This window comes from Lutra lutra, chromosome 1 (assembly GCF_902655055.1).
Source record: "Lutra lutra chromosome 1, mLutLut1.2, whole genome shotgun sequence".
In the NCBI taxonomy this organism is placed as follows: Eukaryota; Metazoa; Chordata; class Mammalia; order Carnivora; family Mustelidae; genus Lutra; species Lutra lutra.
In genome coordinates this window covers 218,078,222-218,216,801 of record NC_062278.1, presented here as the reverse complement: position 1 = coordinate 218,216,801, position 138,580 = coordinate 218,078,222, and the positions used below count along the sequence as shown (strand labels likewise).

The 138,580-nt window shown below is 51.8% G+C and overlaps 6 protein-coding genes and 1 pseudogene across 11 annotated transcripts; 3 read left to right on the top strand and 4 right to left on the bottom strand.

Moving 5' to 3' along the window:
• Window positions 1-4,406: 4,406 nt before the first annotated feature.
• ANGPTL4 (angiopoietin like 4) lies at window positions 4,407-10,130 on the bottom strand. The gene is made up of 7 exons (XM_047704896.1): window positions 9,582-10,130; window positions 9,294-9,404; window positions 9,046-9,163; window positions 6,776-6,889; window positions 6,369-6,464; window positions 5,998-6,279; window positions 4,407-5,080 (listed from the first exon to the last, which is right to left on the bottom strand). Exons 1-7 carry the CDS (start codon window positions 9,915-9,917, stop codon window positions 4,899-4,901), a joined length of 1,239 nt encoding a protein of 412 aa, XP_047560852.1. The 5' UTR covers window positions 9,918-10,130; the 3' UTR covers window positions 4,407-4,898.
• Window positions 10,131-31,941: 21,811 nt separating this feature from the next.
• Window positions 31,942-43,340, top strand: KANK3 (KN motif and ankyrin repeat domains 3). Of its 4 annotated transcripts, none has more exons than XM_047704855.1 (11): window positions 31,942-32,018; window positions 35,009-35,070; window positions 35,906-37,210; window positions 37,290-37,389; window positions 37,592-37,798; window positions 37,901-37,985; window positions 38,465-38,681; window positions 42,005-42,147; window positions 42,265-42,465; window positions 42,549-42,647; window positions 43,028-43,340. In XM_047704855.1, the coding sequence occupies exons 2-11, from the start codon at window positions 35,037-35,039 to the stop codon at window positions 43,103-43,105; spliced, it is 2,469 nt and encodes an 822-aa protein (XP_047560811.1). In that variant the 5' UTR covers window positions 31,942-32,018; window positions 35,009-35,036; the 3' UTR covers window positions 43,106-43,340. The 4 variants fall into 4 exon arrangements, with proteins under 4 accessions (XP_047560811.1, XP_047560798.1, XP_047560805.1 ...); XM_047704842.1 differs by having other exon boundaries at window positions 31,949-32,018; window positions 34,586-35,070; XM_047704849.1 differs by lacking the exon at window positions 31,942-32,018 and adding an exon at window positions 32,046-34,717.
• A 106-nt stretch (window positions 43,341-43,446) lies between these two features.
• RPS28 (ribosomal protein S28) lies at window positions 43,447-44,542 on the bottom strand. Its single transcript, XM_047704869.1, has 4 exons — window positions 44,384-44,542; window positions 44,240-44,287; window positions 43,717-43,850; window positions 43,447-43,523 (listed from the first exon to the last, which is right to left on the bottom strand). Exons 1-3 carry the CDS (start codon window positions 44,420-44,422, stop codon window positions 43,728-43,730), a joined length of 210 nt encoding a protein of 69 aa, XP_047560825.1. The 5' UTR covers window positions 44,423-44,542; the 3' UTR covers window positions 43,447-43,523; window positions 43,717-43,727.
• Window positions 44,517-51,960, top strand: NDUFA7 (NADH:ubiquinone oxidoreductase subunit A7). The gene is made up of 4 exons (XM_047704884.1): window positions 44,517-44,639; window positions 45,069-45,118; window positions 48,087-48,236; window positions 51,771-51,960. Exons 1-4 carry the CDS (start codon window positions 44,589-44,591, stop codon window positions 51,859-51,861), a joined length of 342 nt encoding a protein of 113 aa, XP_047560840.1. The 5' UTR covers window positions 44,517-44,588; the 3' UTR covers window positions 51,862-51,960.
• A 3,285-nt stretch (window positions 51,961-55,245) lies between these two features.
• CD320 (CD320 molecule) lies at window positions 55,246-59,504 on the top strand. Its single transcript, XM_047704819.1, has 5 exons — window positions 55,246-55,444; window positions 57,995-58,108; window positions 58,439-58,672; window positions 58,943-59,101; window positions 59,217-59,504. The coding sequence occupies exons 1-5, from the start codon at window positions 55,318-55,320 to the stop codon at window positions 59,357-59,359; spliced, it is 777 nt and encodes a 258-aa protein (XP_047560775.1). The 5' UTR covers window positions 55,246-55,317; the 3' UTR covers window positions 59,360-59,504.
• A 6,245-nt stretch (window positions 59,505-65,749) lies between these two features.
• Window positions 65,750-66,156, bottom strand: LOC125092820 (NADH dehydrogenase [ubiquinone] 1 beta subcomplex subunit 4-like; annotated as a pseudogene).
• Window positions 66,157-80,705: 14,549 nt separating this feature from the next.
• On the bottom strand, window positions 80,706-113,852 carry CERS4 (ceramide synthase 4). 3 transcript variants are annotated; one of them, XM_047704791.1, is made up of 11 exons: window positions 113,771-113,852; window positions 88,740-88,913; window positions 85,682-85,799; window positions 84,859-84,977; window positions 84,704-84,761; window positions 84,386-84,436; window positions 83,942-84,034; window positions 83,369-83,497; window positions 82,974-83,080; window positions 81,276-81,432; window positions 80,706-81,174 (listed from the first exon to the last, which is right to left on the bottom strand). In XM_047704791.1, exons 2-11 carry the CDS (start codon window positions 88,910-88,912, stop codon window positions 80,998-81,000), a joined length of 1,182 nt encoding a protein of 393 aa, XP_047560747.1. In that variant the 5' UTR covers window position 88,913; window positions 113,771-113,852; the 3' UTR covers window positions 80,706-80,997. The 3 variants fall into 3 exon arrangements, with proteins under 3 accessions (XP_047560747.1, XP_047560765.1, XP_047560757.1); XM_047704809.1 differs by having other exon boundaries at window positions 85,682-85,821; window positions 113,771-113,851; XM_047704801.1 differs by lacking the exon at window positions 113,771-113,852 and adding an exon at window positions 112,817-113,110 and having other exon boundaries at window positions 85,682-85,821.
• Window positions 113,853-138,580: the final 24,728 nt, after the last annotated feature.

Sequence of the window (138,580 nt, the reverse complement as noted above, 5' to 3'; positions counted from 1 at the left end):
GGGTTATGCTCCTCTCCCCGCAACCCTCCAGGATAGCTCATAGTAATATTAGTAATGTTGACTAATGTTTATATGGTGTGCTAGCAGCCAGACACTGTTTGCAGAGCTTTTCATTTACTGCTACATGAAATCCTCACAGCACCAGGAGAACAGAAAGGGGTAGGGATCGGAGGGTGGGGTACCAGAGGCTCCCACCCCCATTTTCCAGATGAAGGAACTGAGGCCTCAGAGCTTTAACAGACTATCTCTAGTCAACTAGAAGAACGATGAGGTTGAAGAGTTCCAAATCTGGAGTTGGATGGGTCTGGATTCCCAACCTGGCTCTTGTCTGGTTCCCAATCCTAGTGGTTATTTTTTCTTGTTGTTCCTGGGATGGAAGAGGTGGTGATGACAGGGGAACGGAGAGGGTTGGGGAGATAAGCTCTCTTGGCAGAGGTTGAGAATTAAGAGGGCAGAGGTGAGGGAACCCCCTACCACCCCAACCTACCTAGAAGGCACATCCCACCACCTTCAGGCACAGTGGGCTCAAGGGAGACTCTGCAAGCCTGCCTGGGACAGGACACCCCCAAACAAGGAGCCTGGAGAAGGTCCGGCTTCCAAATGAGTTCATCACCCACACTCAGCCAGGGTCCCAGAGAAGCTACTGTGTCCCCAGCACAACCAGGAAGGAGTCACAGGACCAGAAAAGCACAGACTATTCCTTTAGCAAAGGAGGCCCCCACTTCTTTCCCAAGAACATTTAAAAAACATATTGCAAAGATATGTTTTCCTATTAAAACAGCAGCTAGGGCTCAGGGCTCAGACAGATGTTGTTTTTCCCAAACATGTGTCCTGGAGACAAGGCATCACATTATGCCAGACCACATGATATGAGTGGCACTTTTAGGCAGTGCATTAAAGACGGTTGAACCACTTGCTTAGAAAGTTGTATCTTTTTCCCCATTTCTCAAGTATTATCTATTAAGGAGAGAGGCTTGCTCTCTTTTGCTCTACCTCTCGAACAGTTTTCTACCGCTCATCTCCCTTTTTTTAAAAAAATTTTTTCTAAAGATTTTATTTATTTATTTGACAGACAGAGATCACAAGCAGGCAGAGAGAGAGGAGGAAGCAGGCTCCCTGCTGAGCAGAGAGCCTGATGCAGGGCTTGATCCCAGGACCCTGGGACCATGATCTGAGCCGAAGGCAGAGGCTTTAAGCCACTGAGCTACCCAGGCGCCCCTTTTTTAAAATTTTTAAAAAGATTTAATTTATTTATATGATGGGGGTGGGGGCAGAGAACACGAGCCGGGGGAGAGGCAGAGGGAGAAGCAGATGCCCCACTGAGCAGGGAGCCCAGTGCAGGGCCCAATCCAGGAACCCTGTGATCATGACCTGAGCCAAAGACAGACACTCAACCAACTGAGCAACCCAGGTGCCCCTCATTAAAAAAAAAAAAAGATTTATTTGTTTGTTTATTTATTTGAGAGAGAGAGAGAGAGCAGAGAGGGGAAGGGGCAGAGGGAGAGAGAGTCTTAAACAGACTCCTCCACACTGAGTGCGGAGCCCAACGTGGGGCCTGATCTCACAACCCCAAGATCACCACCTGAGCCAAAACCAAAAGTTGGACGCTTGACTGACTCTGTACCCCCCCTCCCCGATGCCCCCCATCTCCCTCTCTATACAGAGCTCCAACACAGGCTGAGAGCCTGCAGAAGGCAACAGGATCAGGCTAGAATTTTTCTTGCCCACGTTTTATTGTGAATTTTTAACATTTTGAGAAATGAAAAGAATCGTGTAGAAAATATCTAGATTCCACTATTAACATTTTATTTTATCACATATCCATCTCTCTGTCCACCCACCCAACACTCTGATGAATTTCAAAGAAAGTTGAAACTTTGGAGGACTCTAATGTATGGCATGGTGACTATAGTTAGTACTTGAAAGTTGCTAAGAGAGCAGGGGTTAAATGCTCTCACCATAGAAAAGAACAACTAGGGTGTGATGGAGGTAACCGCTCACACTATGGGGGTAGCCATTTTACAATACATATGTGTATCAAATCAATGCATTGTACACCTTAGACTTACACAATATCTTATGTCAGTTGTATCTCAATATAGCTGGAAAAAAATAAAAATGAAAGAAACTTGAAGACATTCGTCTGCTTACACTTGAGCACACATATCATTAACTAGAATTCAGTATTTGTTTATGGCTCTTTTTCTTTTTTTTTTTCCTTCTAAGGTGAAACTTACATACAATGAAATACAACCTTAATTGTGCATTCACAGAGACAGAGGCATATAGCTTTATGGAGGAGTAACCCACCTCTATCAGGGTTCAGAACATCACCATCACTGGAGACGCCTGCCTCATGCCCTTTCTCAGTCAATCCCACCCATCTTCCCAGGGTCTCAGCCACTATTCCTAGGTTTTCCCCACCCAAAGTGGTGGCCTCATTTTGGACCATCAGCTATAGGCCAGCCTATCTGTAATATGGAGGGGCTTTGAAGGTAAGCATGGTGAGGGTATGAATATTTTTGTTCACTAAAGTATCCCAAGCCTTCCCAGGGTCTCAGCTAGGGATGTAGTAGAATCTCAATAAATATTAGTTGAATTTATATATATATATTTTTATGTCCAACTTACAGGATAATTTCAGCAGATGTGGTTAAAATGGGAAGAATTTACCCAAAACACTGAATGAATGTACACACTAGAACTGTGATGTCCAATACGGTGATCATTATCCCCTGTGGTTGTCAAGCCCATGAAATATGGTTAGTCCCGGGCCTCCTGGGTGGCTCAGTGGGCTAAAGGTCTTCAGCTCAGGCATTAACCCCTGGGTCCTGGGATCGAGTCCCACACTGGGCTCCCTTCTCAGTGGGGAGGCTGCTTCTCCCTTTGCCTGCTGCTCCCCCTTATACGTGCTTTCTCTCTCTCTTTCTCTGACACATAAATAAATAAAATCTTAAAGAAAAAAGTTAATAAAAAACATGGACTATCCCATTTGAGATGTACTTTAAGCATAAAACAAACACTAGGTTCCAAAGAGTTGGTATTAAAAAAAGTGTACTTTAATACAATATTAATATTATATAATAACCTGTATTAATTAATATATTAATGACTTGTACATAACTCCCATGTTAAAAGGCAATATTTTGGTTATACTGGGTTTGATAAAAATACATTTTATTTTTTAATTTTTTTGGGGAGAATGCATGTGAGGGGACAGGGAGGCCAGAGGAAGAGGAAGAGAGAGAATCCCAAGCTGAACATGGAGATGACATGGGGCTCAGTCCCACGACCCTGAGATTATGACCTGAGCTGAGATCAAGAGCCAGGTGCTGAACCAACTGAGCTACCCCAATAAAAACACGCTAATAAAATTCATTTCATATGTTTCTTTTTACCTTTCTTTTTTTTTTTTTTTTTGGAGAGCGATGGGAGGAGGGGTAGAGGGAGAGAGAAAGAATCTTAGGCAGGCTCCATGCCCAGCTGGGCCCACTGCGGGACTCCATCTCATAACTCTGAGATCAGAGCTTGAGCTGAAATCAAGAGTTTGATGCTTAATGGACTGAGCCACCCAGGCACCCCTCTTTTTGCTTTTTTTTTTAAAAGATTATTTATTTATTTATTTATTTATTTGTCAGAGAGAGAAAGAGAGCAAGCACAGGCAGACAGAGTGGCAGAGGGAGAAGCAGGCTCCCTTTGGAGCAAGGAGCCCAATGTGGGACTCGATCTCAAGATGCTGGGATCATGACCCGAGCTGAAGGTAGAGACTTAACCCACCAAGCCATCCAGGAGCCCCATTTTTTTTTTTTTTTTAAGATTTTATTCACTTATTTGACAGAGAGAGAGCACAAGCACAGGGAGGGGCAGTGGGAGAGGGAGAAGCAAGCTCCCCACTGGGCAGAGAGCCTGATGTGAGTTCCATCCCAGGACCCTGAGATTGTGACCTGAGCCAAAGGCAGATGCTTTAGTGACTGAGCCACCCAGGCGCCCCGACTTTATTTTAACTTTGTTTTTGGTTGTGTGTGTTTTTGTTTGTTTAACATGACCATTAGAAAAAAAATAAAATTCAACATGTAGCTCACATTATATTTCTATCAGATGGCCAGATGCTAAGAAGTTCACTGTGATTCATGTGTGTAAGTATGATCACGAAGGGGCTCTCATTTCCCCCATTATCTGCTTCCAGAAGGATCGAAAGAGGGTTTCAGTTCTTTTGAAAATAAAAATTGAGACACATGTTGCGAAATCATGAACAAAGGAAATTAAAATCAGTTGTCAGGTGGTAGGACTAACCAGTGCTGTCCTCAAAATATCTGGGAGTGTTCACTCTCTATCCTGGGAACATATTTCTGTAGACTTTGAAACTGCCCACTTCTTAAAAAAACAAACTGAAGAACAAAGAAGAATGAAATGTTCTGAGGTTGCTTTTATTACAAGGATTCTGCAAGCTCTGCCCAGACACCCCGGGTGCTGGGTCATCCCACAGCACCCACACTCCGGAGCACGGTGAGGGCCCTGGGCGCCCATGGGAGCACTGGTCCCCCAGCCAGTCAATGTGACTGAATCCACCTTCGAGGGCTGGCCTGGCTGCCCCCAAGTGGTCCCTCCAGATCCCCAACTCCTTATGCGGGCAAGGAGTAGGTCTCAACACCCCTCAGTCTCATGCTTCCAGGAATCTGTGCCCTGTAGCCCTACAGCTCTGTCCTCAGAGGATATCTATCACCTGCAGCTCCCCCACTCGGAAAAGGGGGCATCTCCACTTGTGAGCTGCTTCTCTGTCCACAAGGCTCCAGATGGCCCCATCTTGAGCCCCTGGCGAGGCAGGGAGTGGCCACATGCCGGGCCAGAGTCAGAGTCACTATCCTCTATGAGCCTGAGACCAGGCCCCAGAGAGGAGGCTAGGAGGCCGCTTCAGTCTCTGTGGGCTGGATCAGCATTGTGGTGGCCTGTAGTGGGTAGTAACGGCCCCGCCAGGTCTTCCAGAAGATGCCCTTCTTACGCCGCTGCCGCTGGTGTGGGATGGAATGGAAGTACTGGCCATTGAGGTTGGAATGGCCACAGGTGCCAAACCACCAGCCACCTGTTGGGGTCCGAGAAAACAGAACCTGGTCAGGCTGGGTCCTCGTGCCTCCGCTGGGGCTAGGATGGAGAGGAGGCTAGGGGGCGAACTTTACAAACTTTAGAGGGGAAGACATTTCTAGTGATTGTCACACTGTGTCCGGAGGGACGCCTGGTTGTGACAAAGGGCCCCCCCACTTCCCAGTAACTACAGCTTTCATGGCTATGACTGTGGCACATTCCTTCTCTGTACCTGGCACATGGCAAATGTTTATTTTATTTTTAAAGGATTTTATTTATTTGACAGAGAGAGAGAGAGTGAGCACACGCAGGGGGAGCAGCAGGCAGAGGAAGAGAGAGAAGCGAGTGCCCTGCTGAGCAGGGGGAGCCCAGTGCGGGGCTCGATCCCAGGACCCTAGGGTCATGACCTGAGCTGGAGGCAGATACTTAACCGACTGAGCCACCCAGGAGCCCCAATGGCATATGTTTATTAAAGACTTTCTATGATCATTGTCCGGCTCATCAATTTATGTATTAGACTGACCCACATGAAATTACTAGTTTTCCATCATTTTTGGACCCACCAAAAAGTGGCCTCACAGATTTTACTTTACAGGGCCTAGGCTCTGCCTCTGATTTCATTAGAACAAAACAGGGTTTATCTTCATGGTTTTGTCACATGCCAGCCACTATCCCACAAATGTCATCTCGAAATAAGCCTATGGAGTGGGCACTGGCTACACCCATTTTAAAGACGGCAAACTGAAGGTGGGAGAGGCTAAGTCAGCTGCCCAAAGGCACACAGCACGTAAGGAGAAAAGGAGGCAGAGAATCGGCGGAATTTGGCCTTGAAGGCAGGACATGGACCCAGAAAGGGGGGCGGGGGAGGTCTTGCCCTTGAGGTACAAGGCAGGACAGGGAGGGGCAGAGCTTGCTCACCAGAGAGGCTCTTGGCACAGTTCTTGTCCCCACGGAGGTCGTGGTCCTGATCCCAAGTGGAGAAGGGCAGAGAGAGGCCACTGGGCGCCACAGTGGTGGCCCCCAATTTACTGGCCACGGGAGCTGTAAGCTGCAGGCTATAGGCGGTGTCCTCACCGCCCAGGTGGACGGGGAACTGCAGCGACTCGGCGTTGCCCTCCCAGTCATGCAGCTGCACGGCCAGGCGGCTGCCGCGGTCCCCCAGGATGCGGTGCACCTTCTCCAAGCCCAGCCAGAACTCACCTACCAGGGAGAGGCCGATCAGCGAGACAGACCCGTTTCCACGCCCCCTCCTGCCACAAAGTACCTCTGGCCCCACTGAAAATACCCACCTTGGGGGTCTCCAAAGCCAGCCTTGTAGGCTTCCCAGGGCTGGTTAAAGTCCACAGAGCCATCCTGGCGTCTCTGAATTACAGTCCAGCCTCCATCTGCCCAGAAAGGTGCGATGTCGTCAGGAGGACCCTGCTGGCGGGGGATTCTGACTCCCCACCTGACTCTCAAACCCCAAACTGCCTTCAAATCTGGAAAGGGCAATGTTGCTTTCATACAGCCCAGAAGGACCGGATGAAGATGGTCAAAGGTGGGCTGGCCACTGGGCAAGGGGCTCAGCCTAGAGCATTGATTGTCCCAAGGACCCAGTGGGGAGGGAGGGGGCGGCAGAAATCTAGAGAGCTCTGGGGGCCCACGGAACCGGCTCAACAAGGGGTAGTGGTGACCCCAGGGGGCCTGTGAATCCTACCCGAGGTCATCTTGCAGTTAACCAGGAAGGGCGGGGACTCCTGAGGCTGGATCTGGAACAGTCCACTCTGCCTCTCTCCCTCGTCAAACAGCTCTTGGCAGTCCTTGGGCAGCCCTGAAGGGCAGGCAGAGAGAGGAGCAGGGAGAGTGAGGCAGGAGGGTTCCCAGGAAACAGGCATGTGAGGGACTGGCAGTGGGTGACAGGAACATGAGGGGGCAGTCCCAGGTTCACAAAGGCTCCCTCCTGGATGGTCCCTGAGTCATCCTCCCTCCTCCCACACCACCCTCCGACCTCCCGCCACACAGCCTTCCCGGCCCCACGCGACATCCTGCAACAGGGACTTTGCACATGCCAGTCATGCTGCCCAGGGCCCTCTTCCCTCAGGCCTTTCCTGCCTCATTCTAAAGATCCCAGCTTCTAGAAGGGATGCCTTTCCTGATTCCAGACCAGGCCAGCCTCCCAAAAGGAGCACTGATGATTTCCCACTCCCAACACCACTAGGGTCATCTGGTGGTCTCTCCGCCACTGAATAAGGATAACATGGGGCCAGGGACAGAATGGCTCTTTGCCCAGTCTGGCACCAGTGCCCAGGCTGATCCTAGCCCACAGCAGGTGTTTAATAGAGACTGGAGGAATGAGTGAGTGAGAAGCTGGGCCAGAGTGGGGAAGGGAAAGGGGGAAGGGGAGCCAAGCAGAAGTAGCCCTGCTTTGTCAGGTGAGGGCCTGCATGGGGTTTGCAGGGGTGGGTTTCCAGGAGGGGAAGGATTGATGAACGGAAGAGGAAAAGAAGGAGGGGAAGAGGGAGAGGGGGCCCGGAGGTCCAAAAGCTGGGGAAGTCCCACCCCCAGCCCAGCCAGGAAAGTAGGGGAAAGGTCGCCAGAGGGAGGGGGAAGTCCACACTGGAGGAGGAGGGGCGGATGGGGGCATGGGGGCGGGGCCAGCGTGACTGGAGACATTTTCCGGCCCCTGGAGCAGCTCCCCTTTCCCCTACTTTCTTCTCTTCCAAGCTGGACGGCACCCGGCCAAACCACCAATGTGGCTTCCATTAACACCAGCTGTTTGTCTCTCCAGCTCTGAACCTTCCCCTACTTGGCAGGGCTGAGCCCCGAGTCTGGGAGTCCCCAAACCCATGCACCCCACAGCTCACATCCCCCAGCCCAGACCTATGGCTGCTGGCTAGCTCCAAGCCCCTCCCAGGGGGGGATGGTTGGGAGGGTACACTGGACCCTTACTGGCCTGGGATGGAGGAAGAGTCAGCAGAGGGAGCTGGTGGGTGGGTAGGGGAGGAGGAGCTCTCTAGATGAGAGGGCTGACAGCCAGCCCCGAGCCCCAGGGTGTGAAGGGGGGAAGCCGAGCTCTCACTCAGTCGGCTGCACATAGCTCTCCATGCCAGGTTGCGGTGATGGGACAGGGGGACTACAGGGAAGCCAGTGGCCAACGGGAGCCCTGAATTTAGGGTGGGGACAGAGAAACCAGGAGCTGGGATCCTGTGCCAGACACACAGAGACATGCTGCGGGAGGAGATTTGGGGCGATCTGGGATATGCAATAGAGGACCCAGAACTTGTGACAGTCGCAAAGGCTCATTCTTAGCAGGAATGGGGGAGAAGGAAGGGGGTGATCAGAGACTTTGGGACCAAGAGAGAGGTGAGGGACCGGATGTGTGGGTCAGGAATCCTGGATTTGTAAGAGATTCAAGAGTGGGTGGTGTGTCTGGGCAGGGACATGGAAGTTCCCTGCCTTTGCCCCCCTCCTAGATCTGCACTCCAAGAGACCAAAGGGCACCCAAGCTCAGAACCCCCATCCCAGGCAGCCATCTCTCTTCATCCAGCCATAACTCCAGGATCCCTGACTAGCACCCTCTTGTCCACTGTGCCCTCAGAGGAGGTCCCAGCCTTCAGGAAGGTGTCCTTTCACTGCAACACCCCCTTCCCCACGCCCCTGCAGCTCTGTTTCCTCCTGGACCCTCTTCCCCAATCCCAGCTCCAGCTAGTGGCCAGTGAGGCTTTGGAGAGAGCCACTGGCAGAAAGAAGGATGGGGTGGCCTGGCTGGTCAGGGGCAGGGATGAGGTGGGATGTACCCCCATCAGCCCTTCACCTGAGAGACAAGTGAGCCCCCAGGAACCCAGAGCTGGGGCCTCTCTTCTTCCCAGTAAGGAGGACCAGACCAGGAGGGGGACAGGAATGGTGTGTGTGTGTGTGTGTGTGTGTGTGTGTGTGTGTGTGTGTTTGAGGTGGGGGGCAGGGGACAGCAAAAGACCGGACACTCACTGCGCAGGTGGCTGATATTGTGAGCAGGGCCCCCGAGCTGCACCGTCTTGGGGAGCCTCTTCTTCCTGGCAGGCTTGGTCACCCCATGGTCCAGGTGCGTGGGGGCCAGGAGACCCACCTGCAAGGGACAGGAGGAGAATATCGGGTCTGGCTGGCTCCTGGGGCTCTAAGCTGCTTAACCCGCTTCCAAGTCCACACCCACAGGTCGAGCTTCGACCTCCTGCCCCACCCCGGGCAAGCATCAGCACCTGGCTTTGCAGATTCTGTATTTTCAGGTGCTGCTTCTCCAGGTGCCTCTGCTGCTGGGCTACCTTGTGGACGAGTTGCTCAATCCTGCTGTTCTGAGTCTTGAGCTGAGTCTGGGAGAGCGGGAAAACAGTGGTGAGGACCCGGTCTTCGGCGGCAAGCCTCCCCATTCATCCACCGGTCCCTCCTTCCAACTCACCCTCCCATGGAAGCCCGAATGCATCCCCCGCCCAGTCCCCACTGGTCCCCACCGTTTAAGACTCGCGGAGGAGAAGTAGGAGCACCAGTACCTGCAGGCTGCGGAGAGTGTCGGGGACAGCTTCGCCACTGGGGCCCGGACCCTCGGGCGCGCGCGGGGTCGCGGCGGACCCCCCGGAGTCCTTGCAAGCTGCTCCGCAGGCGCTCAGACGCCGCTCCAGCGCGCCCAGCTGCCCCCGGGTGCGCTCCACGTGCTCGCGCAGCCCGTGGCCGAGCTGTAGGAGCCCGTGCGCCAGCACGTTCACCTCGTCCCAGGACGCGAAGCGCGGCGGCTCGGGAGGGGGCGCGGGGCGGCCCTGCGCGCTCAGCAGCCCGGCGGTGGCCGCACACAGCACGAGGGCTGCCGAAGCCGTCGGAGCGCGGCGCATCCTTCCGGGGGTGTCCTGGACTCGGGGACGCCGGGGCTCGGGAGTCGAGGGCTGGAGACGCGGCAGCCCTGGCGGAGACACACTCACGTGAGAAGCCACTACGAACCTCGGATCACAGCCTCCAGCCCTTTGGGCTTGGTTTGTCCCCGCGACTCCCCCTTTTATAAGGCCGGTGCAGAGGGAAGGGGGAGCCTTGGAGGCGGGGCGCAGGGAGTGCCGAGGGCGGGGCGTGCGGCGGGGGTGGGGTTCTGTGCTCCCGGGGCCGGCTAGTTCTGCGAGTGGAGGGGCGCCCGGGGGGTGCAAAGCTCTAGCTCCTCCCCGCCAGGCCTTGGAGTGTCTTCTCCGCCGACCACGCAAGACGTGACTCTCCGCGACCCCCCTTCCAAGCGCTGGATCTCAAGCCCTCCACGCCGCACCCGCTGCGCTCAGCGGGGACCCTCGGGGCTGGGGGTCCTCCGGACCCTGCTCCCCAAGTCAGAAGCTGGGGAGAGGGCGGAAAGAGACGAATAAGAAAGGGCCCTGGTGCGCTGGGTCCAGCAAGGCCGGGCATGGAGCCCGGGACACCCCAAACACCCCCGCCTCCAGAGACTTCCCGGAGAGGAGAGCAGCCGAAGGCCCCGGGCTGGACCGCTAGGGAGCCGTCTCTGGGCTCCCACACTCCTTCCCGCTCACGGATTCGTCACTGCAGATGTGTTTGTGGGATCGTCTAACGTCTCTCATCGCACTTCCCGCAACTGAGCGCCCTAGGGCTGGCCCCGGGTCTCTCTTGTACACCCTCCAGCTCGGGGCTCACTCCCCAGTCTACCCTCTACCCCAGGGTCTGTAGTGTCGTCAGTCTTGGCCTGTATCAAAGCAGACACCTCGGAACAGCAAGAGCTGATAGAGGAAAGAAGGGATCCTCCTGCTCATTCATTCATTCATTCATTCATTCAACAAACAGTCCTGTTATCGGGCAGTAATTCCCAGGCTACTGGAGAAAGCCCAACACTCAGCCTGGGGTAAGGGCAAGGCTGGGACAAAGGAAGCACTCAGTGAGGCTGTGGGGTGGACCATGTCCATTCCGAAAGTCCAAGCATTCATTCAACAAACATTTTTTTTAAAGATTTATTTATTTTGAGAGAGAGCGTGCCCGCTCATGCTTATTACTGAGCCAGGGTTGGGGGAAGGGCAGAGGGCGAGAATCTTTCCAGCCGACTCCCTGATGAGCCAGGAGCTGGATGGAGGGCCTGATCCCACAACCCCTCAGATCATGACCTGAGCCAAAACCAAAGCGTCAGTCGCTTCACTGAGCCACCCAGGCGCCCCTCATTCAACAAACTTTGACTGAAGTCCTTTCCCTCCTTCCCCACCAGCTCCACTCTACCCTGTCAGGAAATTGAGGCTGGCAAAGAAAAGCCTGTGTGCCAGGAAGAACCCTGGGCAGGTTGGCTTGGAGCTCCAGCAAGAACAGAGTTGACTCAGCAGGGCTCGAAGCCAGCTCAGCCTCTGGAATCTGAAACTGCATGCCCCGGGGCTGACGTGCAGGTCAACACTCATACACTTGGCCCAGCCCCCAGGCCAGATGCCAGGCTGGCTGATCCGATTGGCAGCCGTGAAAGGCAGATGGGGAGGGCAGGAAGGAGAGTCTCTCTGCTGCAAGGAGTAGATCCAGACAGCCACCATCTGCCCTGGCAGCCAGCCTGCCCATCCCCCAGGCCCTGGCCTCTCTCCCTGGGTGGGTGATACAGGTGTCGGGGGATGCTGTCTTCCCTCCTGGCTTCTCCCTCTGAGAGAAAGGATCAGTTACTTTCTCAACCTAATGATGGCCTTTTGGGCTTTGTCCTCTGGGCCTCATTTCAGAGGGCAAAACCACGCCAAAAGTTCTTAGAGGCACCTGCTGTGAAGGTGATACGAGGAAGAATTTGTCCAGGGGCCCCAGGAGCTGGCTTTGGACAGCATCCTAAAAAATCCGCCCCCCCAGGGGCACCTGGGTGGCTCAGTGGGTTAAGCCTCTGCCTTCGGCTCAGGTCATGATCTCAGGGTCCTGGAATCAAGCCCCGAATCGGGCTCTCTGCTCAGCAGGGAGCCTGCTTCCCCCTCTCTCTCTGCCTGCCTCTCTGCCTACTTGTGATCTTTCTCTGTGTCAAATAAATAAAATCTTTAAAAATAAAACGGAGATTAAAACAGGACGGTGCCAGCCTCGTAGGGCATACTAAGTGAATGAATGTATGTAAAATACTTCAAATAGTGCCCGGGCACAGAGCGGGACGAATAGTCATTGGCTATGGTATTAGCTATCTATTGAGTTAGCTGCATATTGGATCCAGCTTGGGGGTGTGCCTCATGACGCTGCTAACACGTACCAGCTGAGGCTGCATCATTTGGAAGCTGGACTGGGGCTGCAGGATCCGCTTCCAAAATAACCCCCTTACAAGGGTGGCTCAGTGAGTTAAGTGCCCACTTTCTATTTTGGCTCAGGTCCTGAGATTGAGCCCCACGGCAGGCTCTGCACTCAGCGGGGAGTCGGCTTCGGTTTCCTCTCCCTCTGGCCCTCCCCCCTTTCTCTAACAATCAATCTTCAGAATAGCTCCCTTGCCTGGAGACAGGCTGATGTTGATCTTTGTGGGGGAGGGGACCAGTTCATCATGACACCGTGGGGATTTCTCCAAAGGGCTGGTTGAGTGTCCTCACAGCATGAAGGCCAGCTTCTCCCTGAGTAACTGATCTAATCAAGAAGACAGAAGCCACATGGTTTTTCATGATCTGACCTAGGAAGTTGCACACACCATCATCTCAATAACATCCTCTTGCTTATACCACAGGGATGTAAGGGCACGGGTGACAGGAGGCAAGAAACACGGAGCTGTTAGGAACAAAGCGGCATATCATGGCTCCCAAGAACACAGCTGTGAGTCGGCTAGCCCGGTGTCAATTCCTAGCTCTGTCCAGATCATCCTGAGAATTTCAACAAGGACTTAATCTTTTATTTTGTCTTCGTCTATAAAATAGAATAATAATAGCTCTTAACTCCTTTGGAGTTGCTATGAGGATTCAGTGAATACATAATCACTTTAGGATAATAGGAGCATTATGTTAAGAACACAGTAGGTGTTTGCTGCTATTTTGATTATAAGCGGTCTCTCTGCTGACAGACTGTCCCACCCCCCAGAAGACTGAAGACTAGAGATTAGTAAAGAGGGACAGAGGGACCCTTTGTAACCTAGGTTCTAGAGACACAGGTGGAAAGATACACTTCATGAGACCATGTACTGTGCCAGAATGAAATCTCCAAAACAAAAACAAAAACAAAAAACAAAAACAAACAAACAAACAAAAAAACAGTCCAGGGGCGCCTGAGTGGCTCAGTGGGTTCAAACCTCTGCCTTCAGCTCAGGTCATGATCCCAAGGTCCTGGGATTGAGCTCCGCATCGGGCTCTCTGCTCAGCAGGGAGCCTGCTTCCCCCTCTCTCTCTCTGAGGGCCTCTCTGCCTACTTGTGATCTCTGTCAAATAAATAAATAAAATCTTAAAAAAAAAAAAGAATCTGTCTTAAAAAAAAAAAAAAACAACAGTCCATTTCACTGCTTCCCTGGTTTAGTGAGAGATCCAAGGCCATGTGTCACCTTCCTGATGCTATTTGGTTTGACCAGAGTAGCTGACATGGGGGATAGGAGTGTCTTACCCACCATTATGGCCCCAGTACAGAAGCTATCACACAGCAGGTACTCAAGAAACACCTGAGAAGGGTGTGGGGGGGGCAGACTGTTTCATTGTTGGGTCAGAGGGATGTTCTGGGGGGGCAGTTTTTGTTTGTTTTTAAAGATTTCATTTATTTACTTGACAGATCACAAGTAGGCAGAGAGGCAGGTCCTCCTCTATAGGACTGACTGAACAGGTCACCCAGTTGCCCTAAATAAAATAAAATCTTTTAAAAAACGAACAAAATGGTCAATTTTACATTATGTGTATTTCACCACAGTAAAAAAAAAAAAACAAACTAAACTAAAACAAATCTTGATAAGGGGCGCCTGGGTGTCTCAGTTGGTTAAGCGTCTGCCTTCAGCTCAGGTCATGAACCCGTGGTCCTGGCATCGAGCCCCACATCCAGGCTCCCTGCTCAGCGGGGAGCCTGTGTCTCCCTCTCTATCTCCAGCTTCCCAGGCTTGTGTTCCGTGTGTGTGTGTGTGTGTGTGTGTGTGTGTGCGAAATAAATAAATAAATCTTAAAAAAAAAATCTGAACCTGGCCGTTTATATGATGCTGAGGATATATTTAATAAATATATTTAATAACAAGGATAGGATATATTTTATTATTTGACAACAGATAATTAGGGCATTAGTTTCCTATTATGGCTGTGTAACAAACATTTTCAGAACGTAGGGGCTCACAACCACATTCAGGGGACTTGGAGAGGGTGTTCGTTCCATTGGGGGTCACCCAAGAGTCACCTGAGCCCCACTGGGAACGGATGATCCAAGGTGAACACTTGGTGTCTGGTAGCTAGCTGGGACTATGGGACAGGACCCCTCGTTCTCCTCTATAGGACTGACTGAACTTCTTATATGGTCAAGACAGTGTTGCAAGAGACTAAGACCCAAGATCCAAGATGTTTTAAGCCTTGGCTTGGATCTCCTTTACTGATGCCCCAGCAGCCAGCGCCAAACAAGGGCATGGGTACCACTATGAGTGAAGCACTGGGGGCCATTAGCAAACACCCACTCTCCCGCAGTTAACTTGATGTCGAACTTCACATATTTTTTTTAAAAGGTTTTTATTTATTTATTTGACAGACAGAGATAACAAGTAGGCAGAGAGGCAGGCAGAGAGAGAGGGGGAAGCAGGCTCCCTGCTGAGCAGAGAGCTGGATACGGGGCTCAATTCCAGGACCCTGAGATCATGACCTGAGCTGAAGGCAGAGGCTTAACCCACTGAGCCACCCAGGCGCCCCAAACTTCACATATTTAGATACATGGTATATGGACCTCCACTGGTACTCTTGCCCTGGCCCTGCAGATGTTGGGGGGGACTTCTCCATGGCACTAGGGACTCCATGCAAATCAAGATCCTGGCATTGCCATCACAGAGATCCCAAGTTTGGGGGCCAGAACCAGCAATGACTCGCTTCATACGTTCTGCAGATGTTAATTACCTATCATGTGCCAAGGCCCTGTGCCATCCAGTGGAGATATGACCCAGGGCAGGTCGACACAGTCCTGTGCTCAAGACTTCACAAATCTGTAGGGGACTAGGGCCCTGGGATGAATTACCTACACACACCCGAGTTGCAGTCAAGTTGATACCACGTGGCATTTTGCAGACATCTGACTAAATATACGTTAACTTTAGTATTGCAGATCTTTTTTTTTCTTCCCAGATTTGCAAGAAGGTATGTTTTGTTTTCAAATCCCACATGTTTTTGTAGGGGCTTGAAAAGAGCTTACCTTTTAGACTCTTTCTGGAAAAGCTTGCCTGAGAAGACAGACCCCATGACCCTGCAATTTCTTTTTTTAAAATTTTTAATTCTGAACTAACTTCAGCTTATAGAAATGTTGCAAGAAGAGGTCATAGACTTCCTGTATACTCTTCATAGAGATTTGCCAATTGTTAACTTACTACACTAGATTTATCAGTCCAACGATCCATAAATCCCACGTAGGAATAGATACAGGGATGGAATACACACACACACACACACACTATATATATATATATATATATATATTTATATTTATATTTATATTTATATAAACACACAAATATTTTGAGAAATGAATATGTCAAACATTTACGGAGAGAGACACATGTATAATACACACACATGTAGAGAGCTATATAACATACAAAGAGATATATAACATACATACATACATAAATATATATAATACACATAAGCAGGGACATATTAATACATACATAGCACAAACTCCACATGTATATGGAGAGAGCCACATTTATGTACAGAGACACACACATACATACACATGATATATACATGGAAATATATTACTCATGCCCATAAATACAAAATACACATGTAGATACAGATATGGATATAATAAGCAGGCACAGAGGGAAAAAGAAAGGTGACATATACTCTTTCACACACATGCACACACACGTTGATTTTTTTCTGAACAGTGTGAAGATGTGTTGCACACATGATGTGTGGCTCTGCCTTGGGCTTGGATCTTGTGCTGACAACAAGGCCACTCTCCCGGGCCCCGCAGCACAGTTCGCAACGTAAGGAAATGTGACCTTGACACATCGCCATTATCTAATCTATGGTCCATATTCCACCGTGTCCTTTCCAGCTGGTTTTCTCTTGGGATCTCATCCAGGATCATACGCTGCCTTTGGTTTCTGTGTCTCTTCATCTCCCGCCCCCCTTCATCTGGACCAATTCCTTGTTCCTTTTTGGTCCTTCAGGGCATGGACATTCCTGAAGTCTCCACACCGGTTATTTATAGAGGGTCCCTTGCTTTGCATTTGTCTGATGTTTCCTCTTGATTAGACATTTTTTGGGCAGTTATATTTTGTCCTCCTCTGTGCATATCAGGAGCACGTGATGTCCATCTGTCCCTTGCCAGCACTGTTTGTTGTGATTTTTTAAAAAGATTTTATTTATTTATTTGACAGATCACAAGTAGGCAGAGAGGCTGGCAGAGACAGAGAGAGGAGGAAACAGCCTCCCCGCTGAGCAGAGAGCCCAATGCGGGGCTCGATCCCAGGACCCTGAGACCATGACCTGAGCTGAAGGCAGAGGCTTACCCCACTGAGCCACCCAGGCGCTCCTGTTGTGATTTTTTTAAATTTATTTTTTTATTGGGGCATTACTGACGTATAACATTATGTTAGTTTCAGGTATACAACATAATGATCCAATATTTGTATAGGTTGCGAAATGATCACCACTATACGTCTAATTACCACCCGTCGCTCTTCATAGTTACAAAATGTTCTTGTTGTTGTTATGAGAACTTTTAAGATCTATTGTCTTAGCAGCTTTCAAATGCCCACTACAGTATTATTATTATTTTTAAAGATTTTATTTATTTGACAGGCAGAGATCACGAGTAGGCAGAGAGGAAGGAAGGCAGAGAGATAGGAAGGGAAGCAGGCTCCCTGCTGAGCAGAGAGCCCGATGCAGGGCTCGATCCCAGGACCCTGGGATCATGACCTGAGCCGAAGGCAGAGGCTTTAACCCACTGAGCCACCCAGGTGCCCCTACAGTATTATTAACTATAGTCACCAAGCTGTATATTACACCCCAGAACTTATTTATTTTAGAACTAGAAATTTGATCGAATAGTGATTATTTTAACTTTAAATTAATACTGGATGGTCAGTCATGCAGGAAGCATGTGAACCTAGGACAGCCCAGAAAAGGGACCAATCCCACCAGGCAAGCCTTCTTGGGGCAGAGGCCCAAAAGCTGACAGATACTAAGACCAACCAGATGAAGAGGGTAAGGAACGGATGGCCCAGGTTGGAGGGAGAGTGTGGAAAACGCACTATAGCCTGGGACACGTGCCCAGTCCCTCCCAGACAAACCCAGAGGGACACTGGGGTTGTTTATGTGGACACCCCAAGGGAAGTTGCTGGCCTCTGTCCAGGGAATGGCCCTCACCATCTTCAGCTACTGCTCATGCCCTTTCCTGCCAGCCTCTGGTCACAGCCAGGTCACCAGGAATAGTCAGCCACAGGACAGGAGGCTCACAGGCTCAGAGAAAAAAAAAGATGAATCGGATTGTGGGTTGGTCCCCAGAAAGGAATGGGGCAGGCTCCCCATGGGCACCCTGCCTCAGAGTCCTCCCAGCCTGGGAGCTGTGTGCATGTGAACCCGGAAGTCAACAGCTCTCAAATCACTAAGGAAGGAGTAATAACCATAAACAGCCCCTTTACTGAGCGCTCGTCTCTATGCCACTGGGCCTGTGCAGGGTCCGTGTTACATCATCCTCAGATCAGCCCTGAAAGGACAGTGTTCCTTTCCCTTTCTGACTGTTGGGAAGACTGAGGTTCAGAAACGTTCAGATACTTGGCCAAAGTCATACAGCTTGGAAGAGCCAAGATTCTAATCTAGTTCTTTCTAGTTCCAAATCACTGGATTTTTTTTTTTTAAATCCTGCCCTTTTTTCGGTAAATGACAGTTTTGAATGCGTAATGCATTTACACTGTACCAAACCCAAAAAAGTCTAAAAAGATGCTGGAGAAGTCCCTTTTTCCTAATACTGTGTCAACACAAAACACAAAACTTTGAGAATGTTTATCCATCACATTTCAGGGGTTTTTGGTACATTTAAATATCCTCATTTAAAAATTTTTCTGGCCATGGACGCCTGGTGGTTCAATCGGTTAAGCGTCTGCCTTTGGCTCAGGTCATGATCCTGGGGTCCTGGGATCGAGTCGTACATCAGGCTCTCTGCTTAGCGGGGAGTTTGCTTCTCCCTCTGCCTACTGCTCCCCTTGCTTGTGCTCTCTCTCTTTCTCTCTGACAAATAAATAAAGAAAATCTTTTTAAAAATAAAAATAAATCAGGGTAACTCGGTGGCTCAGTGGGTTGGGCCTCTGCGTTCGGCTCAGGTCATGATCTCATGGTCCTGGGATCCAGCTCCACATCGGGCTCTCTGCTTGGCCGGGAGCCTGCTCCCTCCCTACCCCCGCCTGCCTCTCTGCCTACTTGTGATCTCAGTCTGTGAAATAAATAAATAAATAAAATATTAAAAAAAATAAATATAAAAATTAAAAAATGTTATAGACAGAATGTTTGTATTCCCTTACAATTCATATGTGGAAACCCTAACCCCCCAATGTCATGGTATTTGGAGATGGGGGCATTTGCAAGTGATTAGGTTATGAGGGTGGGACCCCCATGATGACAGTGTTGTCCTTATAAAAAGAGACACAGAGAGAACATACGTGAGGATGCAGCGAGAAGTTGGCTGCCTACAAGCCAGGAAGAGAGCTCTCCCAGGAACCAAACCTACCAGCACCTTGATCTCGGACTTTCCAGCCTCCAGAACTGTGAGCACTAAGTGTCTGTTGTTTAAGCCACTCAGCCTGTGGTATTTTGTTGTAGCAGCCGAAGATGACTAATATAGCATGCTGAAGTCAAATGACATGGCCATAATGTGGCACATTTCAAGTGCACAACGTAATTGACACTGACATATGTATATGCCTGTGAAACTATCACCATAATCAAGGTAATGGACGTATCTATCACACCCAAGCTTCCTTTCGTTTCTATCTATCACACACAAGCTTCCTGGTGCTTCTTGGGAACCCTTTCCACTGGCTTCTCCCACTTTCCTGTGTACTCGTGACTTGCTTTCTGTCACTACAGAGTATGTTGTTTTTTTCTAGAATTTTATATCAATGACATCAGATAGAACGCACTCTTTTTTTGTCTGGCTTCTTTCACTCAGCATGTTTACTTTGAGATTCATTCCCGTTGGAGATCAATAGTATGTTTATTTTGGGGGCGCCTGGGTGGCTCAGTGCGTGAAGCCTCTGCCTTCGGCTCAGGTCATGATCTCAGAATCCTGGGATCGAGCCCCACATTGGGTTCTCTACTCAGCAGGGAGCCTGCTTCCCCCTCTCTCTCTGCCTGCCTCTCTACCTACTTGTGATCTCTCTCTCTGTCAAATAAATAAATAAAATCTTTTTTTTTTCTTTTTTTTTTTTGACAGATAGAGATCACAGGTAGGCAGCGAGGCAGGCAGAGAGAGAGAGGAGGAAGCGGGCTCCCTGCCGAGCAGAGAGCCCGATACGGGGCTCGATCCCAGGACCTGGAACCATGACCTGAGCTGAAGGCAGAGGCTTTAACCCACTGAGCCACCCAGGCGCCCCTAAATAAAATCTTTTAAAAAATAATATATTTATTTTTAATGATAATATAGATAAACCACAGTGTCTTTATCCATTCCTCTGCTGAAGGACATTTGGATTGTTTTCCTATAAATAAAGTTGCTATGGACATTTATGGACAAGATTTTGATTGGACAATACTTTCATTTCTTTTGGTGGAATTTAGAAAAAAAATTTTTTATTTATTTGAGAGAAAGAGTGCGTGCATGGGGTAGGGTCAGGGCAGAAGGAGAGGGATAAGCAGACTCCCTGCTGAGCAGGGACCCCCCCCCCCAACACAGGGCTCAATCCTAGGACTCCAGGATCATGACTCAAGCCCACCGTAGAGGCTCAACAGACTGAGCTACCCAGGTGCCCCTGCAGGGATTTTTTTTTTTTAAAGCTTTTTTTCTAAGTACTGTCTACACCTGACATGGGGCTCTAACCCACAACTCTAAGATCAAGAGTCACATGCTCTACTGACTGAGCCAGCCAGAGCCCCCCTGCCCCAGGAATCTTTTTAAAAATTTCATATTTTAATCATTTTTATGTATTTATTATTATTTTTATTTATTTATTTTTTTAAAAAGATTTTATTTATTTATTTGTCAGAGAGAGAGAGGGAGAGAGAGCAAGCACAGGCAGACAGAATGGCAGGCAGAGGCAGAGGGAGAAGCAGGCTCCCTGATGAGCAAGGAGCCCGATGTGGGACTCAATCCCAGGACGCTGGGATCATGACCTGAGCCGAAGGCAGCTGCTTAACCAACTGAGCCACCCAGGCGTCCCTGTATTTATTATTATTTTTAAAGTAATCTCTACACCCAGTGTGGGGCTCAAACTCTGACCCAAGAGTCACATGCTCTACTGACTGAGCCAGCCAGATGCCCCTAATTTCAGATTTTAATTTTAATTTCCCTGGCACTCCTCTTGCTTACTGCTCAGTTCCCCTCATAAAATCACTGTCAAGAGTTCTTTCTCTATCCTTCTTGTTTTTATTTAGACAGATATAAGCAATACCTCCAAAAGCTCTTTTTACACAGAGGATAGGGTAGCACACGCACTGTTTTGTATCTTTTTTCACTTGACATAAGTCTCAGAGGTCTGATCAGTCATTTTTATGGGTATATGGTATTCCATTTATGTTTGTACTATAATTTATTTAACCAGGTCTCTAATCTTTTGCTACTACAAGCCGTGCAGTAATAACCTTGCAGATGACCATTTTGCACTTGTGCAATTAGACCTTCAGGATGAATTTCCCACAGTGGGATTACTGGGTCAGAGGGGATGTATGTTTGTGATTTTGACAACCATTACCAAACTACCCTCCCTGGAGTTTGGCCAGTACGGGTTGACCCAACAATTTGTGAGAGCACTTGTCCCCCGCAGCATGGTCAGTGGAGCGTCTTACTAAACTTCCGGGCTTTTGCCAATCTGATCCAGATGCAGAAAACGGCATCTCATCATTTAAGTATCCATCTTAGTACAACGTTATCTTAGCACAAGATTATCTTTTCTTTTTTTTCTTTTTTTTTTTAAAGATTTTATTTATTTATTTGACAGAGAGATCACAAGCAGGCAGAGAGGCAGGCAGAGAGAGAGGAGGAAGCAGGCTCCCTGCTGAGCAGAGAGCCCGATGTGGGGCTCGATCCCAGGACTCCGAGATCATGACCTGAGCCGAAGGCAGCGGCTTAACCCACTGAGCCACCCAGGCGCCCCAAGATTATCTTTTCAAACGTTTAATAGCCACTTATATTTCCTTTATCTTTTGGGGGGGAAATTGGTATGTTCTTTTTCTTACGAATTCTTCCTAATTTCTAGCAGACAGATTGTTTCTGGGATACTAATTGCAAACATATATATATATATATATATATATATATATATATATATATAAACATATATATAATTTCGTATATATGAACTATATATGTGCATATATCATTTATATATATAAATTTATACTTAATATATAAACATATCATATATAATATATAGGAATATATATATAGGAATATATAATATATAGGAATATATTATATACAAGTAAATATATAATTTTTCAGCATATCTATATCTATATCTATATATTTATTTATTTATTTTAAGTAGGCTCCACACCCAATGTGGGGCTTGAACTCCCAACCCTGAGATTAAGAATTGCAAGCTTAGGGGCGCCTGGGTGGCTCAGTGGGTTAAGCCTCTGCCTTCGGTTCAGGTCATGATCTCAGGGTCCTGGGATCAAGCCCCGCATGGGGGTCTCTGCTCAGCAGGGAGCCTGCTTCCCCGCTTTCTCTCTGTCTGTCTCTCTGACTACTTGTGATCTCTCTCTCTCTGTCAAATAAATAAATAAAATATTAAAAAAAAAAAAAGAATTGCATGCTTAGGGCACCTGGGTGGCTGAGTTGTTGGGCATCTGCCTTTGGCTTGGGTCACAGTCCCAGAGTCCTGGGATCGAGCCCTGTGTCTGGCTCCCTGCTCAGCAGGAAGCCTGCTTCTCCCTCTCCCACTCCCCGTGCTTGTGTTCTCTCTCTCACTGTGTCTCTGTCAAATAAATGAATTTAAAAAAAAAAATCGCATGCTTTATCAGCTGACTCAGGCAGGTGCCTCTTTGCTCTGGAAAAAAATATATATATATACACACACACACACGCATATATGTGTGTATATATATGCATGTGTGTGTGCACACACACGCACACACACACATATAGATATAGATATATAGATATAGATATTTTTGGGGGGTGCAAACGGTGATTTTATTAAAGCACGGGGACAGAACCCAGGGTCAGAAAGAGCTGCTGTCTGCTCTGTATATATTGTTTGCCATAGAGAAGTTTTAATTTCTGTGTGAGAAAGAAGAAACTTTTTTTTTTTTAATTTCTGGGTTTTAAGTCACAGAAAATTTTACTTTTGCAAGACAATTCTCCAGTTTTTGGTTGAACATTTATGGTTTTATTTTTATGCATAAATATTTGATTCAAACAACAACATTTTAAAAATATAATCTCTACGCGCGAAGTAGAGTTGGCATCCAACTCGGGATGCCAAGAGCGACGGTGCTCTGACTGAGCCGGCGGGGAGCCCCCTAGGCCAGAACATTTTAATACACTAGTTACACCACCTCCTGAAACAATGATTTGTTGCAACAGTAACACTCAGGAAACAACCTAAGTGTTCCAAAATTGGGGGAAAGACCTTGAGTGCAACATACTTTCAAACTGCAAGCTGGTTTAAGGAAGCATTAGGGACCTGGGAAAAAAATGTAAGGTGTGTTAAATGAAAAATCCAAACTGAATGTAAGGTGTGTTAAATGAAAAATCCAAACTGCGTAACCGGTGACATTCCTATTTCTCTTTCCTTTTTTTTTTTTTAAAGACTTTATTTATTTATTTGAGAGAGAGAGAGAGAGAGAGATCACAAGTAGGCAGAGAGGCAGGCAGAGAGAGAGGGGGAAGCAGGCTCCCTGCTGAGCAGACAGCCTGACACGGGGCTCTATCCCAGGACCCTGAGATCATAACCTGAGCAGAAGGCAGAGGCCCAACCCCCTGAGCCACCCAGGCACCCCTCCAATTTCTCTTTTTAAACATGTTTACAAGAAAGGACGCTGGTGAGAGACATGCAAGCAGATGAATGACCTCCAGCAAGTTTTCTGTGGGTGCATTCATTCATTCACTAGGATATTTACTGATGCTGTGTCACAGAAGAGAGGAAGCGTGGACCACTAAATGGAAGTGTGCATCGCCACTGATAAAGTCGCCCTGCTGAAAAATCAAACTTGAAGATGAAAAAACATCCAGAGTTCGTTCGCTGTCCAAAATAATGAGTTACCTGTGGCGTACAAGCCCTGGAAGTGTGGCCAGTCTAAGTTGAGATGTGCTCTAAGCAACACACCAGATTTGGAAGACTTGGCTGAAAAAGAAAAGAAAAGAAAAGAAAAGAAAAGAGAAGAGAAGAGTGTGAAATATATGACTATTAAAAAAAAAGATTTTATTTATTTATTGGAAAGAGAGAGAATGATAGTGAGAGAAAGCATGCTGGGGGCAGGGAGGGGAGGAGAAGCAGATCCCAACATTGGGCTCCATCCCAGGACTCCAAGAGCATGATCTGAGCCAAAGGCAGATGCTTAACTGACTGAGTCACCCAGGTGTCCCTCACTAATTTTTGATATTGATTGTGTGTTGGAATAACCAAATTTTGGATATGCTGAGTTAAAATGAAATCATTACAATACATTCCGCCTTCTTTCCCTTCTATTTTTAAAGATTTTATTTATTTATTTGACACTGAGAGATCACAAGCAGGCAGAGAGAGAGAGGGGGAAGCAGGCTCCCAGCCGGGAGCTGGATGCAGAGCTTTAACCCACTGAGCCACCCAGGCACCCTGGCTTTGCCTTTTAAAATTAAAGTGGCTAGAGGCGCTTGGGTGGCTCAGTAGGTTAAGCGACTGTCTTCCTCTGGGGTCATGATCCCTGCTGGGGTCCTGAGGTCTAGCCCCTAGTAGGGCTCCCTGCTCAGTGGGGAGCCTGCTTCTCCCTCCCCTTCTGGCGGCCCCCTGCTTGTGCTCTCTTGCTCTCTCCCTCGCAAATAAATAAAATCTTAAAAAAAAATAAGAATCCAATTGGGAAGGAAGTGGGAAATGAAAGGAGACGAAGCAGGATTGAGTTGATAACCTAGTGTTTATGATATATATAGATATATATTTTTTTCATTGTGGGAGAAGATACGTAACATAAAATTTACCATTTTAACCATTTTAAGTGTACAGTTTAGTGGCATGAAGTACATTTATTTATTTATTTATTTTTGTTTAAAATTCCCCAAAATAGGGCGCCTGGGTGGCTCAGTGGGTTGGGCTTCTGCCTTCGGCTTGGGTCATGATCTTAGGGTCCTGGGGTCGAGTCCCGCATCAGGCTCTCTGCTCGGCAGGGAGCCTGCTTCCCCCTCTCTCTCTGCCTGCCTCTCTGCCTACTTGTGATCTCTGTCAAATAAACAAACATAAGCTTTAAAAAAAAATAAAATTCTCCAAAATAAAAGTTAAAATAAAAATTTCAGAGTGAGCACATGGTGATCAAAGTAAAATACGCTGGTAGATCTCATTTTGAGTTCCGGGGCGGGGGGTGGGGGGGGCTAGTGCAGCAATTTTTGTCTTTCTCTTTAGTTTCCTAAATATCTGTAATGAATATGTTAATTTTTAGAGGTTAGTTTTTTAATAACAATAAGAAAAATCTAAGTTGCCCTTTTTTGTTCGGAAGGGAAATTTCTTCTCAGATAATCCGCGCACAAGCGCCCCAGCCCGGGATTTGGCCGGGGGGGAAGCGCCCCCTGGTGGCGGACCTGAGAGCAGCCCTTGGGCTTCCCATTCCCGCTCTTCCAGACCCCGGACCGTGAGGTGCTTCAGGCACCCCTTTTGTGCGACTCCGGAAGGCAGCGGGGGCAAGCGAGGTGGCCTCAGGGGACTTGGCCTAGGAGATGAGAGATTCAGAGGAGTAGTCCAAGGGGGAGATGTGGAGATGATGAGTAGCAACTTTCCTCTTCCTCCTCCTCTCCCCTCCTCCTCCTTCTTTTAGGCCATGCATCCAACATTTATTGAGAACCTACTGTGTGCCACGCGATGGGCACAAAGGCCCTTGTCCTAAACAAGGACGTGGCACAATAACAGGGACATGATAAACAAGATAAGGAAGGGAAAAATATAGCATATTACATGATGATGGATACTAGGGAGAAAAATAAATCCAGGAAGGGAGTTATTGGAATAGAGGGGGTCTTGCAATTTCTTTCTTTCCTTTTTTTAAAATTAACATATAATGTATTATTTGTCTCAGGGGTACATGTCTGTGATTCATCCGTCTTACACAGTTCACAGTACTCACTATAGCACATACCCTCCCTGATGTCCATCACCCAGCCACCCCACGATGCTTGCGATTTTAAATAGAGAGAAAGTCAAGCAGGTATCTGGGGGAAGAGCATTCCAGGCAAAGGGAATAGCCAGGGCAGAGGCCCTGAGGAATGAATGTGGTTGATGTGTTTAGGGAACATAAAGAGGGTCCATGGTGTGAGAAAGAAAGAGAGATAGAGAGAGAGAGGGAGGGAGGTGGGATATAGTTAGAAACACACATTTTTTTTTCTGAAGGTTTAGAGAGCTAGTCCCAGATATGACCCCATCTTATCCTCCCATCTATATTCTCTGATAAGAAAGACACTCTCTTACAAAGGGTTTCTCTGCCTTGTCACTGTTGACACGTGGGCTGAAGAATTCTTTGCTGTGGGGGACCGCCCAATGTATGGTAGGATTTTTGGCCTCTGTGGCCTCCACCCACTAGATGTCAGGAGCACACGTCCCCATGATGTCCCCTGGGTAACAGAACCGGCTCTAGTTACCAAACATTGCTTATACAACCATGGTATAATCATCACAATCAGGAAACCTAATATTGATATGACGTTGTTCCTTAAACTACAGACCGTATTGAAAATTTTTTTTAAGGTTTTATTTATTTGACAGAGACAGAGATCACAAGTAGGCAGAGAGGCAGGCAGAGAGAGAGGGAAGCAGGCTTCCTGCTGAGCAGAGAGCCCGATGCAGGGCTCGATCCCAGGACCCTGAGATCATGACCTGAGCTGAAGGCAGAGGCTTAACCCACTGAGCCACCCAGGTGCCCCTGTGTTGAAATTTTATCAATCATCCAGTAAGATCCTTTAGAACAATGTTCATATTCTGCTCTCTGGTCTAATCCAGGATCATGCGGACCATGTGGCAGCCCCCTGCTTTTTAAATTAATTAATTAATTGATTTGAGAGAAAGAGAGAGAGTTGGGGGGTGGGCAAGGGGCAGAAGGAGAGGAAGAGAGAGAGAATCCCAAGCAGGTTCCACGCCCAGGGCAGAGCCTAACGTGACGGTTGATCTCATGACCCTGAGATTAGGACCTGAGCCAAATCAAGAATCAGATGCTCAACCGACTGAGCCACTGTTGCCCTTTTAATTTCCTTCACCCGGAACGTTCTTCCTCCTTTATCTCCTTTACCTTCCATGACGGTGACATTTTTGAAGATCATAGGCCAGTCATTTCATAGTGTGGCCCTGTTTGGGTTTGTCTGACTTTTCCTCATGTTTAGATCCGGGTTCTGCATCTTTGGGAAGAACGAGGCCCAGGTTATGGTGTGTCCTCTGTGCCCGGTATCAGGAGGCGTGTGATACTCTCCATTACCAGCCATTGTAACTACAATCACATGGTTCAGACCCCTTCTGTTTCTCCTCCGCAGCCTTACAATTCTCTCCTTTGTAATCAATATGTATCGTATAAGCAGATACATGGAAGCTACGCAACGATACTGTTTGTCCTCAAACTTTCACTCACTAGTTTCTTGCCTGCATCATTGTCCAGATTGGTTGCTTCAAATTGTTTTAAATAAATACTGAATAAGGACAAAAGGCTGCTTTTTTAAAAATAAAGATTTTTTTTATTTGAAATAGAGCAAGAGAGAGAGAGCGCACAAGCAAGGGGAGCAGCAGGCAAAGGGAGACGGAGGCTCCCCACCGAGCAGGGAGCCCGACTCCAGGCTCAATCCCAGGACAGCGAGATCACGACTGGAGCTGAAGGCAGGCGCTCAACAGACTGAGCCACCCAGGCACCCCAAAGCCTGCTTTTAACATGCATGTGAAATGTATGGAGTAAAAACGCAACACACACTTGTGTAACGTTCAGCCAGGCTAAGAAGGAGACACAGCAGAAGGAGAGAAGCTCCAGCACCACTCCTGCCTGGTGAAATGTACAAATTGTTCAATGCTAGGGGTGGGAGCTGGAAGGCAGCAGGGAAGCCTGGGGTGATGGGGTCCTGGGTTAACCAGACAAGGATTCAAGAGCTTTTCAGGTGCGGCAACTAACAGGCTGTGGACCAGATGGATTTGGAGTCTGGGGAGGAGGGGGGCGGCTAAGACTGGAGAGTGGATGGAAGGATCCTACCCTTCCAGACTCCCACCTGGCGCCCATCAGCTCTCACGTTGGGAGGAGTGAGTGCTGAGGGGCAGACACAGCCACTCTGGGGCAGCTGGACATTCCACACTGGGGTGTGGGCTGCTCTGCAGTTTCCAGGAGGCCCTAGATCTGGCAAAGGGGCTGAAGTGGCTCCCAAGAGGTTCACGTGAGGCCCCCTCTCTTCTCCTCGGGCTCAAGCCTCAGCTGGACAGGATGGGACAGAGAAGTGTCCCATTTCCTACCAGGAATGGTGTTAGGAATCTGGAAAAAAACAGTGTTTAGCTTTTAGAGGAACCACCAAATCTTTTTCCAAGGTGGCTCTATTACACTCCCACCAGCAACGGAGGAGGGTTCAGATTTCTCTACATTCTTGCCAATGCTTATTTTGATAATAGCCATCCTCGTGGGCATGAAGGGTCTCTCATCGCAGTTTCGATGCGCATTTCCCTGATAACTAGTGATGTTGGACATTTTCTCGTGTGCTCGTACAGCATTGTAATGTGTACGGTCTTCTCCCCTTTTCTTTCTTTCTTTTTTTTTTATTTTTTTTTAAAGATTTTTTATTTATTTGAGAGAGAGAGAGAGCTCACAAGTAGGCAGAGAGGCAGGCAGAGAGAGGAGGAAGCAGGCTCAGTGCTGAGCAGAGAGCCCGATGCGGGGCTCGATCCCAGGACCCTGGGATCATGACCTGAGCCGAAGGCAGAGGCTTCAACCGACTGAGCCACCCAGGCGCCCCTCTTCTCCCCTTTTCCACGAGCACATGTTCCAAGACCCCCATGGACACCTGCGGAATATATTGAACCCTATATACACATATACTGTGTTTACATTTATATACTATAAATACTATGTTTTCCCCCAGTCATATATACCTATGACATAGTTTATAAATTAGGCACAGTAAGAAATTAACAGTAGTAACAAATAATAAAATAGGACAATTATAACAATATACTCTAATAAAAGTCATGTCACTGGGGTCTTGCTCTCTCTGAGAGTGTTATTGTGCCGTACTCACCCGTCTTCCTGTGATGATGTGAGATGATAAATTGCCTAAGTCATGAGATGAAGTGAGGTGAATGATACCAGCATTGTGATGTAATGTTAGGCTACTCTTTTCTTTTCTTTTTTAGGATTTTATTTATTTATTTATTTGACAGAGAGAGAGAGAGAGAGAGAGAGAGAGATCACAAGGAGGCAGAGAGGCAGGCAGAGAGAGGAAGGGAAGCAGGCTTCCTGCCGAACAGAGAGCTCTATGTGGGGCTCTATCCCAGGACCCTGAGATCATGACCTGAGCCGAAGGCAGAGGCTTTAACCCACTGAGCCACCCAGGTGCCCCAACTTTTAAAAAAAAAACCTAATTCAGGGCGCCTGGGTGGCTCAGTGGGTTAAAGCCTCTGCCTTCGGCTCAGGTCATGATCTCAGGGTCCTGGGATCGAGCCCCACATTGGGCTCTCTGCTCCACGGGGAGCCTGCTTCCTCCTCTCTCTCTCTGCCTGCCTCTCTGCCTACTTGTGGTCTCTGTCTGTCAAATAAATAAATAAAATCTTAAGAAAAAAAAAACAACCAAATTCATCACCTTCAGAGGACGATGGGGAATCAATTCATTATTTTGAAAAGTGATATATGAAGGTAAAAAGAATCAAACACTTGTCTTGCCTTTCTTATATGAACACGCCCGTGGGTATCCAATGGGATGCAAGGAGAAGCATCTGGCAAGGGAAGAATTCTAGCTTGTTAGTGAGGAAGAGAGGCTAGGAGGACATCACTATGGTGCAACCCCAGAGAACCGCTACGTCAACGGCTGCTAACCCCACGCAGGAGAGACCATCAGAATGTGGGGGTTCTGGTGGGAGACCCTAGCACACCCCATAGTTGTGCCAAAGGAGTAAACCTGAGTCTGACCCCAGTTCCAGACCCAGATGTCAGTTTGCAGGGAATGTGGAGGACCGGAGGGACGCAAGTGTGGGATCAGCAACACCCGGACCCTGGGAAATGCTCCAGAACAAACAGCATGAGTTGAGCGATTGATTTATTGGAAGGGAAAGAATGGGGTGACGGGGAAACACTGTGAATTAAAAGAGACTTAAAAGACATATAATTTCCTTTTTGGATGTGCAAGACGAAACTACCGTGTTTGCAGACCCTGCTTGGGTGACAGACTATTCAGAAACACAAAGCAGGGATTATTACCAAAGTCACAACAGCTGGTTACTTTGTGGAGAGAAGAGTCACTGGGATGGGGACGTGGGGCATGGAGGGACTTCTGGGGTCGCTGATGACGTGCTACGTGTGGACCAGGGTGGGGGTTATCATGATGTTTCTCAAACTCAGCTCTTTTGACATTCAGGCCAGATCATTCTTGAGGGTGTGTGTGGGGGTGCTCTGTCTATCACAGGATGTTTGGCAACGTCCCGGACCTCCACCCACTAGATGACAATAACAGCTCTTCCCCGCCCCACCATGACAATCCAAAAGTGTCTCCCAGATATTGTTGGATGTCCCCTAAGAACAAAATCACCCCTGGTTGGGAATGCCCTCTTCAGGACCTCCAAAGGCAATGCATTTGTTTTGTGTGGGTTCCTGGATCAGACTCTGTGTGTGTATGCACTTTATTTCACAATAGAAATACATTCAGGGACTCTTGGGTGGCTCAGTTGGTTGAGCGTCTGCCTTTGGCTCCGGTCATGATCTTGCAGTCCTGGGATGGAGCCTCTGCTCAGCAGGGAGCTGGCTTCTCCCTCTCCCTCTTCCTGCTGCTCCCCCTACTTGCTCTCTGTCTCTGTCAAATAAATAAATAAAATCTTAAAAAAATACTTTAAATTTCCAATGGAGTTTTCATGGGAAACTCAACGGACATCTACAGGGGGAAAGAAAAATCTAGAAAAAAAAAAAGACAATGGAAATATCCCAGGAATTTTGTAAAAAGAGGACTACCAGATATTGAGCCGTATCCTAAAGCTACAGTAGTTAAAGCAGACTGGCACTGGGACGAACAAGACAGATGAATCTAGAAGTACCGTGAGCTCCCCATCTGTGAAGCTTTGTATTTCTCCTTTGCCTGTGTAGTTTATCCCTTTTGGAGCACAATTCTCTAAGTGTCCCCACTGCTGGCTGCCTCCCTGAACCCTGAAAGTCAGGGATTTGCCCCTCCCTTTTCCTCCCATCCCATTCTGTCACCCTCTTACCATAAACATTACCTTGAAAGTCTATCTCTGCCTCTCAGCATTGTGGCCCAGGATGGCAGGCATTGTGACCCCTCAGGGGCCCGCACAGTGCCTGGTGTATGTTAGGTGCTCAATAAATGCTAAATGAATTGGGAAATGGGTTAAAGAATTCAATCTTATTTAAAAATCATTCAACAGGGGTCTCTGGATGGCTCAGGCAGGAGAACATGCAACTCTTGATCTCAAGGTTGTGAGTCCAAGCCCCATGTTGGGCATGCGTTCTACTTTAACGAAAAATATTTAAGAAGTTCAAAAAAATTAACAAACATTTATTAAGCACCTACTGTGTGCCAGGGGCCCTGGATGAAGCAGTGACCAAAATCAATCAGTTCCCTGTCCTATGGTGGTGACACTTTAGAGGCAGAGATAGATGGCAAGCAAGTAAACAAAGGACAGAGATTCTTTTTTCTTTCAGATAATGAAAGTAGCTATCAAGTTAATAAAACAGAGCAATGGGAAAGACAGAGGCTGGAGGCGGGCCACATTAAGCCCTTAGAGCTGGGAACACACAGGTCGAGTCATCCAGAATAGAAGTTGCCCATGGGAACATGTGCAGGGAAGAACAGTTCAGAAAGATGGGACAGCTTGTGCCAAGATCCTGTGGTAGGAAAGAGCCAGGGTATTGGTACCTCACCCAGACACTGGGACATGAGCATCAGTCTTTCTAGCTTCCACCCAAAGGCTCTTCCAAACACACAAATCCCATCGGGTTAGTCTCTTGCGGTCTTCCCATGGCTCCCTAGTTCCCAGTGGATCAAATCCAAGCTCCTCAGTCCTGCGCTGGGAGGAATTTGGCCGTTCCCCACCGCTCGCCCCCGCCCCCTACCTTCTCCTCCTTGCCAGCAGGCGCACGGGGACAGTCACTTCAGGCCCCGCCCCCAGCCCCGCCCCAAACTCAGTCCAGACCAGCACCGCCTACCCCCGTCACCATTGGACAGCGCGGAGAACATCGGGCGCTGACTGGCTGGTGTCGCCATCAGTTAGGACCGAGGCCTTGATAACCCGTCCCCGAGCTTCGAGGGGGCGGGCTCGGGTGCGGGCGCGGCGGGGGCTGCGGCTTCAGGTAAAGCGCCAATTTTCGGGGCCATCGATGGGGGTTTTGGGGGGAATTAGTGGGCGTACCAGAAAGAGGTACTGCGCCTCCTGCCCTTCTGCGGGCTCAGTGCCCTGTGATGGGGCGGGCTTGATGTCCTCTGGCTGGGACCCCTCCCGCACAGGGAGCCCCAGGTGGGCAGCGAGCAGAGCTGGGGACTCTGGACTCGGGAGATGGCCCTCCTCCCGCCCTTAAGAGCCAAGTGGGGGGCTTGTTCACCCTGTAGCGCCCCAAACGACTCCGGGACTTTCCCGGCGTCGCTCCTGGAGAGCTTGGGGACCTAGTTCCAGTCCCTCATTCTGGACCTGGGTGTGGGGGGTGATACGGAAACGGGGTTGGGGGGAGGGACGGACGGCCCCCGGGCGGGCAGACAATGGGTAGCGGATGGAACCGCCCGGCGGCGTTTCCTGCAGGAAACTGCTCTGTCTCTACGAGGCTGTCTTGTGGGGTGTGTGTGTGTGTGTGTTGGGGGTGGGGGGGTACCTGGAGGGAGAGGTATCTCTCCCTCCCACCATCATCAGCCTCCACGCCCACGTCAGGGGGTCTGAGAATCCAGCTCCAACTTTAGGGGATGCTACCATTCAGGGCCTCAAGCCTGGAAGAAACACCCCCCCCCATCCCCAGGACCGGGATCCGCGCTACCCGCCGAGTCCCCCACCCTGCAGGTTTCCTGATCGCAACTCCGAGTCCCGAAATAGTCCCTGGGGCGGGAGCGGGGGCGTATGGCGTCGGCTCTGACGGCCTAATGAGGGGGTCTTAGGCAGAGGATCCGATCTAGCTGACATCTCCTGCAGGGAACGGAGAAGAGGGGAGGGCAGCCGCGCCCCCACTCTGGTGGGGCTGCGGCCGGCCCCTGGAGCCGCCGCGGCGTGGGCCTGCCTCTTCCCCCCTTAGGGAAGCACGCAGGGATAGGCAGGGATGCAGCCTGGGAGGGATGAACCCCATCGGGCTCTCTGCCACTGCCCTGCAGAAGAGGGCTGCTTCTAGAAGGCCATCAAGTGAGTGGCCAATGCAGAAACACTAGCAAAACCGCCTGCGTTAAAATCCTGCCTCTGCCCATGTGTGACCTGGGACGGGTCCCCTAATATCTCTGGGTCTTGGTTTCTCCATCTGTGCAGTAGGGTAAAGGGTAATGATAAGAAAACCTCCCTCAGAGTGTTTAGCTAGGATTTTTTTTTTAAGTTAATACCCACAAATCGCTTAAGTAGAGAGTGACGCATAGTAAATGGCAAAAGTGTTGTTGTTGTTGTTGTTGTTATTATTATTTATCATTCTTGAGGCATCATTTCTCACCCTAGCGCCTGGGTCCGGCTGCTCTAGCTGATTGGGGTCTTAGGGACGGCCCACAGCTGTTTTTTGTTTGTTTGTTTTTTTGTTTTGAATTTTTTTTAAGTTCCCAGGACCTCAAATTTGGGTGTGACGAGGTCACCAGAGGAGGGGGCTGAGCCCATTGAGTCACACTGCCAGCTGTGGGAGGCGGGCCCAGACCCCTAATCGGTCCAGGTTTTTTTCCACGACTCAACTCTTCCCTGGCAGTTTCCTGAAAACAAGTTGTGTGAGCACAGGCCGTCCTCCCTGATGACCGGCTGCCCTGCTGGCCTGCCCCTCTCGGCCGGTGTAAGGGGACAGGAAACAGCTGCTTCAGGACTGGAAGGGGCCCTGCCTGCCTGGGGGTGGGGTGAGGGAGGTTTTAGGGACACACACTGGGCATAGGTCCGGAGTGGCAGGGTCCCCCCAGCAGTGGAGCAGGGGATATTCAATGGCTGGTGGGTGTCGGGGTACAGAGGTGGTCATCAGAAGTGTGGGAGGTTAGGAGGGGCGATGGCAAAGGTTGCCAGGTGGTTGGCACATAGAGCACTGGGTCAGGGAGAGGACAGATGGGTCCGGCAGGCCCCTGGTGGTGGAGGCTCGGTGGGCAAAGGGTCCCCGGAAGATGGGCAGAGCCCAGTCTGAGGACATTTCCTGCAGAGAGCTGACCTGGTTGCTCTGTGCCTTAGTTTCCCCATCTGGAAAATGTGAATGATAATATCCACCTTACACAATTGTATGGGGCTTGCATTTAATCAGGCAGGGCATACAGTAGATACTGAAGCTTTCCCTTCCTCAAAGGTTTTTCGTGTGAGCTCTTCAAAGCCCCATTTTCCCTGCCCCGTGCTTTCTGATTGTCCCTGTTAATTACCACATGAGATGTGGCCCACCGTCCCTCGGTTTCGTAGAGCCTCCATCATGTATCCCGAAGAGTCCCCCCAGCCCCAGGTATAGCCACAGTTCTGACAACCTGGGTGCTTATAGTTCCATTACAAGCTCCTACGAGCCAGGAACAGAACCCTGTGGCACTCCACTAGAGACATCCTAGGGAGAAAGGTCTCCACTGATTTGAATCCTTGGTACATCTGGCCCACGACTCTCCATCATGACGACAAGGCTCTCACAAGTGACCTGGTAAAAACTCAGAGGCACAATTATATCTTGTCTGCATTTCTTTAAGGAAAAAAGGATTCAAGTGATCCTGCATTTGTCCCTTTTTTAATATGCAGAATCTGACCAGATGAATTTCTACGGAGCCCATGGAGGGCTTCCAGCTCTCACCTTCTTCTTCTGAAGGTTCACACCTCATCCCTTAGAGCACCAGCTTCTAATTTTGCTCTGGGACTGACACAGCTTGGCAGGTCTGGAATGACCCTTCCCAGCCCCCACACCTAGTCACTCATGCTCTCTGATGACTCTCCTCTCTTCTTGGTGCCCTTCCTGCCTCCTCCTCCCCAGCACGCTGAGGCCTGGACCTGGGGACGCCCGCATTCATTCATTCTGAAGTTCCAAGGCCTCTTGAAGGATCAGGGAGGACAGGACATATGTGTGTGGGAGGGTGGATGAGGGTCTGTTTACTCACTTAGAGTTCCAGCTGACTCCAGAGGGATGGGGCCAGCCCCAGCCTCACCCCCTCTGGGGACATTTTCCAGGGTGTGTCTGGCAGCTACTCCAGAAAACATGGCCAAGTTTGCCCTGAATCAGAACCTGCCTGGTGAGTGTGCAAAGTGGGATATGTGTGTGTGCACAGATTGATACGTGGTGCCCATGTAAGGACACAGCCCTGTCGTTCCCTCCATTGCACGTGGCCAGAGAGCCCTTTCTAAAGGTCCATTGATAATGTCATGCTCTGCTTCAACCCTGCCTGTGGTGGTCTATCACATGTGTAATATAATCGCAACTCCTCATTGCAGCCGGGGAGGCCCCCCACGATCTGGCCCCAAACCACCTCTCGGACTCTTCTCCCTCTCCCTTCTTTCACTGTTTCGGGTACCCTCACCTCCTTCCACCTCACTGTTAACTCCAGCCCACCCTGCTCACTATATCCTGGGACCTTTGCTCTGTTTCCCTTCAGGAACCTTCTGTCCCCAACTGCTTCCTCCTCCTCGGGTCAGGGCTCAGCTTTTAAGTCCCTTCCGCAGGAAACCACCCTTGACAATTAGAGCCAAAGTCACGCACCTCCTCCGGTTACTTGTATTTCGTCTTGTTATTATTATGAGCCCTAAGCATCATTTAGAATAATCGTGTTTATTTATCTCCTATCAAAGGACAGGGGTTTGTCTGTCTTGTTCACTCATGTGTCCCCAGCCTAGAAAAGTTCTTGGTATATAGTAGGTGCTCAGTAAGGGTGGGATTGCTTGACTGGTGCAGATAGGCATTTGGTCCTCGGGTATGCATGCGCGCAAGGGCGGGTGTGTAGGGTTTGGTGCAGGTGGAGCACTGCAGGACTCCTTGTCGTGGGCCCGCGGGGGAAGCGCTCTATTTGTCCAGTTTCCCCGGGGCGTCCCCTCCCCCAGCCTGACGCCCCCCAAACCCCGTCATGCCTGTAGACCTGGGTGGCCCTCGCCTGTGCCCCAGCACCACCGAGGGCGCCCGCAGCCCGAGCTCGCCCTACTCAGTGGAGACGCCCTATGGCTTCCACCTGGACCTGGACTTCCTCAAGTACGTGGAGGAGCTGGAGCGCGGCCCCACCACCCGCCGCGCCCCCGGCCCCCCGCCTGCGCGCCGCCCCCGTGCACCCCGGGCGGGCCTCGCAGGCGCGCGTAGCCCAGGCGCCTGGACCTCCAGCGAATCCCTGGCCAGTGACGATGGGGGAGCATCGGGCGCACTCTCCCCCGGCGCGCCCTCGGGACTCCTGCTGCCGCCGCTGTCGCCGCGCGTGCCCGTGCGTAATCCGCGGGTCGAGCACACGCTCCTGGAAACTAGCCGACGGCTGGAGCTGGCGCAGGCGCACGAGGGCGCGCCCAGCCCCGCCCGCGCCGTCCCGCGCAGTCCGCGAGGATCTGGTCGCAGCAGCCCCGCCCCCAGCCCCGCCTCCAACCCCGCCCCCGCCTCTCCCGGTCCCGCGCAATTGCAGCTGGTGCGCGAGCAGATGGCCGGGGCTCTGCGGCGCCTGCGCGAGCTCGAGGAACAGGCGCGCGCGCTGCCCGGGCTGCAGGAACAGGTGCGCGTGCTGCGTGCGGAGAAGGCGCGGCTGCTGGCAGGGCGCTGGCAGCCGGAGCCCGACGGGGAGGCCGAGGCGCGCCCGGACAAGCTAGCTCAGCTTCGCCGGCTCACCGAGCGCCTCGCCACCTCCGAGCGTGGCGTTCGCTCCAGGGCCAGTCCCTGGGCCGATGGCCCCGACGGGCCGGCTTCTAGGGGCAGTGAAGGCGCGCTCCAGGCCCCCGACGCAGCCGGGACCCCAGACGGGGCGCTGCAGACGCGGGAGGCTGGCGTCCAGGCGGTGCCGGAGACCCAAGACGCCAGGGCCCAGGCAGTGCCGGAGACCCGGGAGGCTGGCGTGGAAGCGGCCCCCGAGACCCTCGAGTCGGACGCGTGGGTGACCGAGGCGCTGCTGGGGATGCCCGAGGCTGCCGAGCGCGAGCTGGAGCTGCTCCGCGCCAGCCTGGAGCACCAGCGCGGGGTGAGCGAGCTCCTGCGCTGCCGGCTGCGAGAGCTGGAGGAGGCCCGAGAGGCTGCCGAAGAGGAGGCAGCGGCAGCTGCGGCGGCTCAGCGGCTGCACGAGGCTGCTACCCAGACCCCGTGGGCTTGCGCCGCGAAGGCCACACAGACCGAGACCCCCGCCGAGGACCCTGGCCTGAGCCAGGAGAACCCGACGGGACCCATGGATGCAGACAGAGCCATGGCCCCTGCGGGTGAGTCCCAAGCCCTGCCTAAGCCCCGGCTTGATGGCTGCTGGACTCGAACTCAGTACCCTCATCTGACCCCCGCCAGGCATCCTCAAATCCATCATGAAGAGGAGGGATGGTACACCTGGCGCCCAGCCCAGCCCTGGACCCAAGAGCCTGCAGTTTGTTGGGGTCCTCAACGGAGAGTGAGCACTTCACCCCTCCCCGTGGCAGCACCTGCAGGGACATAGTCTGGGGTTTGAATCCCGGCTCTGACCCTGACTCGCAGTGTGCTCTTGGAAAGCCTGTTTTCTTCTTCTGTAAAGTGGGGAAACCACTCCCACCGCGCAGGACACAAGAATGAGCCCACAGGGGTGGCTCAGCGGCCGCCTCCCACCCTGCCCCCAGGTATGAGAGCTCATCCAGCGAGGACGACAGCGACAGTGACAGCGACAGCGAGGACGGTGCTGCCGAGCCTCCAAGGAGCAGCTCCTCCGGGGAGGACAGCGGCAGGGATGTTGGGGACGACAGTGGCAGGGATGCCCTGGACCCGGAGCTGGAGCCCGAGCCCACGCCCGAGCTGGAGGCAGAACCTCAGCCTGGTGCGCAGGGAAGGTGAGCGGCGTTAGGGACACAGTGGGGACCGCTGCTTTCTTTCCTGTCTGCCACGCACCCCACCTCCGACTCCTCCTGAGCGTCTCCCTACCACCTTGATAGGTGCGAGCTGAGCCCGCGTTTGAGGGAGGCGTGCGCAGCGCTGCAGCGACAGCTGAGCCGGCCCCGCGGAATCACCCGCGATGGCGTGAGTGCCAGCCAGAGCCCTTCACACCTGGAGTCGTGGCCCCATCGAGTATCTCCCCAAGAGGGGAAGTGCATCGGATTTCTTAGAGTTGGGGTGGGGGGCGGTTCCAAGTTCCACCCCTTGGCGCCAAGACTTCTGATCCCAGGCTTTTCAAAGGGATCTCCACCCACAGGGATATTCCTTGTTTCCCCCCAAAGGGTGCGCCCCAAGCCACCCCCATCTCCCCAAAGGCAAGCTCTCACCGCCTTCCTCCACTCTAGGTTCTCCCACAGGCTCTTTCCCAGAGGGGAGGACCCCTGCTGGCTTGAGCCTGGGACCCGCACTGGCTGTACTCCCTCCTCCAAAAGGGTGCGGCCCCACTCACCCCCTCAGACAAGCCGCGACCATCCTCCCCGGCCTCGATTTCCAGCCCCGCCCCCACGCCCTCCCCGCCACCACAGCCTGGACCATCTCTGACGTCTTTCCTCCGGTCCCGGCAGGGCGCGGCGCGCCTAGTGGCCCAGGAGTGGTTTCGAGTGTCGAGCCAGCGGCGCTCTCAGGCAGAGCCCGTGGCGGGGGTCCTGGGCGCGGTGGCGCGCCTGGGACCTGAGCTCCTGGCGCACGTGGTGAACCTGGCTGATGGCAACGGGAACACAGCCCTGCACTACAGCGTGTCCCACGGGAACCTGGCCATCTCGAGCTTGCTGCTGGATACCGGTCAGCACCTTCCTCCCAGGGTTAGAGGATCCGTGTGTCCTGGGCAGATTGCCAAGGGCCTTTAGGCCTCTCTGCTCTGAGCTCTCCACCCGGACCCTGCCTCTCACTTTGCCGAATACCCGGCTTTAAAGTTAGGTTGACCTAAATTTAGAGGAATTAGTGTCACCAGCCTTACCTTCCTCATCTGAGAAATGGGGATCCAACTCCACATTTTACCCATTTCTATCTCCTGCCACTTGCTTGCTCATTCTCTCCCCAGCTTTCCCCCTCTGGAGCTGAGATACACACACCCAGGTGTTCCCAAGCCCACAGACATATATTGAAAGCCTACTAGGTTCCAGTACCGTGCTGGGGTGGGTGCGGGCCACCCACATACAGCTACTTTCCGCAGGGGACTCACAGCAGAGGGGACAGAGGGCAGTAGACAGACTGGATGTCATCCTTCAGGTCCAGTATCTGCTGGGGCCTGTCGTTGGAGGGTCTTACTGTCACGGCAGGCCCAGGCAGGCCCCACTGTTTCCTCCCCGGCCCCAATGCCCCCAGACACACAGGTCTGTCCCATCTCTGAAGATCTTGGTGACCTGGGGAAGGGTACAGTTGCTCTGAGCTGGAGAGGGAGCTTGAGCTTGAGAGGGAAGAATACATGATTCAAGGCATCTCCTCCCTTCAAGGGAGCTGAGGCGGGGCTTCAGCAACCACCAAGGCAGGCTTGGCTGTCAGTCACAAGCAGCCCAAAATCTCACAGACCCCTTTTATTCCTTGCATTCACGCCAGTCCCCCAAGCTCCAACTCCCCAGACCTCGCTCTGGGCCTTCTAATTCTCACATCGATCATTCCCTCTGCCCTTCTGCCTGCTGTCAGGTCCCTCCCCTGCCCCAGGACCCTGAGTCCTCAAAGTACTCCCCATGTCGGGTTTGTTCCACACTGGGCTGGACGTGGCTGTGTATCCTTGCCCCTCATCTCCACCTCCAGACCATTCCCCCTTCAGCCCTACCTTGGAGCCTCCAATCCATCAGACCCCTATTCCCCCCACCCCTTCTGGCATCTCCCTCCAAACAGGCCACTCTTCCTTCCTCTCGCGTTCTAGCTGTGGGTCAGCAGCTCCTCTTTGCAGGTGAATCCTCCCCAGTTTCAGGATCCTCATGAAGCATCACTCCCACCACCTCCAGGCTTCTCAGTTCCTTGACCCCCTTGCTCCTCTTTTCACCTTGACCTCCGCCCTACATCAGCTTACACTTGTAAGGTCACCGGAAGATCTTGATATCACTGATAACCACGCCCCCTCCAGTCTCTCGTCAGCTCTCACCTCCGATCATTTCAGCTCTCCAGTTGCCCGGCCCTAACAGCCCTTGGCCATCACAGAACAATTGTCTGTTTCTCCCCCTGCCTCCACATCAATGCCGGCTACATCCCTTGCTTCCTTGTTCGCCCTCATGTCCCTTTTCAACCCCCCCCCCCACCCCATGGCCCTCCTTCACCTCACTCTACTTGCATGGCAGGCCCCAGCACCGAGCCCCATAGACCCTCAAGTGTTGGTTCAAAGAATGAGCAAATGCTTATGAATGTATGAGAACGAATGGCTGTGAGCACGTGCATTATGGCGAGACAGGGAGTGGAGATGGACAATTATCACGTCGAAACATGAAATAATTACAAATAGGGAGGGTCACAACAAAACATAACTAGAGTAAATCAAATGGAGTGATCCGTTGGCTTAGGAAGGCCTCAGGTAGGAGGGGAAAGGAGAGGGCAAGATGGAAGAGGAGAGGGAAGATGGGTACCCCTGCTACCCAGCAGAGGCCCCACTCTGGTTGTTTCTATGTGCCTCCCCACTCCAGCACACTCCACCAGTGTCACAGCAGTTTGTGGGGGCAGTGAACACCTACAGGGCATGCTGCAGGACTAGGAAACCCACCCTCCTCCTTTCCATACTACTTAACCCTTTTTCTTCCCAGACCATTGTTTGAGTCCCTCTCTACAGGGCATCCACTCCATGACCCTGATCCAAGCCTCAGACCTCCCCAAGCTTTTGTAGCCTCATGGAACTTTCCAAACAGTGGGGGACAATAGCAAGTCACTCTGCTAACTGTGCCCAAAGGAGATGCTGTGATGCTGTGATGGCTGGTCACGATCATCCTCGGGGATGATCCCAAAGGAAACAGAGCCAGTGTTCATGTTCAGTGCTCCTTACCTGAGCTGCTCTAACAAAATAGCACAACATGGGTGGCTTAAGAAAACAAATTCATTTTCTTGTAGTTCAGGAGGCCCAAAGTCCAAAATCCAGGTTGGCAGGCCTGGTTCCTGAGGAGCTCCGAGCAATCTGCTCCAGGCCTTTCTCCGAGCCCCTGGCTGCCGCCTGCCGTCTTCGGCATCCCGTGGCCAGTGGCAGCTTCTCTTCTCTGCCTTTATCTTCACGTGGTCTCTTGCATGTCTCTGGGTCTCTTCTAAGGACACCAGCCACACTGGATTAGGGCCTACCCTCATGACCTCACCTTAACTTGATTACATTTGCCAAGACCCCATTGCCAATTAAGGTCACATTTGCAGGTACGGGGTGGGTAGGACTTTGTAGCTCTGGGGGTAGGACATAACTCAATATATAACACAGTCTTGGAGAAGGGGTTCCAGAGGAAGGGACAGAAGTTAGGGGACAGCTGCAGAAGCCACGGTAGACAAGTGGCCTGTATTCCAGGAGCAATGGGGAGATGTGAGAGTGCCTTAAATAGGTGACCCGGCCGAATTCCTCTTCATCTGCATGGGAACGAGTGGATTTGGACATAAAGGGGAACCAGCTGACATAGCTTTTTTTAGTTTGTTTTTTAGCGGGGGGCAGCAGGGGCAGAGGCAAACTCTTAAGCAAGTTCCACTCCCAATGCAGAGCCTAACACTAGGCTTGATCTCACCACCTGAGTCAAAAATGAGTTGGATACTTAACTGACTGAGCCACCCAGGTGCCCCAAGTTAACATAGTTCTTGGGGTGGGGTGGGCAATGTTATCGGCTTGGTGGATGATAGCCACAAAAATAGGAACACTGGTTTTTTGAGGATGTACTATGGGACAGGTGTTAGGTCTGGGAGATACAGCAGAAAGCCAAGTCTGAACCAGCATGAAATACAGAGATTTGAGCAGACCCTGAAGGGCATGGAGCCATGTGGTTCTTGGCAGGGAGAGCCTAAGAGGCAGAGGAAATAGTAAATTCATGACCAGTGACCACCCCCCCTTATACTGGCGGCAAACCTGCTGTGTGTGTGGGGAGGGGAGTAAACCAGGTTGGGCTGAGGGTGCCAGCATCTTGGCTCACTGACCCCCTCCACTCTCCCAGGGGTCTGCGAGGTTGACCGCCAGAATCGGGCTGGCTACACGGCCCTCATGTTGGCTGCACTCACCTCTGTGGGGCGAGAAGAAGACATGGTTGTGGTTCAGAGACTCTTCCACATGGGCAACGTTAATGCCAAGGCCAGCCAGGTGCGTGGACACTTCTTCCTTTGCTCCCTATCTAGTGGAGTCACTTCTGGGTTTGTCTCTGACCTCCCTTCCTCCAGTGCCGCTCCCCCACAACCCTTTCCCCTTCTTTGTCCCCAGACAGGACAGACAGCCCTCATGCTGGCCATCAGCCACGGCCGCCAGGACATGGTGGCAGCCCTGCTGGCATGTGGGGCAGATGTGAATGCCCAGGATGCGGATGGGGCCACAGCACTGATGTGTGCCAGCGAGTACGGGCGCCTGGAGACTGTCCGGCTGCTGCTGGCCCAACCAGGCTGTGACCCGGCCCTCCTGGATAATGTGAGCCACCACGGGGCTGACGTGGGGATGGCAGGGGAGCCATGCCTTGGTTCAGGGACCTGACTGTTCCCACTGTCCCTCAGGAGGGCACTAGCGCCCTGGCCATTGCCTTGGAGGCCGAGCAGGATGAGGTGGCTGCACTGCTACATGCGCACCTGAGCTCGGGCCGGCCGCAGTCCCCGGTGAGTGCAGCCCCTAGACTGCAGGGACCAGGCCCCCCTGCCACACGCTGGCTTCACAGAGCATACCAAGTGTGCCCTGGGAAGGAGGCCTCCTTTCCAGCTTTCCTGGGGAAGCACCCAGGGTCAGGGGAACCTGGGTTTGACCCCTTGCATGTGGCTGAGGTTCCCCCAGCAAAATACCCGTGAGACGCACCTCCACGTCACAGGTCACGAGCCCAAGGTCTCCAGAGGGGAAGTGATCTAAGATCAGGTGGGAGCTGTTAGACCTAGCTCCCACCTTCCCTGTCAGGGGACTCCTGCTATCGCCTCCAAGAGGCTTCCACCACAGGGGACTCCTGCCCACCGGTAACTGACAGGACCCTTCCCCCACCTCTCCCCAGTCACCCCTTGAGTCCCCCACAGCTGCGCCTGGTGAAGGAAAACACAGTGACCATAAAGAAGACCCCCAGACTCAGTGAGCAGCCTGGCACCCTGGACCTGGATTGGGAGAGTCCGTTCCTTCCTCCACCCCAGCCTCTGGGGCACAGCAAGGACCAGGGTTTGCTATCCACATGCTACCGTGGGCCAAGAGAAAGGCTCAGATGACCCAGTGCTCAGGAGGGGCTCACTTTGGACCAGTGGGGTGAGGAAGGGGCTGGAAAGTGACAAGCCCCTGAGTCCACCCACTTGCAGAATAAAATATTACTAACTCAACTTGTGTCTTGTTTTGGGGGCACATACACATTGTTCCCCCTCCCCCCAACTCACCAGAGGCCAAAAGGTGGGAGAGGCTCCCTCTAGAAGATTTTATAAGCCTTACTCAGAGCCAGACAAATGATTTATTAACATATGCAGATCATCCCTGTGAGCAAGCGGCCGACCCAGATATCCAGGACCCTGTAAACAGACCCAAACATGAGATACTGAGGGGCCTCCAGCAACTCCCTCCCCTGTCTTCCAAATCTCAGTAGCCTCTTTCTACACTTCCCACCCCAAGAGCCTCTCACCCCATGGATTTGGGAAGCCTCTCTACTACCACCAAGGAAGGGTCTAATAGGCCTGCCGATCCCCACCCCTGTCCTGCACTCACCAACTCCAAGTTCAGCGTAACCTCCGAGCTTCTCGCTCTGACTCCAATAGGGTGAGCACGTCGCCCTCGCGCACGGGGCCTTTCACGTTGCGGATGATGGAGCGGCTCGTGTCGTCCATGAACTCCACGCGCACCTACGGGGCCCACCGCGAGGACGCCAACGAGTCAGGGAGAGCCGCAGATAGGCACCGCGGGCTGGGCCACAGGTTTCGATTCAAAGGACGTGTTGGGACCCACCCAGAGATATTTAAAAAGGGGGCTGCGCCTGAGAGGCAGAGCAGAGCCAGGAGAGAAACCCGAGAAAGCCAAGTCGCGGAGAACAAAGTTCTCGAGCGAGAAGAGCAGCCGCCAGGAGGGACAGCTGCAGCTCTGGTCCCGTTCGGGAGAGGGACACACTCAACAGGGCATGGAGCCACAAAGAGGTCGCTGGGACGGGCTAAGCCACGAGAAAGAGGAACGTCAGAGTCCTAGGATATACGGACTCCGGTTTTCAGTCCTGGGGAGTCCCCACCCGCGTGCTCACCTGTGTGCACTGTCCCTGCGAGCCGGTCCTGCCCAGAACTTTGGTGACCTAGCGGAGAGAAGCTGGGATCAGACCTGGGCAGCCCGAGCCCCCGACCCCATCTCTCTTCATCCCGGGCCCCCAAAACAGGACTCCCCACCTCACCCTGGCCAACTTGATGGGCTGCACACGGCTCGTGTCCATGATGGCGGCGCGGCGGCGGTCGGGCGGAGAGGGGTCACGTGCTCCGAGGAGACCTTTTATAGTACATCCTAGCCCCGCCTGCCCACCCTCTCGCGAGATCGCGTACGTTCTTCCCAGCAGCCCTCGCGGTAGAGACGTCACCGGCGTCCTTCAGCGCAAACGGAAGATGGCGTCCGCCACTCGCTTCATCCAGCGGCTGCGGAACTGGGCATCGGGGGTGCGCGGGGCGGAAGGGGCCAAACGGGGAGGCTGAGGGTTGCGTGCGCCTTGGACCCGCTCCCGCTAGTCCCCTTCTTCCTGCACCCTTGGGCCTGAGGCTTTTACTACCAAGATCCCCTTAGGTCGGAACCCGTGTCTCAGCCCGGGACCCCCAACTCGTGACTGCTTCAGCAAACACAGCCCCTTCCACCCCAGCCCTGGACCCATTCTGGACTGAGCTCTGTCTAGTCCCGGACCTTCTTAGCTCTGTATTTTGAGGCCCCGGCCTTCACTTTTCTCTTCACCTCTAGGGCCCACATCCCTGTACCATCTCCGTCCGACCTTCCCTTCCCTTCTCCACTCCTGGGATGCCTTGTTCCCTCGCTCTCTCCTCTCCTGGAGGACCCTGCGGGTTGACTGCCTTTCTCCCCCCCCCCCCGCCCCCCAGCACGATTTGCAGGCGAAGTTGCAGCTGCGCTACCAGGAGATCTCCAAGCGGTGAGCAAGCCCCGCTCGCTGCCCACCCTCTGGCTTTGTCCTGTTATTCTTTTTTTCTTTTTTGAAGATTTTATTTATTTAGTTGACAGAGATCACAAGTAGGCAGAGAGGCAGGCAGAGAAAGAGGGGGAAGCAGGCTCCCCGCTGAGCAGAGAGCCCGATGTGGGGCTCAATCCCAGGACCCTGAGATCATGACCTGAGCCAAACAAAGGCAGAGGCTTAACCCACTGAGCCACCCAGGCGCCCCTTTGTCCTGTTATTCTTAACATGGGGAACAAAATGCGTTTTCCTTTAGGCCCCGGGTTTGCTGGGCCGGCATCTTGCCTCCAGTCCCTGGCAGGCTGTGGAAGCAGAGGTTTGCTTTTATCTTTCCTGTACTCACAGCCGGCTGCTGGTGGAACAGTCAGGTTGGACATGAATTCAGAGTGGGGATTGTGTAGCTGTGGAGTCCTCAGTGTGGTCCTGCCAGTTAGGGTTATCATCCCCAAGCTACAAATGAAAAAATGTGAGTTTCAGAGAGACAGTAATTTTCTTCAAGTCACTCAGAAGCTAGAAAGTGACAGCTGGGATTTGAACCCAGAAGTGCCGTGATTCCAAACTCATTTAAAATGTACAAAAATTACTTAATATTTACAAGCCCCTGCCATGTCCTCAGGGATACCAGGACCAAGAAGAAAAGTTATTATCCCCATTCCTTTCACGGAGCTCAAGTTCTAGAAAGAGAAAAATATAGTAGGGAAATAAATGCAACAGGTAAAGAGCATTCTGGAATGCTCTGAAGACAAACTAAATTAGAGTCAGCTGGGGGGTGGCTACATTAGGTCAAGTGGTCAGGAAAGGTCTTTTTTTTCTGGAATTGACATTTGAATGACCTCAGTAATGAGCCAAACGGTCATGATTGAAAGAACATTCTGAACAGAGGGAACAGTATGTGTCAAGGCTGTTGAGGCCCGTCAGAGCCAGAAGTAGGAAGGAGGTCTGTGGCTGGAACACTTGGAGGGAAGGAGGGATATCAGTATATTGGAAGTCGGAGGAGGAGTAGGCGAAGGTAAGGCAGCCATTGAGAACGCGAAAGGAAGACAACTAGCATTTGAATAACCAAACTTATGCGAATGTCTCCCTGATAAAACTAATCCCAAATATCAGAAGTTTGAAGTTGCTTTCTCTCCAGGGTAGTTGGTAGGCCAGTTGAGGAAAGGGGTTTATAAAATTTACAATCTCTGTAGGGTCGTGGCGCCCCCTAGTGATTCCTGTGTGTCTCTTGGGCATGGGGTTCTTAACCCTTCTGCTAGGTGGCAGAAAGCTATGGCCAACCCACCAGGGGTGGGGGGGGTGTCATCTGCACTCTAGGGGTTAAGCAAATTCTAACTGCCACACGGGATAGTGCCTCCCCTTTTTAAGATTTTATTTCTAAGTAATCTGTACACCAAACATGGTGCTTGAACTCACAACCCAGAGATCGAGAGTCACACGCATGGGGCGCCTGGGTGGCTCAGTCATTAAGCGTTTACCTGTGGCTCAGGTCATGACTCCAGAGTTGTGGGATTGAGCACCCCCCGCATTCGGCTCCCCCGGCTCAGCGGGAAGCCTGATTCTCCCTCTCCCACTCCCGCTGCTTGTTTTCCCTCTCTGGCTATGTCTCTCTGTCAAATAAATAAAATCTTAAAAAAAAAAAAAAAAAAAAAAGCATCGCACGCACCACTGACCAAGCCAGCCAGGTGCCCCAGAATATTGCTTTTACTTATTTACTCTAAAGATCTGATTGATTGATTGATTGATAGCGAGCGTGCACACACATGTGAGCTGAGGGAAGGGCAGAGGCATACTGAGCGCAGAGTCTGATGTGGGGATCCTGAGACCATGACCTGAGCCAAAACAAAGAGTTGGACACTTAACCGACTGAGTCACACAGGTGCCCCAGGATATTGCTTTTAATATCAAATTTTTATATTTTTATATATTTTTTTTTCATTTTTTAATATAATGGCTGTTATTTGTTTTAAGAAAAACTTAAATCCTGGCAAAACAGCTAACCAATTATTGTAAATTAATTAAACCAATTACTGTAAAACATGGTTGAATGAAAACCCGGTGATTTTATGATTTCTCCTATTTTCTCTGCCTCTCCTCTCTGCTATGTTTTCCGGGGAGGCTTCTCTCTTTTTTTGAGGTTAGCATTTCCATTTTACGCTCCTGGCTTCTTTGTAAATTCACCCTAGGTTTTAGCCCAACCCAGGGCAGAGCTCTGTTCACTCGTCCAGCCCTGGCTATAGTGTTGGTGACCAGGCAGGAAATGCAGAGACCTCAGAGGACAAGGTGCTCTTTGAGTAATAAGCCTTGATCCCAGCAGGGTTCTTCAGAGTTCCTGAGATAACGGGAAACCCAGGAGTTCTGTAGCCTGGCTTTTGGGAACAAAGACCCTCAGAACACAAAACACACGAGGTCTGGGGCTGTCCTGCAGCTGGAAGTGAGGCCAGATGGAAGCTTTGGGCCATGGTGTAGTGGGAACAGGCCTGGGGTTCCAATCTGGGCTGCCCCCTTCCCTGAGAATCCTCAGAAAAGGTCCTCCATGCATTTGGGGCATATCTAGGCCTTGCCTTCCAGCACTTTCACACCCGAAGCATAGACTGCTACCTCCTTCAGGGCCATGCATCCACGACAGCGGATCAAGGAATTGCCCTGGCCTGCCGCAGTGATGGAGGCGGCCCAGGCCAGCGTAGCCAGGAAGAGTGACTTTATATTAGGGCTGCCTGGGGGGCTCAGTTAAGCGTCCGACACTCGGTTTCCGCTCAGGTCATGATCTTGGGGTCGTGGGATCAAGGCCCATGTTGGGCTCTGTGCACAGTGGGGAGTCTGCTTGAGAATCTTTATGTGAGCGTGCACACTTGCATTCGCTCTCTCTCTCAAATAAATAAAATTTTTTAAAGTGATTTTCTGTTTGCTTCAATGGTGATGTTTTTTCCCGCAGAACTCAGCCTCCTCCCAAGCTCCCCGTGGGCCCCAGCCACAAGCTCTCCAATAACCACTACTGCACTCGCGATGGCCGCCGGGAAGCTGTGCCGCCCTCAGTCATCATGTCCTCCCAGAAGGTACTGGCGTCAGGCAAGCCTCCGGAGAGGTGAGGACCCCACAGTCCGGAACCAGCCCTTTCTCATGCTTGTGCTTTTCAGGGGCCCACTGAGCGTCACCTGTGTCAGGAACTGTGCTGTGGGGGCTTTTCATGGGAGAGCTCTGTTAATCCCCACCCAGCCTGGGGTGCATTTCCTACAAAGCGAATGAAGCTTCACGCTCCCATCAAGGGCTCTGGGAGAAGCCCAGGTCTTGTTTTGTAATTTTTTTTTTTTTTGAAATGGAGGCATAATTGATCTATAACATTATGTAAGTTTCAGGTGCACAACGTAAAGATTTGGTATTTGCATACATTGTGAAATGATCACAGTAAGTCTCCTTATCTGTCCCGCACACAGAGGTACACGTTTTTTTTTTTTTTTTTTAAGATTTTATTTATTTATTTGACAGAGAGAAATCACAAGTAGGCAGAGAGGCAGGCAGAGAGAGAGGAGGAAGCAGGCTCCCTGCTGAGCAGAAAGCCCGATGTGGGGCTTGAACCCAGGACCTGGGATCATGACCTGAGCCAAAGGCAGCGGCTTAACCCACTGAGCCACCCAGGCACCCCTAGAGGTACACGTTTTTTTCTCGTGATGAGAACTTTTAAAATCTGCTCTCTTGGCAACTTTCAACTATGCAGTAGAGTATTTTAACTCAGTCATCACGCTGTAGAGTACACCCCTGGGACTGACTCATTTTCTAAGTGGAAGTTTGTACCTTTCGGGCTGTTTCACTCATTTCATCTACGCCCTACCTGTCTCCTGCCTCTGGTCACTATCAGTCTGTTCTGTGTATCATGAGTTTGGTTTTGTTTTTGTTTGGTTTTTAGATTCCACACATAAGTGAGATCCTACAGTGTTTGTCTCTGATTTGTTTCACTTAGCATAGTACTCTCAGGGTCCATACATGTTGTTACAAATGGAGGATTTCTTTCTTCTTTTTATGGCTGAAGAGTTTTCCATTCTGTGCGTGTGTGTGTGTGTGTGTGTGTGTGTGTGTATACACACATGCAACCACATTTTCTTTGAACTCTTCTTAAAGAAAGAATTGTATTTTCTTCTCAAGTAGGCTCCACACTCAACATGGGGCTCGAACTCATGACCCCGAAATCCAGAGTCGGATGCCTCACCGACTGAACCAGCCAGGTGCCCCAAAGAAAGAATCATGTAAATCTCAGGTCCCTTAAACCCAGTTTGGTCCCTGGCCTCAGGTGCCTTCTCTCAAATAAAAGAGGATGATACTAGTATCTACTTTAGGGGCGCCTGAGTGGCTCAGTGGGTTAAAGCCTCTGCCTTCAGCTCAGGTCATGATCTCAGGGTCCTGGGATCGGGCCCCGCATCGGGCTCTCTGCTCAGCAGGAAGACTGCTTCCCCCTCTCTCTCTGCCTGCCTCTCTGTTACTTGTGGTCTCTGTCTGTCAAATAAATAAATTAAAAAAAAAATAGTATCTACTTTAGGGAGTGTATCTCAGTCCACTCAGCTGCTGTGACGATATCATAGACTGAGGCGGCTTATAAATAGCAGGAACCCCTTTTGCACACTTCTGGAGGCTGGAAAGTCCAGGATCGAGGTCCTGGCAGGTTCCGTGTCTGGCGAGTGCACTCTTCTTGCTGCGCAGATGGCATTTTCTTGCTCTGTCCTGATGTGGTGGAAGGGTAAGGGGTGTCTGGGCTTTCTTGTAAGGGCACTAATCCCATTCACGGGGCCTCCTCCCTTAGGACCTAATCACCTCCCAAGCGTGCTGCCTCCAAATACCGTCACGTCGGGGGTTGAGATTTCAGCAGGAGTTTGGGAGGCACAAAACATTGAGTCTATAGCAGAGTTGTTAGGAAGTTTAATCTTCATAGTTAATATTTGTAAGGTTTTAGGATGGAGTCAGTGCCATGCCTGCCTCCTGACCCCTCCACAAGTTGGGCAGTGATGGCCCCTGTTGCAGAAGAGGAAATGGAGGCACAGAGAGGCCATGTGACCTGACTGGGTCACACAGCTAGTGGGGAGCAGAAGAAGGATTTCAGACCAGTTTGCTCAGACCCCCAGTGGTGTCTGGGCTCTATAGCTGGTTCATCGTATGGTCTGCAGCCAGTGTTCCGTCCTTTTTTTTTTTTTAAATTTTTATTTTTATTTTATTTATTTGACAGACAGAGATCACAAGTAGGCAGAGAGGCAGGCAGAGAGAGAGAGGAGGAAGCAGGCTCCCTGCTGAGCAGAGAGCCCGATGCAGGGCTCGATCCCAGGATGCTGAGATCATGACCTGAGTCAAAGGCAGAGGTTTAACCCACTGAGCCACCCAGGCGCCCTGTTCTGTCCTTCTTGAGCCTCAGTTTCTATATCTGTAAAATGGGATGGTGGGCTTGCAGTGTGACGAGATCTGTAAGGTGATGAGGCCGGGCAAGGCCTGCTGTGTAGTTAGAACTCAGTGAATGACCAATGTCATGGTCCTTGTTACCTTCTGATTCTCCAGAGTCCAGCACCAGACTGGCACACTACCCAGTTCCCCCCACAGCCCCTCACCTGCTCCTGGGATGCCTGACTTTTCCTAGGGAGGCCGCTTCTGCCTCTTCCACCTCCTTCAGACCCCTGGGAGGGTGGGCAGCCCTGGAACCCCTGCTCCTGGGGGTCTTCTCCACAAGAGAGAAGACCACCCGCCTCCTCTCCCTTGTTGGCTGACCGTGGGCCAGCCTCTGGCCCGAGGCACCGGGGGCCCAGGGGCTTGGGTGTCTCGGGGCACCCTCCTTGGATTTGTTGCTAGTGTCTCTCTTGGGGCTCACTCTGGGTCAAATGGTGCATTCTTTTTTTTTCTTCCTCTTTTTTTAAAAAGATTGATTGATTTTAGAGAGAGAGCTGGCACATGCATGTATACACAATCAGGGGGAGAGTCAGGGGCAGGGTGGTGGGGACAGACTCCCCCCTCAGCCAGGAGCCTGATGCAGGGCTCAGTCTCAGGACCCTGAGATCATGACCTGAACTGAAACCAAGAGTCAGACGCCTAGCCGACCAAACCACCCAGGTGCCCCAAATGGAGTATTTACCAATTGCATTTGACTCTCAGCCACATTAGACTGAGGCCGGGTCTTAGCGCTCTGCCGGGGCACGGGCAGTGCCTGCCACGTGTCAACTGCTCAGCACCCGATGGGGAGAGAGCAGTGGGTGCCCGTCACCTGATTGCTTGGCCCTTTTGCCAGTATCCTATTTGGGGGCAACAGGAGTCAGGTGCTCGTCCACCCTGGGGCCACAAGTGGGAGGGGGTACTAGAGGAGGCGGCCAGCTCTTCATGGCTGCCTTTGAGCTCAGGAGCCAGGGCAGGCTGACTGGGCATTCAGTGGGGGCTTGGGTGGGAAGGGGGCTGGCCAGCTCCCAGAGAGGGTTGGCTGACCCTCTGGGGGACCCCAGTGAAGGCGTCTGGGCATTCTGAAACACGCTCCTGCTGGCCTGCGCACAGTCCCGGCAGGCATGGTCTTGCTGGGCGCAGGTGTGGGGCTCCCTCAGATCCGCCCACGCTGCTCTCCGGAGACCTGGCCCTAACCAAAGTCTCTTTTCCCTTCCAGCTCGGCTGCAGCTGCCACTGAGAAGAAGGCTGTGTCGCCAGCCCCTCCCATGAAGAGGTGGGAGCTGTCCAAAGACCAGCCTTACCTGTGACTCTGCTCCCAGGGCCACCTGAGTGCTTCCCCTCCGTGTGTTCCTTCCGAGGAGAACGTGACCTAATTTATGACAAATACACCCAGCTCTCTAGTGTCACTTCTGGTTCTGACTTTTTGAAGCTGCGTACGACTTCCTGGATTTCCTGTGGAAGTTGGTGCTGATTCTGCTCACTCTGCCAGTGCTCCAGGGCGGGGGGAGGGAGAGGGGTCCCTGAGCTTCAGGGTTACACGCTGTCACTGGGCACCGAGTCTGATGCCATGGGGTCCAGAGGCTCCAGTGTTGTCACCGTCCCTTCTTGGGGGCCTGGCTAACCTAGAGAGCAGTAGGCTGGGTTCTAGGACCTTTGGGTGTTTGGGCACTAACGGTGAAGGACCCCAGGGCTGAATGCAAGCTGCTCCCTTAGGTTTCTCGAGTTCCCGTTGCTGTTGCTCATGTAGACACCAGCCAGCGCCCTTCCATGGCTGCCCCCACCTGGCCTTGAGTGCCCTGCAGCTTCATGGGGGTGACTGAGGACAGCAGTGCAAGTCCCAGAGAAGGCTCACCTAGGACAGGTGAAGAAAGGCCTTCCTGAACCAGATAACTTTCTTTCTTTTTTTGTTTTTTTTTAAAGATTTTATTTATTTGACAGAGATCACAAGTAGGCAGAGAGGCAGGCAGAGAGGTGGGGCGGGGCGGAGGGGGGGTGTGGGTGGGCAGGAAGAAGGCTCCCTACTGTGCAGAGAGCCCAATGCAGGGCTAGATCCCAGGACCCTGAGATCATGACCTGAGCCAAAGGCAAAGGCTTAAGCCACCCACGCACCCCATGAACTAGAAACCTTTCATTGTGGGCCTGGGGAGCAAGGTGGAGTCAGCCTAGGAAAGGAAGGGGCTGGTCCTTGTGGAGGAATGAGCTGTTGAGTGAAAGCCAGAAAAATAAACCAGGTCTGTCCGAAGGAACAATGGGGAGCCATGTAGGGACCTCAAGTGGGGGCGTGTCATGGCTGCCCTGCGGAAGAACCCCCACAGTCCTTAAGTAGGTGAGGAGATGTAGGAAGATCCAGGTGTTGCTACTGCCCTGCTCTCTGGAAGCCAAGAGCAAGGCAGGATGTATCTTGGAGCCTCAGAGTTGGCGATAGAAATGCTAAAAGCTCACCTGGGAGAAAACTCCCGGCTGCAGCCCTTCAGGGCAGGCTTTCTGGAAGCGGTGGGACTCTAATTGGAGCAAAGGCTGAGTCAGATTCAGGAAAGAGATTGGGAGGGAGAGGAAGTCTGGGCAGGGTGTCCTGAGGTCACAAGGAAGCTGCCCTGAGGGCTTCCACAGACTGCGGGCAAGGTATGCCATCGAAGGTTTCTGAATAGTTCGGTGACACAGACTTGAAGTTTCGCAAGGGAGTGGGGGTGGGAAGGAGGTCTGACACCTGAGGTCTGTGCACTAGGTACTGTTTTGAACGCTCTGGGGATCTCGGCTCCTTTGTGGAGCAATCCTGGGAGGTCATGGATGATGCCACACCCCTCAGCAGAAAAACAGGAATGGAAGTACAAGTACTTGCTAGGCTCAAGAACATTGAACCTGACAGCTGATGAGTCCGCCTAACTACTACAGATCCACGGCGTCTTCAGCTTTTATCCCTGCACCCCAGAGACCTCTGAGTCTCAAAGATGGGGCACTCCCCACCCCTGTCATGCACAGTCCTGTTTGTCAGCTTTCCACCTGCCTCTGTACCTGTACACCTTTGCCTCTTACCCATTTCCCCTGGGATATTTGGGAGATTTTTTTTTTTAAAGATTTTTATTTATTTATTTGACAGAGATCACAAGTAGATGGAGAGGCAGGCAGAGAGAGAGAGAGAGGGAAGCAGGCTCCCTGCTGAGCAGAGAGCCCGATGCGGGCCTTGATCCCAGGACCCTGAGATCATGACCTGAGCCGAAGGCAGCGGCTTAACCCACTGAGCCACCCAGGCGCCCAGATTTTTTTTTTTTAAACAACAGAAAACCCCGACAGACACATAATATACACACTCCAAAAGCAGCTATAACTTTCAACATTTTCAAATCGTGAAGCTTGCCAACAACCTGCAAACAGAGCCCCTTGTGGGAAAACTCAGGATGCTTTAGTGTTGCTTCCCAGGAAACGGGGGTGGGGGTTTGGGGTGATGGTCAATGCTTGTACACCTAGCACTGAGGGAGCGCCACTTGTCTGGGGTTCTGCTGGCAGTCCACCTGTTGCCTCTTCTGAAGGCAGAGCTATTGATAAAGTATTTATTTTCAAGAAAACTCAGCCTCTGATTGGCTAGAAAGTCTGTAGAAGGTTTGTATTTTTTTTTTTTAATATTTTATTTATTTATTTGACACAGAGCGCACAAGTAGGCAGAGCCGCAGGGAGAGGGAGAAGCAAGCTCCCCGCTGAGCGGGGAAGCCCAATGCTAAGGCTTGATCCCAAGACCCTAAGGATCATGACCCCAGGGAAAGGCGGACGCTTAACCGACTGAGCCCCCCAGTCGCCCCAGAAGATTTGTATTTTATGTGTATGGGTTAAGCACGAGAAGAGAAAGCCCACGGGCGGCCTTTGTGTATCTTGTTTCGGAAGAATACGACCTACTTCCCGGTGAGGAAGACTGAAGGAGGCAGTGGGCGTGGGTGAGCGCTCCCAGGTGCGAGGGACAGGACCCCTGATGGAACTTCTGGAAGTGTTTCATTCATTTATTCACTAAATATTGAAGAGCCCGCTATGGTGGCAGACCCTGTGCTGGGCACTGGGGACGCAATGAACAACACAGCACTCCTGTCCTACCGCTGACCTTATAGTGGGTCACTAAGTTTGACACTAAGTTTGACACTAAGTCAAAGTGAGCAAAGTAGCAAAGCTGGTGGAGAAGAGAAGCTGGAGGGGCGCCTGGGTGGCTCAGTGGGTTGAGTCGCTGCCTTCGACTCAGGTCATGATCTCAGAGTCCTGGGATCGAGCCCCGCATCGGGCTCTCTGCTCAGCGGGGAGCCTGCTTCCTCCTTTCTCTCTGCCTGCCTCTCTGCCTGCTTGTGATCTCTCTGTCAAATAAACAAATAAAATCTTTAAAAAAAAAAAAAAAAAAAAGAAGCTGGAGGAGGCATAGGCTGGAGCGTGCCTCAGGGGGTGGCTGCCATATTAGCTATGATAATTAGTCACATTTGCTGCAGGATCCATGCGACGCCTTCGATGTTGTGAGTAGACACCGACGAGTTCCTTTACATCCCCACAGTTTCTAACTTCAAACGGGCCGGGATTTTTCCATAGACCTTGTCACTAGGAAAAGTGGGTTAGAGCCTCAAATTGTGAGTCCCCTCGTATTCGGACCTTTACGGTACGCGTAGCCGGGGGCGCCGCGGATCCTTGAGGCGTGGGCCCCGCCCCCGACGGCGGCGCGCGTGCGCGGGGATAAATGCGAGGCCGGGTCGGCGCGTGGTCAGTTCCAGGGCGGGGGCGGAGCGGCGAGACGCTGCATGGCGCAGGGCGGAGTGCGGCGGCCGGCTGCCCTGGGCCTGGCGCTGCGGCTGCTGCTCGGCTTCGGGCTGGGCCTGCAGGCAGCCCCGACCCCGGTGCCGATCCAGTCCTTGGCCCAGGCCCCAGGTGAGTGAGCTCCGCGCCCCGCGTACCCCGCGCGCGCGCCCCTCCGCCGGCCCGCCCCGCGCGCCGGCGGCGCCTCGCCATTGGCTGTGCCGCTCGTAGGCCCCAGACACTCCCCCCGCACGTGGCTCGAGACTCTGGCGTGCCGGGAGTCCGGCCCTTGAGCCAGCCTTCCCCAGAGAGCGACTGTCGCCTGGGTGGCCCTGCCTGCCTCTCGCTGCCCGGCTTCTGCCTTCTCACACCCCACTCCCGCTTCTCTTTGGCGGATCCCTTTGTCACCTCCAAGCCGCCCTTCAGCCCAGCGTGGGCAGGAAGGCTTGCTGGAGGCTCCGGTTGTCCGACCTCTAACTGCATGGCCGGTCACCTGGTGCCTCTTAGCAGCAGCTGCGGCGAATATACCCCCGTCCGATCCCGAGGCCATATGGCTGAGTTTCCTCGGCCACCAGGCCCCACCCTCCCCATCCCTGCGCCTTCCTCCTCTGGCCTTAGAGAGCAAAAGGTTTCTCTCCCTCCCGGTAACCCCAGGCCCTTGGACACCTGCTCCTGGGCCTAAGTGATCTTGGTGGCCATCTCTGAGGTTCCCAGAGCGGTGGGATAGAGTGATCTCCCTGTAGGCACAGGTGATCCTCGCTTTCCCGTCTGATCTGGTCTCCTGGCTCATCCCAAAGACCCTGCCTTTACAGGCTAAATGTTCCTGGGTCCTTTAAGAGGGCAGGACTCACTTTAACCAAGTACCAAACTGCAAGTGGTCTCCTCTCCTCTGGACCCTGAGATAGGGACTCCTAGCGTGCTCCTTTTACAGGAGAGGGAACTGAGGCTGGACGGGAAAGTCACCGGTCACTTTTTCTTTTTTTTCCCCCACTGGTCACTTCTAACTCCTGTCTGACCCCACAGCCCTATGAGGCCTGGTGTGCTGTGCTTTGCCTCCCCCCCCCCCCCCCCCCCCAGTTTCCAGGAAGAACCCATACTCCAGGGAGGGAGGTCTGGAGGTTGGCAGGGCTCAGAATGGCTAGGCCTGGAGAGGAAACCGCACCCAGAGATGGTCAGACACCCCCACACCCCTGGGAAGGAAGCCAGATCCAGGTCCGGCCATACCTCTTCCTGACTTCAAAAGCTCCGGGACTATGTGGGCCACAGGTATCATTGTGCCTGGGGGCCTTTAGACGGACTGGCTGTGGGGAACAGGGGGTCTGGAGGCACAGGCCCAAGTAAAGGTGAAAGTGGCAAGAGTACCAGGATGGACTGGAGAGCTGCTAAGTTGGGGCCAAGCAGGTATTTGCACCACCCCCTTCTCCCCCACCACTGCACCCAAGAGAAGAGCCTTAAAGGCCATTCCTTTCCTCGGTCTGTTAGATTCCCTCCTGCTGGCCCACGTTCTAGGCCCTTCCATGCTCCGCCAAATCAGCACGTAGCCTGAGCCTCACTGCCTGGGGCCCAGGAAGGCTCAGCTCTCATCAGGACACAGCCTGGACCTTGGTGTGACTCGTGTCTGTATCGCCCTGGGCTTGCGGGCACGAGGTCCCGGCCCTGATCTCCACCACGTGTCCCGTCTGTGTGGATACCAGTTTGAGGACCGTTATTATTGGGGGAAGGCAGAGCGTCAGGCCTCCCTGAGAGGTGCAGGAGACCCTCTCCGAGAAAGAAGCTGAGATCTGAAAGCTGAGGAGGAATCACCAGTTGCAGAGTGGGGAGAAGAGAGGGAGGACTGGGCCAGGAACCAGCACGGGCAAAGTCCCTGAGGTGGGAGCGAGCCGGGCCTCTTGGAGAACAGTGAGCAGGCCAGGGCAGAAGGAGCTGGTTGAAGAGGGAGGAGGAGGGAGGCGGTGAGGTCCAGGAATTGTTCACAGTGGGGCTGGACCGGGCCTTGCGACCCCATAGACAAAACGGATTTGGCACGAGAGGGTCAGGGGAAGGGGGCATGGTTTTGAGCAGAGGGGAGGGCAAGGGCAGGTGACTGAATGATGTGACTCTGAGGTCCCCAGTGTCCAAATGGAGATGGGGACAGGGCCTTGTGAGGAGGCAGCACATTCAGGATGGGGAAGGTGGTTGGATCTGGGAGGAATTTAGGAGGTGAGTGGACAAGCCTTGCTAACTAAGCAGGTCCTCTGCCCAGGGCCTCAGTTTCCCCTTGGCTAAGCAGGTGGGATATAATGGGCCCTGCTGACCCTGACCACGGGCCTGGTCCGGGGCAGGCTTGGAGATGGCCGCTACCCCAGTGCTTTGAACTGTGGATCTTGGAGGGCCTCTTGGGGAGACCGTCTGGCCTGGAGCCTGGTAAAGACTCTGGGATCAGTGAGACCTGGGTTCAGACCTGGACTCTGCCACCAGCGCTGCAGCCTGGGGCTTTGTCACTCTCCTCAGTGTCTTCTGCAGCATGGGCATGGCAGGAGAACCTGCGCTCCAGGCCTCCCACCGAGTAGGTCCTCCGCAAATGGTGGCTACCAGTGTCATTCCAGCGCCCTGGGACCTGGCCTGTCTCCTAGTGGTCGCAGTCTGTAACCTCCATGCCCCTGGCCTGGCGCCTCCCAGACCTCACTTGTGTGCCCCTTGTAGGCTCCTGCTCTCCCACCAGCTTCCAGTGCCGCACGAGTGGCTTCTGCATGCCCCTCACTCTGCGCTGCGACGGTGACAAGGACTGCCCCGATGGCAGCGATGAGGAGGACTGCGGTGAGTGGCTTCGCTCTGGGGTCGGAGCCGCAGGGGGTGAGGCGCTGGTGTGGTCTTGGGGGTGATGGGGCGGGGCCTGAGAGTGGGCAGGTCTTACAAGAAGAGGTGGGTTTACTGGGAAGGGGACTTGGGGGCGGGGCTCGGGAAGAAGGGCTTGAAGGGAGGCCAGGCCTCGGCAGGTGGAGCTAACAAGGGGGGATCTTTAGGATGTGTGGATTTTCTAAGGTCACCTGTTCCTGGAAGGCGGGGGCTTACGAGGGGGCTTGGTGGAGGGGCGTACCGCAGCACTGTTGGGTGGGTGTTTGGGACCTGACTGACCTTGTACCCCAGGGATCAAGCCTTGTGCCCAGGATGGAGAGTGCCGGCCACCCACTGGCAGCCCCTGCCCTTGTGACAACATCGATGACTGCCCAGACCGCATCTTTGAGAACAGTCACAACTGCAGTTCCCAGCCCTGCCCGGCGGGGGAGCTCCGCTGCCTGCTGGGCAGTGCCTGTGTCCCACACACGTGGCTCTGTGATGGCCATCCTGACTGTCCCGACTCCAGCGATGAGCTTGGCTGTGGTGTGTGCCCTGGGACCTCAGCGTGCCTGGAGGGGTGGGAGGGCTGGCCGTTAGATAAGGACACTTGACACCCTCTGGTGGGTGACCAGGCTAAGTGTGAACACTTGCATCTGCCTGGGCCTGCATCCCCTGGGGGCAGCGGGAGATGAGCCGCAAGGTCCCTCCCACCCCTGTCCCCCGCATTTGGAACACATGTTCGTGTCCCCATGGTCTCCCCGCCCCCCTGCCAGTGCCCACCCCCAGCTGCTGAATGCCTGGACTTATTTGCAGGAACTGAGACCCTCCAGGAAGGGACTGCCACATCCACGGGGACCCCCATGACCCCGCACAGTGTCCCCTCTCTCAGGAATGTCACAGCCACCCCCACTGGGGACGAGGACTCCGTCCAGTCTGGAAACCGGAGTGCTTGTGGGGTTATCGCAGCTGCGGGTAAGATGGCCAGGCCCTCCTTCTCCTGGGGCTTGGGGAGGACACAGGCTGCAGACCCCCTTCTCTGTGCGGCCAGTTCCTGCTCCTGCTGACTCCCGCCTGTCTGACCCCGCAGTGGTGCTCAGTGCCGGTGTGGCCGCCATCTCCCTGTTCGTGCTGTCCCGGCTCTGTGCCCGGGGGCGCCTGCACCCGCTGGGGCTGCTGGTGGTCGTGAAGGAGTCCCTGCTGCTGTCAGACCGGAAGACCTCGCTGCTCTGAGGACGAGCTCTTGCCACCCAGGCTCCTGGTCCCGGAGCGGTGGCAGCTCTGGAGACCTTGTACGTCAGCGGCGGCGCACGGGTGCTGGCACACCAGCCCTCAGCCGTCGGTCCTTCTGGCCAGGCAGCACCGTGGAGCCGAGCTCCTGCAGCTGGCCCCAGAGAGGCGGGGGGTGCCGGGACCCCGCATGGGGGAGTGCACCGCAGCTGGCACGGAGGGGCTGGCCCCAGTCTGCTCCCAGGGGCGGCCCCACACCTAGACACTCCTCCTGCCCCCATCGGAAGCTGCTGATTAAAGTTACTTCACATCCTCCATCTGCCTCTGGGCCTCTGTCTCCCTCTGCCCGGGCAGCCCAGGGTCTCCCTTCCAGCCCCTCCTCCATGGTGGCAGTGTCCCCAGAGGGTGGGACTCGGGGACCCAGCCCTAGGTGCTCCCTCGGCCGCTCTGCCTCTGGCTTCCTGGGACCCAGAGGAGGCGGCGGTGCGGCTGGGGCATCGGGTGGTCTTCCTTACCCACCGGCCCCTGTGCGGAGTCCCGGGGTACCGCCGTCCATCAGGCTTGTCGCTCTTTTGGAGATGTAAGCTGGACATCCCAGGGCTGGTCTGGGCTCCACCCAGTTTTGTTTTTTGTTTTTTTTTTTTTAAGGTTTTATTTGTTTATTTGATGGATCAGAAGTAGGCAGAGAAGCAGGCAGAGAGAGAGGAAGGGAAGCAGGTTCCCTGCTGAGCAGAGAACCTGACTTGGGGCTCAATCCCAGGACCCTGGGATCATGACCAGAGCTGAAGGCAGAGACTTTAACCCACTGAGCCCCCCAGGCGCCCCGTCCACCCAGTTTTAACATGTGGACTTTGTGGTCTGGGCTGTGGACTGCCACTGAAAAGACAGTTCCCAAAAGATGGGGCGCGGGGGGCACACTACCCCATGCAGGGGAAGAAAGCACCAGGGTCAGGAGGCAGAGGGAGCTCGAGGAGAACGTCGGCAAGAATGTTTATTGTGGTTCCCGTGGGCAGGCGGGATTGGGGTTGGCTCGTTTGAATAACCCCAGCGGGCTCTGGGAGCAGGCGCCGTCTGTCCCGTAGGTACTGGCCTTTTGATAGTGCCGCCACGGGCTAGGAGCGCCTGGGGCATCCGCCTGGGTCTCCGCTCTGTCCAGCCCGCCCCCACTTACCTTTCCTGTCTGCAGCCAGTGTTACGGCTGGGCCGGCCCTTGTTCTTCTTATGATCGCTGGACGCATTTCAGCAAAGACTACCTGGGAACTTCGAGGAACGAGGGCGATGACTCACGAGTCCTCACAAGAGGGCACACGGCAGCCTCGAGGGTCACACAGCAAGGTCACGGGGAACCTAGAGAGTGGACCTGGGGCTCTGCCTTTGTCAGGATCTGAGGGTGGGGTGTCCAGGGTTTTGGGGATTCACACTTTACTGATGGATTTATTTATCTATTTATTTATTTTTAAGATTTTATTTATTTGACAGAAATCACAAGTAGAGAGGCGGGCAGAGGGAGAGGGGGAAGCAGGCTCCCCACTGAGCAGAGAGCCCGATGCGGGGCTCGATCCCAGGATCCTGAGATCATGACCTGAGCTGAAGGCAGACGCTTCACCGACTGAGCCCCCCAAGTGTCCCCTTTTTTAGTGAATTTGAAGCATAAAAAGAGGAATTAAGGCTGGGAGGGAGAAGTGGGGTAACTTGTGCAGTCAACTAGGCCCCCCAGGGCTTTCTGAAAGAGGGAGTTTGAGGGGCAGGGCAAACGAATTCCTTATCTGGCAGTGTTGCTCGGAGCTGGGTTGGATTTTCTTGTTTTTAGGTTTTTCTCCCCTTTGCTCAGGTGTGGTCAGCATCAGTGGGTCAGAGGGCAAGGGAGGAAGGGGGGTATGAAGCCACTGTCACATGTCACCTAAGCAGAGGTCTGGCTCATCCGTCGGTATCACATGGGTTCAGAGGAGCAAACCCCCGGCCACGTGTTGTCTGTCGCGTCTGCTGCCGTTCTTCCGTCCCACGTAGTGAATGGTGGCTGCTGTCCTCTGGGGGCTGGGCCGGGTGGACATCAGCATCTAGAATTTCTCTGGCATGTCTGGTGCCTTGGGATGGCCAGGGCAGTGCACCCCACCCCCCGGGCCCCCAGAGCGAGACAGCCCAGCGTCCCTTTTGATGCCTTCTCTTGCTTCTGTGATCCAGGTTAGCCCAGATGTGCGTGGGGACCACTCAAGGGAATGAACCTTGACAGGACCCGCATCGTGGTGCCATCCTTGCAGGCCATCTTCCACAAAGAGGGGAGAGGGCAGAGGATGGGGCAGGCAGGTGTGGGGGGACTCCTGTTCCCATCAGCCAGCTGACTATCTGTGGGCCCACGGCTCTGCCCATAGACATTGGTCCCTGTGCCTGTCCCAGCATGCAGATGACAACAGTTCTGTGTAATGTAATAAGGGACAGCAGTTCTGTCATCTGCTTGCTGGGACAGGCACGGGGACCAATGTCTGTCGCTCTGAGGAGGCTGGGGTTTCAGCTGCCTCTGTTCCCCAGAGTGGAGCTCACTCTGCTGTCCCGTGTAGCAGGCTCAGTGAGTCACTTCCAGGAAACCGCAAGGACGGTCCAAATTTAAAAGTTGGGGAGGGCAGTGTTTGGGGAGCCCAGGAAGAGGAGGCGGTGGACCCTGGCAGGTGGCTGGGAGCCGGTGGGGGGGGGGCTCCAGGGGAGGATGGGAGCAGGGGGGACGGGTGTGTGCTTGTCTCTCTAACTCTTGCTTGACCTTCCTCTTTTTTTTTTTTTAAATTAAGGAAAAATTAACATTGGATTAACCATAACCAGTTTAAGTAGACATTCCATGGTGCTTAGTACATTCACAGTGTTGGGCACCTAGTTCCAAGACCTTGCCATCCCCCAAAAGGAAACCCTGCCCCCATTAGCACTCACTCCCCATCGCCGTTCCCCAGCCCCCGGCTCCTAATAACCCCCTTTCTGTTTCTGTGGGATTGCCAGATCTGGATATTTCATAACGATGGAGTCGCACCATAGGCGGCCTCTGATGCCGTACTTCTTACAGCTACATCAAGTGTTCAAGGGTCTTCCCCCTGCGTTTCCCTGTGCCCCTTTTTTATTACCCCCCTCATGACCCAGGCAACGACTGATTGGCTTCTGACACTATAGATTCATCACGTTTCTATTTTAAAACAATATTTATTTAAATAATCTCTGTACCTAAGGTGGGGCTCAAACTCTCAGCCCCAAGATCAAGAGTTTCACGCTCTTCCGACTGAGCCCCCACTGCAGTTCTAGACGCAGGTAATAGGTGGCCTGTTCTATCTGGTGTCTTTTACTTGACACATTTAAGATCTGTACCCGTTGTTGCATGTACTAAAAGTTAGCTCATTTTTTTTTAAGTTTTTTTTTTTTAAATTTACCCACTTGATAGAGATCACAAGTAGGCAGAGAGGCAGGCAGAGGGAGGGGGGGAAGCAGGCTCCATCCCCGGAGCCTGGAATCATGACCTGAGCCAAAGGCAGAGGCTTAACGACTGAGCCACCCAGGTGCCCCTGCTATGAAGTTAGGTCTAAGTTTCTTCATGTGCTCTTATTCCTTTTGGGTAAGTACCCCAGGAGTGGAGTGGCTGCATCACATGGTAGGTATATATTTAATTTAATTTAATTTTTTTAAGTAGTCTCCATGCCCAAAACGGGGCTTCAACTCACAACCCTGAGATCAAGAGTCACAAGCGCTACTGACTGAGCCAACCAGGTGCCCCTTTTAATTTTAAAGAAACGCCAACGTGCCTTACAGAGTGGGTGCACTCTTACTTTTCTCCCCAAGCAACGTATTTATTCTTGTCCCTTCGCTTGCCGTGGGCAACCTTTGAAATTTTAGCCATTCTAATAGGAGCGTGATAGTATTACACCAAGCCATTGTTTATTGATGTGAAATTGACGTAAGAGAAAATTAATCATTTTAAAGAGAACAATTCCCTGGCATTTAGCACACTCGTAATGTTCTGGAACCAGCACCTCTAACAGGTAGTGTGTGAATCTTTTCACGGGCGTGTAGCATTTCAGAAAATATCGACTTGGGGCTTTGGGATTGCAGTGCATTTCTAGGTTAGTTTGTGGAGGAGGACAAATATTCATTGAGCACCGACAGGGTGGCAGGCGTTGTAGGTGCTGGAGACTTGCCTTGAACGGAACAAGACCCCTTCCCCCATGGAGAGGAGTTAGTGGAGGTGGCGTGATGGAGCAGATGGTCAGCTACTAAACCCTACTAAAACAGTACATCAGTGTCAGACGGTGCTAAGTTCTGGGATCTGAGTACCAAAGGAGGAGGGGTGGGCTTGCTGGGTTGGGGGAAGAAGGGTCACTGTCTTTCTATTTGATAATCAAAAGAGGCTTCCAGAACACGGAGACATTCGAGGGGAGACATGAAGGAAGTAAAGTGAACAGTGCGGGTATGTAGGTGGAGAGCATTCTGAGAAGAGCAAACAGCAAGTGCAAAGGCCCTGAGGCAGAAGTGCGTTCCAGAAACAGGAAGTCAGGAGGCTTGTGGAGGGGGTGGTGCAGTGGTAAGAGGTGATATCAGAGATGTCTGGGGTGGGGGTGGGGAGGCACAGAGTGAGGGAGGTATGGTGGGTCCTCTGGGAGTTTTCAGCAGAGAGATGCATGATCTGACTTAGACTTTGAAGGGTCTTCCTGCAATACGAAAAAATCCCTCTTTAAGGCAGTGATTTATCTAACTGAAAGCTTCTGGCTCAGGACAAGGTTTTTTTTCATTTGTTTTGTTTCTGCCAAATTGGTTTAGTAACGGCTGTGTGTAGGTACACTTTGTGCTGAAGCCACACTTACGTTATAATTTGTAATGCGGAACAAAAAGCCAGAACGGGGAAGAAAGGAATCTTTTGGATGCTTTCTTCTATTCTCATTACGGTGTGAAATTTCCACTTGGATGGGGTTCTTTGGGTTACATGATTAGGTTTCTTCATTTATTCAAAACGTATTTGCTGTAGATGAATGTTCCCAGCCAGCCAGTCACCAAGAGCCCAGATATAGAACCAGTGGAAAGGTCCATCAGTGGATGAATGGATAAACCTGATGGGGCCCATCTGTACGATGGGTCTTACTCAGCCGTAAAAAGGAGTGAAGTCCTGTTACAGCACAGGAGAGCCTTGAAAATACGCTAAGTGAAAGGAGCAGAAGGTCGGGTATCATATGGTCCCGTTCATATCCCAGGTAGGGGCAGAAAGAGAGTGGTTGCCGGGGTCTGGGGAGGAGAGAGGGATAGGGGTAGGTAGCTAGAGGCTGTGGGGTTTCTCCTTGAGGGCTGAAATGCCCTACAATTCCTCATAGTACTCGTGGCACAAAATCTGCAAATATCCTAAAATATCCTAAATACCCTAAAATCCTAAAATCAACCAGAATGTAGCAGGTAAATTCTAGGGTATTCTAGGGTATGTCATGGGCTGAATCGTGTCCCCTCCCAACTTCTGTGCAGAAGCCCTAATCTTCTGTACCTCAAAATGTGACTGTATTTAGGGATGGGGCCTTTATTATTTACTTTTTTTTTAAAGATTTTATTTATTTATTTGACAGAGAGAAATCACAAGTAAGCAGAGAGGCAGGCAGAGAGAGAGGAGGAAGCAGGCTCCCTGCTGAGCAGAAAGCCCGATGTGGGGCTCGAACCCAGGACCTGGGATCATGACCTGAGCCGAAGGCAGCGGCTTTAACCCACTGAGCCACCCAGGTGCCCCTATTATTTACTTTTAATTTTTAAAATTGTGACAGGGCCTTTAAGGAGGTGATTCAGGAAGCCATTGGAGTGGGCCCTGATCCAATATGTCGGGTGTCCTTTGGGCAAAGGAATTTTGGATACACAGAGCAGCCTCATGGATGTGGACACGGAGGGACGACCACATGCAATCACAGGGAGAAGGTGGCCACCTGCCAGCAGAGGAGGGAGGCCTCAGAGGGAACCAGCTTTCCTAGCACCTTGACCTTGGACTTCTAGTCTCCAGAACTGTAAGAAAAAAAAAACTGAGTCCTAGAGTGTGGAGTGTTTTGTTATGGTCGCCTTAGCAGACTAAACAGTGTGTCATACCTCAAAAGTTCTTTTGTTTTTATTTATTATTATTATTTTTAAAGAGCTTTTTTAAAAAAAATATCTTATTAATTTGACAGAGAGAGAGACATCACAAGTAGGCAGAGCAGCAGGCAGAGAAGGGGGAAGCAGGATCCCCGCTGAGCAGAGAGCCCGATGCGGGGCTCGATCCCAGGACCCTGAGATCATGACCTGAGCCGAAGGCTGTGGCTTAACCCACTGAGCCACCCAGGCACCCCTATTATTATTATTTTTTAAGATTTTAAAAAAATGATTAATAGATTTATTTTAAAAATAGATTTATCTAAAACACAGAGTCATCACTGCCAGACTTAATATGAAATGTTCCATGTTCGATCCAATTTTCCTTCCTGGGTAAGTTTTTCTTTCTTATCTCTGTCAGTTTTGAAAACGTAAAACCAGAAGAAAAGGGGCCCAATTCCAAACAGAGCTCCTAAGAGCGAAGTCTTGGGAGTGGGTCGGAAATTGAGATAGATGTTTGCTGATCTTGCCTAGGTGCAACGAATCAAGACAGGATCTTCGATGAGCTCTTGGCATTTGGGGTCATAGTACTGAAGCAGATACTCCCATTTAAGTTGGGATCTTACGGCCAACCGGTTGGCTTGTGCCTTCCGGGCTTCCGGAGATATATTGTATTTGGCCGGGTGGAGGGTAGAGGGTAGGGTAGCCGGAGGCGATGGTTGGTACTTGGGGAACGACATCTTGGCAATCTGGCACACAACTGCGCCTGCCTATTTTTTAAGATTTTACTTATTTAATGGAATACAAGCATGGGGAGGGGCAGGCAGAGGGAGAAGGAGATGCAGGCTTCCCGCTGAGCAGGGAGCCTGATGTAGGGCTTGGTCCCACCACCCAGGGATCATGACCTGAGCTGAAGGCAGACGCTTAACTGACTGAGCCCCTCAGGCATCCCCAGTTTGAGGGGATTTGTTTGTTTGTTTGTTTGTTTAAAGAATTTATTTATTTGACACACAGAGATCACAAGTAGGCAGAGAGAGGGCGGTGCGGGGGGAGCTTCCCTGCTCAGCAGGGAGCCCTATGTGGGGCTCGATCCCAGGACCCTGGGATCATGACCTGAGTCGAAGGCAGAGGCTTTAACCCACTGAGCCACCCAGGCGTCCCCCAGTTTGGGTTTTTAGTAGGTGCGTGGCGGTATCTTGTTTTAATTTGCAATTCCCTGATCACAGATGTGCGGAACATCTTTTCGAATGCTTCTTTGCCATGTGATATGTTTCGGAATTAGACAACAGTTGCATAGCCTTGTAGATACACTAACTGCCACCAAGGTTTACTTTTAAGTGTACTCTTTGCTGCTGAAGTTTAATTTTATGTTATGTGGATTTCATCTCAACGATAAAACCAACCCCCCCCCCCAAAAAGGTGGAAGATGACCCAGTCTATCTGTGTGCTGATGGGAACCATCTGGTACAGAGGGAGGGTTCTGGGGTGGCTTCTGGCCTAGGCAAGCCTGTCTGGGAGCTGGTGGCCCCCCGGGGGCAAGGTTTGGGAGCTGGTGGCCCCGGGGGGTTTGTCCGGGCTCCGGGCACGTTGTTTACCCACAGCCCCGGAGGGAAGGCTGGCCTGTGGGTCTAGGTGCAGGTTGGCAGCTGTGATGACTACGGATGTGTCTTTCTGCTGGTGTCTGTTTCCTGGATGGGGCTTCTGTTCTGCCCCAAGGGTGGGAGCGCGATGTTGGCAGGAGGACAGATGGGCTGGGGCTGCGGTGCGCGGCGCGCCGGCGTCCCCGAGAATGCAGCGAGCGACCTGCAGGTGGCGCTCTCTCCCTTCACCATCCGGCCAGGAGTCTCCTCACCACGTGCTGCTGCTGGTTCTTTCCCATAGTTCTTCCCCGGGGTTCCGGCGTTTGCTTTTGTCTCTAACCTTCTTCGTTCGCTGTCCCTTCAGGTGACCTTCACCTTTGTGTTTTCCTTGTTGTAAAATAAACATAAATGGGGGGGGGGGGTCTGGTGAAGAAGCTGGCTCCTGCTCAGGTCATGATCTGGGGGTGCTGGGATGGAGCCCCAGGTGGGGTTTGTTCCTCTCCCTCTGCCCCTCCCCCCCATGCACCCGCCTGCTCTAATAAATAAAATCTTTTAAAAAAATGCATACATGACACGAAGTTTATCGTTTTAACCATTTCTAGGTACATATTTCAGTGGCATGGTGTGCAGCCCTCACCACCATCCGCTTCCAGAGCTCTCCATCTTGCAAAACTGAAGCGCTGTCCCCGTTACACTCCACCTCCCCACCCCCTCACCCCCGCCCCTGGCTCCCACTGTCTACTCTCTGTCTCTATGACTTTGACTCCTCCAGGGACCTCACAGCAGTGGAATCATGCCGCGTTTGGCTCTTTGTGCCTGGCTCCTTTGACCTCCAAGGTGTTGTCCATGTGGCAGCAGGTGTCAGAATTTCCGTATTTTTTATTTTTATTTTTGAAAGGCTCCCTTATTTCCTTCCATGTACTAGAAGTGTGACAAGTCTTTTAAACTGAGCTAGTGTTCATCTTAAGCAGGCTTCTCCTTTCCTCAACGCTTTGCTAACAGACTTGCAAGGACATTGCGTGCGCTGCCCCAGCCCTGGGTCTGCCCTAGCCCTATCATGCTGCAGGTCTGGGTTCGGAGCACCCACCCATGGTGCTGTGGCAAAAGCAAGCATCAATATCAGAGACAAGTCCGTCAGCTGCCAGAGCTAAATTTCCTGATTTTCTGAGGTTAACTCATCTGAGCTTTTCTGGCTGAATTGTCCTTTGGTCATGATATAATTCTGAAGTCCCCCACCCCCAACCCCGGCCGCCTGCCCCGCTGGTGAGATTTGGTTGGCAGTATGTTAGGATTTCTGCTTCGAGGGACAGTACTGAAGATTGGTGTCAATTTTCCTGTCTTGGTCCAGGGTCTGACCTGTTTTTATTTTTATCGAGGTGAAATTTACATAAGAAATTGAACCCTTGGAGGGGTGCCTGGGTGACTCAGTCAGTTAAGCACTGGACTCTTTTTTTTTTTTTTTTAAGATTTTATTTATTTATTTGACAGATCACAAGTAGGCAGAGAGGCAGGCAGGGGGGTGGGGGAAGTAGGCTCCCTGCTGAGCAAAGAGCCCAGTGTGGGGCTCGATCCCAGGATGCTGGGATCATGACTGGAGCTGAAAGCAGAGGCTTTAACCCACTGAGCCACGCAGGTGCTTCAAGCACTAGACTCTTGATTTTGGCCCAGTTCATGACCTCAGGCTTGTGAGATTGAGACCTGTGCGTCGTTGGGCTCCATGCTCAGTACCGAGGCTGCCTGAGATATTCTCTCTCCCTCTGCCCCTCCCTGCTTGTGCTCCCTCTCTTTTTCTCTCTCTAATAAATAAAGAAAAGAAAAATAAAATTAACCCTTTGAAAGCAAACAATTCAATGACCAGTGGTACGTTCACAGTGTTTTACAGCTACCGCCTCTCTCTGGTTCCAGAATGTTCCCATCCCCACAAAAGGAAACCCCATACTCATTAAGCAGTTGCACTGCCCACCCCCCACCCTTCCCTCTTCCGTGGGTAACCACCGATCTGCCTTGTGTCTCCATGGATTTGCCCATTGTGGAGATGTCATATGAACAGAATCATGCGATATGTCACCGTGTGTGTCTGGCTTCTTTCCCTTAGCATCTTGTTGTATGTTATGCCGTCCTTGGAAAGGAAACCAGCTGTTCCCCTCCTCTTGCTCCCTTTTCCTATTCCTGATATCAACCAGCATCAGATGGGAATTATCTGCTACCTGAAGGGCTGATAAAACTTGATTGTGGGGGCGCCTGGGTGGCTCAGTGGGTTAAAGCCACTGCCTTCGGCTCAGGTCATGATCCCAGGGTCCTGGGATCGAGCCCCACATCGGGCTCTCTGCTCAGCAGGGAGCCTGCTTCCTCCTCTCTCTGCCTGCCTCTCTGCCTACTTGTGATCTCTGTCTGTCAAATAAATAAATAAAATCTTTAAAAAAAAAAACAAAACTTGATTGTGGTTTAACAATCTTGGTTCTGTCCTTTACGGAGGAGGGCCTTGTCTCCCCATTGTTTCCATCAGTCACGTTTATGGATATACTTAGGTTTTCTGATTCTTCTTGGTGTGAGTTTTTGCTTTTTATGTTTTCCCATAAATGTATTTATTTCAGCTGGATCTTCAAATTTATTGGCTTATAGTTCTCTGGTTTTTTGCTTTTAAATATTTTGTTTATTCATTTGAGAGGAGACAGAGAGAGACAGAGCGTAAGCATTAGCAGGGTGGGTGGCAGGCAGAGGGACTCGGGGCCCAGTCCCAGGACCCTGGGATCATGACCTGAACTGAAGGCAAATGCTTAACCATGTGAGCCACCCATGCGACCCTAGAGTTCTTTGGTTTAGTTTCAGTCTTCTGTTTTGTTTTTACCACCCCTCACCCGCCATCCCCACAGCCACCAATCTGTTCTTTGTATCTGAATTCGATTTTGGGTTTTTTTGGTTTTTTGGATTCCACAAGTGAGGTCATGCGGTGTTTGTCTCTGACTTATCTCACTGAGCAGAACGCCCTTAAGGTCCGTCCATGTTGTTGAAAATGGCAGGATTTCCTTCTTTCTTGAAGCGAGTCGTATCATGTTGTATGTATCCCTTTTCTTTATCCATGGATAGACACTTAGGTTCTTTTCCTGTCTCGGCTCTCGTGAGTCACGTGGCAGAGAACCCGGGGCTGTGGATATCTTTTCATGGCAGGTTTTACTTCCTTTGGGTAAATTCCCAGAAATGGAATTAGTGGATCGATGGTAGTTCTCATTTTCGTTTTTTGAGGACCCTCTGGTACTCTTTTCCAGCATGGTAAGATGCACCCATTCGCTCTCCCACCGGCAGGTGCACGGGGGTCTCCTCTGTCCCTGGCCCGAGGCGGTTGTTAGTTGCTCTTAACGTCACATATATTTTTAAAACTCTCCTCACTTGCCCCTGCTCATTCTCCCCAAGTGTTTATCTCCTTAGTCTTCCCAAAGAGCCAGGGTTTGGTTTTTATTCTTGGCGTTTTTGTTCCTTTGCCTTCTGTATGGTTGATTCCTGCTTTAATCTGTGTTATTTCCTTGTTTTCTTGTGTGGGGTTTTCTCTATTGTGCACTTGCTGGCCTGCCTCCAGGTCCCCTCTCTGGCTGCGCTCAGCCTCCCGCCGTGGGAGTGCCTGGCTGGTGCCTGCAGTCCTGTTCAGAGATCCCGGCCAGGCTGGTGGGCTCCCGGCCCTGGATTGTGAATCCAGGGTCTGCATGGGTGAGGCCAGGCTTCTCAGGGTTGAGCGGTAGGGCAGGGTTGGGGACTCAGGTACAGGCAATGGGATGTTGCATCCATCAGGGGGGTGAAGCCAGTCAAAGAAGAGATGAGAGCAATCCTAGAAGGCGTCCCGAAGGAGTAGCCTTGTCTAGGCTGAGAGGTGGGTAGAAGTGGGCCTTGAATGGTGAGCCTTTAGCATCTTGGAGAGGGCTTGTGGGCCCCTCTAAAGAATGGATAAAAACCTTGTACCTAGAATAAGAACAGGAGAACTGTAGAGAAAGCACACAGATACACAGGACAGCATGCCTAGGTTATAAGGAGAAACACATGAAGATACGACGGGGAGCACACTTGAGCACGTATGGGCTGTAAGCAGCATGACCTCAGTGAGCATCAGAACACACCTGACCCACAGGGCGCCTGAGTGGCTCAGTGGTTAAGCCTCTGCCTTCGGCTCAGGTCATGATCTCAGGGTCCTGGGATCGAGCCCCACATCGGGCTCTCTGCTCAGCGGGGAGCCTGCGTCCCCCTTCTCTCTCTGCCTGCCTCTCTGCCTACTTGTGATCTCTGTCTGTCAAATAAATAAATAAAATCTTAAAAAAAAAAAAAAAGAACACACCTGACCCGGAAACAGATCTTCAAAGATTTGCACACGAACGATCATAGCAGCGCAGTTCACAATGGTCGAAAGAAACAACCTGGATGTCTGTCGGTGAGCAAATGGATAAACCAGATGTGACCTAGCCGGACCATGGACTAGCATTCATGCATCAAAAGGAATGAAGGGTAATGAACAACATACTGAACATTCAAAACATGGGGCTGAGTGAGAAGCGCGGACATGATAGGTCATGGATCCTGTGATGCCATCGCTATGGTTCCGTGGCTTGGAACAGGCAAACCCAGAGAGACAGAAGGCAGGTGGGTGGTTGACAGGGGCTCGAGGAAGGAGGAGCGGGAGTGAGTACCAGTGGGGGGTGAGGTTTCCCTTTGCGGGGATGGAAATGTCTTGGACCCCAGTAGAGGCGGTGGTGGCTTGCCACTGAATCATTCACTTTAACTATTGATTTATTATTTTTTTTAAAGATTTTATTTATTTATTTGACAGACAGAGATCACAAGTAGGCAGAGAGGCAGGCAGAGAGAGAGGAGGAAGCAGGCTCCCTGCTGAGCAGAGAGCCCGATGCGGGGCTCGATCCCAGGACCCTGAGATCATGACCTGAGCCGAAGGCAGAGGCTTTAACCCACTGAACCACTCAGGCACCCCTTGATTTATTTTTTTAAAAGTATTTTATTTATGTATTTGACACAGGGGAGCAGGGGTGCACCAGGTAGAGGGAGAAGTGGGGAGCCTGATGTGGGGCTCGATCTCAGGACCCTGGGATCATGACCCCAGCCGAAGGCAGAGGCTTAACCGACTGAGCCACCCAGGTGACCCCGAATCGTTCACTTTAAAATGATTAATTTTGGGAGCGCCTGGGTGGCTCAGTGGGTTAAGCCGCTGCCTTCGGCTCAGGTCATGATCTCAGTGTCCTGGGATTGAGTCCCGCATCGGGCTCTCTGCTCAGCAGGGAGCCTGCTTCTCTCTCTCTCTGCCTGCCTCTCTGTCTACTTGTGATCTCTGTCAAATAAATAAATAAATAAAATCTTTAAAAAAAAATAAAATAAAATGATTAATTTTATGTGAATTTGACCTCCATAGAATAACATATATTAAGAAAAAGTTTTCCATCCTTTCCGTAGATGTGGAGTATGAAGGAGACTCTAGCTTGCTCTAGCCAGCCCCTCTGCAATCTTCCGGCTTTCTCTGCACAGTATTTTGTGTGTGTGTGTGTGTGTGTTTAAGTAATCTCTGTGTCCAATGTTGGGGCTCAAACTCACAATCCAGAGTTCAAGTCATACGCTCCTTCCACTGAGCCAGCTGGGCACCCTGCCCCACCCCTACTCAGTTTTCGAAATCTTTTTATTGTTTTATTGTGAGTCGACATCTATAAAAAGGTACACCAAGCAAACATTATGGATACTTATAAAGTGAACACCTGCTTACACCCACTTTTCAGTTAAAAAGCTCATTCTCACACTTTCTCCCCTCCCATTTTGTTTTATTGGCGTTTTGGCAAAAATGAAAAACAGGGAAATATTAACAGGAGAAAGAAAGTGATAATCGTTGCTGTCTCTGCAGCCCCAAATTCATTATCATTGATGTTTTGATATATTTGCTTCTACTATTTTCCGTGTATATTTGTTTAAAAATATGCAAATAATTTTTACTTGCCCGGCTGGCTCTGTTGGTAGAGCATGCAACTCTGGACCTCTGGGTTGTAAGGTTGAGGCCCACACTGGATGTAGAGATGACTTAAAGTCTTAAAAAATATACCAATAATTTATAAATAAATGCATCCTTAAAAAGGAGGAAGTTATAATGAAACTGCCTTCTGGTCTCCAACCTTCATTACCCGCTACTACGTAGTCTTTATTTTTTTTTTATTTTTTAATTAAAAAAAATTTTTTTTTAAAGATTTTTATTTATTTATTTGACAGGGAGAGATCACAAGTAGGCAGAGAGGCAGGCACAGAGAAGGGGAAGCAGGCTCCCTGCTGAATGGAGAGCCCGAGTGGGGCTTGATCCCAGGACCCTGAGATCATGACCAGAGCTGAACGCAGAGGCTTAACCCACTGAGCCACCCGGGCACCCCAATTATTTTTTAATTTTTAAAAAAGATTTTATTTATTTATTTGAGAGAGAGAGAGAGAGACATGAATGGGGAGGGAGGGGGCAGAGTACAGGAGAAGCAGACTCCCTGATAAGCAAGGAGCCCAACTCAGGGCTTGATCCTGGGACTCTGGGATCATGACCTGAGCTGAAGGCAGACACTTAACCAACTGAGCCACCCAGGCGCCCCCTACTATGTAGTCTTTAGTCCACATTAGAATATTTATATTTATATATATATATATATATATATATATATATATATATATATGAAATCATAATATGTTTTGTATTTTTATGTAGATGTGATTCTATACATATTTGAGCAAGTTTTTTTTTTTTTCTTTTACTCAACAGCATGTTTTTGGTGTGTCTCCGGGTTGAAGATACGACTGTAATTTGCACTGATCATGTGTATTTTGCTAGTATATTTCCCTGGTACTGGCCTGTTGGGCACCTTTCCTTTTTCCTGTGAGCTGCGGAGCCCCTACGGCCTCAGCCATTCCCCAGGTGTCTGAGATGCTGGGAAACAGAGGTGGAGGCTTGTGGGGTCAGCATATTTTCAACTGTTTTAGTTAGTGCCTACTTGTCTTCAAAAATGACCTTTGTCGATTTCCACTCCGCGCCCTGCCCCCTAGGAAAACATCATCCCCCCCCCCCGCCATCTCATTAACATTTGATATTATCGAATTTACCTTTTTTCCTCCCTCCTCATTGGAAAGTAAGTCTCACGGGGCTTTCCATAGGCATTTTCCTGACCATCAGGGAGGCTGATTGCTTTTTTATATTGTATTAATAGACTTTCTTTTCCAGAGAAGTTTTAGCTTCACAGCAACACTGAACAGAAAACAGAGCTCCCATATACTCCCTGCCCACCTACAGGCATAGCCTACCCCACAGCCGACACCCCCACCAGACGGGTATGTTTTGTCCAGTCAGGGAACCTGCCGCCATCATTCTCTGGGGACCGGCAGCCCTGTTTCTTGGCTTGCTCGCCAGCAACTGTGTTGTCAGCGCTCCGGAGTTTGGGTATTCTTATTTTTTTGGTTTTGTTTTTAAGGATTTTATTTTATTTTCAAAGATTTTATTTATTTATTTGACAGAGATTACAAGTAGGCAGAGAGGCAGGCTGAGAGAGAGAGGAGGAAGCAGGCTCCCAGCTGAGCAGAGAGCCCAATGCGGGGCTCGATCCCAGGACCCTGAGATCATGACCTGAGCAGAGGCTTTAACCCGATGAGCCACCCAGGCACCCGAAGGATTTTATTTTTAAGGCATTACTCCATCCAGCGTGGGGCTTGAAATCACAATCCCGAGATCGAGAATCACATGCTCCATGGACTGAGCTGGCCGGGTGCCCCGCGTTGGAGCATTCTCATGGGGGTGCTGTGGTGGCTCACGATGGCTTCATTTTGGGTGTGTTCCCCAGGTGACCTATATGTGTCTTCATGTGCTCATTCGCCATCTGTCTCTCTGTGATGAGGTAGGTGTCTGTTCAGATCTTTGACCCATTTTCTAACTGGGTGGTTGGCTTCTTACTGTTGAGTTTTAAGTATACTTTCTTTCTTTATTATTTTTAATAAAAAATATTTATTTACTTACTTGACAGACAGAGATCACAAGTAGGCAGAGAGGCAGGCAGAGAGAGAGAGATGGGGAAGTAGACTCCCTGCCGAGCAGGGAGCCCAATGCGGGGCCAGATCCCAGAACCCCGAGATTATGACCTGAGCCGAAGGCAGAGGCTTAACCCATTGAGCTACCCAGGCGCCCCAAGTATTCCTTATTTATTTTAGAGAAGAGTTCTTTATCACATAAGTTTTTTGCACATTTTCCTCCCAGTCTGTACCTGTCTTCTCACTCTGTTGATGCCGTCTCTCTCCGAGCAGGAATTTTTCATTTTATTTATTTGTTATTATTATTTTTTAAGATTTCATTTTTGAGAGAGAGAGAGAGAGAGAGAGCACAAGCGGGGTGGGGGGAGGCAGAGGGAGAGAGAGAAGCAGGCTCCCCGCTGAGCAGAGAGCCTGATGCGGGGCTCGATCCTAGGACCCTGGGGTCATGACCTGAGCTGAAGACGGAGGCTTTAACCCACTGAGCCACCCAGGCGCCCCCAGAAGTGCATTTCTTCTGTACATCAAGTTGGCGAGAACTGATGGGTTGACACTATGAGCCTTCCTGTCCATGAACATGGATAGCTCCCCGTGTATTTAGTTCTTGTGTTCCTTTCATCAGAGTTGTGCAGTTTTCCTCATGAAGGACTAGTATGTATTTTGTTAGATTGATACCAGTGGATTTAACTTTGGGGGTGATAGTATAAATGGTATTGTGCTTTTAATTTCAAATTCTGCTTTTTGACGGCCGGTACATAGGAAAGTGATTGACTTTTATACGTTGACCTTGTATCTTGCCACATTACTCCAAGGGCTTATTAGTTCCAGGAGGACTTTTTTTTGTCAATTATTTTGGATTTTCTTTTTTTCTTTTTAAGATTTTATTTATTTGACACAGAGAGAGAGAGTGTGACAGCGAGAGAGGGAACAGAACTTCCCACAGAACTGGGAGCCTGATTTGCTGTAGTCCTGTTCTTAGAAAGCTTCGAGCTTCTCCCCATTAAGTAGGATGCTAGTTGCGGGGTTTTGTAGATATTCTTTATCAAGATGAGGAAGTTCCCCTCTATTCCTAGTTTACCGACGTTCCCATGTTTTTTCCCCATCTTTTATTTATTTATTAGTTTACTTACTTACTTACTTTTAAAGATTTTATTTGACAGAAATAGAGACAGCGAGAGAGGGAATACAAGCAGGGTGAGTGGGAGGGAGAAGCAGGCTTTCCGCAGAGCAGGGGCTCGATCCCAGGATCATGGGATCATGACCTGAGCCCAAGGCGAAGGCAGATGCTTAAGGACTGAACTACCCAGAAGTCCCCCCCCGCCGCCCGCCCTTTTAAATTATGGTAAGATACACGGGGTGCCTGGGTGGCTCACTCGGTTAAGCATCTGCCTTTGGTTCAGGTCATGATCCTAGCGTCCTGGGATTGAATTCTAAATCAGGTTCCCTTGCTCAGCAGAGAGCCTGCTTCTTCCTCTCCTACTCCCCGTGCTTGTGCTCGCTCCCTCTGACCAAGCAAGCAAACTGTACAGTAAGATACACATAACAGAAAAGTTACTATTGTAGCTACTTCAAGTGTGTACTTCAGTAGGTTTAAGTGTATTCACATTGCAGCCGATCTCCAGAATTCTTTCCATCCTGCAAAGCAAATTCTCTACGCCTTAAATAATTTACTTCATTTTTCCCTCTTCCTGCCCCTGGCAACCACCATTCTACTTTCTGATTCTGTGAATGTGACTACTTTAGACACTTCATAAGTGGACTCATACAGTGTTTGTCTTTCTGTGTCTGACTTATTTCAGTTAGGATAAGTTCTCACAGTTTATCTATGTCATTGCATGTATCCGAATTTCTTTCCTTTTTAAGATTATATTCCAAAATTGCATTTTTAAAAAATTTGATTTAAAAATTTTTTAAAATTTTTTTCCTTTGGAAGATTTTATTTATTTATTTACTTGACAGAGAGATCACAAGTAGGCAGAGGGGCAGAGAGAGAGAAGGAAGCAGGCTCCCTGCTGAGCAGAGAGCCCGATGCGGGGCTTGATCCCAGGACCCTGGGACCACGACCCGGGCCAAAGGCAGAAGCTTTAACCCACTGAGCCACCCAGGTGCCCCTTGACCTCTTCTTTTGGGTGGCTCTTCTACTCAGTGATATTTGGGACTCCTTTTCTTTCCTTTCCTCTCCTTTCTTTTCTTTCATTTCCTTTCTCCTTTCCTTTATTCTTTCCTTTCCCTTTCACTTCCTTTCTTTCCTTTTTTCCTTTCCCTCCCCTCTCCTTCCTTCCTTCCTTTCTTTCTTTCAATTTTAAGTAATCTCTGTACCCATTATGGGGTTCAAACCCACTACCCCAAGATCAGGAGTCACATGCTCCATGACAGCCATCTGGCAGCCCCCCCCCCCAAGAGTTCTTTAGCAAGGCTCACTCTGAGAAAAAAAGAATCCCTACCCACTAAACAATTATTCCCTATTCCCCCCTTCCCTCCCAGCCACTGGCAACCATAAATTTACATTCTATTTTTTATAGCTTTAGCTAATCTTGGCATTTCATATAAAAGGAACCATAAAATGTGTCTGGTTTCTTTTGTGTGTTTCATGTTTTCAGGGTTCATCCATGTTATAGCATGAATCAGTATTTCCTTTTTCCGGCGGAACAGTATTTCTTGGTATGGAAACAGTCTGTTTACCCATGTGCCCGCTAATGGACAGTTAGGTTGTTTCTGTCTTTTGGCTCATGAATGGTGCTGCTTTGAACATTCATGTACAAGCATTGTTTATCTGTTTTCAGTTCTCTGGGGGTATATACCCAGAGTGGAATTGCTGGGTCATGCAGTAATTCTGTTTAACTTTTTGAGGAATTGCCAAACAGCATCCTACAGTGACTGGCCATTTTACATTTCTACCAGCAAAGTATGTGGGTTGTTCCTTTCTCCACATATTTACTAACATTGTTTTTTTTAGTTTTTTTTTTTCTTTATCCATCCTTATGGATGTGAAGTACTATCTTGTGGTTTTCATTTACATTTCCCTAGGACTTACAATGCTGAACCTTTTCTCATGGGCTTTTTGGTTATTCATCTTGGTTATCTTTTTTGAAGAAATGTCAGTTTGGGGTCCCTGGGGGGCTCAGTGGGTTAAGCGTCTGCCTTCAGCTCAGGTCACGATCCCAGGATCCAGGGATTGAGCCCCACATCAGGCTCCCTGCCCAGCGGGAAGCCTTCCTCTCCCTCTCCCACTTGCCCTGCTTGTGTTCCCTCTCTCGCTGTCTCTCCGTCAAAAAATAAATAACCTCTTAAAAAAAAAAATCAAGTCCATTGCTCACCTTTTGTTTCTTGCTGCTGTAGTGTTTCAGGACTTCTTTATATATTCTGGGGACTAGGCCCTTTACAGATCTGTGGTTTGCAAATATGTCCTTCCACTCTGTGGGCTGTCTTTTCACACGTCCCTTTCAACTGACACTTATTAATATGAGTGTCTCTCACCATGCTTCACATCTCTGAAGGCTGAAACAGTGGCTGTAGGTCTATCTACTTAAACCGCATCCTCCTGCCCCCCAAGGTCAAAGGTAACATCACGACTCTGACTTTCTATTTCCTGTTTCCTAAAGAACCAGCCCTACTGAACAGATGTTCGGGCCTCAAGTGTACATCATCTCCTTTGTTGCATCGAACTTTGTCCAATGGTCCACAATTTTACATGATGCTGAATGGTTTTCCAAAAACGATTATACCAACTCACGTTTCCTGCTGTAACAGATGGAGATTCCTGATCCCGGTCTCCTCCAGCACTGGCTTTGTCCATTTTCTTTCTGCCAGTTGAATGGGTCTGAAATGGTATCGGCTAGTCTTCCTTTGCATGTCCCTGATCATTGAGACTGAATCCGTCTTACGTTTATCGGTCTTGACTGTTTTCTCTGCTATAAATGTCCGTGTCTTCTGGTTCTGTTTTCTGTCATTTCGTGCTCATTTGAGAGTGTCTTGAGAACATCTGGATGTGTCTTTAGGGACGAGGAGGAAAGGCATTTGTACTTCTAGTTCTTTCCTCAGGGGGCCTGCCAGGATCGGTCCCTTTTCCCTGCCAGTCCCAACAGGGGGTGCAAACAGGGTTTGTACCAGGACAGCTGGTGAGAAGGGGATTTCACTGCAGTCTTCAGCTGCCCCCTGCCCCTCTCCCAGCTTGTGCTGAGTGAGCTTGAGCACCTTTCCATTTGCCCCGTTCCTGTGGATCACCTGCTCGCCTCCTTCCTCCCTCCTCCTCCTTTCAGATCAGCTCTCTTCACAGATGTTTAAAAACAGAGGGATAGGGGCGCCTGGGTGGCTCAGTGGGTTAAAGCCTCGGCCTTCGGCTCAGGTCATGATCCCAGGGTCCTGGGATCGAGCCCTGCATCGGGCTCTCTGCTCAGCAGGGAGTCTGCTTCCCCACCCACCCTCTGCCTGCTGCTCTGCCTACTTGTGATCTCTCTGTCAAGTAAATAAATAAACCAATCTTAAAAAAAAAAAAAGGGATAATTGACATTGCTTCTCTCTCTTTAAAAAAAAAATTTTATTTATTTGTTTGGCAGAGAGAGGGAGAGCACAAGCAGGAGGAGCAGGAGAGGGAGAAACAGGCTCCCCACTGAGCAGGGAGCCCAACACAGGACTTGATCCCAGGACACTTCACCAACTGAGCCACCCAGGCGCCCCGCTTCTCTTTCTCACAGTATTTCACTTTCCACCTTCCTTTCTGGTAATACCTGCTCTGGTCCTTGTGCTCTCCTTTCTCTTCCCTCCAGGTCTTTCCATCTCCTTGTGAACGTCTCAGCCTCCAGCTCCCGGTCCCCAGCCCCACTCACCCTGGCTGAGCCCTCAGGGTCTCTCCTTTCCTTCCTCCTGGGGGCTCGCCTGCACCCACGCTGCCTGCAGCTCCTCTTGCTTCCCTTTCCCTGTCCTGCCAGTCCCTCTTCCTGGTGTCTCTCCCAGGGGCCACAAAGCAGGGCCTTTCTCCTCCCCTTTGCCTTTCCCACTTCCTGTCCCCGTCTTTTCCTGCTCCCCCCACCCTCCTCGCCTTCCTCTTCCTCCCCCACCTCTGCTCCTCTACTGTCCTTTCTTTCTCACCCTCAATGATGTCCTCTAACACACTTCCTCTCCCCAGGGTCCCTGTCCTCTGCCACCTCTGGCTCCCAGGCCTCCTCTTCAGTGGCCTTGGGTGGGATGTGGGGCTGTTGCATGATTCCTGGACCCTCAATGCCTTCCTTTCCCGCAGAGCTCCTGCAGAGGGGGCGACCTTACCCAGGCTGAACCTGGGGAAGTCCACAGGACCTCAGCCCCTGGGCCTGATTTCACCGTCCCCAGGAAGGCCCTGGAACTCTGCCAGCCTTGAGCAGGGGCCACCCAGCCTCTCACTTGCATGAGCCCAGTACCTTCTCACCTGTAAGCTGGGGCTGTGAGCGGTAGGCAGAGGGCTGCCCTGTGGTGTTAGGAGGTGCCTTGGCTACAGTGTTGGCTGGGAGCCAGGGACTCACCTAGGGTGGGGGGTGTCCCCACGCACTGCTTGCTGAGTCCCCTGGGGGTGGGCGTGTGTTTTGGGGTGAAGGTGTCTCATCAGTAGGGTAATTAGAGTCCCCTTGGGGCCTTTGGGGATGGACCAGGGACTCTTTTTTTTTTTTTTGGACCAGGGACTCTTAACAGGGACATAAGCTCTCAGAGAAGCTGGCTCCATTCAAGTTTTATTGGGCCCCTTTTAGCCTGGAGCTGGCCCTGGCGGGCTGTAGCCTCCACCGGCTGCCCACCCTTCCCAGCTGTGTCCAGTTGCCCAAGGGAAGGGAAGGGAAGGGCAGGCAGAAGGAAGGGGCTGGAGACAGATCATTAGCCCTCACCCCCCCCCCCAGGTGGGGGAGGGCCATCCCAATCTCCAGAGCTGGCCCCAGGGCCACCAGTCCAGCAGCCCCCAGCCAAATCCCAGCTATGGGGCACTGGGGGCGGCCCTTAAGGCTGGGCCTCTGCGAGCTATGTGGCCGGCGTGTGCCCGTTGGCCAGCCGCCCAGCCGTCCTGCTCCGAGGGCCATCGGTCGGGGCCGCCCCGGGCCTGGCAGCCGCGCCATTCTTCAGCGGCAGGTGCTCTGGGACCGCCTCCCCGTCGCTCGAATCGGACTCCTCCACATCGCTGCGCACATCCTTCTCCATCTGGGGGGTGGGGCGGGGCATGAGGCTTGGGCCGGGGGCTGCAGGGAGGCACCCGCAGGCCGCCCCCAGCTCCCGCCCATCCCTCCCTACCCCGTCCCTACCCAGCCTTTCTTCATGAAGCTGTAGATCATGCGGAGGATGAGGCAGGACCAGAACACGTGCAGCAGCTGCAGCATCAGCAGGAGGACGTTGAAGAAGTAGTAGCCAAAGAACGGGCCCCCCTTGGCGATGGACTCGTAGTAGGTGGTATAGAGGATCCTACAGCAGGGGAGCAGGGAGACGGGCTTCAGCCGCCACCACGGCCCCCAGTCCTTGGGACCTCTAACTTGTGTGACCCTCCTTGCTCTACAACCTTCCATGGCTCCCTCTGCTGCCCGCCCCCCCAAGCGATAGCGATGCTCTTTAGCTGGGCGTTTAAGTGCCCTTCCTGCCTGGTCATATTAACTTGTCAGAATGCACATGAACCCCAAGGGGATGCTTAGTGGCCCAGCTGCTCCCCCCCCAGCCCCCCAGGCAGTGAGCTTCTACTCTGCCCTGCCCCCTGGCTTGGCTATGGGGTCACCAAGAGCCAGCCTTGCTCGGGCAGCTGGCTCTCCCTTCCTGGGCCTTCAGGGACCCACACTCCTCTGTTTCCTCCACAGGCTCCCCTGACCTGCAAATACTCCAGGTCACACAGTGACCTCCTCCAGTCTTGTGGCTACAAACTCTGGACATGTACATCTCTGTCCAGAACCCCAGGATGGTGTGCTCATGCCTCCTCCATGACATTTCTAAGTCCCCCCACAGACCCTGCAAACCAGCACAGCCAGAGCTGCGTACCTGTTCCTCAAGCAGCAACTCCGACCTCATACCCATTTCATGAGCCTCGAGTGACTCTGACTGTACCCACCTCTGTCACCTGCACTGGTCCAGCCCCACCATGGCTCACCTGGGCCAGCACAGTCCCCTCCGCTGGACCTCCCTGGGCCCCCACAGTTCCTGCTCAGGCCTCTCATCAGCTATTCCCCAGCAGCCAGCAGAGGGCGACTGTGAGCCTGTGGGTATGTCCCTCCTCTGCCCACAAACCTCCAGGGCTCCCTTGTCATTGGGGTAAAAGCCCAAGTCCTCCCTGAGACCCCCAAAGCCCCAAATGACCTGCCCCGTCCCCTCTTCCCTCTCTCCTCCTCACTCACTCTGCTCCACCCACAGGGGCCTCCTTGCCATACTTCCACACCAGGCCCAGTTCTGCCCCGGGGCCTTTGCACATGCTATGCCTGCTGCTTGGACCACTCTTCCCATACGATCGGTCTTAAGTTCTCTCCCTCCAGTCTTTCTGTATGAATGCTGCCTCTTCCCTGACCAGCCTAATTCCAACTACCAACACACTCCCTGTGCCCTTCTCAACCTCATTTTCTCTTTAGCACGTCATTCTCTCATGCTTTAGATTCTACTTGTTTGCCTTATTTACTATAGTCCCCCCCACCCCACCCCACCCCCCACATTAGCCCCACCTGAGCAGGTATCTTCACCTTGCTCCCTCATCAGCAAATAGACTGGGCAGACTTTAGTGAGTGGGTGCCCAACCCTGCCTCCTGCTCCATGTTCCAGGCACAGGGGGGAATGACTGAGTCCAGACTTCTGTCTCTCCTACCACGGGGTCTTTGCACATGCTGTGCCAGGTTCCAGGAACACCTTTCCTTGCCTTCTCCTGGAAGCCACCCAGCCAACACCCCCAAGTCCATGGGTCAGGAAACCCAGAGGGAGGCAGGCCTGGATCTCAGACATGCCCTCCCTCCCTGTTCCCCCAACGGTGTGCTCACTGCGTAGGGAAGAGCACAAGGCGAGTATAGAAGAAGACCAAGGAGAAGATGATGAAGAGGGTGTCGCACACTTTCCGCCAGTGCGTGTAATTGAACATCTTGCCAGCCTGCGGAGGGCAACAGAGAGAACCGGCCTCAGGCCAATGGTGGGGACAGGGAAGTAGGTGAGAAGTAGGGCACTGGGAAAGGGCAGGGCCTCCTCTCCAGGAACTGTGTAGAAAGGTGTAGTGTGGCTCTCCAGGAGCGTGAGAACCTTCATTTCTACCCCCCCACCCCCCACCCCCCGGGCAAGCCACGAGGGGGCGTGGCCTCGTGGCCAGGGGCGTGGCCTCACGAAGGGCTAGGGTGTTGGGGGTGGGTGTTGATGGGGGAGGGTCGGGCTGGGCCAGGTCCACCTCCAGGAGGTAGTCAGAGGCGTCGTGCAGCAGCAGCACGAGGGAGCCGATGCGCAGCAGGTTTGAGCTGTAGGAGAACGAGATCAGCAGGATGGTCACGAAGTGGTGTGTCACCTGCTCCTTGAAATCCTGCGGGAGACAGTGGGTCACAGCAGGGATGAGGCTGGCTGGTCTGGGGGGACACCCTGCCAGGATGGGTGGAGGCCCTCACAGGGAGCTGGTTGGCTGCGTCTGTCCTTTTTTAAAAAAAACTTTTATTTATTTATTTGACAGAAAGACACAGGGAGAGAGGGAACACAAGCAGGGGGAATGGGAGAGGGAGAAGCAGGCCCCCCAAAGAGCAGGGAGCCTGATGCGGGGCTCGATCCCAGGATCCTGGGATCATGACCTAAGCCGCAGACGGACGTGTAAAGACTGAGCCACCCAGGCGCCCCTGGCGTCTGTACCTTGTGGACTCTGGGTCTCCCACCTGAGGCACCAGGGGGTCTCAGGGTAGGCGGTGAGACCATCCCACCCTATGCAAGACTGGGTCCGTTTCCCCTCTTCCCGCATCACTTCCCAGCCAGGCCTCACCTTGCGTCTGACATCAAAGGGCAGCGTGATCAGCAGTGAGACGTAGAAACTCAGCTCCAGGAGGTACCAATAGTACAGGGCTGGTTGCAGGGGCTGCAGGGGCGTGGGCCAAGGTTAGCTGTTGGGGGTGGAGGCTCCCCAGGGGCAGGGAGGCTCCCCAGGGCCCTCCTCAATTGCTCAGAACCAGGACCCTTGAATCCCAATGAGTGAAGGAGGAGTAAGATCCCTGTCACCAGAGGTAGGCAAGGGCAGTGGTTTTGCGGCAGCTTCTGCTCCCCGTTTCCCGGAGTCTGGCCCCTATCCATTCCACAGGGGAGGCAAAAATAGAGAACGGAACCTGGAGGGGAGTCGTGTCATGTCTGGGTTTGGCTCTCCTGGCTGTGGCTGAAGGAACTCTGACCACCCCAAGCCCCCACCAGCCTCCGGGCTCTCCCTGCCACTCACCTGATTTGGGTAATTGTCCCAGCACATGACCGGTGCCCACAGCCATGACTCCTGCAGGGACACAGAGTCTGAGGCTGCCCAGAAGTCAGAGGTTGCCCAGCCCTCTACCCCCGGGATGGGTGGCGGGGGGGGGGGTTTCCCCAGGGCTGCTCTCATTCAGGACCCCCAGTTCTCGGGCACGGCATGTCCTCCTGGGCACGTGGATGTCCGCCACGCCCGCTCCCAGTGCTCTCCCCGCCCTGTGCTTTTGCACGGGCTCCCCCCTCTGCCCGTACCTCTCCACCCCCCAGTCCGGGCCCAGGGCATCGGTACACTCACGTGGTAGAGGACTGACAAGCCTCCGAAGAAGGAGCAGAAGTAGAAGCTGAACCTCCAGCTGCAGGTGGGGAGGGAGCCCGTGAGGCTGCCACCGGAGGCGCCCGCTTCCCCCTGCACCCCCAGCGCCCCCCACTTCCCCCCAGCCCCAGGCTCACCTGGCCTCGCAGAACTTCTTGGTCAGGGAGGGCCGGTCCTGGTTCCGGCGCCTCCGGAACCAGCGCTGGATCTGTGGCAGCGTGAGGCCACACTGGACCGCGAGGACGGCCATCTGGTGCTGGGGAGGGGCGATTTGGGGAGGTCACAGAGGTGGCTTCCTTCCTGTCCCTGTCCCAGGACAGATGAGACCCGGCCATGTTTCCCCTTCCCCTGCTACCCCAGACCTTGCCTATAGGATTGTCTGCCCGTAGACATGGAGGCGGCCCCCCAAAACAGGCCGTATGCAAGACAGCCCTGCTCACAGGAGAGACAGGTGGCTGATAGGGACCGGGACTAAGAAAGGGGGCAGTGGTGGAGCACAGGTTTTCCTCTACCCTTCCAGAAAAGTCCGGTCTTACCCCCACCCCAGGCAGGGAGTTGAGACCTCGCCTCCCACCCCTACCTGTAGAGAGAGGGTGACCAGGGAGGGAGGAAGGTCCTGCACACAGACAGCCAGAGCACAGTACAGATGGGAATGGGGAGGTGTCACAGGCCTGTGGTGGTCTCCCCCCAACCCCATCAGTCAGGTCTTCCTCTCCTCACCAGCTCAGGAGAGACCAGCCCCCCCCACGCCCCCACCCCCAGCCCCCCAGTCACAGGATCTGCCCACTGGGACAGGGGGGCTGGCTGGTGGCCTGGGGGTAGGAGCACTGTGGGTGTGCTGAGGCTGCCCTGGACTTCCCTGTTCCTGGCAATAGGGCCACATCCCATTCCCCAGGCCCCGCCCACAAGGGGGCCTGTGCTGGCCGAAGGAGATGGAGGGGGGCAAAGGGGGGCTCTCACCTCCTTGGGTTTCCACCCTTCTGTGAGGAAGTACTTCTCCAGAGTGGCATTGGGCTTCGCCGGCCTCCTGGTCTGATCATGCACACCGAGCAGCCGGCCCAGGGGCAGGCCAACAAATCTGGGTGCAGGGGAGACAGAGCCTGTCAAGCCAGGTGGGGAAACTGAGGCTCAGAGGGGCCGGGTCACATGCTGGGAGCTCCGAGGGGTAGCCCAGCCACTGCACTGGGACCAAACCTAAGAAAAGGCAGTTGGGTGGCCAGTCTTCAGGGTGGGGGTGTGAAGGTTAACTTGCGGGGTCTCAGGTAGCTTCACACAGTCCTCATCAGGAAGAAGGGCCTCCTCACTGCCTGTCTCATGGTCTGGGTCCCTGTCTGTCCCCTGCCAGGCTCAGGGGTCCCCACAGGCAGGAACGGTGTAGACAAGCAGAGGGGCCTGGTCCCTGGCCCATCACCACACGTCCCACAAGGGGGGGGTCCCCCTGGCAGTTCATACCCACCAACCATCACCCTGCATTTGGGGAAACTGAGACTCAGGGCAGCTCAGCAAGGAACTCCTTCCAGATGCAACAGTGACAAGATGTGGGGGAGGAGGGGACTGTCATTTCTTGAGTGCCGAGCATGGGTACAAATCTGCATCAGCTGCGGGCTCATCTGACTCTACTGTCAGAGTCCCCACTGTCCTGATGGGCAAACGGGGGGCTCAGACAGGTCAGAGCGATGCCCAGGGCTGCCCGGCCAGGGAGGAGCAGATGGGCCCAGCATTGACTTTAAAAATGGCGAAAACCTCTGCCTTCGACCTTGGAAAAGCTGATGAGGGGACAGAAGGCCGGCTGAGGACAAAGCAGAAGCTGTCACCCTGCGACCTCCCCCCACCCCCAGTCCTGGGTGGGATGCGTGTGTGCCATTCTTCCAAGAATCTCCCAACTATCTTAATGGTAAAGCCTTGCTAGAGGGGAAAAACACCCTGAACCTGACAATGGCAAGGCCTCTGGTATCTCGAAGGTCCTTTTTAGCATAGGAAAGCTCTTTTGAAACCTCCTCGTTCCTTACCTCCCCTAACCCCTGGTACCTAATGCCTCACAACCCCAGTGCAGCAGCTTTCCGCCCACAGGGTGTGTCCCGGGAGCTTTAATAAACCACCATTTTGCACTAAAGAGGTCTCAAGAATTCTTTCTTGGCTCCCGACCCTACCCCCACTGAACCTGCCCTATAATCCAAACTTCACCAAAGCTATCCCATCCCCTTGGCCCTTTAAAAGGACACGTCTGGGATGTGAACACACCCCACCTACATCTGATGAGGCCATCAGTTAAATAAACAACCGCTCACTCCAGGCTCCAGTAGTGAATTGGGGCAGGTCTGCTGTCGTCCCTGCCCTGCAGGAAAGGTGGGGAGCCCCGCTGACTTGAGCCTCTTAGAACCCCTTAGGCAAAGGCCTCACTCAGTCCCAGATGACTCTCCCTCTGGGTGACCACAGGCTGGTCCCTCAACCTCTGTGCCTCCATTTCCTATTCTGTAAAATGGGGACAGCAATAGTGCTGCCTCACGGGGTTGTGCTAAGGGCTCCCTTAGGATGCATAAGCTGCTCAGAGCAATGGTGGGCACACAGTAGGCGCTCAGAGGGTATCTGTTACATAAATACAACCTCTGTGGGTATTCCCTGGGTCTCCTGGGGTCCAGCCTGTATCCAGGAAGCCTGGTCTGGAGAGACAAAGCAAGAGGTAGAATGCTCCCGAGTCCCTGTCATCAGGGGAGGGCAAAGCCAGGGACCCAAAGCGGGGGGAGGAGGGATCCGGGGGGTGGAGGGGGCTGAAGGGGGATAAGGGCTCTGGAGGGTGGGGGGAGGGATGGCGGAGGGGCCTGGTGGGCATTTCTGCAACCCAGCTTTGAAGGGACTGCAGAAGAGTGAGGGCAAAGGCCGGGTGGCCACATAGGAAGTAGTGGACCTGCAGAGGGCAGGGCGTGGGGAGGGAGGCCGGAGAGGGAATCTTGGGGAGGCAGTGGATCTTGGGGGTGCCGGCAGCAAAGGGGCCTGGAAGAACAGGTCTGAAAACTGTAACTACGAGTTGGTGGGAAGGGTGGGGCTACCTGGGACCCAGGAAAGGGACCCCAGAGAGATGCCCACACCCAGGAGACAGACAGCCAGGGAAAGAGGAAGAGACTCGGTTTGAAGCAGTGTCTGGGTCCCATGAGAAATGACTGAAAATCTACAGAGTTTGGGAACCAGGTTGCTGGGAACCTGTGGGGTGGGGAGGGTGGGCGGGTGGCGAACACTCAGGGGCGTGGGCACCAGCAGGCTGCAAGAGACTGGGGGTGGGGACGGACGGGGGTGGGGTGGGGTGGTTTAGGGCACAAAAGGGGAAGCCAGTGCTTTTTGCTCCTTCCTTTGCTACAAAGGGAGGAGGGAAGCCTTAGGAGCCAGGAAGGAGGGGTTGAGGGTCACCTTGCCCATAGGAGAGAGGCAGGAGGGAGTGGGCAAGAGGCAAGTCTGGGTGGCTCAGCTGGGTAAGCAGTTAAGCATCTGCCTTCAGCTCAGGTCATGATCTCAGGGTCCTGGGATGGTGCTGCCCCCCTCCCCCAACTGCATCAGGCTTCCTGCTCAGTGGGGAGTCTCTGCTTCTTCCTATACCCTAGCCCCCTGCTCGACCCCCCCCCCACCTTGTGCCCTCTTTCTCTCAAATTAATAAACAAAATCTTTAAAAAAAAAAAAGTTTCTTTGCTCACTGACTGGCCTCTGCAGACCCTTATGTGGTCAGCAAAGAAAGAACGTGCCCTCCAGGCCCACTCCCCCACCCCCCGCCCCCCAGGTTTGCCAAAGACGCAGGTGCCTCCAGACCCGAGCAGCAGCCATGGTGACAGGGAACCAGCCCTCAGAGGCTGGAAGAGTGTGGGTGGTAGCAGCTGGGGGCAAGGGGGGTGCCAGGAAAGGCATGCCGGCTCCAAGCCAGGCTCTATCCAGGACACATGAGGACGAAACAACACAGGACAGTTGGCCAGGGTGAGCACTGTGCACAGGGGAGGACAACAGGGCCAGGCACCACCACGAGGCATAAACTCACCTCTCAAAGGCCAAGCGCATGACCACCAGGACCAGCGCCACGGGCAGGGCTGCCAGCAAGTCCCGGGCATGAGGATAGACCAGGCCATCCCGGTCCTCTAGGGCAGCCCACGTGTTGTTGGGTGGCAGCCACAGCCTCTCCTGCCAAAACCATTCGCTGAGGCTGGACAACATCCTGTGGGCACAGGGTCCCGTTAATGGAGCTCAGTGCGGGAGGGCCCACCACCCCATCCTCGCTCGCCCCCTTGTGCCCCATCGCCCCGCAACCTTGACTTTATGACAGCCTGTGTGAAGGAGGGACTTGCACTGTGTGCCCTCAGGCAAGTGACCTGCCGGCTCTGAATTTCAAGTTCATTTGTCGTGCAGGGACAGCAGCTCACCTGGGAGCCCAGCCCGCTAACGCAAAGTGTCTCCCTGCCTGCTGGTCCCGGAGACACACCTCATGAAAAGAGTTATTACTCTGCACTTCACAGGTGCAAAAAAAGGTGGCCGGAAGTCAAGGGACTGGCTGACTGGGGTCATAAACTGGAGTTCTCCAATGTCACGGGAGGTGTCCTGCCATTGTGGGAAGTTGCCTCCAAGGCAGCCCAAAGGTGACAAGCTGAGGAAATCCGCAATTCCCTTCTTGAGCATCCTTCCGGGTGTGAAGGTAGGCAGCCCCGCTGGCTGTGAGGCTGGGATGCGGCTGGCAAGAGTCCCTGGTGCGTGACGGTCCTGCCTGATCACTGGAGCCGCAATTAAGTGAGCTTTCCTTCCACCAAGAAGGCTTTCCGGCAGCCATCTTGAGGCGCCCAAGCAGCTTTGCCCTTTCCCGAGATCTTAAGACAAGTGCCCGGACCCCCACACTGGCCCCCACTTGGGATGTTTGTTCATCCTTATGTCTATCCATCCCATCCATCCATCCATCCAACCATCCACCTTACCTGCTGATCTACCTGTCTGTCCATCCACTGTCCCGCCATCCATCTACCTACCAACCAACCCACCTACCACCCATCTATCCATCCATCCAGTCGTATGTTCATCCATCCACCTGCCTGCCCATCTGTCCATCTACCCATCTGTCCATCCGTCCATCCATCCATCTGCCTATCCACAAGGTGTTCTCTGATTGACTTGTTCATGCCAGGGTGTAGCTAGGTGTTAGGGACACATCAGGGAAAAAAGCAGACATATTCCTGTCCCCATATGGGGGCAGCCAACACACAAGTATACAGATTCATAAATGAGATAGGACCATGTGATGAGGCCTGGTAGAAAATGAGTAGGGTACCACGATTTTAAATGAGGTGACCAATGAAAGTCTAAGGAGATGCCTTCTAGGCAGAGACCCAGAGATAAGAAGGGCCTGGGTTTACGCAGAGGAGAGCAGTGTGGCAGGGAGGGACTTTCAGAGAAAGCAGCAGCAGGTGCAAAGGCCCTGAGGCAGGACTGAGCTCATAGAGTGTTAGGGGAAGAGCAAGAGGCCCCTGGAGCAGAATGAGCAAGGGGGAAGAGGGAGGGGGGGAAGGGAGGGAAGGGGAGAGGGGCAGGTCATGCCGGGCCTATGGGCTTCTGGGAGGAGTTGGGACGACTTCCCCCAACATTCGTGATGAAAAATTTCAAACCTACAGAAAAGTTGGAAGAATTTACAGTGAACTCCTACACCCCAGCACTAGATTCTGCCGCCCACAGTTTGCTCTATCTGCTCTATCAGATATCTGCGAGTGCATCCATCCACCCTCCCCGCTCCTCCCCCATCCCCACTCCCCCAGATCAGGCCATCTTATTTTTCTGGATGCATTTTAAAACAAGCAGCAGACATCAAGCTGCATCACCCCTAAATATTTCAGCACGCAGATCATTAGCTAGGCTTCAATATTTGCTAATGGGTTTTTTTTTCTTTCAAGGTAAAATCTGCTAGAGCGAAATGCATAAATCCTTCACCATACGGTTGCCGAGTTCGAACAAATACAGGCAGTCTCGTGACGCAGCCTCCAACCACGGACATTCCCCTCCTCCCTCCACAAAGCTCTCCGTGCCCCTCTCCGGTCAACTTCCATCTCCTCCAGCTAAAGGGAACCTCGCTCCTGACTTTTGTTCCCACCATGCATTCATCCTGTCTGCGCTAGAACTTCCTATAAGCAGCATCACACACTCCATCTTCGTGTCTGGCTTCTTTCGCTCTGGGGAACCGTTTTGAGATTTGTGTGTCATAGTATCTACTGGCAGCCCCCCCCACCGCCCCCAAATCGTGGATATGTACCATCTGCTTGTTGATGGCAACTGGAATGCTTCCCATTTGGGGTGATTAGGAACACAGCGATTGCGAGCAGACACATCTCCTGGGTCAGCCCAGAGGGCTGGACGGCTGGATCGCAGGGAAGCCACCCATCTGACTTCATAAGCAGCGGCCAAACTGTTTTCGGGGGGGGGGGACGTACCATTTTCCACTCCCACCCGTGATGTTCGGAGGTTCTGTGGCCCTTGGTTTTATTTTAGATAAAGACACAAGCCATGGGGTGTTGGCAACCTTGTGGGAAGTGGCTTCCTTTCGGAGGCCTTTCGGAGGCCAGAAGGAGGTGCTGTCCACTGGAAGGGGGTGGAGAGGAGGGGCAGGTTTCCAGAGACTTCTTTGTTTGTTTGTTTAAAGATTTTATTTATTCATTCGACAGATAGGGATCACAAGTAGGCAGAGAGGCAGGCAGAGAGGAGGAAGCAGGCTCCCGGTGGAGCAGAGACCCGGATGTGGGGCTGGATCCCAGGACCCTGAGATCATGACCTGAGCTGAAGGCAGAGGCTTTAACCTACTGAGCCACCCAGGCACCCCTGTTTTTTTGTTTATTTAAGATTTTACTTATTTATTTGACAGAGAGAGAGAGATCACGAGTAGGCAGAGAGGCAGGCAGAGAGAGAGGGGGAAGCAGGCTCCCCGCTGAGCAGAGAGCCCAATGTGGGGCAGAAAAGCACACACAGAATTCCATTTTTATCAAGTTCAACAGCAGGCAAAACCGACCGAGGATGGCAGCATCTGTGTCCCGCGGCCACTGTCGCAGGTTACCACTAACACAGTGGCAGATGTGTTCTCTCACGGTTCTGGGGCTCAGGAGTCTGAAATGGGTTCTTGCTGGGCTGAGTGCAAGGTTGGGCAGGGCTGGGCTCCTTCGGAGCTCCGGGGGAGAATCCGTTCCTGCCTTTTCTGGCTTCTAGAAGCCACTTGCACTCCCTGGATGAAGGTCCCGTCTTTGTCTTCCAAGCCAACATCTCTCTCTCTGACCCTCCTGCCTCCCTCTTATAAAGACCGCTGGGATGACACTGAGTCACCGGGGAATCCGGGGTCAGCCCCCACACCAAGCTCAGCTCATCAGCAACCTCTAGCCCCCTTCATCACACAAAGCTCCAGGATCAGAACGTGGGCGTCTTTAGGGAGCATTATTCCGTGACCACACTGCTGGGCATCGGGACAGGTGGCTGCCTTGGGGACAGGCAGTGACCAGAGGGGCCCTGTAGGGTTGCCTAAGGCTGGCATGTTCAGTCTCCTGATCTGAGCCAGTGCTCTTCTGGTTGAGGAAATTCACTGAGTCATCCATCTCTGATGTGGGCCCTTTTCTCCTGCTAATGAAAATGCCTCCATTTTAAAAGTCCACCATTCTGATTCCAATCCCACCGTGTGGGCTTGTCCATGGGACTCAACTCAGTTCTGACACTGGACCTGGAGACAGCATCAGATCCCACGGGGTAAGGGGCTCAGTCCTACAGAGACTGTCCCCCCACTTCAGCCTCCAAGTATGTCTAAATGAAATCGTCACCTGTGCTTCTGTCCAACTGGCTGTAAACCAGAGGACTCCCGACCCCCTCCTGGGGGTTTTGAGTAATTCACTAGAGTGGCTCACAGAACTCGGAGAGACGTTTTACTTACTAGGTCACTGGTTCATTAGACAAGGACACAACTCAGGAACAGCCCAATGGAAGAGACATAGACAGCAAGGTGGAGGGGAGGGGCCCCCCCACCTCCACATGCATCACTCTCCCCAAATTTCCACGCACGCACCAACCAATAAGCTCTCTGAACCTCGCCCTTTGCGTTTCTGGGGAGGCTTCATTACAAAGGCATGCTCGATTAAATCATTGCTCACTGCCCAATGAGTCAGCCTGCAGCCCCTTCCCCTCCCTGGAGGTGGGAGGGGGCTGCACTAAATTTCTATTCTCTCTCTCTTCATTCTTTGCCTTCCCTGACAACCAGCCTCCTCACCCTGGTGCCCCAGAGGCTTTCCCAAAGTCGGCCATGTCAACCTAACAGAGGACACCTAGATCACCCCCATCGGTGGAAATTCCAAGGGTTTTAGGAGCTCAGTGTGAGACTGGAGACAAAGACCAAGTATTTATTTCCTACTATAAATCATAACATCACAAGTCAAGTACAGAAAAAAGAAAAATTCTGAGAGTCTGGGTCTCAGAACCAGCATGTGGCTGGCGTTCAAGTCCATGGGGAGGGATGGACCAGCCCAGGGAGGGACGGAGATGAAGGAGCAGTCTGCAGTCCCCATGGTGGTGGGGGGCACATCTGGCAGTCAGATGAGCAGTGGCAGCAGCCTGACAAACGGTCAAGGGTATATGACAGCGGCTAGTCTAGACCCAGCAGGCTCAGATGGCCCAGACAGAAGGGACAGATGGGCACAGAGTCTTCTGCCTGGGTGGTTGATTGCTCTACAAGAAACTAGCTGCACTGACAGGCAAGGTTGGCTTGATCTAGTGCACCGACCCCCCACCCCCCACCTCCACCTGAGGGCGCATGCCCAGCCTGGCATTCCCACTTCCCAACTGGAGCCACATCTACCGCATGGTACCTCTAGCCTCCTCCCACTTTCTCAGCAGACCTCCCTCCCTCTGCTGCTCAGTGCAGATGCAAATAGGCAAGGAGTCCCAGGAAAGCCCCCAGCCAGCCAGAGCTGTGGCAGATACCTGGGAGTCCCGGCCCCCTACCCCATATGCTTCCCCCACTCAAGGATGCCCAGATGAAGACCCACCACCTCTGTGCCACCGGCAAGTCGTGATGAACTTCAGAGACAAGGGGGAACACACAAGACCAAGGGCATCTTCCAGTCTTAGGCCTCCACTGATGTCCTGGGCTTCTCAAGGCCCCCATTCACTGCCTGACACTTTTGGCTCCCACCACACCATAGGATTTCACACAGCCCCTTTTACAAGTGCTGCCCTCTGCCTAGAATGCCCATTGAATATTTATTGCCCTATGCTGGGTGCTGAGAACATGAAACGGTCTCCACAGGGCTTATACACCTTCCCTGTCTGTCTGGCAAACTCCTAGGCATCCCTCAAAACCCAGTTCATTTGTTGCTTCCTCCTGGAGGTAGCTCCCGATTGGATTCAGTTGAAGCACACTCCCCCAGTCCTGCTTCACTCACTGTGAGGTTGGGAGCTCATCACGGAGGCTCTCTGGAGACAGCACGGGGGGGAGAAGGAAGAATGCGTGACCAGCCTGGAACCCCAGTCCCCTCAGCTGAAGCAAGCCTGGCCTTTTCTGGCGTCCATGTCAGACTGACCCACCTTGACTGCAGAGGTCTCAGCCCTGGAAGCCCTACCCCTTCTCCAACCTGTCTGTCTGTCTGTCCCCTCCTAGCACGCAGGAGGGACTCATGTGCGGCTGTTACTAAACATTCACGACCAGCAGGGCCCAGACTTCTTGTCCTCCTCCACCCGACCCTCAACAGACCCCTCCTTCCCAGAGGATGGGAAGGAATGAGGCTCAGGGTGGCACTCATCCTCGATTTTCCTTTTTCTCCTTTGGGCCCCAGCTCCTCTGCTCATTTCCTGTGACTCTGCCACACTGGGCCCAGCTGCCCCATCTGAAAAATGGGTACAGCCAGACTGCCTGTTTTCCAGTTTGTTGTGTGGGCCCAGGGGACCGTACCACACTGAGGTGACTCCTGCCTCACCCATTCACCAGGCAAGCAACCTCAGGCAGGCAAGCAGGCTGTTCTGTGTCTCCGTTTCCTCATCTGTAAAATGGGGTAATAAGAACCCTTTCCACATGGGGCAGTGGAGTGAGTGGTAAGTAGGACTGACCTGCATGTTATTAGCAGCAGAGAGGGGCGGTGGGATGAGGGGCAGTCTGGGGAGGTGGGGTGCTGGCCTGCAGCAGATTCTGGAAGGTTCTTCCCAGAACCTCCCTGACCTCTGCAGCTTTCCCTTAAAGCTGTAGCTCATGAACTCAGGCTGGGCTTAGCCAGGGCCACTGAGGGGTCATCTGGAGACTCACTGAGTGAGGGAGTGGCTGGTCAGCCCAACCAGCCTGAGCCTACAACCCCCCACACCCCTGCCCTGCCCCTAGTCTCCCAGCAAGGCCCCAGTGTCTTGAAGCCTCTTTGGCCTCACTCCCAGCCCTGCCCCTGCCACCTGGGAACCAGACTCTGATAATCCTTCTGAGTGGCTAAAAATATATCCTCAGACGCGGGGGAGAGAGAGAGATTAGGGCTTTGTGCTGATACTGGGAGGGGAGGATGAGCAGAGGATCCCTGTCCCCTCTCAGGGGTCTGAGGGAGCTGACTCGATCCTTATTGCTCCCTGGAAGTCCTGAGCGCTACCCGGACTGGCCAGCAGAGCAGGGCTGTGCACAGAAGGTTTGTTTTATTTTAAACCTAGCTGGGAATGCACGACTTGCCCGGGGTTGTGAAAAAGGAAATCAATTCAGACTCCAGATGTCTGGGCTGCCAGGGACGACGGACACTCACTCACACACACACACACACACCCCTCCGGGCTCCTGCAGCCTGGCCTGCTGCCGGGGATCACCTGACTCCCGCGGCTGGAGGCCCAGGCAGGGAACACGTGATGTGCTAAGTGGGGGTGGTGTGGAGACAGCCACAGCCTCCCCCGCCCTGGACCCTGGCTGTCCCCTCTGAGCAGAATCCCTATGGTGGTGTTCCCTGCCCGGCCCCAGGTCCAGGACTCTGCCTCCTACCGCGACCCCTCAGATTTAGACACATTGTTGAGGGCGCCTGAGTGGCTCAGTCGGTTGAGTGTCCGACTCTTGATTTCCACCCTGGTAATGATCTCAGGGTTGTGAGATCAAGCCCTGTGTCAGGCTCTGTGCTGGGTGTGGGGCCTGCTTAAGAGTCTCTCTTTCCCTCTTCTTTCTCTAAATAAATTTTAAATAATTTTTAAAAGTAAGAAAAAAAAAAGACGACACACTTCTGCCCTCCATACTCTGGTTCTGTTGATACACCCTCCCACACCCCACCAACTCAACTGTTTGCAATGGCTGCTTGCTGGCCTTCTAATTCACCAAGCTCATTCCTACCCCAGGACCTTTACATATACATACCCAGCTCACCAAGCTCATTCCTGCCCCAGGACCTTTGCATGTGCTATATAGAGCTCACCAAGCTCATTCCTTCCCCAGGGCTTTTGCATGTGCTGTGTTCAATTCACCAAGCTCATTCTTAACCAAGGGCCTTTGCACATGCTTGTACCCCTACACATCCCTGTGTCTAGTGTTCATTATTCACATCTCAGCTCAGAGAAATCTTCTCAGATCACTACCAAAGAAGCCTGTATATTATTCCATCTCCTCACCCCGTTTTGTTCCTTCAGCCCTCTTGTCCTACCTGATCTATTATTTGTTTTTCTGCCTTACCCCAAGATGTAAGACTCCTGAAGGCTAGAATGTTGTTTTAGGCACTGCAGTATCCTAAGCTAGGGCCTCGCACAACATCGGGTGCCGACTAAGTGCTAAGCAGATGAATGAATGGGTATGGGTAGTGCAGACACACGGACAGGTGGGTGGATGTGAGGACTTCAGTGCAGGTGGTGAGATCTTCTAGAAAAGACAAAAACAAAAAACAAAAAAAACCCACCGGGTCTCCTGGTTGGCTCGGTTGGTGGAGTGGGTGACTCTTGATCTTGGGGCTGTGAGTTCAAGCCCCACATTGGGTGTGGAGCCTACTTAAAAAGAAACCCTCTGTTTCCACAGGCAAGGTCAGCTTGATCCCAGTAAAGGAGATTCCCTGTTGCCCCATTTCAGAACTGGGAAACCCGAGGCTTAAAGCAAGAAGCTACCGGCCATTCAGTCAGCAAGAGAGAGAGCTGGAACCGGAAGCTCACCAGGGTGGCGAGGGGGCTGCCCTGTACCACCAGTGGGCTCAGGGCTCATGGGATTCTGTGCAGCCGCCCCAGACCTGCCTCTGCCTGTCAGTCTTTCTCCAGGATCAAGCCCCTCCCCCACCCTCTCTGTGTTTTCAGCGAACCAGTTGCTCAGCATATAATTTCTTTTTTCAAAGATTTTACTTATTTATTTATTTGAGAGAGATAGAGAGTGAGTGAGAGAGCGCATGAGAGGGGAGAAGGTCAGAGGGAGAAGAGACTCCCCGCGGAGCTGGAAGCCTGATGTGGGACTCAATCCCGGATGACTTGAGCCAAAGGCAGTGGCTTAACCAACTGAGCCACCCAGGCGCCCCTCTTTTCTTTCTTTCTTTCTTTCTTTTTTTTTTTTTTTTAAAGATTTTATTTATTTATTTGAGAGAGAGAGAGAACGAGCGCATGTGGGGGAAAGAGCAAGGGAGGAGGACAAGCAGGCACTGTGCTGAGTTTGACGCAGGGCTCGATCCCACAACCCTGAGATCACAACCCAGCCCAAAATCAAGAGTCGGAGGCTTAACCCACTTCGCCACCCAGGCGCCCCTCAGCACATGATTTCTTAACTGCTACACCCCTTGGCAGGCCCGGGGGGCTTAGGTGAGCTGCACCCCTGCTGGCCACCCTCTTGGCAATGCCCCCACCCCCCAAAGAAGACAGCCACCAGCGGGGCCATGAGGATCACTGCAGCTGCCTTGGGCTGGCTGTGGGCCACTATGATGGCCTCAGCTCCCTCCTAGGGCCCCGCCCAGCAGCTGGGACACCCATGAGCTTCCCTCCAGCCACCAGCATCCGGGACTTAGCATCCGCCCTCGGCCTTCTGCCCTAAATGCCTGCCCCTGCTTCAGTGGGCTGGTTCCCACTAGCCTTTCAAGACCTGGGTCAGGTTCTATTTCCTCCTTAAGAGGCCTGCTCTGCCTTCCCCACACACAGCAGAGCCCCCTCCCCCACAGCCTTGCCCCTCTCACTGCGCCCTATCCCTGGGTCTTTCTTTGGAGCTTTCTTTAGCCCTGGAGCTCAGAGAGCTTGCTGGCTCTGAGTGTCCCCCTGGGCAGTGAGAGCCCGGGAGAGACCTCTGGGGTCCCCAGCATCACCTAGTGTATTGGTGGTGGTCAGGGAGGTTTCAAGGACCAAGAAAGGAGAGAGGATCAGGTCTCCTGGAATTTGAGGGGGAAGGGAGCAGTCCTCAGCCCCCAAAGCAAGCGGGGATGGGGGGGGATGGGTGGCAGGTGCTGACTATTACCAGCACAGGGACTGATGAAGCTTACAGGTGGGGGATAAGGGGAGCCCACTTGGGCCATTACAATAAAAACAAAAATAAAGCTTTTTTGAGGTATCCTTGACACACAAGAAAGTGCACATTTAAAGTGTGTGATCTGATGTGTTCTGACCTATGTACGTACGTGTGAAATCGCCACCCTCAACCGAGATAATGAACATATCCATCACTCCCTGAATTTCCCGGTACCCTTCTGGAGTCCATCCCTCTCTCCCCTCCAGGGCAAATTTGCAATCTGGATGTCTAACAGTCGGGGACTGGAAACCTCAGGGCTCCATGTGAAGAAATCTTACATTACAGTCCGAAAGGCAGAGGAAAATACATCATGGATGGACCTTGAGGACGTCCTTTGAGGAAGCTAGTCACAACAAGACAGACACTGTAGGATTCCGCTCACAGGAGGTCCCTAGAGAGATATCTGTAGAGACAGGAAGTGGATGGTGGGTGCCAGGGGTGGGGGAGGGGGTGGGGAGACAGAGTCTCAGATTAGGGAGATGAGAAAGTTCTGGAGAGGGACGCACAACGATGTGAATATATCAATACTAAACTGTGCACTCAAAAATGGTCAAGATGCTAAGTTTTATGTCACGTGTATTTTACAACACTTAAATTTTTTTTGAAAGGTGGAGGGGGAGAAGGAGAGAGAGAATCCTAGGTAGGCTCCATGCCCTGCATGAAACCCAATGGGGGGCTTGATCTCATGGCCCTGAGATCGTGACCTGAGCTGAAATCAAGAGTCAGATGCTTAACCAACTATGCCACTCAGGTGCCCCCAATTATTAATTTTAAAACACGACCAAAGGAAGGGCACCTAGATAGTGCAGTTAAGCAACTGACTCTTGGTTTCAGCTCAGGTAATGCTCTTGATGTCGTGAGATCAAGCCCCACGTATAGCTCTGCACCTTGGAGTCCACTTGGGATTCTCTCTCCCTTTCCCCATCCTGCTCATGTCGTCTCTCTCTGAAATAAATAAATATATCTTTTAAAAAAAATCACCAAAGGGTAAAAAAGAGGAGGAACATTATGCTCATTGACTTGAGTGAGTGGGATGGGGGCTCAGGGAGTTAAAAAAATAAAATAAAAGCAAAATGTGGGGAGCCACTAATGGCCCCATACGTCATTTAGGCAATGGAAAAGCACCAGGAGAACTCGGATTCCACCCAAGTCAGAGTCAGCTTCAGACCAGCCCCACTGGAGACAACCAGAAACGCTGGCCGACATACAAAAAGAGACTACTTGAAGGCCCAGGTGCTGTGATGTCCCCACATGGTAGCTACCAGCAGCATAGGACTATCTGAATTGCAATGAACTGAAATGAAACACAATTTCAAATTCAATTCCTCAGTTGCACACAGCAAAATTTCTCTGCTCAAGAGCCACATGTGGCTTGTGGCCACCAGATTTGTGCAGGTTTGGAACATTTCCATCCTTGTAGAAAGTTCTACCAGGCAGTACTGCTCTAGAGTGACCCCAAAGAGGTAGTAGTTGGAGCGGAGTCTATACCTGGCATATGGGAGGTGGGTTTCTCATTTGTACTGCTCTTTGCTGGAAATAGAAACTGGCTTGAAAAATGAGAAGAGCCCAGAGAGATCACAATTGCTTAACAACAGGATGGAACATGAAGGAAGGGAGCGAGTCTGAAAAAGGAAGTTCCAAATTCTACACAAAAGGTCTGTGCACGTCTCCTGCTAAGCCCTGAACCACACATGTGCAGGGCAGACTCCAACCAGGCCAGCTAAGGCTAAAAGAAAGGAAGAGAGATTTCACCTGCCACCAACCATGAGGACAACAGACTTTGGAGCCTGAGTCCAGACAGGTTAACTGCCTGATTAAAAAAAAATAATAAAAATTAAAAAAAAAAAAATTCAGTGCTCTCCAAAGGAACATAACAGAATCCAGAGTCTCCATGATAACATCTTGATGATGTCCAGAATACAACCCCAAATTACTTGATCTTTGGAGAAACAAGACAACACGAGCCATACTCAAGACAGAAGGAAATTAACAGGGACTAACATCTGAGGTGACCAAGATGTTGGAAGGAGCAGATACAGATTTTGAAGCTATTATGATCTATTCAAGGATGGAAAGGAAAAAAATAGCTCCTAATGAATGAACAAATAAGAAACCTCAGTGGAGGGGCACCTGGGTGGCTCAGTGGGTTAACGCCTCTGACTTCGGCTCATGTCGTGATCCCAGGGTCCTGGGATCGAGCCCCGCATCAGGCTCTCTGCTTAGCGAGAAGCCTGCTTCCTCCTCTCTCTCTCTGCCTACCTCTCTGCCTACTTGTGATCTCTGTCTGTCAAATAAATAAATAAAATCTTAAAAAAAAGAAACCTCAGTGGAAAGGTAAAAAAATGAACCAAATGTAAATTCTAAAACTGCAAAAATGCAATACTTGCAATTACAAAATCACACGTGGGCTTGATAGCAATCAGGATGATTGAAGAGTTAACAAATTTGGAGTTAGATAATAGCAAATATTCAAACTGAAGAATAGAGAAGAAAAAACAAAGATAGAATAGAAATGTGTCATCTGGTGGGGCACCTGGGTGGCTCAGTGGGTTAAGCCTCTGCCTTCAGCTCAGGTCATGATATCAGGGTCCTAGGATCGAGCCCCACATTGGGCTTTCTGCTCGGAGGGGAGCCTGCTCCCCCACCCTCTGCCTGCCTCTCTGGCTACTTGTGACTCTGTCAAGTAAATAAATAAAATCTTTAAAAAAAAAAAAAGGAAGAAAAAAAAGAAAGGTGTCATCTAGGAGATGCTGGGCTGGGCTGGCTCACACAGAAGAGCATGCAACTCTTGGTCTCAGGGTCGTGAGTTTGAACCCCATGATAGGTATAGAGATTTTAAAAAGAAAATTAAATACATAAATCAACTTTGGGGCATCTAGCTGGCTCTACTGGTAGAGCCTGTGAGTCTTCATGTCAAGGTTGTAAATTTTACCCCCAGGTTGGGTGTAGAGATTATTTAAAAGCAAAATCTTAAAAAAAAAAACAAAAAAACAAGCGCCATCTGGAAATAGTGGTGCCATCAGCACAATGCTGTGAAGGGACTTAAGGCTACTAAGTAGCACACTTAAAAATGGTTAAAATGGTAAATTTTTTAAAATGGTAAATTCTATCTTTTGTATGTTTTACCACAATTGGGAAAAAAAACCGGGCACAGTCTCAGTGACCGTTGGGACTATCAGAAGATCTAACAGGCCCAACAAGAGAAAAGAAGAAGAACGCGGCAGGAAAAAATATTTAAAGCATATGAAGACTCTGTATTTTTTCCCACAGCGACATATATGTACATGAACTCACGGAAATAGGCCATAAGGATGTAGTCTATGCTCAGAGTTAGTGCATCAGGAAGTCAGGGAAGGGAGGAGCTGGTCTGCTTGTTTTGTGATTCACTGATTTTTACAAGGAATGTTTCACAGCGACATAAATTTTTATTGATTTATTATTTTTTAAAATTTTATTTATTTGAGAGGTAAAGAGAGAGAGAGAGAGAGCAAGTGAGAACACAAGACCGGGGGAGGGAGGAGCAGAGTCCCTGCTGAGCAGGGAGCCTGATGCGGGGCTTGATCCTAGCATGCAAGGATCATGCCCTGCGCCAAAGGCAGCCACTTAACCAACTGAGCCACCAGGTGTCCTAATTTTTAAATTGTGGTCAAATACAAATAACATAAAAATATACCATCTTAACTATTTCTGTGTGTACAGATCGGTGGTATTAAGTATGGTCGTATCATTGGGCGACCATCATCACCATCCGTCTCCAGAACTTTTTGCATCTTGTAACACTGATACTCTGTCCCTATTAAACACTAACTCCCCACTCCTCCACCCCTGACCCTTGGTCACCTCCACTCTGCTTTCTGTTTCTATGGATTTGATGACTCTAGGTCCTTCCTGTAAGCAGAATTGTACAGTGTGTCCTTCTGTGTCTGGTGTCCCTCACAGAGCATAATGTATTGTAGCAGGTGTCAGAACGTCCTTCCTTTTTTTTTTTTTTTTTAAAGATTTTATTTATTTATTTGACAGACAGAGATCACAAGTAGGCAGAGAGGCAGGCAGACAGAGAGGAGGAAGCAGGGTCCCCGCTGAGCAGAGAGCCTGATGCTGGGCTCGATCCCAGAACCCTGAGATTATGACCTGAGCCGAAGGCAGAAGCTTTAACCCACTGAGCCACCCAGGCACCCCCCCCTTTTTAAAGATTTTATTCACTTGACAGAGAGAGAGAGAGATCACAAGTAGGCAAAGCAGCAGGTGGGGCGGCGGGGGTGGGGGGAAGCAGGCTCCCTGCTGAGCAGAGAGCCCGATGCGATGCGGGGCTCCATCCCAGGACCCTGAGATCATGACCTGAGCCAAAGGCAGAGGCTTAATCCACTGAGCCACTCAGGTGCCCCCGGAATGTCCTTCCTTTTAAGGTTGAATAAGATTTTAAGGCTGATAAGGTTTTAAGGTTGAATAAGAGTCTAGTAAGTGTAAACATTAAAGGTGACTTTTTAAACAGAAAATCATATTAGTACAAAAGGAAAATAAAGGTTTCTGCCGAAGGGGTGGTTGGTGGAGGAGATATGGGCTCAGAAGTGACATTAGCTGTCAACCAGCTCCCCACCCCAGCTCATCATTACGAAACCGATTCCCAAACACCATCATCCCCTCCAGCAAAGCCACTACCCACCTTCCAGGGCAGAGACAACTGTGGGTTCCAGGTTGCACTCTGATGGCACCTTCTCCACCCAACCTGGTCTAACATGTGCCCTACTCTTTCCCACCAGCTGGCCACTGGGCCCCTCTGCCACTTCCTGGTGACGGCATAGATGGAGGCAGATTCAGGTACGGCCAAGGAGCCCCAAAAGCCAGGCTGCTTTCTGGGACAGCAGGCCTTGACCACACCTGTAGCAGGGATTGCCCAACGTACCTGGGGTGCTGGTACTATGCCAGGTGCCACCCAAAGAGGTTTACCCACGCAGGCCCTGTGCCAAGTGCCCTGCCTTCCTACCTCGGAAATGTTGTTAGACATGCCCTGAGGAAGATGCTATCGGCATCCATAGTTCCTTTTTCCTTTAAGAAGAGAGAATGCGTGTGCGGTGGGGAAGGGGGTGGAGAAGAGGAGGGGCAGATGGAGAGGGAGAGACTCTTGAGAAGGCGTCATGCCCAGCACAGAGCCCCACACTGGGCTTGATCTCATGACCCTGAGATCATGACTTTAGCTGAAATTAACAGACACTCAACCCACTGAGCCACCCAGGTGCCCCAGCGTCCCTATTTCATGGATGAACTGAGTCTCGGGGACCCTGAGTCATCTACCCAGGGTCACACAGCTGGCATCTGAACTCTGCTCTATACCACTAGGCATCCCAGCTGGACCCAGGCTCATGGAACCTCAGCTCCTCCGCAGCTCCTCTGGCATTCTTGGAAAGCAGAACCTGCCTTTGAACTCGGGCTCCACTCCATCTCCACCTGCCTGCTTTGCACTCTGCCTAGTTCCCTGGGGACACATGCCCCCCACTTCCATGGTTAATCACAGTGGCCAATTCTTTGTCTATGTATTCATGACCCCCCCCCATTGCATATGGGACCCCTTCCAAGAGCTGTAGCGTCCTAGTGCCCCTCTCTGCTGTTCTGTCTCTAATCCACGCTGGTTTTCCGCCCCCCTTGGCCCCCAATCCAGTCCTGGACCCCCACTGCCATCTGCTGTGCCTGGAAATTGCACGCGCCTGGGATCTGCCATGGGCACAGGTGCACGATGGGTTTCCGATTTCCGCAGCTCCCAGGTGTCTCCCCCAACAAACCGCTAAGCCAAGAGCACCTGACTGCTCCGTGCCCAGACACACCACAATCAAGATCAAGTCACCCTGCACCACAGTGTGCACTCTTCCTCCCAGGGCTTCTTGGCTAAGGTCCCACCTTCCACCCAGCCTTTGCAGACAGGAATCTGGGAGTTGTCCCGGAGTCCACTGCACATAGCCGGGCCGCTCGGCCCCTCCTCGCCTGCTGCCACGGTGTCCGCCTGCTACGTGACCACCGAGCAGGTCCCTTCCCACTCATGGCCCACAGCGACGCCCTCCCCTCTCATGTCACTAACTGGGGCTTCCTCCCTGGGCTCCCAGCCTCTGGGTTTTGCCCAGGCTGCCCTTCTAACCTAAGAATCACAGCCTTGGCTTGAAATCCTGCAAACATTTCTGCCCCCCACAGCGCTGTGCCCAGGCTGTTCCCCCTTTCTGCCTGCCAAATGTCTTCCGCTTCTTCAAGACTCTGTTCTCACCCTCGTTGGCCAGGAAGCCCTGCCCAGTGTCCCTGGGCCGGACTGGGGGCCCTCCCCTCCATCCCTCCCACAGCCCGGTCACTGGTCGGCCCCAGCCTCTCCCATCTGCGCGCTACGCACCCACCAATCTCCTCCAAAAGGCTCGCTTTGTTTTAAAGCATGTTTATTTTCAGAAGAAACTTTCCCTCCCTCTCCTAAAGAGAAAGTCAATGTCACTGTCCCACAGTAGCCATAAGACAGATACAATGAAAACAAGATGACATTCAGTCCTGACCAGAGCTGGATACTGGCGAGGCTGCCAGTCCAGTTGGCCAGAGCTCTCCTGGTTCGAAGGGGAGGGTGGCAAGTGCCTGTCCCTAGGCCTTAAGGTACAGTGGGGACGTGAGCGGCTCAGGCTGCGAGGTCGCCAGAAGGGAGCCAATTCTGTGACCCCTCCTTGAGCGTGGGCTGTCCTTGGGTTTCAAAGGTGACGGAAATGTTTCCCCAAGAGCTCCTCAGTGGCTGAGACAGGGCGGAGTAGGGACATCTTCAAGGGCAGGGGGGTTGAGGATGTTGGGGTGGGCAACTGATCTGGGAACTCCCTGCCTGGGCAGGAATTTGGGGATATGCAGCCCAGTGGTGGGTGGGGCCAAGAAGAGCCCTTGTGGGCGAATTCCAGATGTGGGACTCCGAGAAGGTGCCTTTTGAACACAAAAAGGGGTGATGATGGGGAAGGGCAGGGCCTCGAGGGCTCTGGAGCCCCAGCACCCCCCCCCCCCCCCCCCCCCGGCACTGCCTCCCTGCCCCGACTGCCATGCTTCTAAACATGGGCTCACGCCCTTGTCCAGGTTCCAGATCACACAGCTGCCAACCGTGAACCTCAGGTCCACACACCTGGGCAGATCTGCTCCTGGGGGGGTGGTCTCTGGCCAGCAGCCCCTTCTGTGAAACTCTCACCATCCTGTCTGCCTGCCCAGAAAGGGGATGGAGCCTGTGCGGGGTGCCTGTGAGTGCTGGTCGCCCTCTGGGGGCCTGGGCTGGGGTCCCAAACCTCATGCGATGAGCAGAGAAGGGCCCCTGCTGCCAGAATGCCAGGCTGTCCGTGGGCCCTTTAAGGACCAGAGGTGTTTGCGTAACTAGAGGCCAAGCTGCACTTCCTCTCTGATGATGACCATGACCAACCGTTGAGGGCAGCCCCTCCTCTCAGATGGGAAGCACACAGATGCAGCCAGGGGTGCAGGCAGGCTGAGCGCTCGTCCCCACCCTCAGCAGCACACAGCTCAAAGGACAAGCCTCCCCTCCCCTCCCTGCCGACCTGGTCCCCCAGGGACCTCCTGCAGACACCACCCACCCACATCCATGGTTCTCAGCCAGGGTCCGTGGCCAGATTCCCAGGGTCCAGTCGGATTTCAGGAACATCACTCTAATGCAATCCCTGGATATCTCCTCGGCCTGAGTCACTATTCGCCATCCCTCCAACCCTTCAAAGTAAGTAGCCTGCCGGTTGCTGCTTCTAGGAAGCCTTCCCAGACTTCCGGGCTGCACCATGGGCTCTCCATGCCGTCTGCTTTATTTTGCCTTGTAACGATGTATCTCTATCTCCCCAAAGAACGGGGCGGGGGGCTCTGGGAGGGCAACCAACGGGGTTCGATTCCTGGCTGTGTCCACTGTCAGCTCCAACTCAGGCCTCGGTTCCAACAAGACCTCCTCAGAAGACAAGACCCAGGTTACATCAGCACAGGTAAGGCAATGAAGAATGCCTTCACAGGCTACGAAGAAGATGCTACTGAAATGTACAAAGGGCAGCGCTTCCAGAATATTTCAGGAATAATAGAGGCATCCAGTCTGTGTGTCCTGGGCAAGAATGAGCTACTCCAGATGAAAGCCAGTGGCTTCAAATGTCCACGTAGTAATGGTTTCTAAATATTCTCCGCCCGATCTCTAGGCAGTATTTGAGCAATGCTGTGCAAATGACTTATGTACCGGTTGGATTTCCCAAGGTCCCAAGGCACGACCTCTTCACCTATTTCCAGAAGTTTAATCAGTGTGTTCATTTGGTCCTACCTCTACCGCCCAAGGTTGAAACAGGTTGAAACAGGTTGAAACAGGTTGAAACTAGTAAGCAGCTCCTGCTCTCTGGCTTGCTCCTGTCTCAATCCAGAAGTTACTGCAAGCATCTTTGACATGTCATCAATGCCAAAGCCAAGGCTCTGACGGGTACCCGCGGCCCCACGCTCCCTGGAAAGTGCTCTGAAAATCCGCAGCCCCAACGGCCAGCTTCACCGAACGTGGGACCAACCACTCAGGTGTGTAAGCGAGAGACCTCGTTCCCTGAGCCCGTCCCACAGACTCTTGGATTTAATAAGCAATTCCTATTCCCTGCATCGCAATATTTCTCAGGAGTTATATAAATTTCAGGGTGTAAAAAAAGGCTACAAGTGTCAAAATTCACCATCAGTCCTTTGCCAGGAAGAACGACCCTAGAGGAAGCACAGGGATGGGTATAACCTGGCACCCCCCCCTCCCCCCGGGGAACCGCCTCAGTCTGCAGACCCGAGGGACCTCCCGACTCTCAGTGGAGGAGAACCGGACATCGGTGTTAGAAATGAAGCATCCTAAAGGGTCATGTCATTTGGCCGGGGTTCATGGTCTATCAAAAAAATTTCCTTCTTGGGGCGCCTGGGTGGCTCAGTGGGTTAAAGCCTCTGCCTTCGGCTCAGGTCATCATCCCAGGGTCCTGGGATCGAGCCCTGCATTGGGCTCTCTGCTCCTCGGAGAGCCTGCTTCCTCCTCTCTCTGCCTGCCTGCCTCTCTTGCCTACTTGTAATCTCTGTTTGTCAAATAAATAAATAAAATCTTTAAAAAAAATTTCCTTCTTATTCAAAAGTGAAAGGTTTGAAATCTATGAAGAGGGGAAAAAAACGGGACCTCCTTAGAAAGGCTCTGCCCCCCTCCCCCCACTCTTAACACGTTTGTGGAAAATTCTAGGACTGTGTGGGGGAAAGTTCTAAGAGTCCTGCCTCAGGGTCTAAATTACCACCAACTGCTTCTGTCATCCACATTTTGCAGCTGTGTAAACTGAGGCACAGAATCACCCAAGGGCACAGAGGAGAAGGCAGGGGGCTGGGATTCAAAGGTTATTCCATCTGTCTCCAAAGGCTGCCTCCTTGTCATTGCTGCACACTGTGTGCCTGGAGCTGAGGTCCAGGACAGGGTGAGGGTTAGGGGTGGCAAATACTGTACATTTTATTAATTGATTTCATTATGCTCCGTAGTGGAGAGAAAAACAGGATAGGGAAAAGAGATCAGGAATTGGGCAGTGGGGACTGTGATTTTAAACGGGAAGGTCAGGATGGTCTCCTTAAGAAGGTGATGCTTGGGGCGCCTGGGTGGCTCAGGGGGTTAAGGCCTCTGCCTTCGGCTCAGGTCATGATCCCAGGATCCTGGGATCGAGCCCCGCATCGGGCTCTCTGCTCAGCTGGGAGCCTGCTTCTGCCTCTCTCTCTCTGCCTGCCTCTCTGCCTACTTGTGATCTCTGTCTGTCAAATAAATAAATAAAATCTTAAAAAAAAAAAAAAAGTGATGCTTGAGGGATGCCTGGGGGGCTCGGTCAGTTAAGCATCTGACTTCGGCTCAGGTCATGATCCCTGGGTCCTGGGATAGAGCCCCACATCGGGCTCTCTGCTCAGTGGGGAGCCTGCTCTGCACCCCAGCTGTTTCCCCAGCTTGCGCTCTCTGGCTCTCTGTGTCAGATAAATAATAAAATCTTTAAAAAAAAAAAAAAAGGTGTTGCTTGAGAAAAGAGATGAGGAAGCCATGGGCATAGACCACTCCAGGCAAAGGGAACAGGCTGTGCAAAGGCCCTGAGGATGGGCCACAGGTAGTAGCTTCAAGTGATCCAGACGAAGCCCACAGGGCTGAACAGAGGGGTATGTGGAAGACGTGAGGGCAGGGAGGTGACAGCCCTATATTAAAGCCCACCCCAGTCAACATCACCGATGGAAAAATGAGATCCAGAGGCTGAAGTCTGCAGAGCTTGTCCTGCCTACTCTCCCCTTCTGTCTCTGTCCTTGTCCCCTGAATCTAAGAGGGGAGTCAGTCTCCCTCGCTCCAGCTGTAGCTCCATGGTGCCTGCCAGGATCATTGTCATAGCTGAGCCGGGGCCAAAGGGAGCTGCCCTTAGGCGCACCCATCCCCAGTTTGGAGAGGGGTGGGGTGGGGAGGACAGTGGCAGCCACAGGGCCCTGGCTCAGCGGGACCACCGATTTCCGTTCCAGAGTCCAAGTATCTGCATCCTCTCATTAAAGCATCTGAAGCTGCTAAGGTTTGGGGACACGCCTGGGTCAGTGGCGAGGGTGAGTAGGGGGACAAGATCCAGGCAACCAGGCCCTTGCCCACATGCATGCAGGGAGTCGGGGGCTGGGTCCTTTTTCCTCCACCTGAAAAGGGAGTGTTGGCAGGCTAAGGGCGGGACCATCCTCGATATACAGTTGCATTGGTTTTTGCCACCTGCCATCTCTGTCCCCTCCCTGAGAGCATCCTGTTCCATATTGAGCTCTGTGCCCTGCCTGGCCTGCCCACCGCGTCACTGCTGCTGCCCACCCCCTCCTCCTGCAGTCTTCTCCCTGCCTCCGTACCCCCTACCTGTGCTCTCTCCCTGGCTGCTTCACTTCCTCAGGGAAGTCTTCAAGGTCAGTGGAGCTCCCATCATGGGAAGGGGTAGACTTGCCCACCGGGAAAAGGGGTGGATTCTCTTTCTTCCTCCTGCCAGCTTCCTGGGCCACCAGGGTTCCTGGAATGACCCCTGCACTTAGGGGACAAAGCACCCCGCAAACGGCAAAGCAATGGGGCTCCACCCTCTTACCCTTCAAGCCAGGACCCTCCCAGGGTCTGCTGTCGTTGGACTGGGGCCCCCTGAGACCTTTGCTCTCTTCATCTGCCCCTCTGCCCATGCTCCCCCTTGCTCACTTCGATCCAGTCACGCTGTCCTCCTTGTTATACCTCCAACATGCCAGACCAGCTCCTGCCTGAGGACCTTTGCACATGTTGGTGCCTCTGCTTGGATGGCCCTTCCTCCAGATGTCCACCTGGCTCTTCCTCATCCAGGTTTCACACCCATATGTGCGGCATGTATAAATGACAGACACGGGGTAGACAGAGGTGGGGGCAGGGGGGGGGGGTACAAGCACAGGCTAGAGGGGCTCTCTCCAGGGTGTGGATGGCACGGGCTTGGCCCCTCCTCAGATTCACAGTCATGGGATCCTGGAGCAAAAGATGGGATTGGGAGCCCAAGACGGGGCAGGGAGAGAGTTGAGCTCCTGCGCATTCATTGTGGGGAACTGGTGGGATCGTCTCATATTAACAAAGGTATGAGGTCGAGATCGAAGGAGGAGAAAGACCTCCTCTATGCCACTCTGGTCTGAGCCCATTCAAAGTGTGGCAAAGAAGGGCCCATTCTGGGATGCCTGGGTGGCTCAGTTGGTTGGACGACTGCCTTCAGCCCAGGTCATGATCCCGGAGTCCCGGGATCGAGTCCCGCATCGGGCTCCCAGCTCCACGGGGAGTCTGCTTCTCCCTCTGACTTTCTCCTCGCTCATGCTCTCTCTCACTGCCTTTCTCTCAATAAATAAATAAAAATCTTAAAAAAAAAAAAAAGAAGGGCCCATTCTGAATGGCTTGGGGTGGAGTGGGCAAGACAGCCAAGTAAGGGAGGAAGACCTCTCTCACTGAATTATTCAAGCAGAGGATTCAGAAATGCAGCTGAGCTGACCATTTCCTCCTTTTTGAAGCCCTTGCTCCCCGGCTCCTGGCTTGCCACCTACTGTTTCCTTGTGCCCTCTCTCTGCCCGATTCCCCCCAGGTGGGGATGTCTCCCAAGCTCCAAGCTTGCTTCTTCAAAGCCCACCCTGCACCTCGCATCCACCTGGGTGTCTAGCAACATCACAATTTTCAGACGCACCTGAGCCTGCTCCCCAATAAACCACCTGCTCTCCAATCAGCCGCTGCTCCACCACCCCCACCAGCACTCTCTCCAGGATCCCAACACTTCTTCATCCCCACCTCCATCTGGACCAGTGAGGTTGCTTCCGGGCTGGTCTCTTAGCTCCTCCACATCTCTGTACCCTGGTCTCTCTGCCCTGTTCACTCTGAATCATCCTTAGTAACCCACCAATGATCACCTCCTCCAAGAAGTCTTCCCTGGGGAGGCTCACCCCGGGATGAACCAGCCACACTCCTCCGGGCTCCCTCCCCCCAGACATCCAGGCATCTGGGGATGCTTATTAGCATTCAGGTGCTTATTAGCAGCCCAAGCTGTGCTCACCTCTGCAGCTCACCTCTGCGGTGATGACTGCTATTAGTCCCATTGTACAGAAGCAGCTGAAGCAAGAAGGAGGTGAAGTCACTAGCCTGCGGGCACTGAACTCAAGCGGGCAGGACAAGGTCAGAGGCAGCCTCCAGACAGCAGGAGAGAGGACAGCCTGTGGTGCCCAGATAAAAGGAGACTGTCCCCGGGCGCCTGCTTTTCTGTAGGTATCCTGAGGGTGGTGGGAGGCCCATTCCTGTCTCCCCCTCACCTCCTGGCCAACTAGCCCAGGGGCTCCTGTGCCGAGTGATCACTCCAAGCCAGGCGCTGGGCCAGCCAAACACTTTACACGCCTGACTCACTCCATCTGCAGAAGGCCCTGGTCTGGAGGTGGGCACAGTTACATAGCGCCCCCATTTCTCAGAGCAGGAAATGGGGGCTCATTACACTGTGAACTCCTGCTGGCTCTGGTGCCCTCCCCCAGTCCCTCAAGGCCAGAGGCCGTCACTGGGATCAGCCAAGCCCTTTCCTAGCCAAGGCTTCCTTGGATCAGAACAACACTCCCAGGGATAGGTTCTACTGACCCATTTTACAGATGGGCAAACTGAAGCTTGGAAAACTTTCCCCGGAGGTCACGAGGCCAGTTCCACCACCAAGTGTCCCAGCTCATTCCTACCGCCTCTTCGCTCCCCTCTCAAGACACCTCCACTGGGAGCAGGTGAGCTGGGAAAGCAGGCAAGGAAGGTCCCAGCTTGGCCTGTGGGGACTCAGGTGTGCTGAGTGAGTCTCCTGGCACCCATGCCCCAGCCACGTTTATTCACGGCAGCTGCTCTTGGAACAGGCCTGAGTGGAGGCTGGGGACCCTGGGACCTTCAAAGGCAACCCCACACTCCAGAATGTCTTTCTCCCGAAGCCTCCCTAAAAGAGATTCAGGTCACTAGACTGGAGCCAGCTTGACCCCTGCACTGGGCTGAGGGAGACCTTGCCTGGGTGTGGAGTCCGTCTCCGGGAGCCTCCCCGGTCAGGTGGCATTTCACAGGTTTTGCAAGTCAGACTCAGCCACGACAGCCCCACCCCACCTGCGTCTCCCTCAGTTTCCCCATCTCAACAAGGAAAGGCCCGTGCATACTCCCAGCTGCCAGCTCCAGAAATCTCCGCTCGGGTTCCTTCACGCCCCACTTCTGAGCAGGCAGGGAACACAGAGGATGTTCTTCTGCCAAAACGTACCCCTCCTCCCCGCGTCACCCCCTTTCCACCACCCCTTCCGGTGGGGGCCAAACCAGCAGCCTCCTGCCGGGTTTCCTCCCATCCCCCCGCGCACAGCAGGGGCTCTTCCTAAGACACGGCAGGACCGGGTTATTCACTTTGCTCTGCGCCGCCCCCCGTGACCCCCCCAGACTTGAGAATGGAATCCACTCACTCCCCGCCATCTTCGAGGCGCGGGCCAACCTCTTCCCACCTCCAAGCCTCCCTCCCCGAGCTCCAGCCAAGCTGGCCTCTTTTCTGCCCTGCAAACACACCACGCTGGGCCCTGCCTCAAAATCTTGTCGCTTCCTGGGCCTCAAAACCCCTCGCGGGCTGGTCCACTCAGGACCGGATGACACCCTCTCGGAGAATCGCTCCCGGACCCTTACTCCATCTCCCCGAGGTGTTGTCCTCCCCGCACTCGGCGCGGGCTGGAGTGATCGCAGCCTGTTTACACGGTGGCTAACCGTCTACGCAGCCCGGCTGCGAGGTCAGGGCCCCGGCTGCATCCCCGGCGCGGGCACGTCGGTGGCGCCCAGCAGGTACCCCGCATGGTTTCCCTGGTGCCCGACCCACACTCGCGGCGCGCCGCTCGCATTCACACGCCCGGACTCCCCCGCGTCGCCGCGCCGGCTCGCCCCGACTCCCTCCGGCCCGTTTCGCAGCCTCGTCCCCGTGCTCACGGCGCGCCGACCCTCGGGGAAGCGGGTCTCTCTAGGGGCGGCGGCCCGGGCCTGGGACCGGATGGGAAGCCCCGAGAGGCCGCCCCGGGCGGGGTGATGGGGGCCGGGGCCGCCATGGCCGCGGAGGCGGGGCCGGGGCTCGCCGCGAGGGTGGCGTTTCCCGCCGCGTTCGGGGCGCGGGGCGCTCGCTTACCTGGGGGCACGGCAGGGGCCGGCGGCGGACGCGGAGAGGAAGGAGCGCGCGCACCCGGCACGCGGCCGCCGGACTCTGCTCCCAGCGCGGCCTCTGCGGTGGGGCCCGGCGGTAGGCTGGGGTGGGGGGACCCGGGCGGGGCCTGGAGGGGCGGGGCCTGGAGGGGCGGGGCCGGGGCAGGCCCGGGCGGGACGCGGGGTCCTGGCGGGGTCCTGGCGGGGCTCGACCCTCTCCGCCAACGAGACCGATTGCTGGACCCCAGCCCCGCGCGGCCGGCCGGGCCTAGCTCCGCCCCCCCCCGGCCCGCCCCCGACCCACCCCCGGCCCGCCCCCGAGGCCCGCCAGGAGGCGCGCTTGGCGGAGATCCAGCAGCAGGTCTTTTGCCTGCGCTTTATCTCTCGCCTTTGAACCCCGCGCGGCCCGCGCTCAGTCTGGCCCACGGTTCTATTCCGTTCGCGGCACGTCCGCCCGACCCCTCCCAGGTCCCCTCTTCTGGCCTGGCTCTGACCCGCCCATCCGCATACACACGGCGGACGCCGTGATCCGCGGGATCTCGCGGCGGGGCGTTGCTGGGGGACGCCCGCGCTCAGTCTCAGGCCTAGAGGCCCCCTCGGGTTCCTCAAGCCTGGAGACGTCTCCCAGCTCGCAGGCCAAGACGCCCCAGTTCGTGGTTGTGAGGCCGAAGCGTGCGCAGGAGCCAACTGCGGGGTTGGAAGGTTGGGAGTGGAGGAGGTCAGCCAGGCAGACCCTGGTGGGGGGCGGGGGTCAGGAGGTAGAGCTGTGGAGAGAGGCAGCGTGGGTGGTGGCGCAGTGTAGCCCGGGACCCTCTCTTGTCAGGTGCAAGCGAAAGTGGCCCAGGATCAGCAGCGCCCCAGAGCGGGGAGCCCGGGCCAGCCTCCAAGGGAAGACAATGCTGGACGAGGCAGAGGAGGTCTGTGAACCCCTGTGTCCCACCTGGCGGGCTCATGGTCCAGCTGTTCCCGGCTGAAGGGAAGGGGTTCCAGAGCGGCTAGGCCTCCTCATCTGGAAAAGCGGCTTCACCTTTGGACAACAAGCCTCTCCTTGAAGCAGATCCAGGGCAGGTGAGGGAAGGCCCCACCTTCTTGGCTGTGGGGCCCCAAGCAAGTTGCTTCACATCGCTGAGGTCTGATTTCTACACGTGGGATAGCGAACCTGCGCCTCCCAACCCAACTTTGTGTCTTTCGCACCTGCTGTTTCCTCCACCAGACTGTGATTTCCCTTTTCAAATGTGTGCATCCTTCTCCTTCAGGCCTCAGGGCCCTCTGCAGAGCACCCCACACCACTACCCCCAAGAGCTCCTTTGTTCATAGGGGAGAGGAAGGGCCATAAAGCTGCTTTATGGCGTTTAAGGCGACATCGCCTTGCGCCTGTGGGTGCTCGGAGCCCAGCAGCTGTTTCTATTCATAGTAAAGGGAGACATAGTGGGATGGGGGAGTCCAGACCCCAGGAGAGAAGCAGCAGATCCCTGAAGAAGTGAAGGGGGAGGCCCCTGAGAGAGATGTGGGCCGAGGTCAGAGAGATATTTCAGGCGGGAGGTGGGGTGGCTGGAGGGAAGGGTTAGCCCGCAGGAAGAGATGCTGGCTGAGCTTTTTGCCTTTGGGCTGCTGCTTGGCTGCTTTATGCCCTCCTTCCCCTACCCCCACCCCATGGGTGAGCATGGAGTATTCAGGATGGGCTTCCTAGAGGAGGTGACCTCTGAACCTGCGAGGTGAATGGAGGGGGGCGTCAAGCCGAGTTAGGGTCCAGAGGTGAGTGAAGAAGAGAGGACAGCCACCAAAGGCGCTTCAGGGCTCTTCCATGGGAGACATAGTCAGACTTCATTTTCGACTCTGCGGTGGGTGCTTCTGCGGCCCAATGGGGGAGGGGGGTGCAAACAGGAGAGAAAGGAGGGACTCCAGAGGGATGTAGTGGTAAACTGGCCAGGGCTCTGGGCATCAGGGGAGGCCGGGACCTGGTTGGCAGGAGCGGAAAAATGGGAAGCCCATTGTGGGGTGTCTGGGGAGGGGCAGCAGGGACCCTAGGGAGGCCCAAAGCTGGGACCTGAGGGAGACAGGGGGAGCCCCTTGCCTTTCCTCCAGGTGTCCACACCTTTTGCGCTTGAATGGGAGGCAGAAGGGTAGGACCAGGGCAGCAGAAGCCCTGATCCAGGTGGAAGAGGCTAGACTGTTCATTGAGACGATGGAGAAGGGGACCACGAGCCAAGCAAAGCAGGTGCCCCTAGAAGCCAAAAACACGTTCTCCCCAAGAGCTTCCAGAAGGAATGTAGCCCTGCACACACCCTGACTTTAGCACAGGAGACCCGTTTGGACTTCTGAGCTCCAGAACTATCAGATAAATGTGTGTCGGTTTTTTTTTTTTTTTAAATGTGTGTTGTTTTAAGCCACCAAATGTGTCATCGTTCATCACTGTTGAAAAGGAAACTCACACAGACCCCCATCCTCCCATCCAGAGACCTACCTGATTGCACTCTCAGGAACCCCTCCCCCAACACACACATCTGCACTCCCTTTCCAAATCAGCAGCCTGAGGTCCCACCCAGGTCAGACCCCCAATCCCCCCCCAGCCATGTGCCCCCACATCACCCACCCCCTCCAGAACTCTGGTCGCCTCTGGTGGTCTCCAGGGCTGCTGCACCCTTGTTCTAGCAGGGTGAGGACTGAAATCCCAGATGTCTGTTTGTCACTGCCTCTCTGTGCCCTGCGCTGCCCAACTCATGCCAGGCCTGTTGCCCCAGGCCTGTGGCTGACTGTCCTCCCTGGCCCAGCCTTTGCCAGTCAAGACTTCCATTCACAATGGCGGGGGGGCATGTTTGTGCTGTGTGACCTCGGCTGGGTGATGCAGCCCCTCTGAGCCCCGTGGTGTGCTCATCTGTGGAATGGAGGATAACCAGACCATCTAGGGGGCAGATACCTGGAGGGACCTCTGTCTCCATGCTTCTCCATCCAAATGGCCTGAGCCAGGGCTGGGGAGTGTTACAAAAGGTGGGATGGGGCGTGGAGAAGACTTTGCACTGATTGTTCCTTCTGCCTGGAACAACATTGCCTGTGAGTCCTCCCTCCATCCCTTGGATCTTTAGTGAAAGGTTCACCCTGCACGACCCATCCCACCGTCTCCTTGCCGTCCCCCTCCCCAGCTCTCTCTCCTCAGCCCTCCTCCCTCTTGGGTTTTATATCCTGTGCCTGATGGCTGCCCCCAGAAAATGTTCACCCCTCAAGGCTGGGGGGGCGTCCATTTTGATCTTCTGGTGACCGTAACATCAGGAAGGGGGCCTGGTACACAGTGTCTCACAGATGGTCTTGAAGGGCGGGGAGAATGGGGAGAGGCAAGGTGAGAAATGAAGTCTGTCCAGGAAGGGCTCAGAAGGGAGCCTGCTGGGTGTGTCTGTGAGTCTGTGTGTCCTTGTCCATGTGCCTCCAGGTCTGGGTCTCTGTGTGTTTCTGTGTTTCTTTGTGTGTGTTTGTGTGCAAGCATCTGAGCATGGACGCAAGCAGCCTCAACTTCTCTGGCTGCCTGCAGGGGTGGGGACACGGGAGGGAGGAAGATGTGCTTTTCTCCCTGGAGCAGCTCTGTCTTCTTCTAATTCTGCTGCTGCCTCTCCAAGGGCCCTCCCAGCTCCCCAGGGGCAGCAGGCTAATCCTCTTGAGTTGAGGATGCAACATCCCCCCACCCCCAGCCCCGTTGGCCTGAGGTTCCCAGCAGCCAGGCAGGGAACAGCATGACTGCGTTGACTCCAGGCACACACACTGGGAGCTTTACAGAGGTGAACATCTCCAACCCTGTCTGTGAAGCAAGTGCATTTTAAGTTCCCATTTCACAGATGAGGACGCAAACCCAGAGTGGTGCTGTTAGCTGCCCAAGGCCACACAGCCAGAGAGGGGGCAGTTTTGAACTCAGCTCCTCCTGACCTCTTATCCTCCACCAGCAACCCCCCTTTTCTTTCCCTTTGCAGGGTTGGAGGCACCCAGGTGGGGACACAGAGGATCCTCACCCTGCCTCAGCCCTGGCAGACACACACCTCTCATTCCCTCACTCACTGTCCATACTTCCCTATCCCCAGGGCTGGCCTGGCCCCCTGGGGGTGATGGGAAAGGGCCCCCACACCTACCTTCCGGGCTCCTGGGTCATTGATTCCTGCCTTCCCCCCTCCACCCCACCCCGACACTCCAAGGGCATCCAGGAAGCTCTCATTTCCCCCAATCCCCACCTGCATGCCTGCAAGGTCTGTACAAACCGGCAGATAAAACATCCTGGGCCTGGAGGTGCTGTGACCAGCCATCCAGTGTGGCCGGGACATGGGGCTTCCAGTGCTGGCACCAGACGGTCCTGAGCAAACTGAGGTGCTTGGTCATCCTGGTGGGAGGTGAGGGTACTTGCCCTCGGTGACACAGCAAGACTTGGAGCCCCCATGTCAACACCTGCAGATTCAAGACAACATCCCCTCTCCTGGATTTGATTAGGAGGAAATTGAGTACTATTTCATTGTATTTTAATTTTTTTTGAGATTTTATTTATTTATTTGAGAGAGAGAGAATGAACAAGAGAGAGCATGAGGGGTGGGGAGGGGCAGAGGGAGAGAGAGAAGCAGGCTCCCCACAGAGCAGGGAGACCACTCACCCTCGGGGCTCCATCCCAGGACCCTGAGATCATGACCTGAGCTGAAGGCAGACGCTTAACCCATTGAACCACCCAGGCGCCCCTTTATAAGTCTTTTTAAGATAGGAGATGACAATCTCTGGTTTGCATTGAAATGTTTTCCCTTTGGAACAGTTAGTACATAACATTCAAATGCTGGGCAAGGGTTTACTAGGACCAACAGTCCTCCTACCCTGTCTGTCTCCCAGGTCCCCAGCTCTGCTCCTAGAGGCTCAATAAATTGGTTCAGCTTCCTGAAATTAGTTTTTGTGTATAAATGTATACCTTCTTTTTTTTTTTTTTGCACTTTTAATTTTTTTAAAAGGTTTTATTTTTTAAAGTAATCTCTTCACCCAGCATGGGGCTCGAACCCACAACCCTGAGATCAAGAGTCACGTGTTCTCTTGATAGAGCCAGCCAGGCACCCCCTCTACTGTAACATTTTTAAGTCCACAGCTCAGGGGCATTAAGAAGATTCAAGCACCATCCCCACCATCCATCTCCAGAACTTTCTCATCTTCCTGGACTGAACCTCTGTCCCCATGAAACACTGACTCCCCACCCCCAGGTTCAGTCCCTGGCTTCCACTATCTACTCTGTGTCTCTGTGAACGTACCCATTCGAGGTATCTTATATGAGTGGAATTAGTTGGTATTTGTCCTTTCATGTCTGGCTTAGTTCGCTTAACATAACGTTTTCAAGGTCCATCCATGTATCAGAATTTTATTCTTTTTCATGACTGAGGAATATTCCATTGTACGGATGGACCACATCTTCTTTATCCATTCATGTGTTGATGGACACTTGGGTTGTTTCACTAGTGGGCCACTGTGGGTCATGCTACAGGGAACATGGGGGTATGGGACCTCTTGGAGTCCTTGCTTTCCAGGGATACCCAGAGGAGGAGTTCCTGGCTCGTGCGGTAAAACTAAATTCAACTTTCTGAGAAAACGGAACCTTGTTTTTTATTAATATTCTTGGGTGTTCCTTGATACCAATAGATGAAGAGATCTCTCTCTCTCTCTCTCTTTGAAAGGGAGGGCGTTTTATTTACTTATTTATTTATTTTGATAGTAGCTTTAGAGATATAACTCATATGCCATTGAATTCCCCAATTTACAGCGTAAATCAGGTGGAGGGTTTTTAAGATAGTCACAGAGTTGGGAAGCTATCACGACCTGGGTATTTTGTTTGTTTGTTTTTAAGTAAGCTCTACACCCAGCATGGGGTTTGAACTCATGATCCCGAGATCAAGAGTCGCGTGCTCTAACAAGTGAGCCAGCCAGGTCCCCCACGGCATTGTTCTTTCTAAGGGAACCAGTCCCCTCCTTTGAGGACCAGTGTAATGAGGACCCTGGTGCAGAGGTGATTCTAGCCAGTGATGTTAAGGTGATGTCAAGCCATACATCCCCAGAAGAAGTGCCAGTCAGAGGGTGTCAAAGGTAGATTTTTTTCCAAAGGTAGAATTTTGCCTCGTTTCCCCACTCTCCACAATAGCAGCTCTATCAAGCTTTGCTAATCTGTGAAATTAACAATAATGGAGTTTGCATTTTTAATTGCTTTAGGTGAGGCTGAGCATCTCAGTTTTTAAAAAAAATTATGGGAAAAATACACCTAGGAGCTTTTATTTTATTTTTTTTAAAGATTTTATTTATTTATTTGACAGAGATCACAAGTAGGCAGAGAGGCAGGCGGCGGGGGGGCAGGAAGCAGGCTCCCCGATGAGCAGAGAGCCCGATGTGGGGCTCAATCCCAGGACGCTGGGATCACGACCTGAGCCGTGAGGCTTTAATCCACTGAGCCACCCAGGCACCCATACACCTAGGAGCTTTTAAAAAAATATTATTTATTTAAGTAATCTCAACTCCTGATATGGGGCTTGCACTCACAATCCTGAGATCAGGGTTCACACGGTCCCCCAACTGAGCCAGCCAGGTGCCCCAAAGCTCTTTTCAGTATTAAGGAAATGACTCCATATTCTCTGATACAAGCTGCAATATCGTTCCCACCCCCACCCCCACACCCCATTCGTTGTACTTTTACCTTGTTTATAATGTTCTCTCCCTGTGTGTCTATTTGGATTTTTAGGAAGCTGGACTCAGCTTTCTTTTGCAGCTTTTGTGTTTAATTATTTTTCTTAGACCTTCCTATTCTCAAATTACTATTTTTATGAGGTCCCCATGTGTTTTTTCCCCTCGTACTTTTATGATTTTATTTTTCACATGTAAAACTTTGGCCCCTCAAGAATTTATACTGAGGTAAGGTGTGAGGTAGGGATCCAACTTATTCTCCCGGTTGTCTCTGCAGTATTCCAGGAATCAGCCATCCTTTAGATGTGCGATTTGGGAGCTGGCTAGGGCCGTCCCATCCACAAGGAGGGTAGTTGTAGGATGTGGAGGGAAGCTAGAGTTGTCACAACACGAAAGCTGTTTATTACTAAATTGATGATTTAAGAAATCAGACCCCACTTCAGTCTCTAGGATTATATCAGCACCAAGCTGCACCCACGGAACATGATTTTTTTTTTTTTTTTTTTTTTTTTTTTGGTGGGGCGGAGGGGATCAGTTGTTCTCTAGTTGTGGGATGTTGTAAACATTCCCCCAAATGAAGTTTGTTTGTTTGTTTCCCCCAAAAATGACGTGAACACAATGCAAGTCTATTGCAAAATGATATGACCAGTCTGGCAACCTGGTGGGATTTCATGTGGTGAGAGAAAGTGGCTGTGGGCAGGGACCAAAACGCAGGTGAGTTTTCGACCGAGGAGGGATGGGTGGTGGGCCCATTGGTCAAGGCAGGACAGGCTGCTCCGGGGAGAGTGACTCAGACATTAGATGGGTCAGACGCAGACCCCTGTCTGGTTTCCTGAGGCCGCCATAATGGAGTTCCATGTCCAATATCAAGAGATCCATAATGCCCTTGATATTGGACCCACAGTGCCCCCTCCAACAGCTCCAAGGAAGGCTCTTTCCTGCCTCTTCTAGCTTTCATGGCTGCCTGAAATCCTTGGCATTGCTTGTCTTGTAGACATGTCATTCCGGTGCCTGCATTTCCCTCCTCTGCATGTCTCTCTGTCCAAACTTCTCCTGTAAGGTCCTCGGATTAAGGGCCCACTCAATTCCAGGGTGACCTCACCTTGATTTGATTGTATCTACAAAGATCCTATTTCCAAATAAAGGTCACATTCCCAGGGTGTCTGGGTGGCTCCATCATTAAGTGTCTGCCTTTGGATCAGGTGGTCAGGTCATGATCCCAGAATCCTGGGATCAACCCCTCCCCCCCCACCCCCTGGCATCGCTCAGCAGGAGACCTGCTTTTCCCTCTCCCACTCCCCCTGCTTGTGTTCTCTCTCTCTCTCTCTCTCTCGCTGTCTCTCTCTCTGTCAAATAAATAAATAAAATCTTTAAAAAAAAAGTCACATTCCCAGATACTGGGAGTTAGGACTTCAACATATCTTTCTGGGGGACATAATTCAAGCCACAATACCCTCCAAGCATTTTTGTTGTGTTTTGTGCTCTCTCTCTCTCTCTTTGTCTATTTTCTCCTCCAATGACTCCAGAATCCTACTGCAATATTAAATGTAAATTATGAAATACAATTTGGTGGGGGGAGGAAACGCCCTCCCAAAAAACCCCCAATGAATTAATTTCTTTTTTTGTTTGAAGAATTAGCCTGTAGTGTCAACTGAAGCTCACATCTTGTTTACTCTAAAGTAGAATGAATTCCTTGTCATAATTTGTACTCTGTTTTCAAAAGACACAGTTCCTTCCAATCAACCCTTTTGTTTCTCGCTTTGGCCTTTTGGTGCCAGTGTTCACTGGAGGGGCTTTTCTCTGGGACCAGTGAGCCAAAGCTGTTGAAGAGGCCTGTTGGTAATTCCAGGTCAATGGGCTGGGTGTGTGATGGGGGACATTGGGTGGGCACGAGATGTTCAGGACATGGGTAGGAGGTCACGGTGATCTTCCCAAAGACAGAATGTCCCTCAGCTGAGGGGACAGGTAGGCAGAGATGCAGGGGACTGGGAAGCAGGGCGGTGGCGGGGGAGGTCCCTTGAAACAAAAGTCCAATGTGACCTGAGAGGGGGCAGCCTGAGAGAGTCATGGGTAGGTCTGGACTGCGCCTTGCATGATATCCCTCTCTGACTGGCTGGTCAGGTGGGTGACCCTGAGTGGGGGGCATGAGGCAACAGGAGACTTGGTGGGACAGTGCCCCGTTGCAGGGGAGAAGTCCTAATGTCCGTGAGAGGGATGCATTGGAAGCTCGCTGTGTCTCTGAGCTGGAGAGGTGTGGTCCCTGGTGTCCACTGCAGGCAGAGTCGTGGGAGGGCAGGACACCTGTGGGTGACAGTCCCCATGGGTGGGGGCAAGAGGAGAGGCTGCGGAGAAAGGTTAGGCCTAACTGCAAGGGGCCACTGGCCAGGGCTTGTCCTGCCTGTCTCCCAGGGCTGGTGGAATGGGCCGCCCTCTGCACACAGGCAGCAGAGGCCATGGGGCAGACTTGCTGGAACTTGGCCTCTAGATCCTCCTGGGTCAAGAACAGCACGGAGACTATCCGAGAGGAGGCGTGGGAGGGGAAAACATCATTTATTGACCATTTCCCAAAGGCAGGGCATGTCCTCGGCTTCTTGCCTATTTAAAGTAAAAACACCCGCAAAAAAACCTGTCCCGGGATGCTTGAGTGCCAGACGTTATTTTAAACGACTCATCGTACCCTTCCGTGGCCCTGTGAGGGGGGCACCCTTATCTTCTTTCGCAGGCCAGGAAACTGAGGCACGAAGACCTCGGGTGCCGGCCCCCCCGTCACACAGCATGTGAGCACTGGCGCCCAGCGAGTCACGGGTGCCTGCGTGAAGCCCGCCAGGGCTCGGTTCTGGGGAAGAGTGGGAGCCGGAGACCCGCTGGGCTCAATCTCCCAAGGCCCGCGGGAGTGCTGGGGGCGGGGCTGACCTGACTCCACCTCCCCGGAACTTTCCCCGCCCCCGCCTCCCCTTCTGAACCTGCTACAGGCTTGTGCGAGGGCGGGGCAGCGCAGAGTCTTCTGGAAATGGGGGGGGGGGGTGTGTGTGTGAGGAAATCGGGAGTAGGAGAGGCAAAACCCTGGTAGGGGGCTGGAGACGTGGCGGCTGCTGGGAAAGAAGAGGGGCAGTGTCCATGCTCTGAACCTTTGGGGTCTCTGTCTTGTCCTTCCCCAAGGGGCGGGGCGGAGCGGGTTGGGGCGGGGGTGTGGGGCACAACCTTGTGGAGGAGATCTGGGCTTTCTCAGTTCTCCCCCCTCAGTAATCCCTGGGTGGCTCAGAGGGTGTGGGGGCTTTCCCTGGAGGAAAGGACCTGGAGGGGTGAGCCAGTAAGCTTTTGCATATTACTCAAAGCTTTCTCGTTGTTTTTTTTTTTTTCTTTCTCTTGTATTTTGCAAAACCCAGTGTGCTTTGGAGCCGAACCTCAGAGGGCAAGAGTGTGTCACGCCAGCCAAGCAATCCGGCAAAGAGGAAAGCAGGTGCCAAGGCCTGGAGGTTTGAAGCAGCGCATTTGGGGCTGAAGGTTAATTTGATGGCGCAAGGAGTAGTGAAGGAAGGTACAGGTGAGAGGACAAAGCAGGACCAGCGCCAAGAAAGTCCTTAAAGACTTGGATCTAACCTTGGGGGCCATAGGGAGCCATGGAAGGGTTTAGACCAGGGAGGGACACAGTATCACCCGAATGCCCTAGAGATCCTCTAGCTGTTGTCTGGAGGTGGCTGGGGAGAGGGGAGAGGTCAGAGAAGTCACCCAGTGCAGAGCTAAACAGGGCAGAGGGGTCGAAGAGGAGGATTTTTAACTTTTAGAACCTTTTACTTAAATAAAGCACACATACAGAAAACGTGCACAAGTTACAAATGTTGGGTTCACGTAGCCAGGACGCAGATCCACGACAGAATACCTCCAGCCCCTCAAAGCCCATGCTGCATCTCCTTCCCTTCACGTCCACCCAAGGTAACCCCTAACTTGACTTTGAATAACATATCCCTTTGCCTGTCCTTTGGACTTCGCATAAAGGAAAGCAGGCTGGCCATTCCCTTTATACCCGGCAGTGTGCGATTGGATTTGCCCACGTTGTTCCAGGTTGAGGTCTGTGTTCATTGTCATTGTATAGCAGAGTTTCTCAACCACCACTGACATCTGGGGCTGAATAATTCTTTGTTGTGCCACACACGGCAGGAAGTTGAGCAGCATCCAGCTTCTACCCATGAGATGATGACAGCACACCTCTCAGAGCCACGACACCATAAATGTCCCCAGACATGGCCAAATGTCAAAATCACCCCTGTAGAGAATCACTATTTTTTGTGTGTTTGTTTGTTTGAGAATCACTGTTTTATAATATTCCATTTAGTCAAGTTACCACAATTGATGGACCTATCCTTTGGCTGGACGTAGAGGTGGTTTCCAGTGTGGGGTTATCATGAGCAGGAGGATTATGAACTCAAGTTTGCATTTCTGTTGAGTTTATCCCTACCAATGACAGCACCAGTGTTTAATCAGTTTTGGGGAGTTTTCCATAGCAGTGTAGAAACAGAGTTGGTGTTGTCTTTCTCACGTTAGCCATTCTGGTAGGTGTGGTATGACATGGTGTTTTGGGTTTAATGTGCATCTCCCTGTTGACTCATGATGTCAAGCATATTTATAACCTATTGGCCATTTGGAGATTACCTTTTGTGAAGGGCCCATTTTTTTTCCTTTGAAGTTTCTGCCTTCTTCTTATTGGTTTGTAAGAGCTCTTTATATATGGTGGACATATGCTGGCATAAGGGCCACCTTTATTTTTGTCCCTCTTGTCCCTCTGGCCCCCTCCATCACACTGATGCCTCCCAGCTGTGTTGGCCATCAGGTCACACTCCACTCTGATGACCCCACCGGCCCATCAGTTGGCAGCAACCTGATTTCTCTGGCCACTGCAGGGAGACACACACGAAAGACACAAGTACCCAGAACAAAATCACTGTACTCTCCATAGGGAAAGCCACTTCCATAATCTGTATCTACCTTCCTGGGAAGAGACAGAACCGTAAACAACATATAGAACCATTGTGTGTGTTTTATATGATTTATATAAATAGTATATTACACTGAATTATCATTGCACAACTTTTTTTCACTCACCAGTATGTTTTTGAGATACATTTATGCCCAGATAGAGATGAGAGGAGAAACTATTTATTCCTTCTTCACTCCTATATGATATTCCATCACAGGACCATCCTCCTTTTCATTTCTCTACTCCTCCATGGATGCACATTCCAGCAGCTTCTAACTTTTCACTTTTCACAGCACTGCAATAAAGTCCTCATATCTGGCTCCTTGGCACCTCTCAGAAGTCTTTTTTTTTTTTTTTAATTCACCATCCACTTTTCCTGCTGCCTCTACAGTGAATGGTTCCATTTTGTTGGTCATTTGGAGATGACCTTTTGGGAAGGGCCCATTTTCCCTTTGGGGTTTCTGCCTTTTTTTCTTGTTGATGATTTGCAAGAGCTCTTTATATATGCTGGATACAAGTCATTTGCCAGATGCTTTTACAGCAAGTTATTTTGGAAGAAGTTTTGGGAGGCATTCAGGAGGTAAAGTCAATAGACCTAGGTGGCTCGGTGGAGGAGAGGGAGAAGCAGGAACAGAGAATGCTGCCCCAATCTCTGGGGCCATTGCTGAGGTGGGATCCTAGAAGGAGCCACAGGAAGGCAAGTGCTGGTGGATCGGCAGAGTCCACAGAATTTGTCCTGCAGCTCTGCAGACGATATGGGGTATGATGAAGCAGGCCCTTCCCTATGAGGTCCGGGGTCCACTGCAGACCTTGGAAATTATGTGAGAGATAGGCAGTCTTGTGCCTTTTTCTTTTTTTTTAAGTTTATTTATTTATTTATTTATTTATTTACTTAAGTATTCTCTACACCCAGTGTGGGGCTTGAACTCACCACCCCAAGATCAAGAGTCATAGCTCCTCTGAGCCTCCAGCTTACAGAAGGCCCAGACATACCAACTCTTGATGCGGAGCACGAAACAGGAAAGGGTCTTGTGGGCTAGCTGCGGATGGCTGAAGATCTGACATATGATTTTCTTTTTTTGCATTTAAAAATTTAAAGAATAGGGGCACCTGGGTGGCTCAGTGGGTTAAAGCCTCTGCCTTGGGCTTAGGTCATGACCTCAGGGTCCTGGGATTGAGCCCCAAATTGGGCTCTCTGCTCAGCGGGGAGTCTGCTTTCCTTCCTCTTTCTCTTCCTGCCTCTCTGCCTGCTTATGATCTCTGCATGTCAAATAAATAAATAAAATCTTTTTTAAAAATTTAAAGAATAATGATTATAAAGGAAACTTTACTTTCCCCCTTTGTTATGTAGCTCTGTGAATTTTAACCTGTGCAGAGATTTGTGAAATCACCATGATCAGGACACAGAACATGTTCCATTGCCCCCAAATTCCCTCACTCTGCCCCTTTATAGTCTCCCCCACCCCCTCCCCATAACCTCGGACCTGTTCTCGGTCACAGCAGTTTGGACTTTTCTTAGACTGTGGTGCAAATGGAAATGCACGGTTTGTAGCCTTTTTGAGACTGGCTCCTTTCATTCAGCATAAGGCAAGTGGATTTTATATTTTTTTAATAGATTTTATTTATTGGGTTCACGGCAAAATTGAGTGGAAAGTACAGGGAATTTCCATATGCCTCCTGCCCCCAGATGTGTAGACTGTCCCCCTAGCAACATGGCATAAGGGTACCTTTCTCACCATCGTCAAAACTGCACACGCATCATTACCACCCAAAGTCCACGGTTGACATTGGGGTACACTCTTGGAGCTGAACATTCTGTGAGTTTGGATAGATGTCTGATGAATGTATCTGCCATTTTAATATCATACAGAACAGTTTTACTCCCTAAAAATCCTATGTGCTCCATCTGCTCATGACCCCCTCCTCCCAAGCCCCCACCACCACTGGTGTTTTTACTCCTTGTGCTTCTGCCTTTTCCAGAATGTCACCGAGTTGGAATTCTACAGCACGTGGCCTTCTCAGACCAGCTTCTCTCGATCATGTGCATTGAAGGGTCCTCCATGTCTTTCTTTTTTTTTTAAATTTATTTTAATTTAAAAGTTTAAAATTTAAAAGTTAATTTTAATTAACTTTTTTAAAATTTATTTTTATTTTTTTTACTTTAAAAGATTTTTATTTATTTATTTGAAAGAGGGACAGTGAGAGAGAGCATGAGAGGGGGGACGGTCAGAGGGAGAAGCAGACTCCCCATGGCGCTGGGAGCCTGATGCGGGACTCGATCCTGGGACTCCGGGATCATGACCTGAGCCGAAGGCAGTTGCCTAACCAACTGAGCCACCCAGGTGCCCCCTCCATGTCTTTCTGTGGCTGGATGGCTCTTTCCTTCTTAGCGTCGAGTAATTTTCCATTGTCTACCTGTCCCACGGTTTATCTATCCAACCCCTCCTGATGGACATCTTGGTTGCTTCTGAGTTTTGGCACTTCTGAATAAGGCTGTTACTAACATTCATGTGCAGGTTTCTGTGTGGACATAGCTGTCCACACCTTTGGGTAAATACTGAAGAATGCATTTGCTGGGTCTTATGGTAAGGATATGTTTAGTTTTGGAACAAACTGCCAAAACGTCGTCCAAAGTGGTCGCACGGTTTTGCAACAGCGAATAAGATCCTGCTGCTCCATGGGCAACAGAGGTTTTTTTTTTTTTTTTTTTTTTTTTGGTAAAGAATTTTTGTTTCTAAGTGATCTCCACACCCAACGTGGGGCTTGAACTTATGACCTTGAGATCAAGAATCATGGGCTTTTCTGACTGAGCCAGGTGGGCACCGCACCAACAGGATTTTTTTTTTTAAAGACTTACTTATTTATTTGACAGAGATTGAGAGAACACAAGCAAGGGGAGTGGCAGACAGACGGAGAGGGAGAAGCGGGCTCCCTGCTGAGCAAGGAGCGGGATGCGGGACTTGATCCTAGGACCCTGAGATCATGACCTGAGCTGAAGGCAGAGGCTTAACCCACTGAGCCACCCAGGCACCCTGCAACAGGATTTTTTAATCACAGAGAGATCCCGGCCAAAATATTGGGTTCTAGCTACTTGCAACTTTTTCTTAAAATATTATGTGAAGGGGCGCCTGGGTGGCTCAGTGGGTTAAGCCTCTTGCCTTCAGCTCGGGTCATGATCTCAGGGTCCTGGGATTGAGCCCCACATTGGGCTCTCTGCTCCACGGGGAGCCTGCTTCACCCCTCTCTCTGATTGTCTCTCTGTCTACTTGTGATCTCTGTCAAATAAATAAATAATAATAAAAATATTATGTGAAAACATTTTTCTTGTTTCTTGTTAAGAAAAATCTTTCCGTGTTGTTAGAAAAACCTTCCCATATTGTTCTTAATTGTTCAAAACAATTTTGATGGCTGCATGATCGATTTCATTGTGTTATTTTTTCCTGTCCTTGTTATTATTTATTTACTTATGTCAAAAATATTTATTTTATTATTTTTTGTATGAATTTTTTTTTTAGATTTTATTTATTTACTTGACAGAGAGACATCAAGAGAAGGAACACAAGCAGGGGGGAGTGGGAGAGGGAGAAGCAGGCTCCTTGATAAGCAGGGAGCCAAATGCAGGGCTCGATCCCAGGACCCTGGGATCATGACCTGAGCCGAAGGCAGATGCTCAATGACTGAGCCACCCAGGCACCCCAAAAATATTTATTTTAGAGAGAGAGGGAGTGCACGAGCAGACAGAGGGGGAGAGGGAGAGAGAGAATCCCAAGCAGACTCTGCACTCAGGGTAGAGCTCTATGTGGGGCTCGATCTCACGACTCTCATGCCTGGAACTGAAACCAAGCATTGGACGCTTAACTGACCGAGCCCCCCTGCCCCGGGTGCCCATTTATTTATTCATTCATTCATTCATTCATTCATTCCCTTTATTTTTAAAGTAGGCTCCATGTCCAGCATGGAGCCCAACGTGGGGCTTGAACTCACAACCCTGAGATGGAGACCTGAGCTGAGATCGAATGTCAGAGGGTTAATGACTGAGCCGCCCAGGCATCCCTGTATTTCTTAATGAAGATTTTATTTTAATTCCAGTCTGGCTACCCTTCAGTGTCATGTTGGTTTGATGTGTGAACCGTCATGTTATTGTACTCTAGCTGGCTTAACTGTGTACCTCGGGCTTTGCGCTACCTGAGTCTTGAAATAATACTACCACCAGTATTGTTGTGGGTAAATATTTGCCGACTTCTCATATTTCTGCAGAGTGAATTCTCAGAAGTGGAAATACTGGCTTGAAAGAGGCAAACATTTGATGATTCTTGGTACACGTTGCCAAGTGCTCTCCAGAAGGCTGCAATTTATGCTGAAAACAGCAAGCCAAAGCGAGATTCTGTAAATAAATAATTAAAAAAAAAGTGACTATTGAAATAGACAACGAGATGTCTCATTTCCTCCCAGCAACGAGTATCTGGGAGAATTCGGGCTTTGAATGTGTTTTGCTCATGTGTCCGCACGGCTGGTCTGCCTGTTTCATCATGGTATTTGTGATTTCTCTGTTCATGGTCTTTTCCATCTCCTGGCTGGAATATTAACATGAATCGATTCGGGTAAAGCTCTTTAAGTTTTAAAAGAGAGACAACCCAGTCCCTTCCTTTCCCATCTCTCCCACTGCTCGTAAGCTTAGAATGAGCTCTGAGATCTCAGAGTTTCAAAATCCATTTACTCTTATTCCCTTCTTTTTTCTTCTAGTTACACGGAAGTGAGTAGTTCAATTTTTAGGTATTTAATTCTTGAGACCACCTTGTGCTTATCGCTGATTGTTGCGTAACTAATGACCCCAAAACATAGCGGCTGAATATAGCAGCAAACATTTATTTCCTTCCCAATTTTCTGCAGATCAGAAATTGGGAGGATGTCAGAGCCGGATGTCACCCTGGACTGGACTCATTTTGAAGGTGACATGCTCAGAGGGCTGGCAAAGTTGGTGCCGGTTGTTGGCGGGGAGGTCTCAGCCCCCCATCACCTGGGCCCTTCCATGGTGCTCCTTGAACGGATCAAGCAGTCTGAAAGACCAGAGGTGGTCAAAATACCACCTATGGGTCAAAACTGGCCCATTGCCTGTTTTTATAAACTTCTGTTGGCATAGCAGCACGCCCATGTGTTTACATGTTGCCTGTGGGTGCTTTTTTTTTTTTTTTTGCAAGAACAATTTTAGCAGGTCGAACGTTGTGACAAGGATCACATGGTTCATGACGCATAAAATATTTACTATCTAGCCCTTCACGGGAAAACTTGCCTAGCCCTGCTGATGACCAAGACAGAAACTGCAACGACTTTTATGACCTAGCCCCGGAACTCACATACCGTCCTTATAGAGAATCCCGCTGATCATACAGGGCACCCCACCTCTGATTTAATGTGGGAGGGACTCCAATATCAGGAGGTGACATTTGATCACAGGGGGCCATCTTGGGGGTTGACCGCTCCATGCCTGGAATTCGTCTGAGGGTATTTTTTCAAAGATGCTTGGTTGCTTGTCTATTTATTTTTATTTATTTTTTTTAGAGATTTTATTTTATTTTATTTATTTGACAGAGAGAGAGAGAGAGAGATCACAAGTAGGCAGAGAGGCAGGCAGAGTGGGAGGGGGAAGCAGGCTCCCCACTGAGCAGAAAGCCTGATGTGGGGCTCGATCCCAGGACCCTGAGATCATGACCTGAGCTGAAGGCAGAGGCTTAACCCACTGAGCCACCCAGGCGCCCCTGCTTGCCTATTTATTTTCTCTTTTTCATTACTAAAGAACATTTATTTGTGGGCACCTCTGGGCATCTCTGTCTGTCAAATAAATAAATAAAATCTTAAAAAAAAAAGAATATTGATTTTGTCCAGGACAGCAATCTGCTCAGTTTAAAACACAAGTCCCCAGATTCCCTTATAGCTAGAGGGGGGCCTTGACCTGTTTATGGCCAGTGAGATGCACAGGGACATGGATGCTAGGACTTCTGGAAAGCTCTTGTTTTTTATTAGAAGGGAAAACCAACCTTCCTCCCTTCTTTCTTTCTTTCTTTCTTTCTTTCTTTCTTTCTTTCTTTCTTTCTTTCTTTCTTTCTTTCTTCCTTTGTCATGCATAGCCGCATGCAATTCAAGTGGTTCTGATGTAGTATGAGACCAGGATTTTATTTTTTGTCTCCCAGATACTTAACTGCAAAATCAAACACACACACACACCTGCGTGCATCATGCAAGATTTTGGTCCATGAATTTGGTCTCCGATCCTATTGCTAAAGCAACATTGTTTCCATGGTTCCCGCTGCCTATTGTGTTTTCATATCTGGCAAGGCTTCCTTCCTCCTTTTCATTTTGCTTCGATTATCTTTGCCTCTTTATCCTTCTTGGGACTTATTTATTTATTTATTAAAACAATTTATTTATTTATTTGAGAGAGAGAGAGTGCACAAGCCAGGGGGAGGGGCTGAGGGAGAGAGAGAGGCAGACTCTTTCCATTGAGCAGAGAGCCCAATGCAGGGCTCCATCCAGGACCCTGAGATCACCACCTGAGCCAAAGGCAGACACCCAACTGACTGAGCCACTCAGGTGCCCTGGGAATTTTTTTTTTTTAAGATTTTACTTTTAAGTAATTTTTAAGTAATTTTTTTTAGTTTTTTAATTTTAAAATTTAATTTTTTAATCTTTAATTTTTAAAATTTTAAGTAATTTAAAAATTTTTTAAGTAATTTACTTTTAAGTAATTTCTATGCCCAAAGTTGGGGGTTTGAACTCACAACCCTGAGATTAAGAGTTATGTGCTCTCCCGACTGAGCCAGCCAGGACCCCCTCCTGCTTGGGAACATTTGAGCTGATCTGTCAAGGCCCCCACCAATTTCCCACAGTATTTTAATTTGGGGTCTGGTATTTAAGGACAGCTGCTCAGGTCTGGAGCAGGTCAGCTGTCGCTTTGTCTCCCTGGTTTTATTTTCTAGATCATTTATGGGGTCCACACTGGATCATGCTGGATGTAGTTCTAAGGGTTACCCACCACAATCTGGTTTAAATTACACAATTTCCGTGCTGGGAGTAGGTACAATTATTTCCTCCATTTCACAGCTGAGAACACAGAAGTCCCTAAGCTGCCTAGTGTCTTGAGGCTAATAACTTAAACACCCAACTCTGAAGACTGTTGGAGCTCCTGCATGGTCCTGCCTCTCTGTCGTGGCACTGCTGTCCCCAGAGACACACTCTTCTCACCTAGAGATGACTCAAGGGGTGGCAGACGTCTTGAGCCAGTCATGAGAGGCTGCTGAATGCCCAGAGAGAATAATTTCTGTGAACCCCCTGCCTATGTGGTTCTGGCTTCCCGGAGGGAAATAGAGGCAGCTCTGGGAGGGGCCAGCCCTCTTGGCTTAGCCACAGAATGAAATGCAGAATTTTTGTTCCCCTGGAACTTTTTCCAACAGCGTGTATGATGGAGGGCTCTCGGCCACCACTATCCTCTCTCGAGCTGGCTGAGTCTCGGCCATTCCTCCCGTCCATCCATCAGTGGGAGCTTCCGGAGGGACTTGGGATTCCCGGAGGGTGAGACTGTTGGCAGGTTGGTCTGGGTCTATGCCCAGCTGTGGCACCATGTGGCTTTCAGTCACCTGGTTGGCTTTGCAGGTCTGGCTCATCCTTTAGGCACTGTGCCCAGGGCCCAGGATACTATTAGGGGCTCATGAAAATGTTTTAAATTTTATTTGTTTTTAAGATCAGAAGAAAAAAAGCACATAGACAATAATGAATACATAATCATGAACCTGGCCTGGATTGCATTAATTTTTATACCCATGCAGTTCTCATTATAAATGAAGGAAGGGGCCCCTGGGTAAAAGTGCTTATGACCTACAAAAGTCATTCTGAGACCCTGGTGCTCTCCTCCCAGGAAAGCCCCAGCCCCACCTATCTCCTTACCCTGTTAGGGGTTGGGTCTCATCCCATCCCTGCTCAAAATGTTCATGCAGCTTCCCAGCACACTCAGAGGGACCATAGCTGACAAGGCCCCCATCACCTCCCTCTGCTACTCACTCCTTTGCTCTCTCTACTCCAACAGCACTGGCTGCCTTGTTATTCCTCAGACACCCAACATCATTCCTACCCCTGGGCCTTTGCACTTGCTCGTCCCTCTGCCTGGAGCCCTGTTTCCTCGTTCTTATCATAGTTCACTCTTTCTCATCCATCAGGCTTCAGCTCAAATGTTACCTCCTCTAAGAGTTCCTCCCTGATGCCCCCATCTAAAACAGCCCACTCAGTCCCATCACTCTGCTTTCATGTCCCCATATCCCTGGCTGAAATTCACTTGTTTGTCTGTTTGATAGCTGTCTCTCCTGGTTCTAGAGAATATGATTAAAAAAAACATATTATCTCTCACAACTTGGGGGGTTAGGTGGGTCTAGCTGGGTGGATCTTGTTTACAGTTTACGGTTCTGTTTACGGGGGACTGGAGTAATTTCCAGGCTTCCTGGATCACCTCAGTGGCTATGGATGCTGGCCACCGGCTGGGAGCTCAGCTGGGGCTGTCGACAGCACCTATCGTGGCTCCTCCCCATGGCTTGGGCTTCCTCACATCATGGCGGCTGGTTCTAAGAGGGAGCGCCCCAAGAGGGACCCTGGTAGGAGCCGCATCACCGTTTATGACCCAGTTATGGGGTGTAATGTCATTTCCACCGCACTCTGGTGGCTAAGGTAGACACAGTTCTGCCCAGCTTCAAGATGGGGAGACCTAGAGGCACCTGGGTGGCTCAGTGGGTTAAAGCCTCTGCCTTTGGCTCAGGTCATGATCCCAGGGTCCTGGGATCAAGCCCCACATCGGGCTCTCTGCTCAGCAGGGAGCCTGCTTCCCCCCCTCTCTCTGCCTGCTGCTCTGCCTACTTGTGATCTCTCTCTCTCTCTGTGTCAAATAAATGAAATCTTTAAAAAAAAAAAAAAGAGGGGGAGACCTAGATCCCCAGCTCTTGTCCAGGGGTGTCAAGTTCATGCTGAAGAAAAGCAAGTTGCATGGTCAAGATTGTTACAGCTCTTTTTGGAGAATACAGTCTGCCCCATCCCCCACTGGAATGCCACATGCAGGAGGGTTTGGATGGTTCGCTGCGGTGTCCTCAGCACCTAGAAAGTGTCTCACTCACAGTAGGTGCTTGGCACACCAGGTGCTTCTACTAAAACATCCTAATGCATTCCTGAAAAATCATGTGTTCTGAAAACCCACATTTCAAAACTAATGGGATATTATTTATATGTTTATATAATATATAAATAATACATTACTAATGTTAGACCAGGATATTCATTACAATATACATTAAATATAAATTAAATATTATATTTAATAATGATAATTGGGGGGAAATGGGGTTGAAGGGAGAACAGTACAACTCATGGCACTTTGTACCCAGAGCACTAAGAAAACCAGCTGGTGTCCTGGCCAAACCGTTACTCCAGGTAACCCTCCCCTGGCATCCGTGCCAGTCCTTCTCCAGGCTCAAAACCTGGTGCCTGCCTGCCTCCTCCTTTGTGGTGATGGCATTTGCTTCTAAGGCCACTTTTAACCCAGTTTAAATCTGATCTGGCCTGTGGATGTCTTTATTCATTTACTGTTTCAAAGTAGGACAAAATGTCTTTGCAATGTCTTCACCTTGAAAGTTCCCCAGGCAAGAGAGCAGAAGGTGTCAAAGTTACTGAAGCCCTAAGTGAGCCATGGAACCAAGCCACAGAACACAGCTGTGAAATGCAGCCATGAACTCCACACAAAACCCAGCCATGTGGGGTGCCTGGGTGGCTCAGTGGGTTAAACCTCTGCCTTCGGCTCGGGTCATGATCCCAGGGTCCTGGGACCCGCGTCGGGCTCTCTGCTCAGCAGGGAGCCTGCTTCCCCCTCCCCCTCTGCCTGCTTCTCTACCTATTTGTGGTCTCTCTTTCTCTCTGTCAAATAAATAAATAAAATCTTAAAAAAAAAAAAACCCAGCCATGAAACCTAGCCACAGAACCCAACGCAAAACCCAGTCACAGAACCCAGCCATGGAACACAGCCATGGAACCCAACATGAAACCTAGCCATGGAACCCAACACAATACCCAGCTACAGAATCCAGCCATGCAACCCAACCATGAAACCCAGCCATGGAACCCAACCATGAAATCCAAAGCAAAATCCACTCATGAAACCTAGCCATAGAACCCAACATGAAAGCCAGCCATGAAAGCCAGCCATGAAACCCAACCATGAAACCCAGCCATGGAATGCAACAGTGAAACCCAGCCATGGAACGAAATAGTGAAACCCAGCCATGCAACCCAACCATGAAACCCAGCCATGGAACCCAACTGTGAAACCCATCCATGGAACCCAACCATGAAATCCAAAGCAAAACCCAGCCGTGAAACCTAGCCATAGAACCCAACATGAAAGCCAGCCATGAAACCCAACACACAGCCCAGCCACAGAATCCAGCTGGGGAACACAGCCATGGAACCCAACACAAAACTCAGCCATAGAACTCAACACAGATTCAACCCCAGAATCCAGCCATGGATTGCAGCCACAAAACCGAGCCACAGAACCCAACACAAAACTCAGCCACAGAATCCAGCCTCTACTTGCCCGATGGGAGGGCATTTTTTTTTTTTATAGCTCTTCAGATTTTTTTCTTTTTAATAAAAATTCTTTTTAAATAATAATTTAATAATTCTTTTAAAATCAGATTTTTCATATGTTGTTCAGACTTCTCTTTAATTGTGAAAAAGTGCTAGAGGAAGAACACATGTGAACCAACACTTCTCGGTTATCTTCACCTCTACCCTCTCTCCACCCATCGATTCTAAGTGTCAATTCAAATTTACAAAAACAACGCGCACTGAAGGAGACCCAGCTGTTGGCGTTGAGCTGGCGGGTAGGGACTGGATGCCCAGGTGGAAGTGCAGGACCTCCTTCCCACCTCTCAGAGGCATCCCAGGTGTGCACAGATGAGACAGGTGTTGGCAGTGCTGTGGCTTCCTAGCTGGGGGCACTCAAGCACATTGTGCCCTGTTTCTATTAAAGGGAGCCCCAAGACCAGCTTCGCATGCGAGGTCTGTGTGCCTGCTTAGAGAGAGCCCTGCCATCAGGAGGGCCCTGCTCCAGCTCTGATGCAGGTGTACATAAGGTGTACAATGTGTCAATTTGATATGTTGCGAAATGTTTACCAGCATAACCATGTTAGCTACCACTCCCGTTGTGACACAGACTTACAAACCGTTTCTTTTCTTGCCGTGTGTTGGCAACATTTCGAGTGTATGATACAGTGTTGCTAGCTGTAATCATAAGGCTGGACCTTAGATCCCCAAGCTTTTAAAATTATAACTAGAAGTTTCTATCCTTTGACCAATATCTCACCATTTCCCCCACCCCCAGTCTCTGGTTAACCACCACTCTTCCTCTGTTTTTTGTTTTTGTCCTGACTTTGTAAAGACTCCATATATAGTGGAGATCATACAATCTACTTGTCTTTATCTTTTTCCTCTGAGCTAATGCCTCCATCTGGAAATTCTCTCTCTCTCTCTCTTTTTTTTAAAGATGTATTTATTTGACAGAGAGAGACACAGTGAGAGAGGGAACATAAGCAGGGGGAGTGAGAGAGAAGCAGGCTTCCCGCTGAGCTGGGAGCCCGATGCGGGGCTCGATCCCAGGACCCTGGGATCACGACCTGAGCGGAAGGCAGACGCTTAATGACTGAGCCCCACAGGCGCCCCAAGAGAGAGAATCTTAAGCAGGCTCCACTCCCAGCGTAGAGCCCAATGCAGGGCTGCATATCATCACCCTGAGATCATGACCTGAGTCAGAATCAGAGACCAGAAGGGAGATGTGGGGCCCCCAGACTGGACCTTACCAGGGTCCATGGGAGTTCAGACGTAGTAGTCGATGATCACCGTTGGACTGGTTGTGATGTGTCTAAGCTTCCCCAGGGGAAGGGGCAGGAAGCCCCCAGCTCTAACATGGGGTGCCTTTGGGGCGCCTGGCTGCCTCAGTCTGCAGAGCATGTGACTCTCAATTTGTGTTTGGTGAGGTCGAGCCCCACGTTGGGCGTGAAGATTACTTCATAAAAATAAGTAAATAACCCTGGGTGGCTTTGTGTAGGCGGCAAAAACCTGTACTTCCTGAAAGGCAGGAGCACACGGGGGTCACAGGTGTGGGCTGTGGGGTCTCTGTGCCAGGCGGGCTGCCTTGAGTGGGTTATTCAACCTCTTTGAGCCTCAAAGTTTGCTTTTGTGCAAAGTCGGGGTGACTGTGGTACCCGCACATTGTGTAAGGGGCTGGCTGGGAACTGGATAATGTATGTAAAGAGAAAGGCAGTGCCTGGCACAGGAAAACCATATTCTGACTCTTAACAACTTCCACTCGTATGTGACCTCAAGTCCGTACAGGGACCCAGGGGCACAGATTATCATTTCCATTTTCCAGATGGGAGATCAGAGCCCAGAGAGCTTGAACCCAAGAGGCTAGAGCTGTGGATCAGACGCTGATAGAGCAGAGGCATCCAGCCTGTCCAGAGTCAAGGACCCTCTCTTTACCCCAGTTAAAGCCCCAGACACCAAAGGGAAACCAGGCATCTGGTCTATGAGTGGTGTAAGTGGAGTACAGTTCACGGGAGCAGAGTCCCATCCGTGGCTGGGCATCCTAATTCCAGCCAGAAATCTTTGCTCTTTTTCTGGGTTCTGGGAAGATGGTTCCTTGTGTCCCGCACTGACACGTCGATGACTCCAGTAGGACTGCAGCTGCTTTCCAATCCCAGAAGATCCCATCCTTCCTGCCTGGGGCCACACACAGTCTCCAGTAAAGGGCTGTGCTCCCGGCCAGTTTGTCTGCTGCGTGTAGATTGTTAATTTTTCTCCCCAGGATGGTATTTGACCTGCAGGGGCTGTGGGGTTCACTCGCTGGAGCCCCCACTTGGCCCATTTGGGGTTGGATGTTTCTGGAAGGCAACTGACAACACGTATCCAAATATTTAATAAACGGCCTTTCACCCAGAAATTCTACTTTTAGGTCTTCATTCTAAGACAAAAATTAAAGACTTAGAGTTTTAGCAACATATATAATATATAGAATGTATAGTAATATATAACATATATATATACATATATATAGTTATATAGTAATAGATAACATAATATATAATTACATATAGTTACTTAACTACCTACATATAACATATTTATGTTTATATATTCTATATATACATAAAATATATATGTAATGTAGTTAAGTAACTATGTAATTATATATAATAATATGTACACAATATAGTTATATATATAAAATATAGTTATATCTATTATAACAATGGTAATAAATCAGAAAGCACCTAAGTGCCCAATAATAGAATATTGGTTAAGTATATAATGGTATGGTCATGTAGTAGAGTACTATATGATCACTAAAAAAAAAAAAAGATGGCTACGTATGTATTTATTGGCCTGGGAAAAGGTCTATTATCATGAAACAAAAGTTGGAAAAGGAACCAGACATAGATAGGGGTAGTTAATGAGAGATGGGAACTATGGAAGGAAAAATTTTAAGGGACATGGAGGTTAAATCCAAGTATTCCAATAAAGAAGTTTCCAGAAGGAACTAGAATGGTCAGTAGAGAAGGTTCCAGAAGGAACCAGAATGGGCAAGCTCCAGTGGCAGGAACGACCTGCTTTGCTCAGTGTGTTTTGCCGGTGCCTCTGATGGTGCTGGTCAGTGAGTAGGCGTCCAATGAAAGACTACTGAGGAGAAGAACTAGGATTTGAAGAAATGGCAGGGAGGAAGTTGATTCTCTGGTGAAATTAGCTTCCACCTGAGAGGTAACCGGGTGTGAGGAGGCAGGTAGCGGACGTGCCATGTTGAGAACAAGGGATGCGGTGTGCGGGGGGTGTCTGGGTGGCTCAGTCACTTACAGGTCTGACTCTTAGTTTTGGCTCAGGTGATGATCTCAGGGTCATGAGATTGAGCCCCACATAGGGCTACACACTCAGTAGGAAGTCGGCTTGAGGTTCTCTCTCCCTCTGCCTCCCCCCATAAATAAATAAATAAATAAATAAATAAACAAACAAATAAATAAATACCTA

Bases quoted from the DNA above. Each gene is read 5' to 3' on its own strand.
- ANGPTL4 (XM_047704896.1), bottom strand. From the start codon at position 9,917: ATGCGCCGCGCTCCGACGGCTTCGGCAGCCCTCGTGCTGTGTGCGGCC. The intron at 9,405-9,581 runs GTACTGGTGCTC...CCGCTCTCCCAG, and splicing joins ACACTCTCCGCAGCCTGCAG to ACTCAGCTCAAGACTCAGAA. The intron at 9,164-9,293 runs GTGCTGATGCTT...TGTCCCTTGCAG, and splicing joins TACAGAATCTGCAAAGCCAG to GTGGGTCTCCTGGCCCCCAC.
- KANK3 (XM_047704842.1), top strand. From the start codon at position 34,965: ATGGGGCCAGCCCCAGCCTCACCCCCTCTGGGGACATTTTCCAGGGTG. The intron at 37,390-37,591 runs GTGAGCACTTCA...CCCTGCCCCCAG, and splicing joins GTTGGGGTCCTCAACGGAGA to GTATGAGAGCTCATCCAGCG. The intron at 42,148-42,264 runs GTGCGTGGACAC...CTTTGTCCCCAG, and splicing joins TTAATGCCAAGGCCAGCCAG to ACAGGACAGACAGCCCTCAT.
- RPS28 (XM_047704869.1), bottom strand. From the start codon at position 44,422: ATGGACACGAGCCGTGTGCAGCCCATCAAGTTGGCCAGG. The intron at 44,288-44,383 runs GTGAGGTGGGGA...TCTCTCCGCTAG, and splicing joins AGCCCATCAAGTTGGCCAGG to GTCACCAAAGTTCTGGGCAG. The intron at 43,851-44,239 runs GTGAGCACGCGG...TGGGCCCCGTAG, and splicing joins CGCAGGGACAGTGCACACAG to GTGCGCGTGGAGTTCATGGA.
- NDUFA7 (XM_047704884.1), top strand. From the start codon at position 44,589: ATGGCGTCCGCCACTCGCTTCATCCAGCGGCTGCGGAACTGGGCATCG. The intron at 44,640-45,068 runs GTGCGCGGGGCG...CCCGCCCCCCAG, and splicing joins TGCGGAACTGGGCATCGGGG to CACGATTTGCAGGCGAAGTT. The intron at 48,237-51,770 runs GTGAGGACCCCA...TTTCCCTTCCAG, and splicing joins TCAGGCAAGCCTCCGGAGAG to CTCGGCTGCAGCTGCCACTG.
- CD320 (XM_047704819.1), top strand. From the start codon at position 55,318: ATGGCGCAGGGCGGAGTGCGGCGGCCGGCTGCCCTGGGCCTGGCGCTG. The intron at 55,445-57,994 runs GTGAGTGAGCTC...TGCCCCTTGTAG, and splicing joins GTCCTTGGCCCAGGCCCCAG to GCTCCTGCTCTCCCACCAGC. The intron at 59,102-59,216 runs GTAAGATGGCCA...CTGACCCCGCAG, and splicing joins TGGGGTTATCGCAGCTGCGG to TGGTGCTCAGTGCCGGTGTG.
- CERS4 (XM_047704791.1), bottom strand. From the start codon at position 88,912: ATGTTGTCCAGCCTCAGCGAATGGTTTTGGCAGGAGAGGCTGTGGCTG. The intron at 84,762-84,858 runs GTGAGCCTGGGG...CCCCACCTGCAG, and splicing joins AAGAAGTTCTGCGAGGCCAG to CTGGAGGTTCAGCTTCTACT. The intron at 83,498-83,941 runs GTGAGGCCTGGC...TGTCTCCCGCAG, and splicing joins CCTTTGATGTCAGACGCAAG to GATTTCAAGGAGCAGGTGAC.